The 144,179-nt window shown below is 40.4% G+C and overlaps 5 protein-coding genes and 2 long non-coding RNA genes across 11 annotated transcripts in view; 3 read left to right on the top strand and 4 right to left on the bottom strand.

Annotated features, from left to right (window-relative positions):
* The window catches only part of LOC125382040, a 13,703-nt gene extending 221 nt beyond the window's left edge, over positions 1–13,482 (top strand). Inside the window, exon 2 of the long non-coding RNA XR_007222181.1 lies at positions 10,054–13,482. This is a non-coding gene — a long non-coding RNA (uncharacterized LOC125382040). The remainder of the gene's footprint in view (positions 1–10,053) is intronic.
* LOC124118772 (calcyphosin-like protein) overlaps positions 1–24,880 on the bottom strand; it is a 28,768-nt gene extending 3,888 nt beyond the window's left edge. The window contains exons 1-6 of one of the 5 annotated variants that reach the window (XR_007222180.1): positions 24,731–24,880; positions 24,424–24,561; positions 22,010–22,190; positions 20,242–20,448; positions 7,824–9,019; positions 6,504–7,734 (exon numbers count right to left, since the gene is read on the bottom strand). Coding sequence is in view for 4 of the 5 variants with exons in the window: in XM_048399780.1 (XP_048255737.1) it covers positions 8,912–9,019; positions 20,242–20,448; positions 22,010–22,190; positions 24,424–24,560 (633 nt within the window). In the remaining variant the exon portion in view is untranslated. Of the gene's footprint in view, positions 1–6,503; positions 9,020–12,761; positions 13,692–17,130; positions 17,281–17,666; positions 17,778–20,241; positions 20,449–22,009; positions 22,191–24,423; positions 24,562–24,730 lie in introns of those variants that run through there. The other 4 variants (XM_046481039.1, XM_048399780.1, XM_046481038.1 and 1 more) reach the window with 4 other exon arrangements.
* A 4,545-nt stretch (positions 24,881–29,425) lies between these two features.
* On the bottom strand, positions 29,426–78,077 carry LOC124118788 (calcyphosin-like protein). The gene is made up of 6 exons (XM_046481070.1): positions 78,056–78,077; positions 38,195–38,337; positions 37,627–37,804; positions 37,276–37,485; positions 36,880–36,993; positions 29,426–30,217 (listed from the first exon to the last, which is right to left on the bottom strand). The coding sequence occupies exons 2-5, from the start codon at positions 38,326–38,328 to the stop codon at positions 36,892–36,894; spliced, it is 624 nt and encodes a 207-aa protein (XP_046337026.1). The 5' UTR covers positions 38,329–38,337; positions 78,056–78,077; the 3' UTR covers positions 29,426–30,217; positions 36,880–36,891.
* A 78-nt stretch (positions 78,078–78,155) lies between these two features.
* LOC124118789 (CXXC motif containing zinc binding protein-like) lies at positions 78,156–96,134 on the top strand. The gene is made up of 7 exons (XM_046481071.2): positions 78,156–78,209; positions 78,309–78,392; positions 80,187–80,243; positions 81,680–81,761; positions 86,602–86,711; positions 87,135–87,200; positions 93,332–96,134. The coding sequence occupies exons 1-7, from the start codon at positions 78,204–78,206 to the stop codon at positions 93,410–93,412; spliced, it is 486 nt and encodes a 161-aa protein (XP_046337027.1). The 5' UTR covers positions 78,156–78,203; the 3' UTR covers positions 93,413–96,134.
* On the top strand, positions 87,207–89,904 carry LOC125382039. Its single transcript, XR_007222179.1, has 3 exons — positions 87,207–88,120; positions 88,598–88,671; positions 88,939–89,904. It is a non-coding gene; the product is annotated as an uncharacterized LOC125382039 (long non-coding RNA).
* A 4,245-nt stretch (positions 96,135–100,379) lies between the features above and the next one.
* On the bottom strand, positions 100,380–103,250 carry LOC124118791 (actin-1-like). Its single transcript, XM_046481073.2, has 2 exons — positions 102,993–103,250; positions 100,380–101,828 (listed from the first exon to the last, which is right to left on the bottom strand). The coding sequence occupies exons 1-2, from the start codon at positions 103,116–103,118 to the stop codon at positions 100,824–100,826; spliced, it is 1,131 nt and encodes a 376-aa protein (XP_046337029.1). The 5' UTR covers positions 103,119–103,250; the 3' UTR covers positions 100,380–100,823.
* A 9,878-nt stretch (positions 103,251–113,128) lies between these two features.
* On the bottom strand, positions 113,129–113,860 carry LOC124118775. Its single transcript, XM_046481045.2, has one exon. The coding sequence runs from the start codon at positions 113,858–113,860 to the stop codon at positions 113,129–113,131; it is 732 nt and encodes a 243-aa protein (XP_046337001.2).
* Positions 113,861–144,179: the final 30,319 nt, after the last annotated feature.

Here is a 144,179-nt window from a genome sequence, read left to right as displayed (position 1 = left end):
GATGGGATTTTCTATGTACTTGATGTAGTTTATTTCAAGCTGTTATGCAATAAGGATTTCACTATGGACATGCTAGAAGGTATGTCAGAAATAATTGAATCCCAACTCTTGCAATGTTTGTTAAGTTGGTTACATCTAGTGTATTTATCACGTGGACAGTGAGATAACAGCCAACAGCAGTATCACATTAATTCACAATGGTAAGTACTTGAAACAGTTAATTAACACAAGATAACACTGAGGCACATAAAGTGTTTAAGCTCTCTGCATGGACTTGGATAGCCCGTGGATTTAGCTTCCAAGACAGTTTGTTCTTTCTGCCCACTGACCATTTGAGATGTGGTCAATATCCCGTGAAGTCAAGTATGTCTAAAAGGAAGGTAATGATCTTGTTTGTCCTTGCATTTAAGGTCATTATTTTTGTAAAAACCAGTGCGGTTTCTGCTAATGTGCATGTTTGGTGCAAAGAGAATGTATGTATGTGCAGAGTGGAACCAGCAACATCATCAATGAAACACCTCTAGGATCAACACAAAACTAGACACAATATGACACAAGGCCAGGCTGGCACTCTGCAGCTGGGTGATACACTCACTAAAACAAGTAACAAGAATTAGTGCTGGAAGCTCTGGCCTGATAACGACTCCACTGGCGAACACTGAAAGCAATGTGGCAAAATTAAAAACATTAAAATTTGGATATGTATAATTCCTTTGAATAACCTGTTTTGACTGTCAATCGCGTTATAACATGTCTAATAGTTGTGAGGAAAACCCTATCCTTTGCAGGAAATACAACTGCATATGCACAAGGAGATTAAACCTCTTTCCCAACCTTTGTGTCCAGATGTAAACATCAAATATTATTTTATCACATCTGATCACTTTTGCATTTTGTTATTTCACACTGGAACTTTTTTAGATCATCTTATACACAAGTACAAACAAGCTGACAGCAGATTGACAATTTAAGGGAGTATAATAATGAAGATTGATCTTGTAGGTAGATAGTTTTAGAGACATATTGTGGGAGATGGACCTTCCTCCATCGCCGGCCGGCTGTGCACAGGTTGCAGCACCCAAGATGTCAAGCATGCAAGAAGAGTTCATACTCCTCGAGACACATGGGTGACAAGTTGGTGTCACAAGGGGATGCCGTCTCCCCCAGAGAGGTAGGATCTTGTTGCCCTTCCCACATCTTTTATTATCAAAGAAGCACATGTACCTTTCTGGTCTTGGGACCACCAATATTTCTCCAAGCCTGTCGGGATAGGGTTATCTCTAGGGTTGAAAGAAATCTCAGAGCCCCCAAAGTTCCCTTAACATAAATGCTTTCTCATCAGTGTCCAAACTAATTGATCAATGTCTAGAATCTATCTGTAACTCAAGAGATTTTACAGCTCAAAAACTCCAATTTCTCAGCAAGAGGAAAGATCTTAATCAAGATATACACAAACCATACACAAGTCAAGCTGAGTCAGGCTATAGCCACGACTATAGAAGGGTAATCTGTACTCCATTAAAGAAGAGATGGCCTGGTCTACTGCCCAGAGATTCCATAACTCAACCATCAACCTGGCGGCCAGGATACAGAGGCCACCTTCTGACCATCAAGGGCAGCAAGATCCTCCCAAGAAAAGACATGACCTCTGGGCAGGATTCTTTTCATGTCCCAGTCTGGAATGAAAGATCTTTACGCTCCTAGACCAGCTATGTCAAGAATGAGCAGTCATTCCAACAGCATGGCAGAAATAGATGAAGAGCCAGAGGTGCATCCAGAGGTTTCTACTGACGCTCAGCTGTCAACTACATTAGTGGCTACTATGTCATAAGGTGATGCTAGGCCTACCTCTCATATTTCCACCCCTCTGTATCACCTCCACATGGATGTGTCAGGCGAGAAATGGGGAGCTCACATGGACAACGCCACGATACAGGGGAAATGGTCTACCCAAGACATGAAGTGCACATCAACTGTCTGGAAGTGAGAGCGATTTATGAAGCTATCCAAGTTGTCCAGGCACAGCTCTCCACACCAACAAGGGAAAGATGCAGAGCTCATGACATCCGAATTCTAGCTACAAGTGAAAGTATCGCACAAATGGTGGCAAGCTGCCAAAGGGAATCCCACAATACGTTTTCTTACTTCTACTTGCATGAGTTCAGACTGATCTTAAGGGACTATGTTCACAGAGAACTGTTATGGTGGCCCAGGTGGTGCCCATTTTCTTCCTGGGAAATTGGTAGGTGGGGGGATGAGCATAACACTAATAAACATGGCAATTACAGATCGAAGACCTCAGTACTGGTATAACATGAAATATAAGTTAAGTACAAGTGTATCATCAGTAGGAAATGTCATATAAAACCTAGAAGGTGGTAATGGCTACTTTTATGTCAGCTTAAATGTGCAATATGTAATATCGTCCGTAAGTGATGCCATAGAAGACCTCAGAACCAGAAGTGACATCAGAAAGTGATGTCAGAACTGGAAGTGACGGTCATAGAATTAGTAATATATCTGCATCTAGTTGACGAGGTTAGGGTTTGAAAGAAGTAACATTTTCCCGCATGTGTAGTTGCATTTCCTGTGAAGGTCAGGGTTATGATGTAATAGAGGCAGAATTATAAGAATTATACATCATAATATGGCCACACTTTTTTTCCATTGCTTTCCGGATCCAAGGACACTAAATTTTGCTGTAATGGATTTTTTTGTCAGAATGTTCTCTTTTTTCAATCCTGCTGATAAGCTGATAGCATATTGTACCAAAAAGGACCCACTGAAGTTGACATGTATGAAACATTGGAGTCACAACAGAGTTTGTTGTTCCTGAAATTTCTAGGATGCATAGATGGACAACAGTGTGTGTTGTAGGCTCTCCACCCACATTAAACCTTTTATTTTTTTATACCAGCCGACCTGTAGTGGTGTAGAAAACTAAAAAATCAGACTGCCTTTTTGTGCCTCACCTACCAACAGGTATCTTCCTGCAAAAAACATGTAAAGCAAGTAAAAAAAAGTGTTGCCTAACTATTGTTTGATATCTGCTAAAATCAAGTAATTGAAATATTTTGTCTTTGATATACAAAAGAATGCATGTTGTCATTCTTCCTACTTTCATTTTCATCAGTGTTGTATAGTGTCAGTCTTTCTACTTATACACAATCTGTGTATGTTGGCAGGAACAACATGGAAACTAGGTACAGTAAACTACGGTTATAACAAACTCAACGGGACCACTACTATTAGTTTGTATAACCATAGTTATAAGCATATATACAGCAAATGGCCGGGACCTAAACTTAAGTTCATTATAAGTGTGTTCGCAGGGTATGAAACTCCCCAAAATTTCAGCCAGACCACAGGACTGGCTAGCTGAAATACTTGCCAGCCCTGACCAAAACCTGCCTGCCCACTATAATCATATGTTTCTCAGGATAAGCTAACGGGGTTTCTTTTTGGTTACATTTTATCATTCATCTTTACATGTGAATTAATGCTTATCATTGGGAAATATTTAGAATATTTTCACATATGAAATATAACCTGACCGTCGTGCAGGGGGATTTGAAAATCTGGCAGCCCGAGTTGAAATCAACCCGTCTCGGACGGTCGGGCAGGCAGGTATTTCGAACACTGGTGTTCGTTATAAATGTAGTTTACTGTATATCTTTCATTTCAAACCAACAAAGTTACTAGTACACATCAATGTTCAAAGAATAATGACATCTCAGCATTCAGAATATTCTCTATTGTTTCTCCAACAATGAAGGTGACCAAGCTACTGAAGTTACATTTTCCACATAAGACTGAAGCTGTTGTGAAACATACGTCACTGTATGCAGGCATAAGGCTGTTGGGAACCAGATATGGCATAGTAGCAGTGTCAAAGGCTCGATTACAGGATATTACCAGTTACAAAGAACACAATTTGTGTTCATCAGAAGTTCAGAATGGTAGGGAGTGTTTCTGCTACTGAAAACCGATCTAGGTCCCCGACCCCCTGATGGCCCTATCTGCCACAGCTCCACCTACCTTGAAGTCCTTCTGTAACAGGAGATAAGTCAGTGTCTTATGCTCACTTCACTGTCAGTCAAATATAGCATTCAAGGTGATGTACATCAAACAGTAACAACAATACAATGATGAATGTTTTCATGTACGCTGTAAGCAAAACATGACATTTTTCATTCTTTGCAACACCAGGCAAAATTCTCGAAACATTTTGCTTAACTGATTTTGCAGAGGACTAAACAAACATCTATGGTGAACTTAACTGTTCAAACACCTACAAGTTTCTGATCGGTTGTTTGTGAGAGTTACCACAAGATTTTTGCTACTGATTAAAGTGTCTGAAACTTGAAAAGAAATTTCACCAAATTTACTACTTCAGCTACATTTACCACTAGACAGACAAAACACCAAACATTCCTGCCGTCTAGTTGCTTGTTGATTGCCATCAGCCATGGCCAGCAAATGCTCAGAAACTACTGGTCAGATAACGGTCCCTGCATGCTTGTGTCTGCAGTGCTTCATAGCCTGACTCCTGATGCATGCATTCAAAATAATGGACAGTTACACAGACATAACTATAATTTATGATACACTTTTAGAAAAGCATTATATTGTCTAACAGTTTTCTCAAAAATAAACCAGAACTATTTGTAGTATGTAGTTCCACTGTGAGTCCCCAATGAATGGTGCACACGGAATGTGTTCTCAGCTGCCCATGCAGGTCCGCCAAGCCCCGGCAGTCTTCAAAGTACGTGACACAGAGCTGTGTATCATGGGACCTGAACAAGTATTGTGTCCGTCACTTGCATATTTTGTGACAATGCTGACAGAAATATTATCAGAATCCTTGAATATTTTTCACATGTATTTGTACACAAACAAATAACAAATAATTGGTTTATTAGGACTTATACATCGCTATTATATTGTTAACATAATGTAACACAACACATCAGACAAATCATGTTGAGGTATACAAAACAGCTGACAATCCTTTTGTGAGATTTTTTTAAAATAAGTAGCATTTAATTCACTAATTTGGGGCTAACAAATGCACATTGTCTTCCAAATTATGTACAATAATGTTGTAACGTGCATCTCCCCCTTTTTGCAAAAGAACTTTATCTGTGCTTCCAAAGAATATATGATTACCTGAAAAAATATCATAACTTTGCTATAAACAAATCAGGGCAAAGCTTTCAGGAAAGAAAAATTTGAATGTTTCCACAGCCGTCACAGCATGGTCAAGGGCAGACTGGGCAGTGTGTACTGTTGGCATGCACTGTTGTCTACCACACTGACCACTGTCAGATAGGTCAGTTGGTGCATGGCTGATTGAATTCTGTGACAGACGAGAACTGGAATAATGCCTGAGAAACATGTTGTTAAGGAATCTACAAGATGATTTATCCACCGACAAGCTTGCCCTGACAACTCTATGTACACCTGACTAGCTTGCCCTGACAACGCTGACTAGCTTGCCCTGACAACGCTGACTAGCTTGCCCTGACAACTCTATGTACACCTGACTAGCTTGCCCTGACAACTCTATGTACACCGCTGACTAGCTTGCCCTGACAACGCTGACTAGCTTGCCCTGACAACTCTATGTACACCTGACTAGCTTGCCCTGACAACTCCATGAACACCGCTGACTAGCTTGCCCTGACAACGCTATGTACACCTGACCAGCTTGCCCTGACAACGCTGTGTACATCACTGACTAGCTTGCCCTGACAACTATGTAAACCACTGACTAGCTTGCCCTGACAACTCTATGTACGCCACTGACTAGCTTGCCCTGACAACGCTATGTACACCACTGACTAGCTACTATTTAAACTTAGTGCTAAACTGATACAAGTTGAGACTTGTATCATACAATTTACATCAGGGTTCACATATAAGATAGAACAACTTATTTGATGCAACCAAACTGAAGTAGCAAATATTACTAATGTGCTGGAGTGTTTAGTCCCACAAAAATCTACAGTAGTTGTTATGGCTCAGGAATCCTTGTTTCGACTGTTTAGGAACACACTAACAGGCAGACAACTGTGTACTAGCTAATGCCAAGTGTCTTTAACCAACATCAAGGGGTATTTTCAAGCTGACAATGCCTTGAACTTGGAAAAGTGACGAAATATAATATCACCATTTGAACGTGTGTGTTTTGTGTATAATGCTGCACAGAACAATATTTCAGCTATATGACGTCAACCTGTACATCAGAGTATGATGACACAACATCAACTAAGGCACCAAACAGACCACCCTATCTGTTTAGCTGTCTCTTACGACCAGTATAGGCTGCTTGGGACAACTTCTAACCTGGGTGACGATGTCAGTTTATCATAGGTCTCTAGTCTATCAGTGAAATAAATCCCATATCTCACGGGTAATGGTATAATAAATAATCATGATATGATTGTATTTTTCTACAAGTGAGGAGGGTCACACGACCAACAAACACAACTAGGCACACATAGAACTCAGGTCTTTAATACAGTGTGACTTGTCAAGCAGTTTATTTTATGGATAACAGAGTATGATTCATATGATGCAATAAAAATTACCATTATATGTTAGACCTAAGTATAAAACATTCTAGATATACCGGGCTCAAAACTTCAGATATTCCCACATCATGGCCTTGTCTCCAGATCCCCAGTTCTCCAAGCTTGTCATGAGACCCAGATGGTATAGGTCCTGTGTAGTTCAAATGTGGGACCTGTCAAGGCCTTGACTCCAGATCCCCAGTTCTCCAAGCTTGTCATGAGACCCAGATGGTATAGGTCCTGTGTAGTTCAAATGTGGGACCTGTCAAGGCCTTGTCTCCAGATCCCCAGTTCTCCAAGCTTGTCATGAGACCCAGATGGTATAGGTCATGTGTAGTTCAAGTGTGGGACCTGTCATGGCCTTGTCTCCTGAGGGCAGATCCCCAGTTCTCCAAGCTTGTCATGAGACCCAGATGGTATAGGTCCTGTGTAGTTCAAATGTGGGACCTGTCATGGCCTTGTCTCCAGATCCCCAGTTCTCCAAGCTTGTCATGAGACCCAGATGGTATAGGTCCTGTGTAGTTCAAATGTGGGACCTGTCATGGCCTTGTCTCCAGATCCCCAGTTCTCCAAGCTTGTCATGAGACCAAGATGGTATAGGTCCTGTGTAGTTCAAATGTGGGACCTGTCATGGCCTTGTCTCCAGATCCCCAGTTCTCCAAGCTTGTCATGAGACTTACATGGTATAGGTCCTGTGTAGTTCAAGTGTGGGACCTGTCAAGGCCTTGTCTCCAGATCCCCAGTTCTCCAAGCTTGTCATGAGACTTACATGGTATAGGTCCTGTGTAGTTCAAGTGTGTGACCTGTCAAGGCCTTGTCTCCAGATCCCCAGTTCTCCAAGCTTGTTATGAGACTTACATGGTATAGGTCCTGTGTAGTTCAAGTGTGGGACCTGTCATGGCCTTGTCTCCAGATCCCCAGTTCTCCAAGCTTGTCATGAGACTTACATGGTATAGGTCCTGTGTAGTTCAAATGTGGGACCTGTCATGGCCTTGTCTCCAGATCCCCAGTTCTCCAAGCTTGTCATGAGACTTACATGGTATAGGTCCTGTGTAGTTCAAGTGTGGGACCTGTCATGGCCTTGTCTCCAGATCCCCAGTTCTCCAAGCTTGTCATGAGACTTACATGGTATAGGTCCTGTGTAGTTCAAGTGTGGGACCTGTCATGGCCTTGTCTCCAGATCCCCAGTTCTCCAAGCTTGTCATGAGACTTACATGGTATAGGTCCTGTGTAGTTCAAGTGTGGGACCTGTCATGGCTTGTTTTTTATTCAGTCTGGCTTGTCAACACCAATTTAACAAACCTGGAATATTTTTGGGGTGGCAGCTTAAAATAACATTCGCTCAGTGTTACTGAGTCTGAAGCAGACCAATCAGTGGTTGAAAGTATGGGCAGCAAACGTCAGCCTTCAAGGAAGACCTCCATAGAAGTCTATGGTATAATAAGTGTTATAGAAAGCCACTATATAAACATGATCAAATAAAAAGAGGCTATCTATATTCCACTGATAGTGATATGTGTAAACATTCAGTCAAAATATATGAGGGAAGACAGAATTAAGAGAAACTATGTGTTATACTTCTGTAAAAATTCATGAATAGTATGGAGGTTTACTCTTACATTTATGTTATGGGTGATGTTGGGGTGCATATGGTTGACCAGGTGTGCATCAGGACATCATGTCATGAATACTGATAGGGATAACCAAGGTTTTATTCCTAAAGCAAATACAAATTTCAATTCAAAATAGTCATATTTAAAATCCTAAAATGTCAACCAGTAGTCAAGTGGTAGTTTAAATTAATGTTTCAAGAGGGTTTTTCAGAAGCGTTACTTTAAAAAAGCAAAAGTGCATTTTCTTCTACTTCATTAATATCTAAAATTTGGACAAGAAGCCAGCTGTGATAAAGTGTAAAAAAATCATCATTACTTGTTCTATATGACTGTTCCTGGACCCTGCCAAGAACATCTTTAAAACGTAATAAAACTGGTCAGGCCACAATATCCATTACATGCATAAGTGGAAGTAAGAGAAGGCACACTGGCGCTGTGGAACACATGCAGACACTGGACAGGTGGTTGTCAGCGCTGTTGCCTCATTGCCAGATACTAAGAAGCAATCATAACTTGGCAAGAACACAAGTTTTAAAACATCATAATGCTGTTCAATCTCACAACATTTGTGATGGAATACAGGGCAGGTATGTAACAATTTCCACTGAAGGACTGGAGTCAGGTAACTGTCACTAGCTCCCAATACCTGGGTTACAAATAATTCGGGACACAATTGTTGTTTGAGGTCTTGTGAGAGCTACCATGAAGGTGAAGGTCATCTGACTATGTTGTCAGTTTCCAAGCTTGCCTCATCATCAGATCAAAGTACACATCACTGTCAATAGACGCACTGACACCAGCGTAGTAGTTGTCAAACTCCTCACAGGTAATCTGAAACAGAGGAACATGGTGACAGTGACTACCACGCCTGGGCTCCATCACACTGCTCACACCACTTTGATTGGAGGCTACACTTTTGTTTTGTTGATCAGTTAATTATGATAGTAAATGGTCCCGGGCATCCTCTAGATCTCCAGGGCTAACATTTTGATAACCCAACACTAACCCCAGGATCAATTCTCGTGGTTCTCGTGATCTCAAATTTCTCGCCCTTGATTATTATTAACATTTTACTGACCAATCAAACGTCAAGATAAGGAAATGGGCAAGGGAGGACTTTGCCACCACCAGTTTAATGGACATGAAGACAACCTTTGGATCAAACAGGTTTTTTTCTGATGCTTTCTTTTGCGAGTCAATGTAGAATTTCTAGCAAATTCTATCTCAATAAATGGGACTGGCCTCCATGTTGTATATATCACAAACCCAGCATTGAGGCTTGTTTGTAACACGCATCCTGATTGGTCCCTTAGACTGAGCGGCGTAGCAAATCAAACTGACTAATGAAAATTAAGGCCAGGTAATTTGAAATCGCGAGAACCATGTGAATGAATCCAGGGTTAATGTATGTTTACCGAAATGCTAGCCCTACAGATATGGAGGATGCTTCTCCAGCTAATTCTACCAATATGTCGTTGGGGCAAAAAAGTGGTAAAAAGTGTTCAAATGAATCTCCCATAAGCCCTCCAACCAATGCAGTGTGGGCAACCTTTGTAACAAATTCTTGATATTAGTATTTAAAAAACCCAGGTGAGGTGTAGATGGAATGAAAACAGTCAAGCCATGCAAGTTATATATATTACATTCATGTTATAAGTTACATACATGCATAACAAAAACTGACCTCAGTACACTAGGACAAATCATAAAGTTATGACAGGAAAAGAGAAATATGGTTGTTATTAAATATAGTACAAATGTGTCCAAAATGAATACATCAAAGGTATTTGTGACATTGAATCTTCTATACGTAGCATTTTGTCTGTGTTCATCTAAACTGAAGTATTACCTTGTGTTTGTTCCAGTGGCGGAAAGTCAGACAGAAAGAACCATGCAGAGATCATGCAGGTGATGACATCACAGCCGACGTGTTGCCATCCAACAGCAACACATCACATTGTCGAACTCTCTCTCTCTCTCTCACACACACACACAGAGACGAGACACAGAGACGAGACACACTCACTCACTACACTCACTCACACACTCAAGACACTCACTTGCTCATTCAATCGCATGCATGCATTCCACAACATGGCTGCTACACAGATCTAGTTGAAGAAGTACATAATATTAACATAACAGAAAAAACATGCTTTAAGGGTTAAGGAATCTTTTTCCTTTAATATTTCACCTTACACCTAGTCCCACTCAATCCAATTTTCACCCACAGATGCCACACATCACATCTCAGAGGTCAATGAAACTGCTGGTCTACTGACCTGTGGCCTGCAGAAATTGCAGAGGGACAGATACTATCTAAAGTCAGTGACATACTGTACATAATCGGCAAGCTAAACAACATTTATGTGACATTAAGAAAACAAACTGCATGCCAGGAAGACTGATTTATTTATTTCTGTTGTGCTCTTGCTGTGTGTGTTAGGTCAGCTCTATTCACCATCAGCTAGCCGTGCTGACCAGTGGAGTGGTTTTCGTGACATCTTCCCCCTCCATCTTCTGCTGTGTGACACCCATGATGAACGGCCCCAGGACTCTATGGAGGGGTATTCCAGTGTCTCCACTGCACTGACAGTGGACGATGACATGTATTTTCATTACACCAAGTAAGCCATAAATATTCCCGGATATTACCCTTTGAGAAACACAATGTAACTCCTTTTCTTGCTATGTCAGGTCAAACAGTAATATAAAGCATTTAACCGTAGGATCACCATATTATTTCAATGGAAACTGATTTGTGATAGAAGTTTAGTATTCCATTGTAACTTGACATCAGTCTTTCATGGTATTCTTGCTCAGCAATGAAGTAAAGTTCTAATGACTGGAGATGATGTACAACCCACGTCCCTGCAGCCTTCTTCCCCCAGACAGCACCATCCTGACTGCTGTGACTGCTGCGTACCTTCAACACTACATATTTCATACATCAGGAGCACTGGAGGACTTATTGTCATGTATTGTCAAGTATTGTCAAGTTTTAGTGCTGGTCCCCCAAAAGTCCCCACATTGCTCCTACCTTGTACCAGTGTATGAGATTTCCCCAAATTTCAGTCAGACAACCGGACTGGCAACTTTGTGAAGTTACCAGACCAGATAAAATGTTGCCAGTCCAGAATGTTTTAGACTAACGAACAAAAGTAACAAAAGGGTAAACATAAGAACAGGACTGTTTAATGTTCGTTCTCGGAAAAGAACAATCAACTGATGGATTGTCATCTTAGTAACTATAACTCCCAACCATCGGGTGTGCAACTTTTTCAAAACTTAGTCCTTCAGCAAAATAGACCATCTCAATCACTGGTCATGTGGGTACTTTAAACATGGCTAGTACACCGATGTTCTACAGCTCCTATATTAGCTCATTTGAAATCCCCGCTGGTAGTGTCAACATAATGCATACTCATTCTGCAATGTGGATTCACCAGTGAACATGACAAACGTACACTCAATTGTTTGCAAACCTTCAGTGCACCAGTAACCATGAACACTGTGGGGATTCCGGGGTAGACGAGGTCCCCAGCAACCTATGCTGGTCATAAGGGGCGACTGAATGGATCAGACTTGGTTGATTGCTTGGATTGTTTCTGATAATATCAATCACTGGATTGTCTGGCGCAGACTCAATTATTTGCAGGCCGTAGACATACAGCTGGAATATTGCTGAGTGCAATGTTAACCAACATGGTAGAAACACCTAATGTTATAGAATACCAATATCAGTCCCACAGATGCACAAAGACACTTGTATTGGAACAAATCCTTGCAGTAGAGTGGAAATTATGTAAATCATAGCACCAGTTAATTAATACTTTGTGCCTTTTGGCATGTGAAAAGTTTAATAATATTATTCTTATTGCTTGCAAGGAATGCTGACTGACTCACATGGTAGTGTCACACTGCACATGATTAAACTATGTAGAATGGTAGTTCCTGTCTACATGTAATATTATACAGCAATATTTTGTTGGATTATGTATTTCCATGGAAAAGCAAATTATTCTAACAATTTTTTCTAACATCATCATCAACAATTATGACAAATGGCCATGGACTCATCAAAGTTGGATAAAATGAAGTATCAGTAATAAAAGAGGAGTGAGTCACTTTTACGTTATAAATTGTCTGATGTTTAAAAGTGTGTACCTCTCGGGAGCCAATGTTTGAATATTTGGAAGTGTTCTCAGTGAGCAGGTACACTATGTGGAAACATATAACACTATGTAATTTGGGGATGTTTTCATCAAAGGTGACTGGCTATCCTACACAAATTGGGTCATGGATTATATACATTCATCTGGGATGTGCATATCTACTTAGGACGCTCCCTGCCACTTCCAGAACTCTGTATGCATACTTGAACAGTCAGGGTGGGGGTGGGGGTTGTGTGGTGGCTGGCTCTGTGGTCTGTAAGAGACACTATCTTCTAGGTTTCTCCATAATTAGATAAAGGGGAAATGTAACCATCAAATGACAATGTGTTCGATATGTCTAGTTCCCACAACCTTTTACCCACAAGAATTCATAGCCACACAGAAAAAGAACACCAATGTGTATTTTACTGTTTATTTTTAAGAATAAATATATACTATCAAACAGTATGGGTGTTTGATACAGTTAATTAATACATCTGTGGTAATATCAAAAGATACCCTTATAAAAACTTGCCACCACAATGCTGGATTGTGAAGACTAAAACAAGATGTAAACTAGGGACATTACACCACACAATGATGTATCTATATACAACATACGCTACAACATCCTTCCTCCCGCATCCAGGCAGGGGGAGCAACACAACTAGATACGTAAAACCAAAAGTAACCCTGGTACCAACAAAGGTCATATACTTGCATTGCATATTCACTTTCAGATAAAAGTGTTAAAAAGATAAACTCCTTTAGGTTAGACTTCATTCTGCATGTGTTCCATGTTGGCTGTACATGGTTTTCAACTGACATCCTACAGGCCTGACTAAGCCGACAGTGGTGGTGCTTGCTGGGCCAGACAGTGGGACAGTGGAGGCAGTGGTTGGGGAAGCAGTGAAGAGGAAGACAGACAGAGAGGAAGACATTTACATTTACAGCAAATCACACCACAGATATCTACACATTACATATGCAGCTATTTTACAGCAATATGTAAATCTACACAGGATATTATCTTAAATGTACAAATCTTTTGGAAGATGATTCCAAATATATTATTTACCCCGGGAAATAAGTCAGTATATACTGACGCACACTACTGTCACATTTTGAGCAAGATAAATTCCAAGCTAACAAAAATTCTACAAAAGATTTCCATGTAATTGACAACACAACAGATAGGTAATGGAGGAGAGAGATGCATGCTGGGATGGCAGTGAAATGTCAGGGTTCTATATTTTCCAGGCTTGTCGCATCATCAGGTCAAAGTAGGCGTCACTGTCCACAGACGCGCTCACACCACAGTAGTAATTCTGAAACTCCTCGGCTTCAATCTGAAACAAGCAGTGTGGGTGAAGGCAGGTGCTGACAGTGCAGACAGATGTTGAATGGAGACAACTGCTTCCTTTGTTGTACACAGATCACAGAGAAGTCAATACAACTTTCCAAGCCAAATGTCTCAGTTAACACAAGCTTTTGGCTATGATTAGGAAAGTGTTCATAGAATTTTATAATCAGAATTTCTTTCAGTTTTCATGCATGCCATGAGATCATGTGAAACAACTTGGAAATATTCAAAAGAAAAGATACATCTGAAAAGAATATCATGCAAAACTACTATATCTGCTATGAATGGTTAACATATAATTAAGTAGCAGGTGCAAGCTGAGAGAAGCAAAAAGCATGGCAACAGCAGTTATAGAGTTACCGAAGCATGGCAACGGCAGTTATAGAGTTACAGAAGCATGGTTGGTCTTACTGGTGCATCAAGCAGGCAGTGTTACAATATGTAGCAACATGAAAATAATGATACTGATACTCTACAGCAATGTGTATCCCGATGTCTACAGTTTTATGAAAATTGAAATGTGAAAACATATAAATAAATGGCTGTCTTAGAGTGAGTTTGCTTTGAACAGTATTTCAGTAATATCACAGAGTGTCATCTTGATGTGGAAGAAGAGTGCAAAGTGTTCCAAAGCCCATGTTTACCAGCAACACTTTATTGAGACACATGAGCACAGATTTGGTGCTGACAAACCTAGAAACACAATTTTGGCATATTTTGGATTCAAACCAACAGTTATAGGTTTCTTGCATCCTCAAGGGACACAACCATGCACAGCACATTGCACTGTTTTAGTTGACTGGCCACCCATGCCCACTGACTGTCTTACAAGATATGAGGTGAGATCATTCAAGAAAGCATCAATACACACTAGTTCCTGCAGGCTGTCAACCAATACCCTGTACTCTAGACCATGATACACACTAGAACCTGTAGGCTGTCAACCAATACCCTGTACTCTAGACTATGATACACACTAGAACCTGTAGGCTGTCAGCCAATACCCTGTACTTAAGAACAAGAAACACACTAGAACCTGTAGGCTGTCGGCCAATACCCTGTACTTAAGAACAAGATACACACTAGAACCTGTAGGCTGTCGGCCAATACCCTGTACTTTAGAACCAGATACACACTAGAACCTGTAGGCTGTCAACCAGTACCCTGTACTTAAGACCAAGTGAGTGAGTATGGTTTCAAGCCGCTTTTAGCAATATTCCAGCAATATCACAGCGGGGGGACACCAGAAATGGGCTTCACACATTGTACCAATGTAGGGAATCGAACCCGGGTCTTCGGCATGACAAGCCAACGCTTTAACCACTAGGCTACCCGACCGCCCCTTTAGACCAAGATACACACTAGAACCTGTAGGCTGTCAGCCAATACCCTGTACTCTAGACCATGATACACACTAGAACCTCCAGGCTGCACACAATACCCTGTACACTAGACCATGATACACACTAGAACCTCCAGGCTGCACACAATACCCTGTACTCTAGACCATGATACACACCATCAAACCTGCAGGCTGCACACAATACCCTGTACTCTAAACCATGATACACACAATACCCTGTACACTAGACCATGATACACACCATCAAACCTGTAGGCTGTCAGCCAATACCCTGTACTCTAGACCATGATACACACTAGAACCTCCAGGCTGCACACAATACCCTGTACTCTAGACCATGATACACACAATCAAACCTGCAGGCTGTCAACCAATACCCTGTACACTAGACCATGATACACACAATCAAACCTGCAGGCTGCACACAATACCCTGTACACCAGACCATGATACACACTAGAACCTCCAGGCTGCACACAAATACCCTGTACTCTAGACCATGATACACACCATCAAACCTGCAGGCTGTCAGCCAATACCCTGTACTCTAGACCATGATACACACTAGAACATGCAGGCTGTCAGCCAATACCCTGTACACTAGACCATGATACACACTAGAACCTCCAGGCTGCACACAATACCCTGTACTCTAAACCATGATACACACCATCAAACCTGCAGGCTGTCAACCAATACCCTGTACTCTAGACCATGATACACACTAGAACCTGTAGGCTATGTGGCAACACCCTGTACACTAGACCATGATACACACCATCAAACCTGCAGGCTGTCAACCAATACCCTGTACACTAGACCATGATACACACTAGAACCTCCAGGCTGCACACAATACCCTGTACTCTAAACCATGATACACACTAGAACATGTAGGCTGTCAACCAATACCCTGTACACTAGACCATGATACACACCATCAAACCTGCAGGCTGTCAACCAATACCCTGTACTCTAGACCATGATACACACTAGAACCTCCAGGCTGCACACAATACCCTGTACTCTAGACCATGATACACACTAGAACCTGTAGGCTATGTGGCAACACCCTGTACACTAGACCATGATACACACCATCAAACCTGCAGGCTGTCAACCAATACCCTGTACTCTAGACCATGATACACACTAGAACCTCCAGGCTGCACACAATACCCTGTACTCTAAACCATGATACACACCATCAAACCTGCAGGCTGCACACAATACCCTGTACTCTAGACCATGATACACACTAGAACCTGTAGGCTGCACACAATACCCTGTACACTAGACCATGATACACACTAGAACCTCCAGGCTGCACACAATACCCTGTACACTAGACCATGATACACACCATCAAACCTGCAGGTTGTCAACACCCCAGAAAACATTTATCTGCAAAACTTTTATGGTCTCACAATTCATACAGAAAAAAACCAATGTACTTACAATAGTTACTTGGTTAGGTTTTGGCTGGGGTCATGTGAAAATATTATTCTTGGTAGCATTTTGTAGGTCCCACATTCATGATACTGGGAATTATTGAGTCATAGATGCAAAAATTGCCCAAGATGTACTATTTATTTGAAGAGGAGAAACTGCCCGACTGCACACTAGATTCTCCTGAGGTCCATCGCCATAGCAAGGAAGTACAACTGTAGGCTAACTGAGATGAACAACACAACATCAAGGTCAGAACTTCTGGTGACTAGCCAGACATAACATTCACAATAGGCCCACACATTTATCTCCAAATAGTGAGCTAGGAAGACACTAAACAAATGACACTATTAAATTTCTTGATTTCACAAAACCTTGGCAAAACATCATACTCTCTTCACACAATACAAGTCGTCATCGAAAAAACTATGTTCTTCATTTGCGAGTATAGAGAACATGTCAACGTTGGTGGTGGATTCAGTGGAGACAACTATGTCAATGTTTCTGTAAGTTCTGGTTGATACATGTGTTAGAACTGACTGCAATGCAGTATCTGTAGTGTGTAAACTGCTGGCTCACTGTATGTGTGCATACACAACACCAGAACACAATATTTCATTTTGTTTACTATTAGTCAACATTTATTGTTTAGTACAGGTGAAGACTGTTAGTCAATGTTAGTCCATGTTGGGCGTGAAGAACTATTATCAGCATTACTGTCCACCAACACTTCTGTCCACTTCTACCAAGGAAGTTTCCTCAACTGAAATGTTGCATTATATCCAGGTCACCATCAACTAAACATGTAACAGAAATGTTATTTACCCAAATTATGACTTATTACTCAAAGAGTAACTTTGTGAATAATCAAGTTATCCATTTCATGGAATTTTCAAATGAAATGAATGTAACTTGCTTACTAGCCCAAAACAATCTGCCCATTTCATTAATGAGAGTAAAACATTTTGCATTCCTTATAGGCGGCCTGTGTTATTTTCAATTACGTAAGTGCCTAACAAATTTGTGTTGTTTTTTCTGCCTTTAATCTTCATTTCAGTAATAATGTATTTATGAATGTAACATCCAACATCACTGTCAGAACAGTCCCTTCAATACCGCCATCACTCCTACCAATGTAATGAAACTTACGAAGAGTTTTCACAGTTTCCATGCAGTTCGCATCATGAGATCGAAGTACGCATCACTGTCTATGTAGGCACTTACACCAGCATAGTAGGCATCAAACTCTTCAGGTGTGATCTGGAGTTGATATCACAGTTAAATACATATCTGCACTTTAAGTACTTGAACTGTTCAAACTATTTATATAAAAAAGCTCATTGACAGTTAAAGGTGACTGACTGGATCTCCAGCACTGCACCTGCCAGAGAACAGCCACACATGGACAGCCAGCTGCTGAGGCATTGCAAGCCCACACCACAATGTAGGCAGCAACCTCAAGCTGATTGGTAAGCAAAGCATTCAGAAGATTGCAGTGAACATCAGCATGGAGGCCTCCCTCCCTACCAAGGATACTGGATACACACCACACAAACATGGCACTTATTAGTGAGTAAAAAAGGAACACATCAAGGAGAATTAAAATGGGTCGTGTTAATCACAATTCTGATCTAAAGAGCTGGTTATAAACGGAACATCGTGCTGTGTCACACGAATTATAAATAATTAGTAAAACCATAAACTACCGCAAAATATTCCCTGGGTTAATACCGAGAATACACTAAATGTCTGACGTCACTGGGGATTAGTCTACAAGTCAACATGTAGAGACTCATGTTTAAAGAGTCGCAGTGAAAAAAGGTCAGCAGGTTAAGATTAGAAGCACTCCAGCAAGCTGAAACTGAATTAATGTCCCACAACAGTGTGGCTGATTATTGCTATATGTAAGACATGAGTACAACAAACATGGTACATGCTCATGCAAGCAGCAGCTAAAGCAGAACACAAACACAACAGTTCATCATTAAAGTGTGGTACATCACAGACATCAAACAGGGGTTAAAAAATACCATTGCCCAACACCCGTGCCAAGTAAGGTTTAGATGTCGGGCGTGTAATATACGTTTTCTATCATGTCCGCGGACAAGTAGAGCACACAAATGGACTGGGTCAAGTTTCACGAGAATGTAATCATGTGATCATGTTACAATATTTCATTGGTAAATATGTTGCTTGTGTCCCAGACTGGCAGTCTAATTTGCATACAGTTACAACACTCAACCAATGGGATTAATACATTGATAGATCGCAGTAGCACTTCCATATATGGCACATGCTTCTTGGAAATTGAATGATGGACAGTTGACGACATTTTTTGGAATTTGTAATGCAAGGTAGATCTATTGCCGACTTTGGAAGCTTCGTTAGGCCTAGCTTTGATGAAATATGCTATTTGAATACACCAGTCACCCTCGAGGCTCACGCTCTCTCGATCGCGAAAACTTTGTTGACACATAAGTCAAACTACATGACTTTTGACGAATCAAAGTATGGCATTTATGATATATGTATCCATTCTCTGGCAAAATCAAGGCGTCAATAGCAGTAATCTGACCGTAGTTGCTGTAAATATAGGTAATTTGTGCAATCTATTGATCACTTCACACTGAAATGAGTGTAAACAAATATTGAATGAAATTTTGAATAAAATTTCAAAATATATTAAACATAAGTCCAGATATACAATGAACACATTTTTTATAACCAGATAGTATAATAATGGGATTAAATTATGTACTTCAGTTCAGATTTGTTGACTGGTATTTCCGGTTTGAATGATAATGTTTTTTGGGATGGGGGAAAACTTGAGTTTATTTAACATGTAAGTAAATTTTGGGAGCCATGTGTTACCCTTGCGCTATAACCAAGATGGTGCTGTAATGAGGGGCGCAACAGCGAGTGAACACTGTATCCCTGATTCTCAGTTCTGTAGATGTAACATTTTACTGAGTTTATAAGCTTGATTTGGTACATTATAAAATAGGGCAAGTACGAATGTTGGTCATACTTGCCCTTGGTCAAGTAACATTTTTTATAAATTTTCAACCCCTGATAAACGAATGTTGGTGCGTGGTATCCTGATGGTGTGCTGCTGTGGTACTGCTGTCAGTATGAGTTAGTCGTGCCAGTGTCACAGCTGGTTCAGCTTAGGGGAACCCCTGAGGGATGCTGACATCCCCCCACTATTATCAGGAAATAAACATGTATATATGGATCCTCAAATTTGTCAACTGAACTTTGATCTCTTTCAAAATTATAAATTTCAATGTTCAAAAACTCTCCATAAAAGAAAAAGAAAAATAATTAAATGAGAAAGATCTTATTTGACATAGGCAAAGCTGCACTATCCAGTTCCATCGATTGCCTGTGCTAAATGTATACATCAGGTGTGTGAACCCCTGTGAACAACACTTTATCAGAAAGTTAGCTAACACAGTAATGTTAATATGCAAGCAGGTGTACCAAGTATATCAAACCATATCAAGCAACAGGATTAAAGGCATCCCTGCAAAGTGTACATATTTTGATGACAGAATACAAAGCTTTACATTTTCTTTCATATGGCATGTTTTATTCATCATGTTCATGAAGACCAATATATAACTTGACCATACTAAACTCCGAACATATTAGCCAATAGGATATATCTTGGATTGATAGGTTCAGTAGTAAACAAAAGGGAAAGGCATACTGTCTCTCTTACCTTTCCATCTTTGTCCTGACTGTCGAATGTGTCAAGGAATTGTCGCAGGCACTGGTCCTCTGTCCACTCTCCATTGAGATATTTTGGATGCTTCTTGACGTTGTAAATCCCTTTCAGGTCCTCAACTGTAACCACACCATCACCACTCTTGTCCAGCTTCTTAAATGCTTGTGCTATTAATGACCTTCTGGCTTGGCTCATGGGAGGCTGGAAGAGAGGGAGCATGTCTTCAGTACTCAGTGATGGGCAGGTCAGAGGGATCTGCTGTATATTGAGTTGATTCGTATTTCGGGCAACATCGGGTTCACATTGCAAATGATATTTTCAACCCTTTGTCTTTTACAGGTTCTGATAAAGAATATTCCAATCTCATTAAAATCAGATCTTAGAGGTCACTACCGCTACGATCTGAGGACATCCCATTACATGTCACTTGAGAATGACCTTTTGCAAAGTTTGACTAACAAGAATTTGACAATAGCTCATCAAAAGCAGCTTTCTTGAGCTTTACGGACCAGTTTCAAATTTGCAACTTCCTTTCAAGACTTCGCTTTGAAAAAATATTTTGACAAAGATCTTGATTCCAAATTGGAAAACTGAACAAAAGAAAACTCTGGAATTGCTAGATGGCCAAGATTGTATGGCAGTACATCCCTTGGGCTATGGAAAGTCTTTTCTGTTTGATATGCTTATCCCAGGGAAGAGAGAGACAGACGACAATTTGGATGAAATCACTTGTACAGCCCGTGTTAATATTTTCGAGGTTCATGATTAGAAAACACATTCCTCAGATCTTTGTTTTTGTTGGAAGCAAGAACAAGGATCTGATTATAGAGAGATTGGTCAATACACCATACTATAAAATCATTTTGATTATTACTGAAGACATCATAATTCTATGTGCACACTTATTTCCTCCAACTCGCTCAACAATATGTCATTCCCTCTCCTCTTGTTTATCTTGCACATTGATTATTTCATGTACAGTTGCTGCAGGCTGAGCCAGGAGTAGCTACTTGTGTCTGCTGCAGGCTGAGCCAGGAGTAGCTACTTGTGTCTGCTGCAGGCTGAGCCAGGAGTAGCTACTTGTGTCTGCTGCTGGCTGAGCCAGGAGTAGCTACTTGTGTCTGCTGCAGGCTCAGCCTGGAGTAGCTACTTGTGTCAGCTGCTGGCTGAGCCAGGAGTAGCTACTTGTGTCTGCTGCTGGCTCAGCCTGGAGTAGCTACTTGTTTCTGAAGCTGGCTGAGCCTGGAGTAGCTACTTGTGTCTGCTGCTGGCTCAGCCTGGAGTAGCTACTTGTGTCTGCTGCTGGCTCAGCCTGGAGTAGCTACTTATGTCTGCTGTAGGCTGAGCCTGGAGTAGCTACTTGTGTCAGCTGCTGGCTCAGCCTGGAGTAGCTACTTGTGTCTGCTGCTGGCTCAGCCTGGAGTAGCTACTTGTGTCTGCTGCTGGCTGAGCCTGGAGTAGCTACTTGTGTCTGCTGCTGGCTCAGCCTGGAGTAGCTACTTGTGTCAGCTGCTGGCTCAGCCTGGAGTAGCTACTTGTGTCAGCTGCTGGCTCAGCCTGGAGTAGCTACTTGTGTCTGCTGCTGGCTCAGCCTGGAGTAGCTACTTGTGTCTGCTGCAGGCTGAGCCTGGAGTAGCTACTTGTGTCAGCTGCTGGCTCAGCCTGGAGTAGCTACTTGTGTCTGCTGCAGGCTGAGCCTGGAGTAGCTACTTGTGTCTGCTGCTGGCTCAGCCTGGAGTAGCTACTTGTGTCTGCTGCTTACCCTGAGCTGTATCAGAAACTCATCAAAGTCCAGGGTTCCGCTGCCATCCTTGTCACATTTGTTGAAGGCTTCCTGTATCTCCTCATTAGACAACTCTGTACAGCCGTAGTCATGGATACCCTTCTTAAACTCTTTGAAGTCAAGTGATCGACTACCGTCATCGTCCATGATCTTAAAACATCTGTAATATCAAAGACCAACATATATCCTCAATCAGATTTGGGTTTGGCTTCATCTTGTATCACAGTAACAAATGCGAAAGACATTTATTTATGAGCTTTATTCTCCAGAAAACACTTCTGTTGGCTTCAGAGTGAACATTATATAAGAAACTATGTAGCATTATACTGTACTGAGAGTAAATATTTTACAACAGAAGCAACACATCCTTTTCATCTACAAATCTTTATATGAATTAAGGGAACATACATCATTATGCCATATGCCCAAACCGAAATTAGCACAAACATGGCCAATTTGATATGGCACTATTGGTACTATTACTAAATAGGTACACTTCAGTGTAGGACACCAAGAAGTATCACATACAGCCTAATCAGCTATCAAGAGATATATTCTGGTAGCCCCAGAACCTCTGAAGGTGGACCACCCAATGCAATGTAATTCGGCCATCTAGGGGAGTACAGGGGCAGCGCATGCACTCATTGAAAAGTTTAAAATTTAGACTGCAAATGGTGCTATCGAGAGCAAGAGTTAAAGACCTTTTTCGAACATATTACTTAGTGCATTTTAAGCAGGATATATGAATAGATGTTGTCAAATTGACAAGATGAATGAAGTCTGAACAATGTTAAAATGTGCAAACAAAATTATCGCTACAACGTTCAAACTGAGCCTTCAATATTATCATCAACAATTGGTCTGGCTTAGTTTCTCACTCTGTAGAATGATTACAATTTTGATAGCCACAGGCCATTTGTCAACCGTTTGTTTCACACACTGATGAATTTTATATGAAGAGAAATACTTAGCCATGAAGTTGACCTCAGGGTACAATGGTTGAGGGTTCCTTATTTGTCATATTTATTTGCCTGTTTAACATGGTCTTTTTTTACCTCTGAGTATGAAGCATCAACTGTTTGAAATCACCAGCCTTCATTACAGCACCTTATGCTGAACAATTCAGCAGGTTAAAGGTTACAGCACTTTCTGAGATTTCAGGGTTTTTTTCACTATGGCAACATTGTTTTTTAACATGGGTCAAATTGGTGAAATTGTTAACAGGCACATACAGGTGTTGTTAAAATGATGTAATTGAGCAGCAGAGGTAGTGATGTCAATGGACCACTGGGTAGTGTAGGCATATGACCAATAGGTTGTGGCGGGGAGAAATTACATATGGTTGCTATGGGGGTAGTATTTATCACATTGTTTGGCAGGATAGTGTGGGATGGGAATGTTTGTAAACAAATGTAAGTGTTAGTAGCAGTTATTATGCAGAGCTGACCATGCATAAACCGAGTTAGCTAAATAATTCTAAATATTATATCCCCGTAACATGTTTTCGAGCCTCACCTCTATTCAAGCCCCTAAACAATGCATAACCATGTGCATGATGATGTAATCAAGGTAGACGCTTTGAAGCTCACAGAAGAGTGTTCGCCACTTGTCGCTGAAGTTACGTTACGAATACAATAAAGTAAAATATTCAATAAGTAATAAAAACATACCTCGAACTGTGCTTTTTCACTAATGCACATTTCAATCAAACTTGATCTGATAATAATTTTGCATCAGAACAATCATATGCACTGATGGTATATCGGCTGCTGTTTGTAACATGTGTAACATTATGTGTGACTGATCATGCTGTGCGTCTATGTTTAACTTGACTGTTATGGAGAGGCTTGAAAGCGGGTGACGGTAACAAGATGGTGCCTCATTGACTTGTCTCGCTTTGCCGGGCATTATTTCCACTAAATTGACAAGATGTGGTCATTTGACTATCCAATTGTAAACAGAAATAAATATCTTCAAAGGTAAGACTTAGTTTTAGTGTATTGAGATTATTATTATAGAGACATAATGAGAAATACACAAGGATACTAATACACAACCACAAGACATTATAGCAGTGGTGGAACATATCTTGACACTGTTCAGGGGTCTAGATCATACCAAAAGTATAAACATGGCCACAGACTAGGCCTGTACAAGTACAAATCACACACAAACTTTCCACCATGCAGTAGCGAATATTAATTCTGTTGTTTATCATGCATGTATGCATTGATGTTTTTATGTGTGATAATCAATATCAAAATCCGTGATACGATCACGAGCACATTTGTATGTTCATGACTGCCCCCCTCGTCTAGAGCGGCTGACAGCTAGCAGGACGGGGCATGTTTCACGTTATAAACTAGATCTAGTGTGTACCATAAATGTCTTACCTGCCCAGGCCTTTGATCCCTGTTGAGCCTCTCGCTAAACATGCCAGACGTAACTTTACCATAGCATCTTTCTCGTGTTTCAGTTGCTTCATCGCCTTGTCCCTCATCTCCTTCTGGGTCCTTACTGTAGCAGCCATCCTGGAGAAGAAGACGAAAACATGGGGTACTCCCGGCAATGTTCGCGCTTAGGCCTATATCTTTCTTGTCTATTCGCAAGTGACCAACTACTTGGAAACATCAAACAACGGATAGCGGACATTAAACACAGACCTGACAGGAGTGTTTTAAAAAAAGTAGAATTACTAACCTGCAGTTTTGATGTGGATGTATTAACACCAATTTCCCGAACGAATGACGATCGCGTTACCGAGTGAGAAATGAAGTCAAAGTGGGTCACTGGAGACCTTTATTTTGCTTGTTGCTACCGCGACAGGGAGCGGTCATTGCATACAAAGGAACAGATTAGTGTCTTAATCAAAGAATGTCTTAATTAGGGCTTATACAACTAATTGTGCTGACCGTGATGAACAGGAACTAATTAAGCTGTATACAAAGAGTAGTTTCAGGTCAGTCTTATGTTAACAAGACTACAATGTGCCACTGGAACAAAGAACTAAACTGATAACTCGGAACAAGTGCGCGAATATATGCATACCGCGAAGAAAACAATATTCGTATATCAGATGTCTGCATTTTTTAAAGTATGTACGTCCCATATATTGCCCAAACGCGGTTACAGCTTTTTGGATATATGTAGGGGTGTATTTGATAATGAATTAGTCACAGTGTTATATTTTAACTATCAGTATACCCGATCACCTGGATAACATATAACCAGGAATCTACAAACATAGATCACATTGACGCACGGTCAGCATGCGCAAAGTAGGGTTGGGTAGGGGGGCGCAAAATAAACATGCACGATAAATGAGTGTCGGGACAAAACATGGACGGCATCTTATCAACGTGGATATATCATATATCGATGTGCCATTTTATTATATCATATATACATTATGTCGCCACGAGGATAGTCACAAAGGTAGGCCTAATGAATAAACAATGAGGCTTGGTTGCCCCAAACGTTATATATATTCATTGTGGAGAGATATCTTTCCGGCACGCTCATGGATTAAATTCTATCTCTGGCAAGATATACCCAAGCAAAAATATTTGAATGTCATTGGCAAACACGATACAATTCAGTGTGTATTATTCTACATATAGCACTTTTCCATTGTTGTTCAGCCGTGTTTCAGAGGTCGCCTAGCTTCTGCCGTAGCAATTTGTGTGAGTAGGGTACACATAGGGCTATCTATTGCGAGTTTTGATATTCCTAGAATTTCTGTTTTTGTATTGTTATGATTTCTATTTTCGTATATTGATATAATTTCATTGTTATCTTTGGCTGCTCTGTTTATATACGTTCGAGTAGCTGTCCTTCTCTCAGAAATTAGTTAGTTTGGCCTTCGCTATTGCATCTCTTGGCTTCAGGAGATCTACGACAGTTATAGCTGATCTAACTGCAATTCTTGTTTTAGCCAAAGAAGGCCGGGGCATGGTCTTGACATTCCAGTAACAAGTGAGCAATGGATTTAGGTTGATTGCAAGATGGACAAACCTTGTCATAGTGCTTTTTTGTGACCGAGTCTGAGGCGTGAGATGGGAATTTCAACTTTCCTTTCATTTGAGTAGGAGTATGCATGGCTTTGGTTGAATTTTGTGCAGCCATCTGCCGACTGTTCCATTGTAGCTGTACCTCATTATATAGAGTTCCTCAGCTGCGTTGAACGACGTGTTCCGCTTTCGTGATCTAATACGGGTCACAGTTCTATTTTTTTCAATTAAAAAGTTCTGTGTTCAAGCATTATTTAGGGATTGGACATTTATTATAGGGAGTGGGGATGTTAAATTTTCTCAATTCTACACATTTATTCTATGTACAATTATACAAGTAGTGTACAGTATTCGCCCACATTGATTTTGCAGCCATGGATATTCAAAGGCTCAACGATTCCCTTTGTTGGGCCATCGTTTTCGATTAGGCAGCAGGTGATTATAACTGAAAGTGTATTTACATCTCCCTAGACCTAAAACATTCATTTTTTTATTACCCACAGGGTAGGAAATAACCAAACTTACATAAATCGTATGTGCACGAGAGAAAATATGAATTATATATAAGTAGTAGCAGAAACACTCGGGGTATACCTGGCTGGTGTATTCGCAGGACGGTGAACAACTGAATTTTCGCTACTATTCCCCTACAAGAAGATGATGATGCATTGTACAATGTAAAAGGGACTGACAACTATGGATGGTCATTGCAACATGACGGACGCACAAGTCAACATCAGATTCATCCCAACTTCGTGTGGTGGAAGTCACTTGGCACTCCGTCTGCTACCAAATGTGATCACAATCACTGGAAGTTGTCCATCAACATCAATACCACCGACATCGTCAGCAGTTTGAAACACAACCATTAGAGACTACTGCGACAGTCCCTCCAGATGCTCTAGTCCATAGGACAGAACAGTCACATGTTGAAAATAACTTCTTCACCTACATGCCGGTGGCGCCATCCTTCCCAGAAATAGGATGTATAAAGCCCTTGATGACAGACTTGCAGTACTCAAGACTCACCTTTGTAATGAAACTCTCAGTATGTTTCAGTATGGTGCGGCCGTCTTGTACCCACAGTGACGCTCTGTATAACCTATTTTGTATTATGTTTTATATAAAGTGAGAACTGTCCATTGTATCAATTATATTGCACCATAATTTGCAAAAATAACAGAAATGTCCTGATTTTTATATTAAAAGACACCAATGCCGAACAAAAAATGAGACGACAATATCTTTTCGTATTCATTTGTTTACGAGTAACTAAACACAACTATCGACACGGAAACCGTGCACTTGTTGTCAGCTTGACTTATAATATAATGTACTGAATTTACAGACCATGTGTTACCTTTGTTTGGCGTCATGTCTTGTATTATGGCTGTTACGACGTCGGATAAAGACGACTTTTGTATATTGATTAATATATATCTCAACATATTTTCGTTCTTAATGTGACAAATCTCGATTTGTAAAACAGAATTTGGTGCTTTTAGATACAGCATTAAACGACTGTCATTGATAGGTAGTAAATTAAATGGGTTGATCGTGTGTCTTAATTGGATAAGACGCAAACCTTTAAGGCATCAAATTTACTTAATTGAAATACTCAAAAGATTATTTCAAAACAAACAAATATATTTTAAAATGTATATGTATTTGTAAAGTAAACAACTAAATATCTTGTGATAACAATATCTATAAAAAAAAGTCTAACAATTGATTATATTATACAAAACGAGAGGAGGAATTCATCAATCGGATGTCACGGATTAAACGCGATTTGGGTGAACAGTTAGACATCAATATTCTGTCAAACGATCACAAATTTTGTTTTTCAATTTCTTCAATATGTGTGCATATATTTAATAGCAATATTATTGTTTAATTATTAGATACTTTAGTTAAAAAAAAATAAAAAAGCTATTCAATTAACTGTTTATATGAAATTACAATGTTTAATATTACACTCCAAAGGAAATACGTACATTTTGCAGTTACATTAACAGCTCTTCCAAAAAAAGTCTGAATGTATGACAAGGAGAAAATTAAAATGAACAAGGGAGAAAATTCTCCTAGTACTCGACTAATAATGTACTACGCGATTAGTTTTCATACACGACTTACACCCGGGCACCCGGGTAACCGTTCAGGCCAAATTGTATGGACAGAAACTGAATTTTTCCAAAGTTAAGCTTTTTGTTTTGCGTGTATTTGAAGTTGGATGTGTGTGGTCTCGGGGTATAGTGGGTCTTCGGGCACTTGTTGTGTTTACTATGGTGAACTGGTGAAGAGTTTAATTTTCACTTCGATGCAGAAATTCTGCCCCTCTCTCTCTCTCTCTCTCTCTCTCTCTCTCACGCACGTACACCCGCAGGCACACACTACCACATATACCTTTGAAAATGCTTTTCGTTGTAAATGTCAATTATGCGTCGGTGGCAATGGCAACTTTTGTGTCCTTTGTGTTTATTTATGCATGGAAATGCTGTGTGTATACCTGTCATCGACAACTGCATTTATAACATCCCCCTCCTCAAGTCTTAATACCGCCTTCAATAAACTAAGACAGCACCCGTTGTTTGTCACTGCGTGGCACATGACAACGGTTTCATGTTAAACATGTCTTCACGCAATATTGTCTTTAGCTGTGTCAACACAATTTGAAGTATTAGTTTCATTGGCGATCCTTAGCAAACATTGAGTAGTATAGCTGTAATGTTGCCAGGTTGAGAAAACAAAACCTTCACTCACTCTGTCGTTTGATATCAGACGTATTTGCGGTACTCTGGTTTTCCCAGATGTACAGAGACGCTGGGGCTGTGGGGAGGGTGAGCAATCGACACGTTCGCACGTAACGGCCAACCGAGAACTGATCACACGAGAACAACATATTTTGGCTAAACCCGTTTTAATGCCAAGCTCAACCACAAGCCTTCGTGATAAGTGAAGCGGCGATATAATATTCATACAAAACCTTGCCTCAACATTCATCGGGGATTCAAGCTGGCTTCCATCTTTGCAAAGAATTTGTTTGGGGTTAAAATAGTTGGGTTTTACTTCCTGCATAAATCTATCACAATAGATAGGTAATGGATCCCAGCTATAGATCAAATTCATAAAAAAAACGAAACCGCCACTTCTATCTATGAAGTACGCGTAGAATTATTTTATTTTACACATGCATACAGCGAAAGCTTATTCCCCAGGAAACAAAACATTTTTGTATATAACCTTAGTTGCCTTGAAATTATTTACAAGATCTGTAGTATAGGGAACCACCCCCAGCACAGGAATCGCATTACACATATGCAAGACGTCTTAGAATTGATGATAATTACCGCACGTTTCAAAACAAAGGGCAGCACACACGACAGAAAGATGACAATGTTTTATTTGTATTGAGCAAACTTAAAAAGTACAACAAAAGTCACATACAGGTTTTATGAATGAAATTTACATGCATTAGAAACATTGGAGGAGAAACAGGTCATATCCGCTTTAGTATTCAAAACAAAACATGCGCCGCCTTAACTTGAAAACGTACATAAAAAGATAGTGTGGTCAAATGTTGATGGAATTAAACTTAATTCAAGCGAGATACAATGTGTAAACATAGATATGAATAGAATGTTAAAGGGTTCAGGGATATCTGCTTTCCGACTCCCTTGTCTGGTGGTGGTGGCTGGATACTCAAACAGGAACGGACTAACTAACGTTGAATATAGCATACCCCTAGCAGAATTCGTCACCCGGCCTCATTTCCCCCAAAGAACTATTTATAGCCGGAGATACTCAACAGTATTCCTGTTACCTACTGTGTGAACATTGATGCTGTCCCCCTGGCAAGGTGGGTTACCACAGTCCTAATCAGCTGCCCCGATCAACAACTACTGCCTAGTTACAGTGACAAGGAACACGGGCGTCATCTCAACCTTTAGGAATTTACTGACTTCTTTGATAGGAACTGATGATTAAGTTAAAATTTAAACAGATAATTTACAGCCTGGACGTCTTAAAAATAGCAAATGGTGTTCCGACAAGTGGAGACAAGTGGAGACACCCACAAAGGTCAAATAACCAGATTCAGGTTCTTGACATCTGATGTTCGAATGTTGACCTTGGTGGACATCTTGTGTGACCGACACGGTCCACGTTGTTGTAGAAGCTGAAAAAAATAATACTGATAACATTAACTGAATTGAAATGAAGAAAGCATAAATTCAAATGAAAAGATGTATCAAAAATCACTAAAATACCATGAAAATAGTTCCGTGATACTATACTCTATGTTCCATATCACACTACTATACTCCATGTTTCATGTCACACTACTATACTCCATGTTTCATGTCACACTACTATACTCCATGTTTCATGTCACACTACTGTACTCCATATCACACTACTATACTCCATGTTTCATGTCACACTACTATACTCCATGTTTCATGTCACACTACTGTACGCTATGTTCCATGTCACACTACTATACTCCATGTCACACTACTATACTCTATGTTCCATATCACACTACTATACTCTATGTTCAATATCACACTACTATATTCTATGTTCCATATCACACTACTATACACTATGTTCGATGTCACACTACTATATTCTATGTTCCATGTCACACTACTATACTCTATGTTCCATGTCACACTACTATACACTATGTTCCATGTCACACTACTATACTCTATGTTCCATGTCACACTACTATACTCTATGTTCCATGTCACACTACTATACACTATGTTCCATGTCACACTACTATACTCTATGTTCCATGTCACACTACTATACTCTATGTTCCATGTCACACTTATATACTCTATGTTCCATGTCGCTCTACTATACTCCATGTCACACTACTACACTCTATGTTCCATGTCGCTCTACTATACTGCATGTCACACTACTATACTCTATGTTCCATGTCACACTACAATACTCTATGTTCCATGTCGCTCTACTATACTCCATGTCACACTACTATACTCTATGTTCCATGTCACACTACTATACTCTATGTTCCATGTCACACTACTATACTCTAAGTTCCATATCACTCTACTATACTCTATGTTCCATGTCACACTACTATACTCCATGTCACAATACTGTACTCCATGTTTCATGTCACACTACTATACTCTGTGTTCCATGTCACACTACTGTACTCTATACTCCATGTCACACTACTATACTCCATGTCACACTACCATACTCTATGCTCCATATCATACTACTATACTCTATGTTCCATATCACACTACTATACTCTGTTCAATATCACACTACTATACTCTATGTTCCATGTCGCTCTACTATACTCTATGTTCCATATCACACCACTATACTCTATGTTCAATATCACACTACTATACTCTATGTTCCATGTAACACTACTATACACTATGTTCCATGTCACACTACTATACTCTATGTTCCATGTCACACTACTATACTCTATGTTCCATGTCACACTACTATACTCTATGTTCCATGTCACACTACTATACTCTATGTTCCATGTCACACTACTATACAATATGTTCCATGTCACACTACTATACTCTATGTTCCATGTCACACTACTATACTCTATGTTCCATGTCACACTACTATACTCTATGTTCCATGTCACACTACTATACTCTCTGTTCCATATCATACTACTATACTTTATGTTCCATATCACACTACTATACTCTATGTTCAATATCACACTACTATACTCTATGTTCCATGTCACACTACTATACACTATGTTCCATGTCACACTACTATACTCTATGTTCCATGTCACACTACTATACTCTATGTTCCATGTCCCACTACTATACACTATGTTCAATGTCACACTACTATACACTATGTTCCATGTCACACTACTATACTCTATGTTCCATGTCGCTCTACTATACTCTATGTTCCATGTCACACTACTATACTCTATGTTCCATGTCACACTACTATACTCTATGTTCCATGTCACACTACTATACACTATGTTCCATGTCACACTACTATACTCTATGTTCCATGTCACACTACTATACACTATGTTCCATGTCACACTACTATACTCTATGTTCCATGTCACACTACTATACTCTATGTTCCATGTCACACTACTATACACTATGTTCCATGTCACACCACTATACTCTATGTTCCATGTCACACTACTATACTCTATGTTCCATGTCGCTCTACTATACTCCATGTCACACTACTATACTCTATGTTCCATGTCACACTTATATACTCTATGTTCCATGTCGCTCTACTACACTGCATGTCACACTACTATACTCTATGTTCCATGTCTACCTACTATACTCTATGTTCCATGTCACACTACTATACTCTATGTTCCATGTCTACCTACTATACTCTATGTTCCATGTCACACTTATATACTCTATGTTACATGTCGCTCTACTATACTCCATGTCACACTACTATACTCTATGTTCCATGTCACACTACTATACTCTATGTTCCATGTCGCTCTACTATACACCATGTCACACTACTATACTCTATGTTCCATGTCACACTACTATACTCCATGTCACTCACTATACTCCATGTTCCATATCATACTCCTATACTCTATGTTCCATGTCGCTCTACTATACTCCATGTCACTCACTATACTCCATGTTCCATATCATACTCCTATACTCTATGTTCCATGTCACACTACTATACTCCATGTCACTCACTATACTCCATGTTCCATATCATACTCCTATACTCTATATTCCATGTTACACTACTATACTCTATGTTCCATGTCACACTACTATACTCTATGTTCCATGTCGCTCTACTATACTCCATGTCACACTACTATACTCTATGTTCCATGTCACACTACTACATGTATACTCTATGTTCCATGTCGCTCTACTATACTCCATATCACACTACTATACTCTATGTTCCATGTCACACTACTATACTCTATGTTCCATGTCACACTACTATACTCTATGTTCCATGTCGCTCTACTATACTCCATGTCACACTACTATACTCCATGTCACACTACTATACTCCATGTCACACTACTATAGTCCATGTCACACTACTATACTCCATGTCACACTACTATACTCCATGTCACTCTACTATACTCCATGTTACACTACTAGACTCCATGTCACACTTCTATACTCTATGTTCCATATCACACTACTATACTCTATGTTCCATATCTACTCTATACTCCATGTCACACTACTATACTCCATGTCACACTACTATACTCCATGTCACACTACTAAAGTCCATGTCACACTACTATACTCCATGTCACACTACTATACTCTATGTTCCATGTCACACTACTATACTCCATGTCACACTACTATACTCTATGTTCCATATCTATTCTATACTCCATGTCACACTACTATACTCCATGTTCCACGTCACTCTACTATACCCTATGTTCCATGTCACACTACTATACTCTATGTTCCATGTCACACTACTGTACTGCATGTCACACTACTATATATCATGTCACACTACTATACTCCATGTCACACTACTATAGCCCTTGTCACACTACTATACTCCATGTCACACTACTATAGTCCATGTCACACTACTATACTCCATGTCACACTACTATACTCCATGTTCCATGTCACACTACTATACTCCATGTCACACTACTATACTCTATGTTCCATATCTACTCTATACTCCATGTCACACTACTATACTCTATGTTCCATGTCACACTACTATACTCAATGTTTCACGTCAATCTACTATACTCCATGTCACACTACTATACTCTATGTTCGACGTCACTCTACTATACTCCATGTCACACTACTAAACTCTGTTCCATGTCACACTACTATTCTCTATGTTCCATGTCACACTACTATACTCCATGTCACACTACTATACTCCATGTCACACTACTATACTCCATGTCACACTACTTATTCCATGTCGCACTTCTATACTCCATGTTCCATATCTACTCTATACTCCATGTCACACTACTATACTCCATGTCACACTACTATACTCCATGTCACACTACTATACTCCATGTCACTCTACTATACTCCATGTCACACTACTATACTCCATGTCACACTACTATACTCCATGTCACACTACTATACTCTATGTTCCATATCTACTCTATACTCCATGTCACACTACTATACTCCATGTCACACTACTATACTCCATGTCACTCTACTATACTCCATGTCACACTACTATACTCCATGTCACACTTCTATACTCTATGTTCCATATCTACTCTATACTCCATGTCACACTACTATACTCCATGTCACACTACTATACTCCACATCACACTACTATACTCTATGTTCAATATCACACTACTATACTCTATGTTCCATATCTACTCTATACTCCATGTCACACTACTATACTCCATGTCACACTACTATACTCCATTTCACACTACTATAGTCCATGTCACACTTCTATACTCCATGTCACACTACTATACTCTATGTTCCATGTCACACTTCTATACTCCATGTCACACTACTATACTCTATGTTCCATATCTACTCTATACTCCATGTCACACTACTATACTCCATGTTCCACGTCACTCTACTATACTCTATGTTCCATGTCACACTACTATACTCTATGTTCCATGTCACACTACTATACTGCATGTCACACTACTATATATCATGTCACACTACTATACTCCATGTCACACTACTATAGTCCTTGTCACACTACTATACTCCATGTCACACTACTATAGTCCATGTCACACTACTATACTCCATGTCACACTACTATACTCCATGTTCCATGTCACACTACTATACTCCATGTCACACTACTATACTCTATGTTCCATATCTACTCTATACTCCATGTCACACTACTATACTCTATGTTCCATGTCACACTACTATAATCTATGTTCCACGTCACACTACTATACTCCATGTCACACTACTATAGTCCATGTCACACTACTATACTCCATGTCACACTACTATACTCCATGTTCCATGTCACACTACTATACTCCATGTCACACTACTATACTCTATGTTCCATATCTACTCTATACTCCATGTCACACTGCTATACTCTATGTTCCATGTCACACTACTATACTCCATGTTCCATATCATACTCCTATACTCTATATTCCATGTCACACGACTATACTCTGTGTTCAAAGTCACAGGACTATACTCAATGTCACACTACTATACTCTACGTTCAATATCACACTACTATACTCTACGTTCTATATCACACTACTATACTCCATGTCTCACTACTATACTCTACGTTCCATATCACACTACTATACTCTACGTTCCATATCACACTACTATACTCCATGTCACACTACTATACTCCATGTCACACTACTATACTCTACATTCCATATCACACTACTACACTCCATGTCACACTACTATACTCCATATCACACTACTATACACCATGTTCCATATCACACTACTATACTCCATGTCTAAATAAAGCATGCTCGACTCAACAATGATCCCACCCGTATCTCACCTGTCCAGATTGCTAGAGATCACACTGCTATACTCCATGTCTAAATGAAGCACTCCCCACTCAACAATGATCCCACCCGTATCTCACCTGTCAAGGTTGCTAGAGATCACACTACTATACTCCATGTCTAAATGAAGCACTCCCCACTCAACAATGATCCCACCCGTATCTCCCCTGTCTTGGGGTTGCTAGAGATCACACTACTATACTCCATGTCTAAATGAAGCACTCCCCACTCAACAATGATCTCACCCGTATCTCACCTGTCCTGGGGTTGCTAGAGATCCCACTACTATACTCCATGTCTAAATGAAGCACTCCCCACTCAACAATGATCCCACCCGTATCTCACCTGTCTTGGGGTTGCTAGAGATCACACTACTATACTCCATGTCTAAATGAAGCACTCCCCACTCAACAATGATCCCACCCGTATCTCCCCTGTCTTGGGGTTGCTAGAGATCACACTACTATACTCCATGTCTAAATGAAGCACTCCCCACTAAACAATGATCCCACCCTTATCTCACCTGTCCTGGGGTTGCTAGAGATCACACTGCTATACTCCATGTCTAAATGAAGCACTCCCCACTCAACAATGATCCCACCCGTATCTCACCTGTCCTGGGGTTGCTGGAGATCACACTGCTATACTCCATGTCTAAATAAAGCACTCCCCACTCAACAATGATCTCACCCGTATCTCCCCTGTCTTGGGGTTGCTAGAGATCACACTACTATACTCCATGTCTAAATGAAGCACTCCCCACTCAACAATGATCTCACCCGTATCTCACCTGTCCTGGGGTTGCTAGAGATCCCACTACTATACTCCATGTCTAAATGAAGCACTCCCCACTCAACAATGATCCCACCCGTATCTCCCCTGTCTTGGGGTTGCTAGAGATCACACTACTATACTCCATGTCTAAATGAAGCACTCCCCACTCAACAATGATCCCACCCGTATCTCCCCTGTCTTGGGGTTGCTAGAGATCACACTACTATACTCCATGTCTAAATGAAGCACTCCCCACTAAACAATGATCCCACCCTTATCTCACCTGTCCTGGGGTTGCTAGAGATCACACTGCTATACTCCATGTCTAAATGAAGCACTCCCCACTCAACAATGATCCCACCCGTATCTCACCTGTCCTGGGGTTGCTGGAGATCACACTGCTATACTCCATGTCTAAATAAAGCACTCCCCACTCAACAATGATCTCACCCGTATCTCACCTGTCAAGGTTGCTAGAGATTCCAGGCATTCCTCATCATAAGGTCAAAGTAGGCATCTTTGTCGATGCTGATGCTCACTCCGCTGTAGTAGTTTATGAATTCCTCTATAGTTACCTATATTTAAAAAAAAAGATCCACTTGAGATTTTGAGGGACACTTGACTGATTTGGGATATTTTTTTTTGCTGCGACAAAAAGAAGTAACTTTTCTTCAGCTATCAACATGCATATTTCTTCCTGTTCTTGTTCCTGTTGATTCTTGTGAATCCTGTGAGTTTCAAGAATGGGGCAAAGGAAGTGATAGAATCTGTTGGTTGGGGTTGGGTGGGATAGAAGAGAGTTGGAACTTACATTCATGATTTACCATTTACTACAAAACTAAGTGGATGTCACATACTTTTCCATCTGGGTTATCCTGAATGTCGAAAGTGTCTAAGAATGAGCGTCTGCACTGTGTAGCAGTCCACTCCCCACTCTTGTACTTGGGATGGTGCTTGATGTCGTACTTCTTTACCAGATCCTGGTCCGTCACAATGCCGTCACCGGTCTCGTCCAGCTTTTTGAAGGCCTTCTTCACAAGGTCCATCCGGCTTTCAGACATCGGGCCCTAGAGACAGACGGAGTCAGTGTTTGAACCTACATCCAATGTGAAATTGAACTGATGCAACGACACAAGCTATTCTGTGGACTACAAGAGGACATGCTTTGTGGGGTCTGTTTGAACAGCACAACAAGAGTTCTCACATACCCGAAGTGCTTTCAAAAATTCCTCATATTCGATAAATCCTGTGGAATCCTTGTCAATTTCGGCAAAGAGTTCCTCCATTTCCTTTTCCTCAAGTTTGATGCCGCGTTCTGTTGCCCCCTTCTTGAACTCCTCCCGGCTCAGATTCCGGTTGCCGTCATCATCGAAAATCTTAAACATCCTGAAACAGGAGAGGATGCTAGTTGTCAACATGAAGAATGAAAGATGTGTACACAATCAAGTATCTGCAGTGTATTAATGTTTGTTTACAAAAGCAAAATATTTTAGAATAATTTAGTCTACTGCCTTGCCTATGCAGCATTACAAGGCAGTTACGGCCACAGTTCAGTGTTCACTTCACTCAGTTCTATGTCATTGAGAAGGAACATACATACCTCCCCAGTCATAGCTGTGTGGTCAGTGGTAGGTACATACATACCTCCCCAGTCATAGCTGTGTGGTCAGTGGTAGGTACATACATACCTGCCCAGTCGTAGCTGTGTGGTCAGTGGTAGGTACATACATACCTCCCCAGTCGTACCTGTGTGGTCTGTGGTAGGCATGTACATACCTGCCTATACTCTTAATCCCTGCTGTTCCTTTTCTCAAAAAGATCTTGCTTCTGAATTTATCCACGGCAGAACCTGTGGGGTTGGCAATTTCCTTCTGGCAGTGCTGCCTCAAGTCAGCGGGGTTGATGTCCATGACGTCAGTCTGTAGCAAGACCAGTCCGGATGTCAAAAGACGCTTAGTGCATAATAAAGTATATACAAGTACACATCACCTATCTTCCTAATATATATTCCGACTACCACCGCCATACACCCTGATTACCTGTCTGTCATACACACTGATTACCTATCTGTCATAAACACTGATTACCTGTCTGTCATACACCCTGATTACCTATCTGTCATAAACACTGATTCCCTATCTGTCCTACACCCTGATTACCTGTCTGTCATACACACTGATTACCTGCCCACGTGGAATTTACACCTTGATGACACGTCTGCCATACACCCTGATTACCTGTCCGTCAACCACCCGGATTACCTGTCTGTCACACACTCTGTTTACCTGTCTGTCAAAAACTCTGTTTACCTATCTGTTATACACCCTGATTACCTGTCTGCCATACACCCGATTACCTGTCTGCCATACATCCTGATAACCTATCATTCACACACCCTGATTACCTGTCTGTCACACACTCTGTTTACCTATCTGTTATACACCTTGATTACCTGTCTGCCATACACCCTGATTACCTGTCTGTCATACACCCTGATTACCTGTCTGTCACACACCCTGATTACCTGTCTGTCACACACCCTGATTACCTGTCTGTCACACACCCTGATTACCTGTCTGTCAAACACCCTGATTACCTGTCTGTCACACACCCTGATTACCTGTCTGTCACACACCCTGATTACCTGTCTGTCAAACACCCTGATTACCTGTCCGTAATACACCCTGATTACCCGTCTGTCACACACCCTGATTACCTGTCTGTCACACACCCTGATTACCTGTCTGTCACACACCCTGATAACCTACCTATACACCCTGGTTATCTGTCTGTCACACACCCTGATTACCCGTCTGTCACACACACTCTGATTACCTGCCCGTCATACACTCTGATTACCCGTCTGCCACACACCCTGATTACCTGTCTGTCACATACTCTGTTTACCTGTCTGTCATACACCTTGATTACCTGTCTGTTACACACCCTAATTACCTGTCTGTCATACACACTGATTACCTATCTGTCCTACACCCTGATTACCTGTCTGTCATACACACTGATTACCTATCTGTCCTACACCCTGATTACCCGTCTGTCACACACCCTGATTACCCGTCTGTCACACGCCCTGATTACCTGTCTGCCATACACACTGATTACCTGTCTGTCACACACCCTGATAACCTACCTGTCATACACCCTGATTACCTGCCCGTCATACACTCTGATTACCCGTCTGTCACACACCCTGATTACCTGTCTGTCACATACTCTGTTTTTCCGTCTGTCATACACCTTGATTACCTGTCTGTTACACACCCTAATTACCTGTCTGTCATACACACTGATTACCTATCTGTCCTACACCCTGATTACCTGTCTGTCATGCACCCTGATTACCTGCCCACGTGGAATTTACACCTTGATGACACGTCTGCCATACACCCGATTACCTGTCTGCCATACACCCTGATTACCTGCCCACGTGGAATTTACACCTTGATGACACGTCTGCCATAAACCCGATTACCTGTCTGTCATACACCCTGATTACCTGCCCACGTGGAATTTACACCTTGATGACACGTCTGCCATACACCCGATTACCTGTCTGCCATACACCCTGATTACCTATCTTTCACACACTCTGATTACCTGTCTGTCACACACTCTGTTTACCTGTCTGTTATACACCTTGATTACCTTTCTGTCATACACCTCAGTACATGTCCGTCATACTACCCTGATTACCTGTCTGTAAGACACCCTGATTACCTGTCTGTCATACACCCTGATTACCTATCTGTCATACACCCTGATTACCCGTCTGTCACACACCCTTATTACCTGTTTGTCATACACCCGATTACCTATATATATGTTTATAACATCTTTATTACATCACGATTCTGCGTTTTTATAACTCTGTGAACTGTGAAGATCCGGGGTGGAATAGGTCTTCAGCAACCCATGCTTGCCGTAAAAGGCGACTATGCTTGTAAGAGGAGACCAACTGGATCGGGTGGTCAGGCTCGCTGACTTGGTTGATGCATGTCATCGTAACCCAACTGTGTGCATGATCATGATGTCAATCACTGGATTGTATGGTCCAGACTCGATTATTTACAGTCGGCCGTCACATAGCTGGAATATTGCTGAGTGCGGCGTTAAACAACAAACAAACATTAGCTAGAGAGGTGTAAGGGGTTTTAGGAGCTAAGCGTTCTTGTATGTGTACCCCTTACCATTCAGCTCGTAAAATGCCGCATAACCCGCAAGTGGCACATGTGACTCATCACACACGCACAATTAGACAAACTGGCATATATTTACACATATATCAGGAAACAATATCGAAGGGGGCATCTCAAAAGACTCGCGGCGAAAAAGTGGACAATATCGACATATATTTCCGTTAGACGAAGTTAGATGAAAGAATATTATTAACTCATTAAAATCAACTAATAAAATGAAAGAATACATATTGACTGTTGATACTAAGCCTATGGCTCGACCAAGTTTGTGTATCGACGTTACTGTCAGATAAGAGATCGACGTAGCGTGTTATTAATGAGAAGGCAGGTAGCAGGGTTTGGCTACCTCCCGCTGGAAACTAATGCATCAGTGGTAAGATGGTATTGTAGCTTTTCGATTCAATTAATTTCTTAACATCTAATGAAGTATTTTCTGCTGTCGTCGACAACAACTAGGAATACAGAAGAAAATACACAAACAAAAGTGTTTCGTAAACAGGGTAAACAATCACAACTCACCTGGCCCCAGTACTACAACAGAAGTACACCTGTTTAGGTATGGGTAGGGTCTGGAGATCTGATGCGACTGTTTGACAGTGTCCGTGGCGACGGGTGGACCAGTAATCCCGCTCAACCCAGTCTCACTCCGCTGCCTCACGAACTCACTCCACTCGAGCGTAGCCTAATTCCACACGAGAACATCGATCTGAGCCAAGCTGGCAATGTTCTACCTGTAGTCTGTTCCAATCAGCTAACAATAGCATATCGGATCAGTTGCTCAAGTCAGCTACAGGGTCGAGCTTAAAGTTCCCCTCTATTCAGTACGAAACACGCTAAGCGGTCCAATATAGAACAAAGGTTGATATGGATCTGATAGCCCACAGTTGTAAGGTAATAACGGTTTGTTACTGCAGCAGCAGGTTTAACGTCTCAGTGTTGAAGGAGACCCACTGCTCCTGTGATCGACAGATTCAATAATAGATGCAGTGTAGTCAGATACGAAGGGAATTGTTCAGCGTAAAATTTAGCTGAAGCGCATTGTCTGCCTACATCTTATGAATCGTTTAATAAACTATGTAGAAAAACAACATTCTGTAACGTGACAGAGCAGCTATCTGGGACAGGGTGTGTTTGCGGGGTGAACCAAACTCCCTGCAGCCACACACACACAGTGAGGACGACGGAACCCTTCCAGGGAGTTGAAACTATTCCGTACATAAAGTAATCAGTTCAGGCACATGTTCGAAACAACATGTGTGACACTTCGTGCGAACATCTTCATACAGGAATCTAGTCTGCTCACACTTGTTTTATATGTATACGCCTCTGATCAGTTTGAGTGAGAAAATTCAAAAGGTGACATTTAGTAATGTGCACACTTAAACCTCAGCTCGTTTCTCCAAGGAAACTATGTCAGTAATAACACACAGATTTGTTGTAGATCTGAACAGACCCTGGTCGTAATGAAGAAAAAGCACGCGTCAAATTTGGCATCTAGCCAAACACTAGTTGTAGCAACTTGGATACAAATCACGTACGAAGCTGTTATATAGGTAAAAATACCGTGAGCAAAATGTATTACAATAGGACAAGGTAGGGCAGGTTCAGAACTATAGGTTGCAGTGCAAAACAATATACATCGTTATACCCACTATCACGCGAAACAGTGTAAAGGACGCACCACACGGAACGAACGCTGCGACAGCGCTGTGCAGTGCAGCGCAGTGTTATATTTTAACCCACATTTGGGCAGCCCTTAATGCTGTAAACTTGTCGATTCTCAAATAAAGACAAAATTTGTTAAAGATATATAGACATTAAGATATCACTAGAATAGACGTAATCTTGCAGATCTTAAAAGTGCTTAGGGTTGGATTTCAATTAATTAAATTGACAAAGTTGTCGATGGCTGTCCAAGAATTATTTGCCATTTCGTCGTCTTTGTAATGATTTGATTCAATGGCATACAGAGACGGATGTTGCTGTTTTTCAAGTATCAACAATTCTTCATGTATTTGTCATTTCAGTGTGAAAACATCGATAGCGGGTAAATCCTTTTGAAGTATCTAATCACGATGAGCTATAACACTTAACGCGATGACGCTGACATATTGCACAGCAGGCACAGCGTACATATGGCATTGCGGGATTGTGAAAGCAGCATATGTCGACCGTTGTAATGGGGCGGTTTATGGGGTGTGAACGTCTCCACAGAGACACCTCATGAATAACTTGGGACTATGCCCCGGTGAGAATTGACTAATGGACCGCGATAAACATCCTATTTGTGCTTCGGATATATTTCCCCTGCATGCTTGACGACACTGGGAAAGAGTGGCGGTTGAGATTTCACATATATGTTTACACTCTTTGGCATGCTGTGAACTCCAGAGTTCGGATGTCTTATCTGCATGTTATCTTATATAACATACAATGCTGCCTGCAAGCTTATTTAATGTTGGCACATACTTGGTTTAAACATATTTTTATTTCAGAACAAATCTGGATCGGTAAACAAGCAAAACTTGCTTATGTAAATACCTCTCCAGGTAATACCTTTACAACAGCTGGTTAGATATAAGATTATATGTAAGATAGTGCTAAACATAAACATACTAAATGCACAAATGAAATATATGAAGCCAATACATATGGTGTCTTTGAAATCAGATAATGCAGTTATCCATTACTACATGCATAAAATTAAGCTACTCGAATCTTTCGCTTTTGACAATGAAATCGTGAACTGATTTAAGAATAGTCATGTTTCTAGAACTGCTAACTAAACTACTGCCATACTTCACTGTTGATGGTGCAGAATATGATGATTATGAAACAGAAAGCATGTTTAGAAAGCAGAGAACACGTGGATTCTTTTGACGTTATGTTTTATACCCGCACCTGTTGCCGTAGCCACGCTACTACATGCGTGTTACTTTCTCCAGCACATAAAGTTGAAACAGAAAGTTGCCTTCCGTAAGAAAATGATCACACATATATCATTATGGTTTAATTGCCAAAACAAGTTCAAAAGCCTGTTTTGATGTTAACTTCACCTTGGCAGAGGTATACGTTAGCACTGTCACTAGAACTAAGAACAAGAACACTCGGATGATGAGAGTATATGTTCATTCATACAAAAGGTCCATCCAACCTCTATTTGTACTAGATGTAGGAATCTAAGAATCTGCAATGTGCTCTCTGTTAAGTCAACGAAGAAACTATTTCGCATCGTTTCTGGCAATGTGGAGATGTGAATACATTGTGGACTACTCTTATGACCTGAACTTGTGATCACGTGTATAATCTGACTCTGGATGCTGGAGTTAGGACCTAAACTTGTGGTCACGTGTATAATCTGACCCTAGATGCTGGAGTTAGGACCTAAACTTGTGATCACGTGTATAATCTGACCCTAGATGCTGGAGTAAGGACCTAAATTTGTGATTACGTGTATAATCTGACTCTGGATGCTGGAGTTAGGACCTAAGCTTGTGATCACATGTATAATCTGACTATGGATGCTGGACTTAGGACCTAAACTTGTGGTCACGTGTACAATCTGACCCTAGATGCTGGAGTTAGGACCTAAACTTGTGGTCACGTGTATAATCTGACTCTGGATGCTGAAGTTAGGACCTAAACTTGTGGTCACGTGTATAATCTGACCCTAGATGCTGGAGTTAGGACCTAAACTTGTGATCACGTGTTTAATCTGACGATGGATGCTGGAGTTAGGACCTTAACTTGTGGTCACGTGTATAATCTGACTCTGGATGCTGAAGTTAGGACCTAAACTTGTGGTCACGTGTATAATCTGACCCTAGATGCTGGAGTTAGGACCTAAACTTGTGATCACGTGTATAATCTGACCTAATACTTATACCGAGAAGTTGAAAACCTATCCGCGGACATCAAGCGACATACTCGTGTATACATACATATACTTATACCGAGAAGATGAAAACCTGTCCGCGGACATCAAGCGACATACTCGTGTATACATACATATACTTATACCGAGAAGATGAAAACCTGTCCGCGGACATCAAGCGACATACTCGTGTATACATTCATACGACCAAAAGGAACAAGAAACTGCTAGTTTGGACAAGTCGGTGGTATGATATTTGTTACAACGGTATCCTATGCGTTTGTGTTTGCCACCCGCAACTATTTGCCGGAATTATCGACTGGCTACCATGATCCCCGCACCTGGTTCCTGGTCAGCTCCATGTCCAGCTGTGCCGGTGGTGTACACCTACCTGTGGAGACACTCCACCAGTAGCAACAGCGCAACGTGCTATTAATAACTTTGCGCCTCATTACAATATGCAGTTGTAGAAGCACCCGGAAGCTGTCGCGGGGCGTTGGCGTTTAGCCGTAGTCATAGTAACGTCATTCACTTCATAAATAACAGTACTAACAGCGACGGATGTTGCAACAAAATGAGCTGCACTGGGTGACTATAGGTTAGGGTGTGATCGAATATGTGTAATCAGCAACTCACATACACACATTTCGATTATGTGATAGTCAGTACGAATATGCCGATGACCTGAATCAATGATACACAAAATGCAGCTATTGAAGTTTGTTCAATTGATCAGTGGTGAGATTTCTGCCGCTGCTGAAATCCAATTACGGGGGAATCAATTTCAGTCACGTGATTTTGTCTCCTTGGAAACGTATGAATACATACTTAAATGGAAACGATAGAATGATAGTTCAATATCAAAGTATTTAAAAAACTTAATCAAATTTTTAAACATCATAAAACATGACCAAACACGGCGACCCCATAATGACACCCACGGGATTCAGGCCTAATATACTATGTATGTAACGGGAGACAGTCGAACATAAACTTCAACATGGACGTTTTGGTTGCTATGAAATTAGCTAAAGTGTCCTTTTTTTCAACAACTATATATCATTATTCAAAGCAACTGAGGCGAATGAAACGGACCCTGGTTCCCTGGTGTGTATTCAAGTATTGACGATAGTCTCAAGTGATAGGAAAATGATTAATCAACTGGCTCGCTCCGTCGTATTCCCCTGGTAATAGCTCCCCGTTCAATTGACCCCGACAACAAGGCACATCTTTCAGTGTAAGCTGCCTGTTACAAAATGAACGTTGTTGGACTGCTAGCTACTTCATATAGTGATGTCATGTTTCTAAACGGCGTCAACTGTGTGTTGAACGTGAGACGAACCGCAATGAAGGAAATATTAATGCAGGTTGCCAGGCTCTGCACACAACAGGGCGCCCCTCCATGTCCTATACAATAGACCATCTATATTTCCCTTTATGCCCCTTAGCTTAGACCATCTATATTTCCCTTTATGCCCCATATTTTAGACCATCTATATTTCCCTTTATGCCCCATATTTTAGACCATCTATATTTCCCTCTATGTCCCATACTATAGACCATCTATATTTCCCTCTATGCCCCATACTTTTGACCATTTATATTTCCCTCTATGCCCCATTCTATAGACCATTTATATTTACCTCTATGCCCCATACTTTTGACCATTTATATTTCCCTCTATGCCCCATACTATAGACCATCTATATTTCCCTCTATGCCCCATACTTTTGACCATCTATATTTCCCTCTATGCCCCATACTATGAACCATCCCTTAATATGCCCCTCCTTATCCGAAACTACATACCATCTATATCTCCCCGTCCTATACAATAACTATATTTGTTCATATAATCTGTTCATTATGAACCCATTCACAACATGTAATCTGTACTTCGTGTGATTATTTAATTATATAATTGAACGCGTTAGGTATAAAAAGACAAATGTGCCAGTGTTTATGCTTTGTCATTCATTCGATATCGTTTTGTGTCAGGCGCCTTCGGCAAATAACAGAAATATTTCCTGCCATTTCTCAACTAACACTTCATTCTACAAAAGAAAACACGACTAACGAAGATTTCTGTAACAAATGAAAACATTAAAAACTAAAGACGCTTAGAGGAAGGTTGCCTACCTTCAGATGTGGAGAGTGTTTAGTCAGGTTGTTGTCAGTATCCAGGTAGCTGAGTGATTGACAGCCGACAGAGGTATAAATCCATCGATGCACCAGCCTCTATACACAGTCTATCTCTCGCCACCAGAGGCATATCGACCGCAGAGATGTCTATCCCGATACGTCAGGCCTTCACGGCACATACTATTTTTATATTCGGAGGATGGGACGCCTGTTGATCAGTGTTTGGTTCCTTAATTTCGTCATTCCATTTTAACTTATCTAAGCAAATAGTTCCCCTCGTTTAGATCACTCATTTTTATTTATACTTACAGTGGTTCAAAAGTTGGGGCAGGCTAAAGTGGTTCAAGCACTGAGGCAGGCTGTTGTGGTTCAAAGTTTGGGTCAGGTTGTTGTGGTTCAAGCATTGAGGCAGGCTGTTTTGGTTCAAAGTTTGGGTCAGGCTGTTGTGGTTCAAAGTTTGGTGCAGGTTGTAGTGGTTCAAGCACTGAGGCAGGCTGTAGTGGTTCAAGCACTGAGGCAGGCTGTAGTGGTTCAAGCACTGAGGCAGGCTATTGTGGTTCAAAGTTTGGGTCAGGCTAAAGTGGTTCAAACGTTGAGACAGGTTGTAGTGGTTCAGGCATTGAGGCAGGCTATTGTGGTTCAAAGTTTGGGTCAGGCTGTTGTGGTTCAAACGTTGAGACAGACTGTTGTGGTTCAGACATTGAGGCAGGCTATTGTGGTTGAAGCAATGAAGCAGGTTGTTGTGGTTCAGGCATTGAGGCGGGCTGTTGTGGTTCAATGTTTGGGGCAGGCTAAAGTGGTGCAAAAGTTGAGACAGGCTATAGTGGTTCAAACGTTGAGACAGGCTATAGTGGTTCAAGCATTGAGGCAGGATATGATTCAAAGTTTGGAGCAGGCTATAATGGTTCAAAAGTTGAGACAGGCTGTAGTGGTTCAAACGTTGAGACAGGCTATAGTGGTTCAAGCGTGGGGCAGACTAATGGTTCAAACGTTGGGTCAGGCTATGTAGTGGTTCAAGTATTGAGGCAGGCTATAGTGGTTCCAACGTTGGTGCCAGCTATAGTGGTTCAAACATTGGGGCAGGATGTAGTGATTAAAAGTTTGGGGAAGGTTAGTGGTTCAAGCGTTGAGGCAGACTGGAAGTTAAAGCCTATTGGCCGTCACGCCGAAGACCCATGTTCCACAAAACGGTTCTGTCTTGGTAGAGAGTAATACCTATACCGGAGCAATGTCCTTCGATACGGATTGTGGCCGGAAGGTTTGGGCTTTACTGTGCAGGAATCAATACACGTGCAACATATTCAGGCTGCTGTTGTTTGTTGGCCGATACGTGCCAATAATTAATGAGAGATAGCTAACAACAGACGAGACTGCCATTTCAAAACTGCCGACCGTGTATCCCCGCGTATGAAGATGCACCCTATGAAAGTATTGATGGGCGACGTCCCGCGACTGGCGGATATAACGTCCAGTCCGTCTTTGGAGAATCCCACTTGAATGTCCGTATTACTCTCAGTAACATACCGATCAACAGACCACACCTCGTGACGAGTTCACACACTGGACATGTAGGAGGGTATTGTAACGGCGACATTTAGCCATTGTCAAGTTCTGAAAGTTGACAAATGATCGGCTATATATGAACATATATAAAGTGTAAAACTGTGTGATGTAATATACCCCCGTGATTAACACACGCCTGACTGAGGCCACACAGACACGCTTGAGGACTATATGTCGCGCACTGATCAACCAACCAGTGTTGGACCTGCTTTGTGATGTGGTCGACGCGACGCGTTGACGACCATTGTCATGTAGTACTAGTTATATATGTCTGTAAATAAGTGATGTGATATTGATCCTCGAAACATATAGACGCGTTGTTGACATGAACATGCACAAGGCACTCGGCCGCCTCGGTGGAGCAGCTCACTCGTCCACACCGGAGTGCTCATGCGTTTGGTTGTTTGTTTGCCTAACGCCGCGTTCCAGCAATATTCTAACAAAATGACAGCGGTCTGTGAAAGAAAGAATCTGGACCAGACAATCCAGTGATTGGAAAAGGTGTTTTCCTGATAATAACAACAGATCTATAAGCTGAAGGTGTTTTCCTGATAATAACAACAGATATACATGTATAAGACGAAGGTGTTTTCTTGATAATAACAACAGATCTATGAGATGAAGGTGTTTTCCTGACAATAAGAACAGATATACATGAATCAGACGAAGGTGTTTTCCTGATAATAACAACAGATCTATAAGCTGAAGGTGTGTTCCTGACAATAAGAACAGATATACATGTATAAGATGAAGGTGTTTTCCTGATAATAACAACAGATCTATAAGCTGAAGGTGTGTTCCTGACAATAACAACAGATATACATGTATAAGATGAAGGTGTTTTCCTGATAATAACAACAGATCTATAAGCTGAAGGTGTGTTCCTGACAATAACAACAGATATACATGTATAAGATGGAGGTGTGTTCCTGACAATAACAACAGATATACATGTATAAGATGAAGGTGTTTTCCTGATAATAACAACAGATCTATAAGCTGAAGGTGTGTTCCTGACAATAACAACAGATATACATGTATAAGATGAAGGTGTTTTCCTGATAATAACAACAGATCTATAAGCTGAAGGTGTGTTCCTGACAATAAGAACAGATATACATGTATAAGATGAAGGTGTGTTCCTGACAATAACAACAGATATACATGTATAAGATGAAGGTGTTTTCCTGATAATAACAACAGATCTATAAGCTGAAGGTGTGTTCCTGACAATAACAACAGATATACATGTATAAGATGAAGGTGTTTTCCTGATAATAACAACAGATCTATCAGCTGAAGGTGTTTTCCTGACAATAACAACAGATATACATGTATAAGATGAAGGTGTTTTCCTGATAATAACAACAGATCTATCAGCTGAAGGTGTTTTCCTGACAATAAGAACAGATATACATGTATAAGATGAAGGTGTTTTCCTGATAATAACAACAGATCTATCAGCTGAAGATGTGTTCCTGACAATAACAACAAATATACATGTATAAGATGAATGTGTTTTCCTGATAATAACAACATATCTTTCAGCTGAAGGTGTTTTTCTGACAATAACAACAGATATACATGTATAAGATGAAGGTGTTTTCCTGATAAGAACAACAGATCTTTCAGCTGAAGGTGTTTTTCTGACAAGAACAACAGATATAAATGTATAAGATGAAGGTGTTTTCCTGATAATAACAACAGATCTATAAGCTGAAGGTGTGTTCCTGACAATAACAACAGATCTATAAGATGAAGGTGTTTTCCTGATAATAACAACAGATCTATAAGATGAAGGTGTGTTCCTGACAATAACAACACATCTATAAGATGAAGGTGTTTTCCTGACAATAAGAACAGATCTATAAGCTGAAGGTGTTTTCCTGATAATAACAACAGATATACATGTATAAGATGAAGGTGTTTTCCTGATAATAACAACAGATCTATCTGCTGAAGGTGTTTTCCTGATAATAACAACAGATCTATCAGCCGAAGGTGTTTTCACGACAATAACAACAGATATACATGTATAAGATGAAGGTGTTTTCCTGATAATAACAACAGATCTATAAGCTGAAGGTGTTTTCCTGACAATAACAACAGATATACATGTATAAGATGTAGGTGTTTTCCTGATAATAACAACAGATCTATAAGCTGAAGGTGTGTTCCTGACAATAACAACACATCTATAAGATGAAGGTGTTTTCCTGATAATAACAACAGATTTATAAGCTGAAGGTGTTTTCCTGACAATAACAACAGATATACATGTATAAGATGAAGGTGTTTTCCTGATAATAACAACAGATCTATCAGCTGAGGGTGTGTTCCTGACAATAACAACAGATATACATGTATAAGATGAAGGTGTTTTCCTGATAATAACAACAGATCTATCAGCTGAAGGTGTTTTCCTGACAATAACAACAGATATACATGTATAAGATCAAGGTGTTTTCCTGATAATAACAACAGATCGATAAGCTGAAGGTGTTTTCCTGACAATAACAACAGATCTATAAGCTGAAGGTGTGTTCCTGACAATAACAACACATCTTTAAGATGAAGGTGTTTTCCTGATAACAACAACAGATCTATAAGCTGAAGGTGTTTTCCTGACAATAAGAACAGATATACATGTATAAGATGAAGGTGTTTTCCTGATAATAACAACAGATCTATCAGCTGAAGATGTGTTCCTGACAATAACAACACATCTATAAGATGTAGGTGTTTTCCTGATAATAACAACAGATCTATCAGCTGAAGGTGTTTTCCAGACAATAAGAACAGATATACATGTATAAGATGTAGGTGTTTTCCTGACAATAACAACAGATATACATGAATAAGATGAAGGTGTGTTCCTGATAATAACAACAGATCTATCAGCCGAAAGTGTTTTCCTGACAATAACAACAGATATACATGTATAAGATCAAGGTGTTTTCCTGATAATAACAACAGATCTATAAGCTGAAGGTGTTTTCCTGACAATAACGACAGATATACATGTATAAGATGTAGGTGTTTTCCTGATAATAACAACAGATCTATAAGCTGAAGGTGTGTTCCTGACAATAACAACACATCTATAAGATGAAGGTGTTTTCCTGACAATAACAACAGATCTATAAGCTGAAGGTGTTTTCCTGACAATAAGAACAGATATACATGTATAAGATGTAGGTGTTTTCCTGACAATAACAACAGATATACATGAATCAGATGAAGGTGTTTTCCTGATAATAACAACAGATCTATCAGCTGAAGGTGTTTTCCTGACAATAACAACAGATATACATGAATAAGATGAAGGTGTGTTCCTGATAATAACAACAGATCTATCAGCCGAAAGTGTTTTCCTGACAATAACAACAGATATACATGTATAAGATCAAGGTGTTTTCCTGATAATAACAACAGATCTATAAGCTGAAGGTGTTTTCCTGACAATAACGACAGATATACATGTATAAGATGTAGGTGTTTTCCTGATAATAACAACAGATCTATAAGCTGAAGGTGTGTTCCTGACAATAACAACACATCTATAAGATGAAGGTGTTTTCCTGACAATAACAACAGATCTATAAGCTGAAGGTGTTTTCCTGACAATAAGAACAGATATACATGTATAAGATGTAGGTGTTTTCCTGACAATAACAACAGATATACATGAATCAGATGAAGGTGTTTTCCTGATAATAACAACAGATCTATCAGCTGAAGGTGTTTTCCTGACAATAACAACAGATGTACATGTATAAGATGAAGGTGTTTTCCTGATAATAACAACAGATCCATAAGCTGAAGGTGTTTTCCTGACAATAACGACAGATATACATGTATAAGATGTAGGTGTTTTCCTGATAATAACAACAGATCTATAAGCTGAAGATGTGTTCCTGACAATAACAACACATCTATAAGATGTAGGTGCTCCTGATAATAACAACAGATCTATAAGCTGAAGGTGTGTTCCTGACAATAACAACACATCTATAAGATGAAGGTGTTTTCCTGATAATAACAACAGATCTATCAGCTGAAGGTGTTTTCCTGACAATAACAACAGATATACATGTATAAGATGAAGGTGTTTTCCTGATAATAACAACAGATCTATAAGCTGAAGGTGTTTTCCTGACAATAACGACAGATATACATGTATAAGATGTAGGTGTTTTCCTGATAATAACAACAGATCTATAAGCTGAAGGTGTGTTCCTGACAATAACAACACATCTATAAGATGAAGGTGTTTTCCTGACAATAACAACAGATCTATAAGCTGAAGGTGTTTTCCTGACAATAAGAACAGTAGTATAGGTAATGATGGTTCTGCCGCAACTCCACTGGAGCAGGATTCATATACCTATACTGCTACTACAGGAGGAATTTTTTATGCCAAAATGATGATGCGATTTAATGATAGTCATAAGATTAACCCTAGCTCACCAATACCTGGGGCCAATCATTGCTTCTATTAGTATAGAAATGATGATGTGATTCAACGAAAGTCGTTTTAAAAGAAATATCAATATTAATTAATAATGGATAAAATTTACTATAGCCCACGAGGATATTGGAAAGGTGTAGGAGCAATAAAAAAATTAGCCACCGCGGCTAAGGTATCTAAAGATGTGGCCAAGGATTGGTTAAAGAAACAAGCGATGTGGCAGATATATTTACCGGCACCGCGTTATATACCGAGGAAGAAGTTTGATATTTTTACAACGAATGAAGTTCATCAGGCTGACCTCTTGTTTCTTCCCCACGATAAGGTAAAACGCAAAACGTATAAATACGCTTTAACCGTAGTGGATGTGGCTAGTCGATACAAAGAGGCTGAGCCATTAACCTCGAAAGAATCAACAGAGGTAGCTAATGCACTGAGTCGCATATATAAACGCGGACCGCTAAAATGGCCTAAGCTATTTCAAGTAGATCCCGGTCGCGAGTTTATGGGATCGGTAACTAAACTGTTAACAAAGAACGATGTCGAAATCGTCCGCGGAGAAAGAGAGGCCCACCGCAGTCAAGCTATCGTTGAAAGATTTAACAGGACATTAGCGGAACGTTTGTTTGGCTATCAGTATGGGATCGAAATGAAATCCGAGCGATTGAGATCAACCGAATGGGTGACACGATTATCAGCCGTTGTATCAGCGCTGAATAATGAAGTAACGAGATTAATAGGGAAGAAACCATCAGATGCTATTAAAATGATATCCGTGACTTCCGAATCTTCAGCACCGAGGAGAGGCAAAGAACGAAAACTTCCGGATAGAGTAAGGGTAAGATATTTATACCAGGCCAGTGAACTCGAAGGAGGCCTACGTCGCGCAACCGATCCCATATGGTCCCTTAAGACGTATAACATTAGTAGATTGGTTACGAAAGAAGGAGAGCCCATTCTTTATTATCTTCAAGATGGACCGGGTAGGGCATTTGTACGAGAAGAGTTGTTCATAGTTCCCGATGGTACGGTATTACCACCATAACCATAAGCATAGGTATTTAAACCATCATTATCAATCCATCTCTTTGTATCTAAGGGGGATAATGATGTCTTGTTCATTCTTAATCCATATATCCTATGATCGAAACTTCTTAAAGAGTTCATCTCGTGTTTGAACGTTCTACCGTTGAATAATGATTCTTTATACTGTTCGTGTTTGATATGCTTTTTTACAACATACTTCTTAACGCCCTTAGCTTTTCTTATCTCTCCATTATCGGACTTCTTTATAGAATACATCTTAGGTCTTAATCCCACATACTCCGCTATAGGGGTCCCAGCACATTCATCCTTCATCTTACCTAACACCTTTTTATTTACTACGCTGTGCAGTGGATTATCTTTAGGGTAATCGCTCGTGTCGTACATATCTATTTTTTCTGCCATATCTTTATACACATCCTCGGTTTGTATTTCCATCAACAAAGAATCTGTGTCGGTATATAACACCTCGCATCTATCGCCGTATTGCTTCTTAAGTTCGTTGTAATAAAAGTCATACATTAAGTGTTTTGACAAGTCGAGAATACTCATACCGACGTACACCGGTCTGTTGAATTTTATATTACTCTTCTGCATATGCAACGCGGCTAAGTCGTTATCAAATATCTTGCTTCTGTTAAAAGCCGGACTGGCTATAAGTTTCCTGAGTCTTTCTTCCTCATTAGATCTGACTAATTTAACATCAACACGCTTCCTTAGATTCTCCATAGTTTTACCAAATACCGAGTTATTCATGAGCTTATACAGATTCTTTTCGAAATCGCTGGTAGCTATCTTTCTTAAATCTGTGTTCAACCTTATATAGGGCTTCATCCAAGGGCTTTGATCGAACTTTAGAACTCTGTGTATTTTCTTAAGTTTCATACCTAACGATAGATACAACTGGAGATTTCTGTAGTGAACTATATATTTTGTCTTATCCATCAAATTTGGTACGAGTTTTTCTACGTTAGCTAACCTACTATTACCCATCAAGGAGCGTTGATATTCCGACATCCAATCTTTATTAACCATTAATCTTTCGGGAGCTAGCGGATAACTGTTATGGTCTTTATGTAACGAACTTGGATATTCCAAGTCAACTTCTAGTATGTACCCTTTATTCACATCATTATTATTGATATTATGGATATTATTCATATTGATATCATTGACCCATTCAAAACCACCCGTGGGTAAAGGTTGACTCATAGCCCATCCGTACAAATTGTTAGCGTCGAGATATAATATGTGGGTGTCGGGTTTACTGGGATCGTATCCTTCCACTAATTTATTATTAGCCTTAGAATACCTTTTAGCTGCCATCGATATACCACCTCTTAATCCTTTCTCAATAAACAAGTGCATATCGTAATCTGTGAGTAGTTTTAGTTCTACGCCGGTCTTCTTCAACAATGCATCCCACGATAGTCCGGGACTGGAATAGTACCATGCAGGGTCCAAGCCGTATTGTTTGAAACATGTCTTTCTAAATATCTCGAATATATCGGCGAGTAACAGTACATCGGTTTTTAAGTACAGATCGTGATAATCGCCTAAATTCTTACAACCTAATTTATCCCAGACCGTCAGAGCGTGTTCATAATCGGCATCTGTTATTCTAGATTCTGTTAAGTTACTATAGAATGATTCGAGGGGTGGTAATTCAGTTTCTTCGAATCTAGACCAATCATCCATATATTCGTAAGGATATACACCTTTTCTCAGCAACAAATGACTAGTTATCTTATCGGTATATTTATTTGTTATCGCGAAGTCATCGGGATTGTTCGCATTAGCTAAATTGTCCAGGGAAGATAACAGAAACTGTACGGAGTCTATGAATCTAAGCCCATTACTTTGCTTTGTTCTAGATTTCCCATCCTTGTCCCTATAATTTATAGGTTTAGTCAACGAGAACGATATGTATTTTTCCATATTGTTAGGAATGCACGTTAAACCGCCGTCGGTCTTTGAGATAGCTTGCATAATGAGATGTGAATCGTATACCCTAAGGTTATGAAACACAACGGGGATGGGTATTGTTTGAGAGTTCATTTTTAGTTTCAAGTTACACTCGTTATGAGCGGCTCCCCGATAATTACCCGTGACGTGACAATGATCTCTTACGGAATCCCCATCCAGGGGTTTATTACAAACGTGACAACTCGTTGACTTCTTATGAGCACTCCAATCATCCCTCGTCATATGCATGGGTTTCTTACACGATAATTTTTCTCTGATTATTCTCTCTTCATTTTGTAGATATTCTAGGAACTTTCCCGCTGCATCGGGTCCTCTGTAAATCACCGGCGGGTTTGTTTTCCCATCATACCTTACAACTATATATCCAAACCCACAAGGAATATGTTCTTAAGTTTTGTACGTAAAACTATTATCAGTATTGCTATGGTTGGTATTTTCTATGGGTTTGATAAGCGCTTCGAAGTCGGCGTAAATTACGTACGGTACTGGCATTTGATTACAATAATGTTCAAATTTTAATATATTTTTTCCTTCTTTAGGCATATCGATCCTAAAAGCATTCTGTCCAACACCTCTACAGTCTTCTTTATGCGCTTCTAATAGATCTTGTCTGCTGTACCCATGCAGGCATCTTTCACAGAAATATTTCTTTCTAGCATGTTTTGTTTGATCGTATGATAGCCTGTTTAAACTCTTTATCCACGTATAATGATATTTACCATCTTTTTCGATCAGAAATGAATTGATTCTGGGGATATTTTCCGGAGCGGAGCTTATCCTGTGTACAACAATTCCTTTAGAATGTCCGAAAACATTTATAGCTAAATTATTTTGCTTTTCCACCTTATCAATTTGTGATATTGGTGTAGGTTCGTCTATACCATCGAAGTTGAGTCCATCGTTTTGGGGATAGCTAGAAGGTCTATTTGCAATTTTAGAATCTACGGGGAACAATGCAGATCTTATCATCATTCTTAAACAGTCATCGGATTTATTTTTTACGTTAATTATGGCTTTTTTCTTCTTATAATACGGAGGTAAATCTATATAAGATCCACCTTTGAAGGGCATATAATTTGCTATATCTAAATATAAACTATCGATTTTATCCACACCCCAACCCGAACCTCTATTAGTCCAGCGTTCTAAAGTTTCCTGTATTCTCTGAATTGATGTATCTAATGATGAGTTTATAGTATCGGATTCGGTTATAACTTCTTGATTGCTACGGAAATATGGTTCGGTATATTCGGTGCTATCGTCTGTGTTACTTTTACTCAATGTCATTTTAATCGTCAGCTGGTATTTTATACTATGTAAATCATCTAATTCCTCGTTAATTTTACTCGATATGATGGGCTTAATATCGTTAACATCCATGTTGGAATTCATATCCATCTTCCAACCTCTTAGATATTTACCAACGCCGGCGGATGTGGGTACAAATATTAATTCTTGATGTTGATTATCATCATTATTAGGTTGATTCTCAACATCATTATCATTATCAACATTTTCAATAGGTTGATTATTATCTAGTAAAGCGATCAATTCAGCTCTTCTCATTCGAGAATAACCTCTCAGCCCACTGTTTCTCGCTCGAACTTTGAGTTCTCTAACAGTCTGGGGTCTGTTGTATTCCAAACCGAGTAAATCCATCAATTCAGCTTTTCTCATACGAGAATATCCACGCAGTCCACTTTGCTTTGCCATAGCTTTTAATTCTCTGACAAAAACCATTGTGGTTGAATGGTATATGCAAAATGAGACAAATGTCTAATTGGTTGTTTTCATATATCTAAATACATATTCTCCCCAACCTATTCCTCTCATTGATGTAATCTCCCTTCCTAGCATAAATAATTTGGTTCCTGACCCTATCAGCACCGTGTTCCTTGCATAAACAATAACGACCTTTGACCCCTATCCCGCATACAGAACACGTATAGTTGATGTTTCCGCGCCTGATGTAATAGTTGTGTATCCCGCAGTAAAAAAAATCAACACAGCGCCAGTTACATAGGGTAGTCTTTCCCATGAGTGTAAACTTGCAGTTATTCATGGAATATACATCTATCATATCATTTGTCTAAATGCAAATCACAGCTACACTGTGAGATATTGATTATGCATAGCCACAGCTGTCACTCTGACTTATGCATGGTATAGCTGAAAATCAATACAGAAGTCAATCCAATAATAATAAATGCGACCTCTCAGTTCTTTTGTTCCTCTGACGGTGTATAAAACTGACTCATTGTTGGTCTCGGTATTGGGTCTAGTTTTTTCCCATAAACGAGGAAGTATTCGTGCATGGCAGATTCGACATCCTTAAACGTTTGAATTGAATGTCCTTCCTTAATCAGTTGTTCATGAATAAAGTCTAATCTCTTCATTCTCTGTTGTGTATATTGTAACTGGGCTGCTTGGTATTGTTCTAAAGATTTATTATGTCTTTTCTGCTCCGAACCTCTCATACTAGAAAATAAAAAATTACTCCCCGAAAAAGCTAGAGCATTAACAATAGCTCCACCGACCATCATCGCAATTGATGCCATATAAAATATTCAAATGTTTATATAAATATAAATATTCAAATGTTTAATTACTTCATTATGTCTTCCGGGATAAGTCCTTGTTTGATGAGCATATCCTTCGTTGCCATAGCTAATCCAATATCCAGAACCATCATTGGTATGTCATATCCATTAAAATCTAGCTTGGGAGGTGTGGCTTTAGTAATCATTTTAACCATACGGGCATAGCCAATGGCCAAGCCGGTGACCACCGCTGAATGATACGTCGCGTTTACCAACATTTTACCGTCTGTAGCTGGAGTAGTCATGCTTCTTATAGCATTATATGAGGACTAACCTCTAATTGAACTTCTTGTTGCGGCGGGGGTGACGTTTTCTCTTCTCCGGACTTATAAAAGAACCATACAACCGCTATACCAGCAACTCCTACTAGTGCCCATGTTTTAATAGGATTAATATTTGAATTATTTATTAATTTCGCTTTGCGCGCCAGCCCACCCTTTCTTCCTGCGGCTATTTTCAAAGGATTCTTTGTCACTCTGGGTTGTTTTTTTGTTTTCTCATTCACATCCTCATTCACTTGTTGTTCCGCAATCTGTTGTTGCGTTTCCACAATCTGTGGTTCCTCGTTCACAATCTGTGGTGTCACCTGTGTCTCCATTTATATTATTAAGTGGGCACGTATGTTTAAATTGACAATACCTAGCCGTTATTAAAGCTGTGGTGAACGGAGCTAAAAACATTCCGTATCTATGATAAAACTCACAGCTCACTGCGCTTATAGCGTGTTCGATGAATGGGTCTTTCTCGAGAGATTCGCATAAATACAGGCGATGTTCTGCCGGGATGGGGAGAAACGTACTAGCTACGGCTGTGTATAGTTGTAATATAGAAGACCCTATCGTTTTAGTCATGGTAGCTCCCAGTCTAGACTCGTAACGAGCGTACAGATTTTTAATCTCTTCGTCGGTCATGTTATCAATTTTTTCGATGGTATAATTTTCTCCCAAATATTGGGAACATTTTCCACCGGCTACCAAAGCGGCGAGTCTTTCTCTATGTTTATCTAAAGATTTATCAGCATGTTGATCAACATCAGATTCTTTGAGCATTTGTTCGATGAGTTCGTTGCATTCCATAATGTAATACCTAAGGAGATATTTAAGTCTAACATAATATAATATGACATATCCAATACAACCCGTAATAATGAACTGTTGCGAAAGAATGAGGATTTCGAACCACATTTTTATGTAATATTAACCCCTAATGTTAAATTTGCTGCATTTTTGCTACATTTTTGCTATAATTTGCTACATTTTTGCTATAATTTGCTATAATTTTGCTACATTTTGCTAAGCAATTGCATAAGCAGCTGGTTGATCGGTTTTTAATACGAGTTTACAGTGCTTCGTTGCCGCTAACACTTTTCTGACTTTATCTCGTTCGCCCTTGGTATAAATGACATCATTTTCGCGTAAACATTCCTCGAATGAATCTCGATCTTTGCAATGAAAAAGCGCTACCCATTTGGTCTGCTCTCTGAGATCTTTCAGGACAGAGTTGTATTTTTGAGTAAGTACCCAAACGCTATGTTGAGTATGCCGACCGGAGAATGCTAAATATGAAAGCATATCTTTCTTTTTTGTGAGTTCTTTACTCGCGCTGCAATCGTCTATTACGAAAAGGGTTGATTCTCCTTTGTATTTTTCGTGACATACTCGGAGGCAGTCTTGTAAACGATCGCCCGGATCGACTCTGTGTACCCCGTCGTCATTCATTACCCAATCTCTCGATAAGTAGGTTTTATTAACGCTTATAGTCGGGCACAGAATAATAATATGATCGAAAACGTCCCGATATTGACTTTCTAAAATATCTAGAATAAAAGCTGTTTTTCCGCAGCCCGTTTGCCCGCATATGATAGCGCAGTGCGGATCTTTAGGTAAAAGATTATCAATAGATTGCTTGCACGAATCTCCCATTCTGTATATTAAGTTGCGCATCCATAATCACGTACAAATATATGTTTAATTTACCAGCCGCTTCCTGGAGCTTCGTTATCTGTATGGTGGCACCCTCGCTAGCATTTTCTATTCTCCTCCCACTGCCGTGTAATTGGTCATCGTCCGTTGTTCGCATGTCGAGCCATAGCGCGTACTTCGTGGTGAGGTGTTCACCCATCGATACACTCCCGAGAGACAGATCTTTCACGACTGCGTTAACTTCCGGAGAACGTTTTATAGAAGGAAGTTTTTTAATCTCATCCCACTGGTGATACGCTAGCATTCCTTGGCTATATAGTTGATTAGGAACGCCCTCGATAGTCAATTCTACTTTTGTAATCTTGGGATTGTAGAACTTCTCGGTATTTCTTTTAAACGCATCGGAGGGGTCCTCGAACAACATTAAAATACCCTTCAACGACCTCGTGGGCACGTTTAGATTGATATTCCACATCGTATCTTTTTTGTCCCTCGTGATCTTTCGGTGTCGCAGCACGCGATCGTACAAAATGGCTAAACTTCCGGTATACTGGTTACGAATTTGTCTGGCTAATTCGGGATCCGTTATCATATCGTACTCCAGCGAGATATTGTCAATGGAATAGCTAGCATCATCATTAGCAGATCTGATTACTCTACCGTAGTCATTAAAAGTGAGTTCGTATTCTAACCTATCACCTAGGGATGCTTGATAAAAGGGCATGTGGGAATCTAGTAATTCAAAGTCTAGGGGAACATAGAATCTGTTACCTAATGCGTCGGCAACGGCCTTATCTTTTTCGTTGGTATCAACACCATTTTCAGCACCCACGCGCAGTCTCAATGTGTTCTTATTACAAATACCTTGGTACTGTAAGTTTTCCCGCTCTTTATCCGTTCTCCAGAGATCCATGTAGCAATAGTATACATCGCTATCGTCGATACTCAAAACCTCATTACCGCTAATTTTAATGGCGATTTTCTTAACGATAGCACGACCTATGTTCTTAACGGGCTCCCTGTTAACGTCTGTAGAAGTCAAACTAATCGTAAACGCTAGTCGGACAGTTCCCGGAACTAACACATCGTGTGCGCCGAGATTAGGAAAGCGAACCAGAAGCGTTTGATTCTGATCGATGGTACTAGGGTTATTAGTTATAGTTACAGACTGACGAATTGCTTTGACCCCTAATGGATCTCGAAGTCTACGTTGTGGGTTTAACTTGCGTCCGTATTGCGAAGACATTGTTTATATTGAAATTATGTACCCTATGTTTAATATAAAAATGGCTAATTTTGAACATAATGAATTAGATCTAAGTACATTTGATGACTTTGATAACCCAAACGAAGAGGGTACTGATGAAACCAACTTTGGTGGCACGAATCTTAACGATGAAATTTTACAATCAACCGTCAATGATTATTACGATGCATTAAAAGATGATAAAAATTATGTTATCCCAATAGGTCGTGACTATTCAAAGTTTAAGCTAGATGGTAAAGGAATATTGCGAGTGCGTGACTCTCCGCATATTGATCTTATGCATTATAGTACTCGTAAGCCCCTAGCCTTGTCTACTATAGCTGGTAAACATAGTCGCGAGTTTGTTCGTGATAAATTAGGTTTTGTAGAATACGGACGAGCAAAACTTCCCGCGAAGACTACTAAGGTTCTTCGAACCGTGTGTACTGAACTCGGTAATACAGATGATTTGGAAGCTGCCTCTAACGTGGCCTCGAACGGACTCGGAGAAATCTTAGATACCTATTACGATAATTCCACGGTACAGGTATCACCATATTCGGAGTTTAGTATTAGGGAATTACGAGGTCTTGACAAGTCAATGCGAACAATGCGGGGAGAACTCATCAATAATACAGCCAAGATATCCGAAATCGACAAGCATATAGCTCAAGAGAAAACAAAACTCGAACAGGCGGGCGATGAGTTCAGTAGACGCCGCGTAGCGGAAAGATTACGTAACTTAGAAGACGAAAGATCGGCCCGCCTCGAAGCTGCTTCCAGTAATAGAAAGGCACTTCGTTCGCAAATCAGTCGTATTCGAGAAACTATCGATCAAGTCCTCAACGATGACACTACACTGGCCGATAAAATTAAAACATTGTTCAGAGAACAGGGAATAACCATTGCCAGTATTTTAACCGCGTTGGGATTTATTATATCGACTTTGACTCTCTCGTTAACAGGTGGTAGTACAGGTGGAGGTTCACCTCCTAGCGATAAAAACGGTATAAAAGAGTGGATAAAAAAGCATTTAAAAGCATTAGGTTCAGCACTGGGAAAGCTCGCTGAGAAAGCCGCGGCTGCACTTCCCGGTATAATAGGGAGTGTAGTTTCCTGGCTATTGAATTTATTAGCTAAGACCACCACTTGGCTTAGTCAAAACTTGTGGGGGCTGATCGTAGCAATTGCAGGGCTGTTGTACGTGTTCGCTAAGAACTATTTAACCACCAAATCATGAGTAAGCCAACCGAGACTCCACCCACTACGAGCGCTGTTTTTTCATCGATATGTTGTTGATTTTTAGCCTCAATATGCGGTGGTACTTGAGCATTAGTAGATGGTTGAGCGATAGTTGGTGTTTGTGGCTTGACTATTCCCTTTTCGCCCGTGATCGTTTGCGTTATTAATTCGACGTTAATATCTGAATTTATACCTGGTTTTTGTTGATCGGTAGCGATAACAATTTTATTATTATAGCCTATCACTTGACCGATCTTAAGTTCCATATTACTCGGGGACATGTATAGTCCCGGCGCATAAACGAAGTCCACTTTGGATTGAGCGTACTGTAATGCATCTTGAAAACGCTTTATAGATGATGGTATGTCAACTGGTGAATTAATGGCGTCCTCCACGTTTGCGACAAACTGTTTTTGTGCATCGAGCGCCGTCCCAGTACCGATAATGGATGTTCGTGTTTGCGATTGTGCACCGAGAATTGCCCATACATAAGTTCTTATCGATTCATTAAATCTTACAAATCCTGGGTTAGTAAAATTATTTTCCGTTTTATCATTAAGAAATTCATTCCAAGCGTTTGCGGTATCGTTCATTTGTATAAATTTTGTAACAATATAAGCCAAACCACCCTTAAAACTCATAAGGGAACCTCTCCAATCGTTACTCGAAAGTTCCCAGCCATGATTAAGATTATGCAATCTTACAAAAAGATTGTCTTTCTGTAAGAATTTAAATGGATCGAATGGTTGATGAGTTTTTTTAACTAAATCATCGCTGACTTCTTTAACAGTTCTTTGTCCACTGTACGGAACACCTAGACCATGGTTTGCTCCTTTAATGCGCCAATCTTTACTCGTAGAAATATTAAATTCATTACAAATACGCTCATACGCGGACCTATCATAATTATTATTTGTGGAATTCCACGCTCGATCCTGCGGTAATGGAGCATTAATTTCTTTAAGTATACGTCTAATCTGATAATACACATGAAATAATAAAACAGACTTATTTAGCATAAATCCTGGGGCATTAACAGATACGCCACATCCCGTTGTGGCACACCATATGGCAAAGTTTAACTGATTCTGCCAAAATTGCATCGGATTGTGAAACCAATCGTGCACCATTTTATCGCTAGTTGCCGTGACCCTGTACTTTTCAAAGATATCTGGGAATTTAACGAAAAATTCAGCACCAGAGGCAGTTACTATAATCGATTGATTAGTAATGTATCTCGATTTCATATTTAAGTTATGATATAGTATCATTGTATATTTAATATGTATGTTACACTACCTGGAATAACAAATGGTCAGTCTATTGAACTGCTTCATACTATCGATAACTCGTATGGACAACTCGAAGTAGCCCTATGCGATGTAACGTATTACCCACTGTGGATCAATATAAGTACTGCAAAAAGGAATAATAAGATGATTATACCAGGTGAAAACAGGGGTAGTGAAAAACTCATTATTATACCTGATGGGTATTACAGCGTATGCTCACTCAATGATGAAATTTTTAAGTCTAATGGAATGAGTATCACACAAAATGAGTCGAATGGGACAGTGAAAATATACACTGGAAAAACAGGTATAATTATTGACGAGAACTTAGCAATTACACTTGGATTTGGACAGTCAGTAGTATTACCACCTAAAAAAACAGTGACTGTATATGCATTACCCGATTTAGTTCCCTATAAAGAGTTGTGCATCCATCTTGATCAGATCAGTACAACGGATAATATTCAACAAGAAAGTCCTTCAACTCTACTCAGATGTGTTCCAGTTAAAGATGAAAAATATAATAGTGGTAGAACGGAATCTTTCTCAACATTACAATATAAAAAATTAAAGCGTGGTATTATTTCAGACCTCAAAATTTCTGTATTAGATGTAAAACATCAACCTGTACATATAGGATACTTAAGTGTAACACTCCATATTATAAATAATGGTTGATTCCATATTTAAGTTATGATATAGTATCATTGTATATTTGATATGTATGTTACACTCCTGGGAATAACAAATGGTCAGTCTATTCAACTGCTTCGTACTATCGATAACTCGGATGGACAACTCGAAGTCGCACTATGCGATGTAACGTATTACCCACTGTGGACCAATATAAGTGCTGCGAAAATTAATAATAGGATACATATATTAGATGAAGATGCTCCTGACAAATACATTACTATACCTGATGGGTATTACAGCGTATGCTCACTCAATGATGAAATTTTTAAGCCTAATGGAATTAGTCTCTCACAAAATGAATCGAATGGGATGCTGAAAATCGACACTGGAGAAAATGGTGTAATTCTTATCCCATACTTAGGAATTACACTTGGATTTGAGCTTAAAATTATAAGTTCTAACGAAACACAACATGGAAATACATTGCCCGATTTAGTTCCCTATAAAGAGTTGTTCATCCATCTTGATCAAATAAGCACGACGGATAATATTCAACAAGAAAGTCCTTCAACTCTGCTCAGAAGTGTTCCAGTGAAAAATGAAAAATATAATAGCGGTAGAACGGAATCATTCTCGTTATTACAATATAAAAAATTGAAGCGTGGTATTATTTCAGACCTCAAAATTTCTGTATTAGATGTAAAACATCAACCTGTACATAGAGGATACTTAAGTGTAACACTCCATATTAAAAATAATGGTTGATGCATCAGGCCCTGGAACAGTAAGACAATGTAATACAATTGCGCTTTCCGATCTCGGAGACACAGAAGGATTTGATAAACCCGGTGACAATGGTAAGTTATACGCTTTACACTTACACGATAATGTATACAAGCGGAAAGAAGTCACATTCACGGGTAATCTAGGAGATTTAAGCGATGTCGACGTTAGTAGACTCCTTAAAAACACTTCGTACAATATTACTCGCAACGATGATAATAAATGGACTATGGTCGAAGCAAACATCGAGTGGCTACTGAATATCGTCATTATCCCACCTTATGCGATGATGGGTAAGGGACATAATTTAACTAAGATAATAAATAGTGGCATCGTACTCGCGGCTCATATCCCGTCAAAACGAAAAAGTGTGTTGGTCACTCCCCTGCCAGAAAACCCAGGTCATATGTTATATAGTCGTCCGTCCTTAAAAAACATTAGTTTAAATTTGGTTACTGAATTCGAAGATATTAAAGTTAACCTGAGTGCAATACCTAATATTTCTACGCTTATTATTGAAGTCTTGTTCGGAGATGTACCGGTAGATGCCTTCGAAATATTACCAGGTCTATCGATTAAATGGTTCAAGAATCACGAGCGTCAACGTTGCAGTATTATTCATATCGGAGCATCGCCCGTTGCAACCCTCGAGGGGGTCCAAATTATTAAAAGTGGTAGTATTTCTCTTACTAAGATATTCTTGCCGTATAATATACATTTGATAAGGTTGATGTATACTATCAAAACATTTAAGCAAGACCAATTAAAGACTATTATATGATCGTTATATACACTATGAGTTTATATCCGGCGCTCGGTGAAGCATTTGAAAAGATGGAAACTGTTGATGGATTTCGATTACATCAAATAAGCGACATAAAACATCGAATAGAGAAGGATAGGGAGTTGAGACTTGGATTGTATAAAAGGTATCGCAGAGCCGTGAATGCTCTGGACGGAGTTGACACCGCTCTTGTAGTATCTTGCATGGGACTCGGTGTAGCGGGTATCGGTTTACTATCAACTATAATCGCCGCGCCTATCGTGCTCGGCATGGAAATAACCGCTGGAGTCTCGGGACTGGCAGGAATAGCGATAAAATTCATTTCTCGTAGGTTACAAAAGAAAGCATTAAAACACGATAGTATTCGGATACTCGCCGAAGCAAAGTTGAACAGCATTGAGGATCATATTTCGACAGCAATGGCCGATTGTAAGATATCCGAGGATGAGTTTCGTTTAGTGCTGTCGGAGCTCAACAAATACAATAAAATGAAGCAGGAGATTCGATCAAAATCTCGTAAGACCAGTGGTATTAGCGAAGACGAGAAAAAAAAGTTCATAGAAGAGGGGAGGCAACAAGCGCGTCAATTATTCCGTGCCAAAACCAAAGAACTGGTTGGAGATTAAAAATAGATTGCTTACTATCGTGTGATTACATTTAGACAAATGCTAACATAAATATATAATAATGGAGAAAGCTATTCAATGGAAAGAATTACCACAAGGTTTTTATTATATCAGTGATGTCAAACCAACCAAATACGGTTATCAATTGTTTCTTATCAATTTACAAAAAGAGTGTAGTTATATAGTCTGGTCTCCTAGTAAAATGAACGAAGAACTTAATAAAAATGTTGAATATCGCTTTATCGATAAAAATAATGAAGAATATTTTTATTACCATTAAGGCTCATCTAAAGCAATGATTGGCCCCAGGTATTGGTGAGCTAGAGCCAATTTAACTTAATCTCATGACTATCATTAAATCGCATCATCATTTTGGCATAAAAAATTCCTCCTGTAGTAGCAGTATAGGTATATGAATCCTGCTCCAGTGGAGTTGCGGCAGAACCATCATTACCTATACTACTAGAACAGATATACATGTATAAGATGAAGGTGTTTTCCTGATAATAACAACAGATCTATCAGCTGAAGGTGTTTTCCTGACAATAACAACAGATATACATGTATAAGATCAAGGTGTTTCCCTGATAATAACAACAGATCTATAAGCTGAAGGTGTTTTCCTGACAATAACGACAGATATACATGTAAAAGATGTAGGTGTTTTCCTGATAATAACAACAGATCTATAAGCTGAAGGTGTGTTCCTGACAATAACAACAGATCTATAAGATGAAGGTGTTTTCCTGACAATAACAACAGATCTATAAGCTGAAGGTGTTTTCCTGACAATAAGAACAGATATACATGTATAAGATGTAGGTGTTTTCCTGACAATAACAACAGATATACATGTATAAGATGAAGGTGTTTTCCTGATAATAACAACAGATCTATAAGCTGAAGGTGTTTTCCTGACAATAACGACAGATATACATGTATAAGATGTAGGTGTTTTCCTGATAATAACAACAGATCTATAAGCTGAAGGTGTGTTCCTGACAATAACAACACATCTATAAGATGAAGGTGTTTTCCTGACAATAACAACAGATCTATAAGCTGAAGGTGTTTTCCTGACAATAAGAACAGATATACATGTATAAGATGTAGGTGTTTTCCTGACAATAACAACAGATATACATGAATCAGATGAAGGTGTTTTCCTGATAATAACAACAGATCTATCAGCTGAAGGTGTTTTCCTGACAATAACAACAGATGTACATGTATAAGATGAAGGTGTTTTCCTGATAATAACAACAGATCTATCAGCTGAAGGTGTTTTCCTGACAATAACAACAGATCTATCAGCTGAAGGTGTTTTCCTGACAATAACAACAGATATACATGTATAAGATGAAGGTGTTTTCCTGATAATAACAAAAGATCTATCAGCTGAAGATGTGTTCCTGACAATAACAACACATCTATAAGATGTAGGTGTTTTCCTGATAATAACAACAGATCTATAAGCTGAAGGTGTTTTCCTGACAATAACAACAGATATACATGTATACGATGAAGGTGTTTTCCTGATAATAACAACAGATCTATCAGCTGAGGGTGTGTTCCTGACAATAACAACAGATATACATGTATAAGATGTAGGTGTTTTCCTGATAATAACAACAGATCTATCAGCTGAAGATGTGTTCCTGACAATAACAACACATCTATAAGATGTAGGTGTTTTCCTGATAATAACAACAGATCTATCAGCTGAAGGTGTTTTCCTGACAATAAGAACAGATATACATGTATAAGATGTAGGTGTTTTCCTGACAATAACAACAGATATACATGTATAAGATGAAGGTGTGTTCCTGATAATAACAACAGATCTATCAGCCGAAGGTGTTTTCCTGACAATAAGAACAGATATACATGTATAAGATCCAGGTGTTTTCCTGATAATAACAACAGATCTATAAGCTGAAGGTGTTTTCCTGACAATAACGACAGATATACATGTATAAGATGTAGGTGTTTTCCTGATAATAACAACAGATCTATAAGCTGAAGGTGTGTTCCTGACAATAACAACACATCTATAAGATGAAGGTGTTTTCCTGACAATAACAACAGATCTATAAGCTGAAGGTGTTTTCCTGACAATAAGAACAGATATACATGTATAAGATGTAGGTGTTTTCCTGACAATAACAACAGATATACATGAATCAGATGAAGGTGTTTTCCTGATAATAACAACAGATCTATCAGCTGAAGGTGTTTTCCTGACAATAACAACAGATGTACATGTATAAGATGAAGGTGTTTTCCTGATAATAACAACAGATCCATAAGCGGAAGGTGTTTTCCTGACAATAACGACAGATATACATGTATAAGATGTAGGTGTTTTCCTGATAATAACAACAGATCTATAAGCTGAAGATGTGTTCCTGACAATAACGACACATCTATAAGATGAAGGTGTTTTCCTGATAATAACAACAGATCTATCAGCTGAAGGTGTTTTCCTGACAATAAAAACAGATATACATGTATAAGATCAAGGTGTTTTCCTGATAATAACAACAGATCTATAAGCTGAAGGTGTTTTCCTGACAATAACGACAGATATACATGTATAAGATGTAGGTGTTTTCCTGATAATAACAACAGATCTATAAGCTGAAGATGTGTTCCTGACAATAACAACACATCTATAAGATGTAGGTGCTCCTGATAATAACAACAGATCTATAAGCTGAAGGTGTGTTCCTGACAATAACAACACATCTATAACATGAAGGTGTTTTCCTGACAATAACAACAGATCTATAAGCTGAAGGTGTTTTCCTGACAATAAGAACAGATATACATGTATAAGATGAAGGTGTTTTCCTGATAATAACAACAGATCTATCAGCTGAAGGTGTTTTCCTGACAATAACAACAGATATACATGTATAAGATCAAGGTGTTTCCCTGATAATAACAACAGATCTATCAGCTGAAGGTGTTTTCCTGACAATAACAACAGATATACATGTATAAGATGTAGGTGTTTTCCTGATAATAACAACAGATCTATAAGCTGAAGGTGTGTTCCTCACAATAACAACACATCTATAAGATGAAGGTGTTTTCCTGACAATAACAACAGATCTATAAGCTGAAGGTGTTTTCCTGACAATAAGAACAGATATACATGTATAAGATGTAGGTGTTTTCCTGACAATAACAACAGATATACATGAATCAGATGAAGGTGTTTTCCTGATAATAAGAACAGATATACATCTATAAGCTGAAGGTGTTTTCCTGACAATAACAACAGATATACATGTATAAGATCAAGGTGTTTTCCTGATAATAACATCAGATCTATCAGCTGAAGGTGTTTTCCTGACAATAACAACAGATATACATGTATAAGATCAAGGTGTTTTCCTGATAATAACAACACATCTATAAGATGAAGGTGTTTTCCTGACAATAACAACAGATCTATAAGCTGAAGGTGTTTTCCTGACAATAAGAACAGATATACATCTATAAGCTGAAGGTGTTTTCCTGACAATAACAACAGATATACATGTATAAGATCAAGGTGTTTTCCTGATGATAACATCAGATCTATCAGCTGAAGGTGTTTTCCTGACAATAACAACAGATATACATGTATAAGATCAAGGTGTTTTCCTGATAATAACAACAGATCTATAAGCTGAAGGTGTTTTCCTGACAATAACGACAGATATACATGTATAAGATGTAGGTGTTTTCCTGATAATAACAACAGATCTATAAGCTGAAGGTGTGTTCCTGACAATAACAACACATCTATAAGATGTAGGTGTTTTCCTGATAATAACAACAGATCTATCAGCTGAAGGTGTTTTCCTGACAATAAAAACAGATATACATGTATAAGATGAAGGTGTTTTCCTGATAATAACAACAGATCTATCAGCTGAAGGTGTTTTCCTGACAATAACAACAGATGTACATGTATAAGATGAAGGTGTTTTCCTGATAATAACAACAGATCCATAAGCGGAAGGTGTTTTCCTGACAATAACGACAGATATACATGTATAAGATGTAGGTGTTTTCCTGATAATAACAACAGATCTATAAGCTGAAGATGTGTTCCTGACAATAACAACACATCTATAAGATGTAGGTGCTCCTGATAATAACAACAGATCTATAAGATGAAGGTGTGTTCCTGACAATAACGACACATCTATAAGATGAAGGTGTTTTCCTGATAATAACAACAGATCTATCAGCTGAAGGTGTTTTCCTGACAATAAAAACAGATATACATGTATAAGATCAAGGTGTTTTCCTGATAATAACAACAGATCTATAAGCTGAAGGTGTTTTCCTGACAATAACGACAGATATACAAGTATAAGATGTAGGTGTTTTCCTGATAATAACAACAGATCTATAAGCTGAAGATGTGTTCCTGACAATAACAACACATCTATAAGATGTAGGTGCTCCTGATAATAACAACAGATCTATAAGCTGAAGGTGTGTTCCTGACAATAACAACACATCTATAACATGAAGGTGTTTTCCTGACAATAACAACAGATCTATAAGCTGAAGGTGTTTTCCTGACAATAAGAACAGATATACATGTATAAGATGAAGGTGTTTTCCTGATAATAACAACAGATCTATCAGCTGAAGGTGTTTTCCTGAAAATAACAACAGATATACATGTATAAGATCAAGGTGTTTCCCTGATAATAACAACAGATCTATCAGCTGAAGGTGTTTTCCTGACAATAACAACAGATATACATGTATAAGATGTAGGTGTTTTCCTGATAATAACAACAGATCTATAAGCTGAAGGTGTGTTCCTCACAATAACAACACATCTATAAGATGAAGGTGTTTTCCTGACAATAACAACAGATCTATAAGCTGAAGGTGTTTTCCTGACAATAAGAACAGATATACATGTATAAGATGTAGGTGTTTTCCTGACAATAACAACAGATATACATGAATCAGATGAAGGTGTTTTCCTGATAATAAGAACAGATATACATCTATAAGCTGAAGGTGTTTTCCTGACAATAACAACAGATATACATGTATAAGATCAAGGTGTTTTCCTGATAATAACATCAGATCTATCAGCTGAAGGTGTTTTCCTGACAATAACAACAGATATACATGTATAAGATCAAGGTGTTTTCCTGATAATAACAACACATCTATAAGATGAAGGTGTTTTCCTGACAATAACAACAGATCTATAAGCTGAAGGTGTTTTCCTGACAATAAGAACAGATATACATCTATAAGCTGAAGGTGTTTTCCTGACAATAACAACAGATATACATGTATAAGATCAAGGTGTTTTCCTGATAATAACATCAGATCTATCAGCTGAAGGTGTTTTCCTGACAATAACAACAGATATACATGTATAAGATCAAGGTGTTTTCCTGATAATAACAACAGATCTATAAGCTGAAGGTGTTTTCCTGACAATAACGACAGATATACATGTATAAGATGTAGGTGTTTTCCTGATAATAACAACAGATCTATAAGCTGAAGGTGTGTTCCTGACAATAACAACACATCTATAAGATGTAGGTGTTTTCCTGATAATAACAACAGATCTATCAGCTGAAGGTGTTTTCCTGACAATAAAAACAGATATACATGTATAAGATCAAGGTGTTTTCCTGATAATAACAACAGATCTATAAGCTGAAGGTGTTTTCCTGACAATAACGACAGATATACATGTATAAGATGTAGGTGTTTTCCTGATAATAACAACAGATCTATAAGCTGAAGATGTGTTCCTGACAATAACAACACATCTATAAGATGTAGGTGCTCCTGATAATAACAACAGATCTATAAGCTGAAGGTGTGTTCCTGACAATAACAACACATCTATAAGATGAAGGTGTTTTCCTGACAATAACAACAGATCTATAAGCTGAAGGTGTTTTCCTGACAATAAGAACAGATATACATGTATAAGATGAAGGTGTTTTCCTGATAATAACAACAGATCTATCAGCTGAAGGTGTTTTCCTGACAATAACAACAGATATACATGTAAAAGATGTAGGTGTTTTCCTGATAATAACAACAGATCTATAAGCTGAAGGTGTGTTCCTCACAATAACAACACATCTATAAGATGAAGGTGTTTTCCTGACAATAACAACAGATCTATAAGCTGAAGGTGTTTTCCTGACAATAAGAACAGATATACATGTATAAGATGAAGGTGTTTTCCTGATAATAACAACAGATCTATAAGCTGAAGGTGTTTTCCTGATAATAACAACAGATATACATGTATAAGATGTAGGTGTTTTCCTGATAATAACATCAGATCTATAAGCTGAAGGTGTTTTCCTGACAATAACAACAGATATACATGTATAAGATCAAGGTGTTTTCCTGATAATAACAACAGATCTATAAGCTGAAGGTGTTTTCCTGACAATAACGACAGATATACATGTATAAGATGTAGGTGTTTTCCTGATAATAACAACAGATCTATAAGCTGAAGGTGTGTTCCTGACAATAACAACAGATATACATGTATAAGATGAAGGTGTTTTCCTGATAATAACAAAAGATCTATCAGCTGAAGATGTGTTCCTGACAATAACAACACATCTATAAGATGTAGGTGTTTTCCTGATAATAACAACAGATCTATAAGCTGAAGGTGTGTTCCTGACAATAACAACAGATATACATGTATAAGATGAAGGTATTTTCCTGATAATAACAACAGATCGATCAGCTGAAGGTGTGTTCCTGACAATAACAACAGATATACATGTATCAGATGAAGGTGTTTTCCTGATAATAACAACAGATCTATCAGCTAAAGGTGTTTTCCTGACAATAACAACAGATATACATGTATAAGATGAAGGTGTTTTCCTGATAATAACAACAGATCTATAAGCTGAAGGTGTTTTCCTGACAATAACAACAGATGTACATGTATAAGATGTAGGTGTTTTCCTGATAATAACAACAGATCTATCAGCTAAAGGTGTTTTTCTGACAAGAACAACAGATATACATGTATAAGATGAAGGTGTTTTCCTGATGATAACAACAGATCTATCAGCTGAAGGTGTGTTCCTGACAATAACAACAGATATACATGTATAAGATGAAGGTGTTTTCCTGATGATAACAACAGATCTATAAGCTGAAGGTGTTTTCCTGACAATAACAACAGATATACATGTATAAGCTGAAGGTGTTTTCCTGATAATAACAACAGATCTATAAGCTGAAGGTGTTTTCCTGACAATAACAACAGATATACATGTATAAGATGTAGGTGTTTTCCTGATAATAACAACAGATCTATAAGCTGAAGGTGTTTTCCTGACAATAACAACAGATGTACATGTATAAGATGTAGGTGTTTTCCTGATAATAACAACAGATCTATAAGCTGAAGGTGTGTTCCTGACAATAAGAACAGATAAACATGTATAAGATGAAGGTGTTTTCCTGATAATAACAACAGATCTATAAGCTGAAGGTGTGTTCCTGACAATAACAACAGATATACATGGATAAGATGAAGGTGTTTTCCTGATAATAACAACAGATCTATCAGCTGAAGATGTGTTCCTGACAATAACAACACATCTATAAGATGAAGGTGTTTTCCTGATAATAACAACAGATCTATCAGCTGAAGATGTGTTCCTGACAATAACAACACATCTATAACATGAAGGTGTTTTCCTGATAATAACAACAGATCTATAAGCTGAAGGTGTGTTCCTGACAATAACAACAGATATACATGTATAAGATGTAGGTGTTTTCCTGATAATAACAACAGATCTATAAGCTGAAGGTGTTTTCCTGATAATAAGAACAGATATACATGTATAAGATGAAGGTGTTTTCCTGATAATAACAACAGATCTATCAGCTGAAGGTGCTTTCCTGACAATAACAACAGATATACATGTATAAGATCAAGGTGTTTCCCTGATAATAACAACAGATCTATAAGCTGAAGGTGTTTTCCTGACAATAACGACAGATATACATGTATAAGATGTAGGTGTTTTCCTGATAATAACAACAGATCAATAAGCTGAAGGTGTGTTCCTGACAATAACAACACATCTATAAGATGAAGGTGTTTTCCTGACAATAACAACAGATCTATAAGCTGAAGGTGTTTTCCTGACAATAAGAACAGATATACATGTATAAGATGTAGGTGTTTTCCTGACAATAACAACAGATATACATGTATAAGCTGAAGGTGTGTTCCTGACAATAACAACAGATATACATGTATCAGATGAAAGTGTTTTTCTGATAATAACAACAGATCTATTAGCTGAAGGTGTTTTCCTGATAATAACAACAGATCTATTAGCTGAAGGTGTTTTCCTGACAATAACAACAGATATACATGTATAAGATGAAGGTGTTTTCCTGATAATAACAACAGATCTATCAGCTGAAGGTGTTTTCCTGACAATAACAACAGATATACATGTATAAGCTGAAGGTGTTTTCCTGATAATAACAACAGATCTATAAGCTGAAGGTGTGTTCCTGACAATAACAACAGATATACATGTATAAGATGAAGGTGTTTTCCTGATAATAACAACAGATCTATCAGCTAAAGGTGTTTTCCTGACAATAACAACAGATCTATCAGCTGAAGGTGTGTTCCTGACAATAACAACAGATATACATGTATAAGATGAAGGTGTTTTCCTGATAATAACAACATATCTATTAGCTGAAGGTGTTTTCCTGACAATAACAACAGATATACATGTATAAGATGAAAGTGTTTTCCTGATAATAACAACAGACCTATCAGCTGAAGATGTGTTCCTGACAATAACAACACATCTATAAGATGTAGGTGTTTTCCTGATAATAATAACAGATCTATAAGCTGAAGGTGTTTTCCTGACAATAACAACAGATATACATGTATAAGATGTAGGTGTTTTCCTGATAATAACAACAGATCTATAAGCTGAAGGTGTGTTCCTGACAATAAGAACAGATATACATGTATAAGATGAAGGTGTTTTCCTGATAATAACAAGAGATCTATCAGCTGAAGGTGTCTTCCTGATAATAACAACACATCTATAAGAAGAAGGTGTTTTCCTGATAATAACAACACATCTATGAGATGAAGGTGTGTTCCTGACAATAACAACATATATACATGTATAAGATGAAGGTGTTTTCCTGATAATAACAACAGATCTATCAGCTGAAGGTGTGTTCCTGACAATAACAACAGATATACATGTATAAGATCAAGGTGTTTTCCTGATAATAACAACAGATCTATAAGCTGAAGGTGTTTTCCTGATAATAACCAGAGATCTATCAGCTGAAGGTGTTTTCCTGATAATAACAACAGATCAAAAAGATCAAGGTGTTTTCCTGATAATAACAACAGATCTATAAGATGAAGGTGTGTTCCTGATAATAACAACAGATATACATGTATAAGATGAAGGTGTTTTCCTGATAATAACAACAGATCTATAAGCTGAAGGTGTGTTCCTGACAATAACAACAGATATACATGTATAAGATGAAGGTGTTTTCCTGATAATAGCAACAGATCTATAAGCCGAAGGTGTTTTCCTGACAATAACAACAGATATACATGTATAAGATGAAGGTGTTTTCCTGATAATAACAACAGATCTATAAGCTGAAGGTGTGTTCCTGACAATAACAACAGATATACATGTATAAGATGAAGGTGTTTTCCTGATAATAGCAACAGATCTATAAGCCGAAGGTGTTTTCCTGACAATAACAACAGATATACATGTATGAGATGAAGGTGTTTTCCTGACAATAACAACATATATACATGTATAAGATGAAGGTGTTTTCCTGATAATAGCAACAGATCTATAAGCCGAAGGTGTTTTCCTGACAATAACAACAGATATACATGTATGAGATGAAGGTGTTTTCCTGACAAAAACAACAGATATACATGTATAAGATGAAGGTGTTTTCCTGATAATAACAACAGATCTATAAGCTGAAGGTGTGTTCCTGACAAAAACAACAGATATACATGTATAAGATGAAGGTGTTTTCCTGATAATAACAACAGATCTAAAAGATGAAGGTGTTGTAATACAAACACACAGGGTATTGTTGAACTGTATGCATATGTTTTGTCAGTATATGGATGAGGGGAGATATGAGGATAGTTGCGTAGATGTGAAGAAGGTGAGGACAATCAGGGAGACTATATAAAGAGTCCCTGGAACAATAACACCCGTCAATCTGAGCCCGGTTGTTCAAACCCTGGTTAACTCTTAACTAGTTATTAAGTCAGCGTTAACTCTCCGTTAAATTAACCAAATGGTTATGTTGTTTCTCAAAGCATGGTTAACTAATGTGTGGTTAAATATTTAACGGTTGGTTAGGGGTTAACCTGGTGTTAAAATAACCGGGTTCTGAACAACCGGGCCCTGAATGGTAAAGGGTAGTTACATTTTTTACATTCCCTTCTGACTTATACAGGCAGCATTTATATTTCCGTTTCACAAAGAAAGAATTTGAGTGCTCTAGTTGACAGGCAATTATATAGTATGCTGTTGTGACGCGATGCCGTTTAACCCTGATCCTGCTCATACATTTGAGCAAACAGAGTTTTATCATGTGACATATTTTGTATCAATATTATTTAACTTGATATTGTCTCAATTCTTCAAACGGTTCAATTAAAGAGGGGTGTTTACCATATTTGAAATATCTGTTCGTACCCTCCATTAAAACAATTACGAACAAGCATTTCATCTGAGGCCTCGACGTCTAAATAAAAACTGTGATATCTAAATTTACGATCTTTTATCTCACTTTACCATAAACATTCAGGCATATCTGATATTTGATGTTAATGACATATATATGACCCATTAGAATGTTGATATCAAGGGCATTTAATATGATATATCTATAGGACCAAAGAATACAAACGTCGCCTCAGATATAGCCTTTGGACTGATAAATCTTACACTCATTTGTGCCACTTTGACTGGCCCTTGAATATATCCATTTCGAGAAAAATAAAAGTCTATCTTCATGTTTTAAAGTTTAAAATGTAGTGTAGTTGGTAATAGATCCAAACACAGGAATCTGCAACGAATTTCATAACAAAATAAAGTATACATGATAAAACCTCCTCGACCTCATAGATTATGATGGATATTGTTAAGAGTCTCGCTTCAAAATCTTGATCATTCTTGTGATGACGTCAAACAACAGCTCTGCACTTGAATTAAGTGACATCACTGTTCGAGTTGTCTCCCCTTATCGCATGGGGGCACATATTCAAGATGGTGGTAAGTGTCATGCTGACAAAACTGAGCCAACAATTATATTCCAACAACTCACTAAAATTCAGTTTTCTGACGTTTAAAGTTTGTACTCTTCTTCAACAGAAAATTTCCCTCCAGATCAGCGCACAGCTTGAAAATGTCACAAACGTGAAAGCCGTTGATGAGGATTTCCGATGGTATTTGAAGGTAACTTAGTTGACGTTCACAGTTTTCGTGCGCGCATCAATCTGTAGATAATGGGTATAGCCACAAAATAAAAGCAGAATAGAAAGTTTATTGCAGCAATATTGCCGAGTATAAATTCAGTTTACATGGCGCGGCTTATATAGCGCTATTATGAAAAAACCCAGAACGCTTGACGTACTGTTGTATTTGTCTAAAGAAATGACAAAAGTCGAAAGCTAAAATCTTTTAAAACTGGCTTCAGATGTTTTAGACTCCAAGAAATAAAGTTCATGAAAACAATAACATACACAGGAGGTCTGAATGCAGTAAACTTGCAGAACTTTGTGCCAAAACTAATTCCTCATTATTATCATCGGAACAGTCACTCATGAGGTTTGAAACTTTTTGTTTAAGGTTGTTTTACTCGATGGTCAGATGTGAGAAGCCAAATCTACATTTCTCAAAAATTCTGGACCAATTATCAGTGTTGTGTATCGCACAGTTCACAGTTGTGCGACGGATAAGAAAACCAGCGAGTTTGTTATGAGCATTAATGGAGCACTAATGAATGACATGATAACTGAGTTGAAATCACATTTGGTTTCCAGTATTAAAATCAGAATTAAATGTGTTGAAAATGAACAACTGAAACACATTTTCATGTTTACTTTTCAATCGTACCCTGGTAAAGTGCCAAGAGTCAATTTGAGTTAGCACCTTCAATAAAGCAGCTGTCATTTGGTTTACACAAGCGAGTGTGGAAGGATTGCGAGGTTATTGATAGGGAAAGGCTTTATTTTGTTACTTACATAACATAGGTTGCTTGTGTAATCTTCAGTATGAACAAACAAGCAGATTTGGGATGCCCATTTGATGACATTTATTGAAATAACGCCAACTCTAACAGTTAGATATTCCCACAGGAAAATCGTTTTGGGATTCTGATTGTGTGGATAAGGTGAAATAAAAACTAATAATTTACACGAACATAATGTTCATGATAAAGACTTCACTATGTCGAATTCTTAGCTAAATATTAAATACATGTACCTTGTGAGCAACAATGCCTAGATGCTAGTTTTTTAAAGTCATTTTGGCCCAATTTTTGCCTATTTACACACGCATCAATGTACATATGAATATGCAACCTGGTACACATGAAGGGTATTTATCAGAATACAATGGAGATATAACTTCTTCGATAGTCATTTAGAAGTTGGAGTACTAAGTAAGGATAAGAATTTATGGATGAACAACTTCTTTATTACAATTAAGAGCGACATTTCGGTTTAGGTTCTAACACCGTTATCAAGCAAGTGACTATCACTTAACTTGAATGTATCTTGTGTGTTTTGAGACTATTACGCTAAAACACGGCAAAGTTGATTGGCTGCTTTGTACTATATGTTTGTCTGACATTTGTGGTGGTTCTAATCTTAGACTTTCACACCCATTGGTAGTAATGCATGTACATGTATATAAGTCCTAATCAGTGTACAGGAAAACACCCAGTTTACTACTTTGCCTGGGTTTCTGATAAACTATGAAATGAAAACAAAATTTCAACAGAATTGGAAATGAATAACGTCTTACCTGACTTGATGATTTTCGTTGAAATAAATAAGTATTGACTAGAAATTTCAACTAGGTCATTGGGCCAGCTTTTCAGAAATACTACTAGCACATTTTTAAATTCCCTCACATTTGGCTAGTGGGCAGGCAGCTTTTCTGAACACTGGATATAATACTCTGGATAATCCAGTGTAAGATGCATTAACATGCAGTAATTACTAACTTTCCATCTTTGTTCTCCAGCTTCGGTGTCATAACTGTGGGGAAGAGACTCCAGACTTTATCTACTGCACCTTGACTGTGAGTATAGGCCAGATTCTCATGACAGAAATGTGGTCACCTGAGAATCATTGCTGCTAAAATCAGTGTCTTCAAGGTGAGATATCTAGTGCAGTATGCTGTCAGCTGTTGACTACAGGTGAGACATGTGGTGCAGAATGCTGTCAGCTGTTGACTATAGGTGAGACATGTAGTGCACTGTGGTGTCAGCTATTGACTATAGGTGAGATATGTAGTGCAGTATGCTGTCAGCTGGTGACTACAGGTAAGACATGTAGTGCAGGATGCTGTCAGCTGTTGACTATAGGTGAAATATGTAGTGCCCTGTGGTGTCAGCTATTGACTATAGGTGAGATATGTAGTGCAGTATGCTGTCAGCTATTGACTACAGGTAAGACATATAGTGCAGAATGCTGTCAGCTGTTGACTACAGGTGAGACCTATAATGCAGTATGCTGTCAGCTGTTGATTATAGGTAAGATATGAAGTGCAGTGTGCTGTCAGCTGTTGACTATAGGTGAGATATGTAGTGTACTGTGGTGTCAGATGTTGACTATAGGTGAGATATGTACTGTACTGTGGTGTCAGCTATTGACTATAGGTGAGATATGTAGTGCAGTATGCTGTCAGCTGTTGACTACAGGTAAGACATGTAGTGCAGAATGCTGTCAGCTGTTGACTACAGGTGAGACATGTAGTGCAGAATGCTGTCAGCTGTTGACTACAGGTGAGACCTATAGTGCAGTATGCTGTCAGCTGTTGATTATAGGTAAGATATGAAGTGCAGTGTGCTGTCAGCTGTTGACTATAGGTGAGATATGTAGTGTACTGTGGTGTCAGCTGTTGACTATAGGTGAGATATGTACTGTGGTGTCAGCTATTGACTACAGGTGAGACATGTAGTGCAGTATGCTGTCAGCTGTTGACTATAGGTGAGACATGTAGTGCAGTATGCTGTCAGCTGTTGACTACAGGTGAGACATGTAGTGCAGTATGTTGTCAGCTGTTGACTATAGGTGAGACATGTAGTGCACTGTGGTGTCAGCTATTGACTATAGGTGAGATATGTAGTGCAGTATGCTGTCAGCTGTTGACTACAGGTGAGACATGTAGTGCAGTATGTTGTCAGCTGTTGACTATAGGTGAGACATGTAGTGCACTGTGGTGTCAGCTGTTGACTATAGGTGAGACATGTAGTGCACTGTGGTGTCAGCTATTGACTATAGGTGAGACATGTAGTGCACTGTGGTGTCAGCTATTGACTATAGGTGAGACATGTAGTGCAGTATGCTGTCAGCTATTGACTATAGGTGAGACATGTAGTGCACTGTGGTGTCAGCTGTTGACTACAGGTGAGACATGTAGTGCACTGTGGTGTCAGCTGTTGACTATAGGTGAGACATGTAGTGCAGTGTGCTGTCAGCTGTTGACTACAGGTGTGTGTGTGCATGTTACAGGATAGCTCCCCTCTCACAGGAGGCCGGGGCTCAGCTAGTGTTGTCCTCAAGTGCAAGTTATGCAAGAGAGAAAATTCCATAGGTAAGTTTTGTGACAACAGTGATTGGATACTATTTTTATTATTTGCGTTCAATTTGGGGATGTACAATATTCTCCTGTTTGAAGATTGTACCTCAAACATGTATGTGCCTTTGTAGTTGACTGTTCTCTGAAATTCAGGACCCATCCACATCAACACTGGCAGTCAGACAGGGGACTCTACATCTCCAATACCTGGCAGATAGGGTGCTGATAAAAACCCATCCACATCAACACTGGCAGTCAGACAGGGGACTCTACATCTCCAATACCTGGCAGATAGGGTGCTGATAAAAACCCATCCACATCAACACTGGCAGTCAGACAGGGCACTGTACATCTCCAATACCTGGCAGATAGGGTGCTGATAAAAACCCATCCACATCAACACTGGCAGTCAGACAGGGCACTGTACATCTCCAATACCTGGCAGATAGGGTGCTGATAATAACCCATCCATATCAACACTGGCAGTCAGACAGGGCACTGTACATCTCCAATACCTGGCAGATAGGGTTCTGATAAAAACCCAACCACATCAACACTGACAGTCAGACAGGGCACTGTACATCCCCAATACCTGGCAGATAGGGCGCTGATAATAACCCATCCATATCAACACTGGCAGTCAGACAGGGCACTGTGCATCTCCAATACCTGGCAGATAGGGCGCTGATAATAACCCATCCACATCAACACAGGCAGTCAGACAGGGGACTACATCTCCAATACCCGGGAGATAGGGTGCTGATAATAACCCATCCACATCAACACAGGCAGTCAGACAGGGGACTCTTCATCCCCAATACCTGGCAGATAGGGCGCTGATAATAACCCATCCACAACAACACTGACAGTCAGACAGGGGACTCTTCATCCCCAATACCTGGCAGATAGGGCGCTGATAATAACCAATCCACATCAACACTGACAGTCAGACAGGGGACTCTTCATCCCCAATACCTGGCAGATAGGGCGCTGATAATAACCCATCCACAACAACACTGACAGTCAGACAGGGGACTCTTCATCCCCAATACCTGGCAGATAGGGCGCTGATAATAACCAATCCACATCAACACTGACAGTCAGACAGGGGACTCTTCATCCCCAATACCTGGCAGATAGGGCGCTGATAATAACCCATCCACAACAACACTGACAGTCAGACAGGGGACTCTTCATCCCCAATACCTGGCAGATAGGGCGCTGATAATAACCAATCCACATCAACACTGACAGTCAGACAGGGGACTCTTCATCCCCAATACCTGGCAGATAGGGCGCTGATAATAACCCATCCATATCAACACTGGCAGTCAGACAGGGCACTGTACATCTCCAATACCTGGCAGATAGGGCGCTGATAAAAACCCATCCATATCAACACAGGTAGTCAGACAGGGGACTACATCTCCAATACCTGGCAGATAGGGTGCTGATAATAACCCATCCACATCAACACTGGCAGTCAGACAGGGCACTGTACATCTCCAATACCCAGGAGATAGGGTGCTGATAATAACCGATCCATATCAACACTGGCAGTCAGACAGGGCACTGTACATCCCCAGTCAGGCAGTTAGACAGGGCACTGTACATCTCCAATACCTGGCAGATAGGGTGCTGATAATAACCCATCCACATCAATACAGGCAGTCAGACAGGGCACTGTACATCCCCAATACCTGGCAGATAGGGCGCTGATAATAACCCATCCATATCAACACTGGCAGTCAGACAGGGGACTCTCCATCCCCAATACCTGGCAGATAGGGCGCTGATAATAACCCATCCATATCAACACAGGCAGTCAGACAGGGGACTCTTCATCCCCAATACCTGGCAGATAGGGCGTTGATAATAACCCACTCACATCAACTATACTCCACTATAGTCAAGAAAATATGTTACTTTGACAAATATTTTTTTAGAAATTAATTTGGTGGAGATTCCTTGTTCTGATAAATAAATGTAGGCCTTCTATTTTATGAGGATGAAATATAAGTTCTGTTGTGAAAAGTTAGAGAAATATAATTTTACACACTGATGTTACTGGTCATGGTCTAAAGTGAGGTTGAAAAGTGATGTCTTGAATTCAGTTTTTACAGAGTTATGGCCCTTGCTCCTTCTTTTCTACAAGTTTCTTCAGAAACTACTCGAGTTACATGAATGAAAGTTTGCATGCTTATCTTAGAGATTCTTGTTAAGACTGAGTTTGAAAATTGGTGCTGCATTATTTTTTTACACATTTACAAATTGATCCTTGTTGGTTCATCGGGTGTGCAATGGGCACAAGTGTTCACGTGTTCTAAGAGAGTACTGAAGTTACATGAACAAAACTTTGCAAGGTTATCTTACTAAGAGATACTTTTCAAGACTGAATTCGAAAATTGGTGCCATTAATTATTTATTCCAGACAAGGGACTTCTTTTCTTTATTAATGTCAAATTTTGTTCCCCAACCCCAAAAAGGGTGGGAGACATATTTTTTTTTAGCCCAGTTCCCGTTGGCGTTCCCATCCTAATCTGAGCCATAACTCAAAACCAAAACCATTCAGTATTTTTCAGTGAAACCTGGCATATGCATTGCTCATCAGCTTAATTGGTGCCTTTTGCTATTTTGAAATTTAGTATTTTTCTGTTTGTTTCCATGGAAATAATTTCACCTTAGTCTCAAACAAGGGTGGGGTTTGTTTCCAGGCAATGACTTGAAAACGTTCAACATGTTTCAGTGAAACTTGGCATATGCATTGCTCATCAGCTTAACTGGTGCCTATTGCCATTTTGAATTTTTTCTCAAATTTTCTTTTGTTACGTTTCTATGGAGAAAAAAATTGGACATAGTCTCAAACAACTCTAGACTTTGTTTCAAAACCATGACTCTAAAACTAATGAATATTTTTGCATGAAACTATACATGTGCATTGATCACTTGCTCAACTATGACTTTTTATATTATTTAATTTGTAATTTTTTAATTTCTTGTTTCCATGGAAGCAGTTTGGATGATCTTAAGAGTCTTTCTACTAAGCATAAAGGTATTCATTGTTCATTAGGGGGCACAGGTGGCTGAGTCGTCTAAGGCACCGCAATTCTCTGTGCAGAGTTGCGTCCCTTGGGCATGCCAGAAACCTATGATTGTGGGTTCGAATCCCGGTCCGCCCCGATTATGTTTCTAGGTTTGTCAGCACCATACCTGTGCTCGTGGGTTTCCCCGAAGTGGTTAACGTCTGAGACCTGCATCACTTTAAGCTTTCCTACCACATAAAGCTGACATGCCGTGATATAACTGGAACATTGTTCACTCACTCATGATGGGGTAGTGATAATGCTGTTTTCTTGTTGTATCTTCAGTAATTAAATTTTCGTTGTGTTAATTGAAATTCCTGCATTCCGATTTGCTGAATTGGTCACATGTTATTGCAATTATTTCTTAATGAATGTAAAAAATTCAGCCACGCCCACCGAGGCAGACTACTTTTATTACTATGGAATGTCGGGGAATCTCAATATTACAGTCGAGGGAATTCCCTATCTGCTCACGTGTATTGTCATGCACAGGACATTTTAGTGAAATTCCAGCATATTCATTGTCCAAACAACCTGTTGAGACCGAAGGCCGAGAAGGAATGAAACAGCAAACCATCAGGATCGCTCGCCTGTTTTTTTCCAACTCGCCTCGGTTCCACAACTTTCATTTCTAACTAGCATTTTTCCAACTGGGTCTTCCTGTTCTCAGGGAACTAACGTTTGAATCTGTTTGTAACTGACCATGTCATTTGAAACAGCCGCCTTTTCCTGGACATATTTGTTTCGGTTTTGTTACATCCTGACTGTTGCAGTTCTTCTCGCCTCCTACCATAGTGGACAGGTCCTGTGAACATTGTTTTAAACCTACTCCCAGTTGACTGGCTGCTGACTTTGTAGGTGTGTCAAGTTATGTGCAGAAATTTAACAATCACCTGATTCATATCACACCACAGCATGTATTCCTACACCTGGAATTTTTATCAATCTCGTCATTTTTGTCTGCTTTGACATATACAACTGTTTTTGGTTAAACTATTGTAGATAAAACCTGTTTTCGGTGTCGAATTTAATTATAAGCATTGATTGTATATTTTTTTCGGTTTATTGAGGTTTGAATCGAAAAGCCAATGTGCAAATTGTATGAATCTGCATAGTGGATTCTTACAAAAGTTTGCACTTCGGTTTTTAAATTCATACCTAAATGAACCGAAAAAAATGCAGTAAGTATCTCTAAAAGTGAAAGCAGATGAATTAACCCCCACCAATTTTTCTCGATTTCTATTGAACATAAAAAGTTAATTGATTTTTTAAAACTGTAAACTTGCTTACAATTTTCTTAACCAGCTGAAATTTTGAAACCAGAAAACGACCACAAAAAATATAGATGGGAGTATGTTCTGTTATGTTGTCTAGGATGTTTCCCCACAACACAAACTGTTTAATTTTCAGGTGACTGTAGTTTTGCCTGAGCCAGATGAGCAACTGAGCCCTCTTCTCTGTTTTACTGTATGATAATATAAATATGTCACCCTTCATTTTTTGTTCATCTGCATGTGTGTCAGATGGTCCAAGCTGCCCAGTTAACATGGTTATACTGTATGTTTAACACGTTCATATAAATATAGGGAAACATGCGGGAAGGTAAATCAGTGTGGCTTGCATTTGAATATCAACATGGGTGATGATGATCCTGCTACTAGCTAAATTGCCCTCTGTATGAAGTGTCATATTCTGAAACTGTTTCAGTTGTTCCGCTTTGGGTGCATCAGAAATATGTTCTTTTTCAAACTGCTTCCCTATGATGTTTCCAGACATACTGAAAGAGACGCTGAGTTCATACACAGTGGCTGATGCTGGCAAGTTCAAGTCTGTTGTGACCTTCGACTGCCGGGGCGTGGAGCCAATAGATTTCTCACCTAGGGTAAGCAAGCACCTTGGTGACCTTCGACTACCTTGGTGTGGAGCCAATAGATTTCTCATCTACGGTTAGCAAGCACCTTGATGACCTTCGACTGCCGGGGTGTGGAGCCAATAGATTTCTCACCTAGGGTAAGCAAGGACTTTGGTGACCTTTGACTACCTGGGTGTGGAGCCAATAGATTATACTCACCTTGGGTAAGCAAGCAGCCTTGTGAATGCATATGAACCAGGTTAGCCACAAAGCTACGTTTCCATTTTATGATATTTTCCTTCATTAAAATACTGCAATGTCAAATATGAAATAGTTGACACTAAGAGATTTGAAAGCTGTGAGACATGTGATCAGTGTCGTATGTTTATGAATGTTCTGACAGCAGAATAATGGATGTCACTTTATATTTATGCACATATTGTCTTCTTGCAGGTTGGATGGAGTGTTGAAGGGGAAGAAACTAGCACTGTGTTCTCAGACATCAACCTGGGGGAGAAGGTGAGTACAGCAGTGTCCTCAACTGGGGAGAAGGTGAGTACAGCAATGTCCTCAACTGGGGAGAAGGAGAGTACAGCAATGTCCTCAGACATCAACCTGGGTAGAAGGTGAGTACAGCAATGTCCTCAACTGGGGAGAAGGAGAGTACAGCAATGTCCTCAACTGGGGAGAAGGAGAGTACAGCAATGTCCTCAACTGGGGAGAAGGTGAGTACAGCAATGTCCTCAACTGGGGAGAAGGAGAGTACAGCAATGTCCTCAGACATCAACCTGGGGAGAAGGAGAGTACAGCAATGTCCTCAACTGGGGAGAAGGAGAGTACAGCAATGTCCTCAACTGGGGAGAAGGTGAGTACAGCAATGTCCTCAACTGGGGAGAAGGTGAGTACAGCAATGTCCTCAGACATCAACCTGGGGAGAAGGAGAGTACAGCAATGTCCTCAACTGGGGAGAAGGAGAGTACAGCAATGTCCTCAGACATCAACCTGGGTAGAAGGTGAGTACAGCAATGTCCTCAACTGGGGAGAAGGAGAGTACAGCAATGTCCTCAACTGGGGAGAAGGAGAGTACAGCAATGTCCTCAACTGGGGAGAAGGTGAGTACAGCAATGTCCTCAACTGGGGAGAAGGAGAGTACAGCAATGTCCTCAGACATCAACCTGGGTAGAAGGTGAGTACAGCAATGTCCTCAACTGGGGAGAAGGAGAGTACAGCAGTGTCCTCAGACATCAACCTGGGTAGAAGGTGAGTACAGCAATGTCCTCAACTGGGGAGAAGGAGAGTACAGCAATGTCATCAACTGGGGAGGAGAGTACAGCAATGTCCTCAGACATCAACCTGGGGAGAAGGTGAGTACAGCAATGTCCTCAACTGGGGAGAAGGTGAGTACAGCAATGTCCTCAGACATCAATCTGGGGAAGAGGGTGAGTACAGCAATGTCCTCAACTGGGGAGAAGGTGAGTACAGCAATGTCCTCAGACATTAACCTGGATAGAAGGTGAGTACAGCAATGTCCTCAGACATCAACCTGGGGGAGAAGGTGAGTACAGCAATGTCCTCAACTGGGGAGAAGGAGAGTACAGCAATGTCATCAACTGGGGAGGAGAGTACAGCAATGTCCTCAGACATCAACCTGGGGAGAAGGTGAGTACAGCAATGTCCTCAACTGGGGAGAAGGTGAGTACAGCACTGTCCTCAGACATCAATCTGGGGAAGAGGGTGAGTACAGCAATGTCCTCAACTGGGGAGAAGGTGAGTACAGCAATGTCCTCAGACATCAATCTGGGGAAGAGGGTGAGTACAGCAATGTCCTCAGACATCAACCTGGGGAGAAGGTGAGTACAGCAGTGTCCTCAACTGGGGAGAAGGTGAGTACAGCAATGTCCTCAACTGGGGAGAAGGTGAGTACAGCAATGTCCTCAGACATCAACCTGGGGAGAAGGTGAGTACAGCAGTGTCCTCAACTGGGGAGAAGGTGAGTACAGCAATGTCCTCAGACATCAATCTGGGGAAGAGGGTGAGTACAGCAATGTCCTCAACTGGGGAGAAGGTGAGTACAGCAATGTCCTCAGACATCAACCTGGGGAAGAGGGTGAGTACAGCAATGTCCTCAACTGGGGAGAAGGTGAGTACAGCAATGTCCTCAGACATCAACCTGGGGAAGAGGGTGAGTACAGCAATGTCCTCAGACATCAATCTGGGGAAGAGGGTGAGTACAGCAATGTCCTCAACTGGGGAGAAGGTGAGTACAGCAATGTCCTCAACTGGGGAGAAGGTGAGTACAGCAATGTCCTCAGACATCAATCTGGGGAAGAGGGTGAGTACAGCAATGTCCTCAGACATCAACCTGGGGAGAAGGTGAGTACAGCAGTGTCCTCAACTGGGGAGAAGGTGAGTACAGCAATGTCCTCAACTGGGGAGAAGGAGAGTACAGCAATGTCCTCAGACATCAACCTGGGGAGAAGGTGAATACAGCAGTGTCCTCAACTGGGCAGAAGGTGAGTACAGCAATGTCCTCAGACATCAACCTGGGGAGAAGGTGAGTACAGCAATGTCCTCAACTGGGGAGAAGGAGAGTACAGCAATGTCCTCAACTGGGGAGAAGGAGAGTACAGCAATGTCCTCAACCTGGGGAGAAGGTGAGTACAGCAATGTCCTCAACTGGGGAGAAGGTGAGTACAGCAATGTCCTCAGACATCAACCAGGGGAAGAGGGTGAGTACAGCAGTGTTCTTAGATAGGAGTGGTATTACTTAATGTTACAGGAGTGGTATGACTTAATGTGTCTGTATGTTACAGGAGTGGTATGATTTGATGTGTCTGTATGTTACAGGGGTGGTATGACTTGATGTTTCTGTATGTTACAGGAGTGGTAGGACTTGATTTGTCTGTATTTTTCAGGAGTGGTATGACTTGATGTGTCTGTATTTTTCAGGAGTGGTATGACTTGATGTGTCTGTATGTTTCAGGAGTGGTATGACTTGATGTGTCTGTATGTTACAGGAGTGGTATGACTTGATTTGTCTGTATGTTACAGGAGTGGTATGACTTGATTTGTCTGTATGTTACAGGAGTGGTATGACTTGATGTGTCTGTATGTTATAGGAGCGGTATGACTTGATGTGTCTGTATGTTACAGGAGTGGTATGACTTGATGTGTCTGTATGTTACAGGAGTGGTATGACTTGATGTGTCTGTATGTTACAGGAGTGGTATGACTTGATGTGTCTGTATGTTACAGGAGCGGTATGACTTGATGTGTCTGTATGTTACAGGAGTGGTATGACTTGATGTGTCTGTATGTTTCAGGAGTGGTATGACTTGATGTGTCTGTATTTTTCAGGAGTGGTATGATTTGATGTGTCTGTATTTTTCAGGAGTGGTATGACTTGATGTGTCTGTATGTTACAGGAGTGGTATGACTTGATGTGTCTGTATGTTTCAGGAGCGGTATGACTTGATGTGTCTGTATGTTTCAGGAGTGGTATGACTTGATGTTTCTGTATGTTACAGGAGTGGTATGACTTGATGTGTCTGTATGTTACAGGAGTGGTATGACTTGATGTGTCTGTATGTTACAGGAGTGGTATGACTTGATGTGTCTGTATGTTACAGGAGTGGTATGACTTGATGTGTCTGTATGTTACAGGGATGGTATGACTTCATGTGTCTGTATGTTATAGGAGTGGTATGACTTGATTTGTCTGTATGTTACAGGAGTGGTATGACTTGATGTGTCTGTATGTTATAGGAGCGGTATGACTTGATGTGTCTGTATGTTACAGGAGTGGTATGACTTGATGTGTCTGTATGTTACAGGAGTGGTATGACTTGATGTGTCTGTATGTTACAGGAGCGGTATGACTTGATGTGTCTGTATGTTACAGGAGTGGTATGACTTGATGTGTCTGTATGTTTCAGGAGTGGTATGATTTGATGTGTCTGTATTTTTCAGGAGTGGTATGACTTGATGTGTCTGTATGTTACAGGAGTGGTATGACTTGATGTGTCTGTATGTTTCAGGAGCGGTATGACTTGATGTGTCTGTGTGTTTCAGGAGTGGTATGACTTGATGTTTCTGTATGTTACAGGAGTGGTATGACTTGATGTGTCTGTATGTTACAGGAGTGGTATGACTTGATGTGTCTGTATGTTACAGGAGTGGTATGACTTGATGTGTCTGTATGTTACAGGAGTGGTATGACTTGAAGTGTCTCTATGTTACAGGGATGGTATGACTTCATGTGTCTGTATGTTATAGGAGTGGTATGACTTGATTTGTCTGTATGTTACAGGAGTGGTATGACTTGATGTGTCTGTATGTTATAGGAGCGGTATGACTTGATTCGTCTGTATTTTTCAGGAGTGGTATGACTTGATTTGTCTGTATGTTACAGGAGTGGTATGACTTGATGTGTCTGTATGTTATAGGAGCGGTATGACTTGATGTGTCTGTATGATACAGGAGTGGTAGTACTTGATGTGTCTCTATGTTACAGGAGTGGTATGACTTGATGTGTCTGTATGTTACAGGAGCGGTATGACTTGATGTGTCTGTATGTTACAGGAGTGGTATGACTTGATGTGTCTGTATGTTACAGGAGCGGTATGACTTGATGTGTCTGTATGTTACAGGAGTGGTATGACTTGATGTGTCTGTATGTTTCAGGAGTGGTATGATTTGATGTGTCTGTATTTTTCAGGAGTGGTATGACTTGATGTGTCTGTATGTTACAGGAGTGGTATGACTTGATGTGTCTGTATGTTTCAGGAGCGGTATGACTTGATGTGTCTGTATGTTTCAGGAGTGGTATGACTTGATGTTTCTGTATGTTACAGGAGTGGTATGACTTGATGTGTCTGTATGTTACAGGAGTGGTATGACTTGATGTGTCTGTATGTTACAGGAGTGGTATGACTTGATGTGTCTGTATGTTACAGGAGTGGTATGACTTGATGTGTCTCTATGTTACAGGGATGGTATGACTTCATGTGTCTGTATGTTATAGGAGTGGTATGACTTGATTTGTCTGTATGTTACAGGAGTGGTATGACTTGATGTGTCTGTATGTTATAGGAGCGGTATGACTTGATTCGTCTGTATTTTTCAGGAGTGGTATGACTTGATTTGTCTGTATGTTACAGGAGTGGTATGACTTGATGTGTCTGTATGTTATAGGAGCGGTATGACTTGATGTGTCTGTATGATACAGGAGTGGTAGTACTTGATGTGTCTCTATGTTACAGGAGTGGTATGACTTGATGTGTCTGTATGTTACAGGAGCGGTATGACTTGATGTGTCTGTATGTTACAGGAGCGGTATGACTTGATGTGTCTGTATGTTACAGGAGTGGTATGACTTGATGTGTCTGTATGTTATAGGAGCGGTATGACTTGATGTGTCTGTATTTTTCAGGAGTGGTATGATTTGATGTGTCTGTATGTTACAGGAGTGGTATGACTTGATGTGTCTGTATGTTACAGGAGTGGTATGACTTGATGTGTCTGTATGTTATAGGAGTGGTATGACTTGATTTGTCTGTATGTTACAGGAGTGGTATGGCTTGATGTGTCTGTATGTTATAAGGCGGTATGACTTGATGTGTCTGTATTTTTCAGGAGTGGTATGACTTGATGTGTCTGTATGTTACAGGAGTGGTATGACTTGATGTGTCTGTATGTTACAGGAGTGGTATGACTTGATGTGTCTGTATGTTACAGGAGTGGTATGACTTGATGTGTCTGTATGTTACAGGAGTGGTATGACTTGATGTGTCTGTATGTTTCAGGAGTGGTATGACTTGATGTGTCTGTATGTTATAGGAGTGGTATGACTTGATCTGTCTGTATGTTTCAGGAGTGGTATGACTTGATGTGTCTGTATGTTACAGGAGTGGTATGACTTGATGTGTCTGTATGTTTCAGGAGCGGTATGAATTGATGTGTCTGTATGTTTCAGGAGTGGTATGACTTGATGTGTCTGTATGTTTCAGGAATGGTATGACTTGATGTGTCTATGTTTCAGGAGTGGTATGACTTGATGTGTCTGTATGTTTCAGGAGTGGTATGACTTGATGTGTCTGTATGTTATAGGAGCGGTATGACTTGATGTGTCTGTATGTTTCAGGAGTGGTATGACTTGATGTGTCTGTATGTTTCAGGAGTGGTATGACTTGATGTGTCTGTATGTTACAGGAGTGGTATGACTTGATGTGTCTGTATGTTACAGGAGTGGTATGACTTGATGTGTCTGTATGTTTCAGGAGCGGTATGACTTGATGTGTCTGTTTGTTATAGGAGCGGTATGACTTGATGTGTCTGTATGTTATAGGAGCGGTATGACTTGATGTGTCTGTATGTTATAGGAGCGGTATGACTTGATGTGTCTTTATGTTTCAGGAGTGGTATGACTTGATGTGTCTGTATGTTACAGGAGTGGTATGACTTGATGTGTCTGTATGTTATAGGAGTGGTATGACTTGATGTGTCTGTATGTTACAGGAGCAGTATGACTTGATGTGTCTGTATGTAACAGGAGTGGTATGACTTGATGTGTCTGTATGTTATAGGAGTGGTATGACTTGATGTGTCTATGTTATAGGAGTGGTATGACTTGATGTGTCTGTATGTTACAGGAGTGGTATGACTATGATGAGAAGGGACAGACATCAGTCAGCATAACAGAGTTCCAGCATAAGTTTGTTACATCAAGGTGAAATGTCTGTGTCACTTGTCATGTAAAGCCCAGGACGTTCTGAAGATATGGAGGCTACCCTAATGTCCCAGCCATTTTGAAGTACTGTGTCACCATGGGGAAGTCTGCTCACCACCCAACAAGGCTTCTATTAAAAACATGTTTGCTATCATGTACTTCCATGGAAATATTTTGAACTTCATCTCAAACAAGTAGCATTTGTTTTTTTTGTGTTTTTAAAATTTTTTTATTCAGTCATATACACAGGATACATATGCAATCGAAAAACAGTACAGCTTCATGTATACAGGTACTTCTCAAAAGGATGTGGTACAGAGGAGGCCTAAGGCATAATCCACAGCATGGTACAGATGAAGGCATATTTATGTATACAATTGAGAAGATGCGGTATTTATGGTACATCAAATTATGTTGCAAGCATCAAGTGAATAAGTTATTTTACAGTTTGAGTAAACAAAGCCCATTTTCTATTAAAGGCAGAGAAGTCGTTATTTCTACGTGCAATATGATATTCAACATCATAGATAGTTCTTATTGTGTTCTTAAAAACAACAAAGTCAACATTTTCATTCTTAATACACTGGACAAAGATAAATCTTTTAGCAGCTACAATCAAATGGTTAATTAATACATCAGAGGTACCAAAGAGGAGCTCGTTGTCAGTTATAAGGATTTTTCTATGCAAGATATGAGTCAAGTAAATACCGAAATCTGACCAGAAATTCTTAAGAACATGACATTCGATATAAACATGAAAACATTTTCTTTGTGAGTATGACCCATAGAACACTCATCGCTATCAATAAGTTTCATTCTTAATAACTCACGTTTAGTAAATATTACTTTATGAATAAATCTAAACTGGAAATCCCTGAGTTTTGTGTCCCTTAACCCATGGCAATATACACTGAATATTTGTTTCCATGGAATAGAACATCCTAGCTGATTTTCCCATTTTCCCAAGTAGCATTTGTTCCTGGCCAAATCTCTACAGCTAATGAATATTTCTGCAGGAAACCATTATCTTTCCAGTCTAGCATTTGCTATTATTGTTTGTTTTTGTTTGTTTTTGCAAACACATTTACAGTAACAATTTGTAATACTAATGTATCCAAAATAATGAGTGGGCAGACCAATGTTTTTTACCCATGGAGATCCGGGTTAGAATAGGTCTTCAGTAACTCATGCTTGCTGTAAGAGGCGACTAACAGGATCGGGTGGTCAGGCTTGCTGACCGCTACACATCCGCTACACAAAGACCAGAGGACATCCGACCAATGAAATGACTAACAGGATCGGGTGGTCAGGCTTGCTGACCGCTACACATCCGCTACACAAAGACCAGAGGACATCCGACCAATGAAATGACTAACAGGATCGGGTGGTCAGGCTTGCTGACCGCTACACATCCGCTACACAAAGACCAGAGGACATCCGACCAATGAAATGACTAACAGGATCGGGTGGTCAGGCTTGCTGACCGCTACACATCCGCTACACAAAGACCAGAGGACATCCGACCAATGAAATGACTAACAGGATCGGGTGGTCAGGCTTGCTGACCGCTACACATCCGCTACACAAAGACCAGAGGACATCCGACCAATGAAATGACTAACAGGATCGGGTGGTCAGGCTTGCTGACCGCTACACATCCGCTACACAAAGACCAGAGGACATCCGACCAATGAAATGACTAACAGGATCGGGTGGTCAGGCTTGCTGACCGCTACACATCCGCTACACAAAGACCAGAGGACATCCGACCAATGAAATGACTAACAGGATCGGGTGGTCAGGCTTGCTGACCGCTACACATCCGCAACACAAAGACCAGAGGACATCCGACCAATGAAATGACTAACAGGATCGGGTGGTCAGGCTTGCTGACCGCTACACATCCGCTACACAAAGACCAGAGGACATCCGACCAATGAAATGACTAACAGGATCGGGTGGTCAGGCTTGCTGACCGCTACACATCCGCTACACAAAGACCAGAGGACATCCGACCAATGAAATGACTAACAGGAAGTTGACATGGGCCAGTCAGAAAACAGCTTTCTCATGTTTTATGGCACTAGTTTTAAAAGTTTTAATTTCATTCCATACTGCGCTTTGAAAAATATTTTGACAAAGTTCTTGATTAAACATTTTAAAACTGGACAAAAGACAATTCTAGAATGTCTAATAGATGGCCGAGATTGCATGACAGTCCTTCACACTGTCTATGGAAAGTCTCTTAGTTTCAAATGTTTATCCCATTGAAGCAACGGATGGATAATTATTTTAAAGGAATCAGTTCACAACCCATAATAGTCATTCCAAAATACCTTGTGTTAATCTTTTCGAGGTTGCATAATTAGAAAACACATTCTGACTGTCACTTTCTGGATCGGTACGTTCTGATTGGTTGGATGACCGGTAATGGGATCTCCTCATATCTTTGTTCAGTGGTTGCCAGAACTAATGTTAGATTTTAATGAGATTGATCATATTGTTATTTTAGCATTCTGTCATTGATAATTGTGAAGGTTACATACAAGCCCTGTACAATATGTAACAAAACGTACTGTATCAGTAATAAATAATTTTTTTAATATATTTGATATGCAGTAATTGCAAATATATTCCATGTCATGGTGGGCAGGGTTGTAGTTTATCAATGGCAGTGTCTTGACCTTGAGATTGCACATGAATAAAGTAGTCATTTTCAAAAAGAATGTTTTGGTTAATGTTAATGTTTTGCACCTGTATCACCTGCTAATGTTCATTGAATGATGTAACAAAAGTAATACAGTGCACAAAGAAGGGACATCCATGACAGGACTGTATGTTTTAGAACAGGCTCACCATACACACGGTAGCTGTACCTTTAAATCCCCCCACAGCATGAGTGATTTGGATGTAAGCCCACTTTGATCAGTATTTCAGCTAACCCACACTACAGAGTAGTTGTACCTTTAATTCCCTTCTCAGTATCTGTGAGTTGGATGTACGGCCCCGCCCACACAATCATTTATCCATCACACTGTGTAGTCACCTAATGGGTGCGGCTTTATATATTTTATAGAATTATGGAAAGACTAACACACACAAAATTGGATTGGTTAGCCAATCAAATTCAGTCTATTTAATCTCAATTATTAGTGTTTCATACAGATACAAAGACATTAATACAAACACACACTACTCCACAACAAACACTACTATACTTTTCATCCATGTGATTGTGATGATGAAGTTCTTGTTGGTGCCCATGCCATTCTGCCGCGCCTGTTGACGAACCTGGACACTGTGGCGATCAAGTTTGTGTTGGTGCAGTAACAAAATGTTAAGTTTATTACTGATGCTCTGCGGGTGTAAGCCGAAACACACATCTTAGCTCAGTGGGAATGTAGTTGTGCAAACGTCCATGCCACGAGACAAGTCAAAAGGCAAATCTAAAAAGCATGTTATCTAAACACATGTATATAAAATCAAATTCTAAATTCGGTTTCGAAGGAAATGCTATGTATGTATATGTAGATGTTGATCGATGTCTGGAGGGGCCAAGCCTTGTAAAGTTCCACAGTGCTGACGAAACTTTACGATGCCGCCTTTCGAATCACCAGCCGATGACAATGCAAACAGTCACGTCACGACGTGACATATCAAATAATCTTTTTTTATCAAAGATGTATGTTTATTAAAGTGGCATCTTCAACAGTGAGCCAGGTGTTTATTTATTAACTGGAACATCATATAATGTAGTAATCTGTCTTTCAAACTTACATGTGATGCTTACGGTCGTTTTCTTATTTAACACATACATGCTTTTAGTACTGTTTCTTATGCACATGCTATCTTAAGTATAATTATGGCAGTAAAGGCGTAACAAGGTCACAGACTGACCATATGGAATTGAACATGTCTTTTTGTAAGGGGGGCGGTCGGGTAGCCTAGTGGTTAAAGCGTTCGCTCGTCACGCCGAAGACCCGGGTTCTATTCCCGACATGGGTACAATGTGTGAAGCCCATTTTTTGTGTCCCCCGCCGTGAGGTTTCTGGAATATTGCTAAAAGCGGCGTAAAACCAAACTCACTCACTTTTTGTAAGGCCCTTATTACGGACACTGGTAGGCGTTGACCAAGAGTGACCGGGGGTTGCGAGTCCCGTGAGTCTACTGCCACTCCGACCGCGTCACCTTTATATAATACAGTAAACTACGTTTATAACGAACTCACCGATATAACGAACTTATTTTTTAGTCCCGACCATTTGTTGATTATATGCTGTATATCTGCTTATAACGAACTACGGTTATTACGAACTAAAATTAGTGGTCCCTTTGAGTTCGTTATACCAGTAGCTTACAAGTATACAGTTTTATACACGATGGTGAATGTATTTACAGAAGCATTTACAGAAGTACGTGTACATTCTGATTGGACAATAGATGCAATGAATACTGTACAATTTCATTTGAATGGACATGAATAAACAGACTTCCCCTGATGTATGCTTATCTATCAACCAAGAAGCTGAGACTTAGCATGCATGATTTAACTTCCAACTTTATATTTCTTTATGTTTATAAGGTTACGAAAATCTGTATGCACATTGTAAAGATATATACATAAAAAGTAGCTGTATGACACAACCATTAAATAATACCTGAGTCTCATACATATCTATATATCCGAACCATTTATTGCAATCTCTTATGCCACTATGGGACTTAATGGGCAATTGAATGGAAAATACCAAGCATTGTCAATTTGTTAAAAGTGTCTTTATCTTCTGGTGTAACGGAAAATGTGTTGTGTATAAATAATATCAAGCATATTTTTAGAGACGCCTTGAATTCCAGCATTGAATCAGACATTTCGCCACAATACGAGGTAGACACTTCTTGAAAGAAAGGTTACGTACGCTTCAGTGTCTATTGACGACATAACGTGGAAATGTTAACCGTATAGCGATACATTTGTGGTAGCACTATCATATGCGTCTTTTATAATTATGTTTTAATTTTAACGTTTATTGTTTTTAAGTTACAATATCCTTATAGGCTGGACATCAGTTTCAGCAGTGGGAATATATAATGTGTTGTGTTTTTTGTCATGTAAATAATGTGATATGCGACACTTCACTCGCTCCCTCCTTTGTGCCTCCAAGTTTTCCTTGTTTTAGTTGCCCTTTCGGTGCACCATTCGGCACTCACAATGTCCTTGAATAAGCGTGGTGCTTGTATTTATTTGGAAAGGTCCCTTGACTCGGCGTTTATCCGAAGCAGGAACCACCGTCATATGGCGGCGTTAAACAACAAACCAAAAGTTTCTTTTCCCAATAGTGTATTTTTTATATTTTATACGATATTTATAATTTTTTAGATATTTGTTTTAGATGTCCGGGTCTTCACCAACCCGTGCTTGGCGTAAAAGGCGACTAAAGGGATCGGGTGGTCAGGCTCGCTGACATTGGTTGATGCAGGTCATTGTGTCCTAATTGCGTGGGTCAATGTTTATGATAACGATCACTGAATTGTCTTGTCGAGACTCGATTATTTACAGACCGCCATGTTGCTGGAATATTGCAGCGTTACACAACAAACAAACAAACGGTTCAATATCTTTCATAATTCTTTGTATATTGAACATGGAACTGGTAAACTGTTACCTTCAGATAGGAGATTATTTACAGACCGCCATGTAGCTGGAATATTGCAGCGTTACACAACAAACAAACGGTTCAGTATCTTTCATAATTCTTTGTATATTGAACATGGAACTGGTAAACTGTAACCTTCAGATAGGAAACTAAAGTTTTCAGGTTTTTCGAGCCCTGGCAGAGAAGGTACAGTGCTACATATATTCAATTATTTCTTTCCTTCAAATGTTGAGAACAAGGATGAAGTGTAACTTTCCGATTTCGCCTCTTGTAATGATGCGTGTTATTGACCGAGTGTGGTCTGAAAGCAAGGAAATTGTTTACTGTTCCAACGTTTTTCAAAAAGAATTTGATGTTCCGCGTCACCATGATCTTATATTACTCAATACGATATAAAATATTTATTTTTAGTCGAAAATCTGACACACACAACAAGCCGATGTGTTCCAGTACAAATTCAGTTCAGGGTTAGATGTAACAAATTTTTAAAAAAAGTCCTTACCCCTAAAACGCATTTTCCTGCGCTCTGTCTTTAAATCTTGGCTTCCTTTCGCCTCATATATTTGGTGGCGATTTATGAGCAAATTTGGATAGTTTACACGATATTACGAAATGGCGTGCAGTAGTACTTTCTGATGAGATTATCGACATATATATTTCTTTTGAGTTTACCCTCCACACGACCTCATCCCTCTAAATACTTTCTCATCGAGCAGTGTCCAAAAACTAATAATTATTAAACATACTCGGAGAAGGGGTGACATTTTGACTAAACAGACCTGCCTTACACTTTACGTTTCAGCAAGCCCTGTGTAAGTTTTAACTGACCCCTGCCACCGGGCAAGTAGTTAAATTGACCCCTGGGTTTTATTGTAAAACCTTTTTAAAGATTTTACGCTGCCTTTAGCACATTTCCAGTCAGGTGACGCATGTCACTGGGAGTCGAGAAGAAACGCATGCTTGTTTACCCACAACTTGGCCATTGAATCATCAGCTGACTCAGTTATCGATCAAAGCAAGGGTCTTCCTGGCCACCTATGTCTACCATAGGTGTATAGAACAAAGCGATTAAAAATTACAAGTACTCCCACTGCTTCCTCGTAACAATAATGCAAAACAAATAACTGCAAGTATAAACGAGTCTGATTTAGGAGATCTGAGTGACTGCTTTAATTCATAGGTCTATCCTCAAGCGAAAAGCTAGCCAAGGAATTTTGCGGCCTTCACCATTTCGTTTTTATCCATGCACTACCCAATATAAAGTGGCCGTTTCAAACTGACCCAGGCATACCAGCTAGAAACAACAGAAGTATAGAGTTATGATGTTTCATGTTTAATCCTGATTGGAGCAATTGAAACAATCACAATAAAAGTTTCACGTAACAGTGAAAAACAAAACTGTCCATTTTTGGCTTTTGCTTTGGAAATCATTCCGATTTGCAACGTCTTTCTTCACAAGTTCAAAAGACATATAAAAATAAAATACAATCGGGCAGGTAGAGTTAACTTTGTAAAACAACAAAAGAACTTTGGAATTGTAAGTCATCAGATCAACGTGTTCATAGTAATTGCTGGATTGAGATTAGCGTCTCTCACATTTCTCATTCCTCGCATGTAGCGGTCTGGCACGAGAAGCACGTGCTGTTCCACCACAATCGAGGCAAGCGCCGACAGCAAACAGTTAGCGATGTCTCAGGCACCTGCCGTCCGTTCATTAGTTTGGCTGAATATGATGTGGTATTGACCAGTGGTATTGTTACTTTAGAAGCACTTCCTATGTACGATGGAGGGTCCAGACTCGTCATATTCCTGCTTGCTGATCCACATCTGCTGGAAGGTTGACAAGGATGCCAAGATGGAGCCACCAATCCAGACGGAGTATTTCCTCTCTGGGGGAGCAATGATTTTGATTTTCATTGTGCTGGGGGCAAGGGCAGTGATTTCCTTCTGCATACGATCTGCGATACCTGGGTACATGGTAGAACCGCCAGATAGAACGGTGTTTGCGTACAAGTCTTTACGAATATCGACATCACACTTCATGATTGAGTTGTAGGTTGTCTCATGGATACCAGCAGATTCCATACCAATGAAAGATGGCTGGAACATAGCCTCGGGGCATCTGAATCTCTCATTACCGATAGTGATCACCTGGCCGTCAGGTAGCTCATAGCTCTTCTCCAAGGATGAAGAGGTAGATGCTGTTGCCATTTCTTGCTCAAAGTCTAAAGCAACATAGCATAATTTCTCCTTAATGTCTCTGACGATTTCCCTCTCGGCAGTAGTGGTGAAGGAATAGCCACGCTCAGTGAGAATCTTCATAAGGTAGTCTGTGAGGTCACGACCAGCGAGGTCGAGCCTCATGATGGCGTGTGGAAGAGCATAACCTTCATAGATGGGGACAGTATGAGTAACACCATCACCAGAGTCCAGAACAATACCCGTTGTACGACCAGACGCATACAAAGACAACACAGCTTGAATGGCCACATACATTGCAGGGGAATTGAAGGTCTCGAACATGATTTGGGTCATCTTTTCACGGTTAGCCTTGGGGTTGAGTGGGGCCTCGGTAAGCAGTACCGGGTGCTCCTCGGGAGCAACACGAAGTTCATTGTAGAAGGTGTGATGCCAGATCTTCTCCATATCATCCCAGTTAGTGACAATACCGTGCTCAATTGGGTATTTGAGGGTGAGGATACCTCTCTTGGATTGAGCTTCATCACCAACATAGCTGTCCTTCTGACCCATGCCAACCATCACACCCTGAAAAAGATTGAAAAGCATAAGAAAATTGGAAGGATTTGGCTGGTAGAAAGGTTACAAATAAAAAAAAAGGACTCATGTGATTTATCTTGCGCCATGAAAACCTGTTCATATATTCGAAACAAATATAAAGAAGCAGATCTAGGGCAACTGCCACATACCAAATCTTAATTTTAAGGCATATATACATACTTCGAAAATTAACATTTTAGATCAAATTGAAGTGTGCGTCTCGATTCGAAATCTCAAATACTTGGCCAAATTTGCGAGGTTAATTCTGACTTCAGCTTCGTCCCTTTTAAAAAAAAAAAAATCAGAAACTTTGTAGATTTAGTCACCTCACACAGCTAACAGAAATTATGATATTGTATTGATGACCACCACCCACACAGTATTGTTAAATTCGAGTAGTATATTATAATTAAAACTGCACACAGTAGGCGACCGGAAAAGATAAAATGATACATGATAACAAGGAATATAATTTTATGCAAACGTATTTACTATCACAACACCCACGTGGGACTGTTTACTCATGAATAAAGCCGGTAAAACTGACCAATCAGAGCGCAAGATAAATCACGTTTGAAATCAACCATGACAGTTCGATGCAGCATCGCGCAACGCTATATGCACATTTTACAAATTGTTCTGGAAATCTACCCATATAAAATTTCATAGCAATTATTATGCAACACTAAATTTAACCACATTCGGCAAACTCTGCCAAAGATGATTGTGAGACAAAAACATAATCTACGCTCAATAAACTTACAAAACGAACAATCCATACCGAAAAACACAATGTTACAAACAATAGGCCTATTCGCGCAGCTTCATGTTCATTGCATTAACATTTATCTGAAAATTATGAGCCTCACTATTTAATGTAGCTGTAAGTAAGAATAAACATTTTTGGGATAGTAACACGCGTAGCAGAATGCTGAACCCTGTTTAGCTGAAAACGAGTTACGGTGAAAAAACCAATATGTCTATAGGTTTGTCTAACCACATTCAAGATTTGATTCAACATAGGCGAGCTAATCCACGAGTTAAATTTACAAATATTCTACTATCTTAAATATATTTTAAATCTGTTATTAAATGTAATTCAAATAAACAAATGCATTAGTTATGCAATACATTTTGCATCATGAAACTTACTTGATGTCTGGGGCGTCCAACGATGGATGGAAACACAGCTCTTGGTGCATCATCGCCAGCAAAGCCGGCCTTACACATGCCAGACCCATTGTCGATAACCAAAGCAGCAACTTCATCATCAGCCATTTTTGATGTTTTAAAATTTGACAACTACAATACAGCAGTAACACACTCCTGCCCTCGTCTATTCCACAGAACGAAATGGCTGCTCTACAACTGGAAGCTGGTAAAATACCTGTTCACCTGGGTCGAGCCGGTATATGACTAAGCTATATTTCCATATATGGTAGTGTGCCCTGGCTTCATTGACTCCTTTTCCAGGAAACGGGACCGCGTGCGCTGAGTATGCCTATTTATGGGCAAATCGAAGAAGCTTATCTCGCTCCCATTCGTAGAGCCTCAGCTATGGCCGGCAGACGCAGGCATGGGTTATTTACAGTCTGTGACAAAGACTATGTGGAGTGTGTGACAGGGAGAGAGAGTCGAGAGATAAATAGTGATTGTCGCGCGACTCCAAGCTCAATATAATCTCGAAACAATGTCGAAATTGCCGCCAATTATTTGCCTAGGCGAGGCACCGCTTCTTTGTTGTGCGAGATAAGATTCACAAGCTGCGGATTTCTTTTTGGTAGTCGCTTTTCGCCAATATTTTTTGATATGCAAGAAGCGGAGATTAACAAAATATGCTGTTTTTGTTTTTTAAAAAAGTTTAGAAACTATGTTTATGAAGTCTTCGAATGGTTTTGTCAGACTGGTACAGTTGTTAAAGTAAAAATATGAAATATGTGATGTTACACGCTAGGCACCCCGCAGTTCAGGGGGTTGGCTTTTCTTTTAATATTTAGATTACGGCACACCTGCCCATTAATGGGTAACTGATTGGTATATTGTAATGCACATGTAAATAGACACAGAAAAGATCCTAATAACTGATCTTGCAGTACGAAGACAGGACACAATGTCCATTAGAAAACTTTCTTATTTGTGTACAAGCTATGCGCGCCTTGTGAAATGCGTGTGTGTTTTAGCGTAAGGAACTACAACATTGTGTGGAAAAGAAGAAGTATGAATGTATATATAGTTTGTGTTTATCTACAAAGTATTAATTTTATTGGAAACATCAAAGTGCATTTATTCCAGATGGAATTCAAAATAGATAGCTCTAATTATCGTAAAATTATTCCTATCTTTCACAGAATTAGAAACCAGTAATGTGAAAGAAATAGAATCAACTACATCTAATAGCACTGCGCCATGTATAAAGTCCATACAGCAGGCACAAGTTAAGAAAACAAGTTTACAAATGGCGACTATTTCACTTCGGTTCCTGGTCGCTATAGCTGAAAAAATCACTCACTTCGGTTACAGAAATTTGAAAAACAACATTATAACAGTTAATTCGTTTCATCTATTTTAATTAAAGTTTATAATTTATATATCTTTTTTATATATAAGTAATGATTAATAATTAGATTCTCCATCGAAATTCTTCCCGTTAATGGCTTAATTATTATCCAACCAGCCATATGCGTTATACGTTACACAACGTGACACAGCGTGTGTATGGTGAGCATTGCACTCAAACACCATCTACCACCTAAATTGTTTGATAGGCATTACTTAGAAGTTGACGGATGACAAGGTAGACACAATTTTATGGATAACAACTTCTTTTATATATAATATTATACCAAAACGTCGCTTTTCACTGCATTAAAGAAGTTGTTATCCATAACATTGTGTCTACCTTGTCATCTACCACCTCCCAGATGTCGAACCACATCTGGGACCATATACAGCATATGCATACTATTTTACTTGTGATTCAAATATATTTTGTTACTCCTGTTAATAGTTGATTGATGGAAAATCTTGTTTGAATCAGTATAGAAAAAGCACGTGGGTATCGGTTATATGCTAATTCATGCAAATGAGCATCTGGAACATTGTATTGCCTCCCATATTCTGCCTAACAGTAACACCCTCGGAGGAGGGGTCGTCATACAGTCCAGCATGAGTCACTATTGATTTAGGTTCTATCAGAACTCCCTAAATTGTTGCAATCACATACGACTCTTTTTTTGGTTTCTTGTCAGAACCACGTCATTCGCAGGAACAAAATGGCTGAATCAAGTAGATGTTAAAAGCTGCAGCTTCTTGTGAGTCTGCAGTGCCTTGGGGTACGAAGGGAGCCGGCGTGGGTGAGAACTAGGGATGGTGTTGCTGGTATACTCTTGAGATCGATAATGGGGCCGAATAATAAGGTCAGGGAATCTAGGAGACGAGGGATATTTCTGATCTGCCAAAACACAGACGAATCTAATGACTTTGTGTATATTGGCCAGCAGATTGGCCCATGGTTGGTATAGCTGCATAAGGAGACGGATCTCATTGTCAAGCCTAATCCTCAAGGCAATGCGTGAATTTCTGAAGTATCGATACCAATGAGAAGAATTTGGTAGATTTCACCAAGTGTGACATGTGGTTCTGGCCCTCCACTGTTAGTTGTCCCACCTTGTTTCCACTCCCTCCAGACAGTGCTCCAGACAGGGTACACACAGACTCGCGCCCAGTGCTCCAGACAGGGTACATACAAGATCGCGCCCAGTGCTCCAGACAGGGTACACAGACTCGCGCCCAGTGCTCCAGACAGGGTACATACAGACTCGCGCCAAGTGCTCCAGACAGGGTACACACAGACTCGCGCCCAGTGCTCCAGACAGGGTACATACAGAATCGCGCTAAGTGCTCCAGACAGGGTACATACAGACTCGCGCCAAGTGCTCCAGACAGGGTACATACAGACTCCCACCCAGTGCTCCAGACAGGGTACATACAGACTCGCACCCAGTGCTCCAGACAGGGTACACACAGACTCGCGCCCAGTGCTCCAGACAGGGTACATACAGACTCGCGCCCAGTGCTCCAGACAGGGTACATACAGACTCCCACCCAGTGCTCCAGACAGGGTACATACAGACTCGCACCCAGTGCTCCAGACAGGGTACATCCAGACTCGCACCCAGTGCTCCAGACAGGGTACACACATACTCGCACCCAGTGCTCCAGACAGGGTACATACAGACTCCCACCCAGTGCTCTAGACTGGGTACACACAGACTCGCGCCCAGTGCTCCAGACTGGGTACATACAGACTCGCGCCCAGTGCTCCAGACTGGGTACATACAGACTCGCGCCCAGTGCTCCAGACTGGGTACACACAGACTCGCGCCCAGTGCTCCAGACAGGGTACATACAGACTCGCGCCCAGTGCTCCAGACAGGGTACATACAGACTCGCGCCCAGTGCTCCAGACAGGGTACATACAGACTCCCACCCAGTGCTCCAGACAGGGTACATACAGACTCGCGCCCAGTGCTCCAGACAGGGTACATACAGACTCGCGCCCAGTGCTCCAGACAGGGTACATACAGACTCCCACCCAGTGCTCCAGACAGGGTACATACAGACTCGCGCCCAGTGCTCCAGACAGGGTACATACAGACTCCCACCCAGTGCTCCAGACAGGGTACATACAGACTCGCGCCCAGTGCTCCAGACAGGGTACATACAGACTCCCACCCAGTGCTCCAGACAGGGTACACACAGACTCGCGCCCAGTGCTCCAGACAGGGTACATACAGACTCGCGCCCAGTGCTCCAGACAGGGTACATACAGACTCGCGCCCACTGCTCCAGACAGGGTACATACAGACTCGCCCCTAGTGCTCCAGACAGCTAGGGTACGTACAGACTCGCGCCCAGTGCTCCAGCTTGGGTACGTACGTACAGACTCGCGCCCAGTGCTCCAGACAGTTAGGGTACGTAAACATACAGACTCGCACCCAGTGCTCCAGACAGGGTACATACAGACGCGCTCCCAGTGCTCCAGACAGCTGGGGTACATACAGACTTGTGCCCAGTGCTCCAGACAGGGTACATACAGACTCGCGCCAAGTGCTCCAGACAGCTAGGGTACGTTCAAACAGACTCGCGCCCAGTGCTCCAGATAGGGTACATACAGACTCGCTCCCAATGCTCCAGACAGCAAGGGTACATACAGACTCGCACCCAGTGCTCCAGTCAGGGTACATACATACTCGCTCCCAGTGCTCCAGACAGGGTATATACAGACTCGCGCCCAGTGCTCCAGACAGGGTATATACAGACTCGCGCCCAGTGCTCCAGACAGGGTATATACAGACTCGCGCCCAGTGCTCCAGACAGGGTACATACAGACTCCCACCCAGTGCTCCAGACAGGGTACATACAGACTCCCACCCAGTGCTCCAGACAGGGTATATACAGACTCGCGCCCAGTGCTCCAGACAGCAAGGCTATACATACAGACTCGCGTCCAGTGCTTACAGACTCGCGACAGCTAGGGTACATACAGACTGATGTTCAGTGCAAGTTTGCTGCATGATATTTCATCGTAGGGAGCATTCATCTGATTTTGATTTTCAGGGGAAAAGGGGGCATGAGGTGTTGAGATAAGCATATTTAATGATGTCCAGGAGCTCAATATGTTTTCCCAACATTCACAGGTGGTATTGAAATACCATGAAGAAAACTAGTTCGTGGTTCACACTTTGTATTTTTACAGAGGTAATAAAAGTCCTTTTGAATTAAGATTTCATTTCTCGATATATCAAAACAGGGTTTTACCTTGACCCACAAAAATAGGTACTAGGTAATACTTAATTCAAGGGTTCTACGGTATATATGAGGGTTCTGTAAAGTAACGAAATGGTGTTGTGTACTGTACGATTTGATAATTACTTAAATTACAGGACCTTTATGCTTCTTGTCAAGAATTTGGTACAGTGAATGTTATTGTTCGTCCCTCGGGGTGCTAATTGTATTTCTGCTTTTATTATAAACATCTGTGCGTCCTAGACGCACATTTCCGGATCGTGTAAAACCATGTCACTCCACAGCGTCAGGATGAAAAGGGCACGGTATCCCTCTTACCAATGCGTGTCATATCTAAGTCTAAACAGGGAAACTGGAGATTAATTATCTTTTTCACCAATCAGGGCGTTCTTCAAGTCGAATATGAACTTTGTTAATGGAGGAAAGCATGACGATTAACTGTCTTATCTCCTAACTTATATAGAAAGCATATGATATGTAAATCAGGTAAAGTAAAGCAACGTCGGCCGCAGAGAGTATTTGGATGGGTGACCGTGTTTGGCAGCTTGGCTCCTGAGAGTTTCTAGGACTTCGGTCCTGTCCCACACTGAAGCACACGTGACATGTGGTGTCTCCTTGGGCAAGTGCCTTTGTTCGAAATGTGACTCTGTTCACCCAGCAGTGAATGGGTACCCGGTAGGATGAGACGGCAATGTGGTTGTTAACCTAGCGCCTAACAGGCAGCTTGGGTTGTATACTCCCCAGTGAGCTGAGAATGATTCTTGTGTGCACAATAATCCAGTGACCGGGGTAACGATAGCGCTGTGAGCATGCCCTGACTGGTGTGGCAATATGCGCAATATAAATAGCCTATTATTATTACTGGCTTATACAGTGAGCGGGGCGGTCGGGTGGCTTAGTGGTTAAATCGTTCGCTCGTCAAACCGAAGACCCGGGTTCGATTCCCGACGTGGGTACAATGTGTGAAACTTTGGTCTCCCCCGCCGGGATATTGCTGGAATATTGTTACTCACTCAATTTTACAGTAGGTATATCATGTCTCCTTACACCGAGACTATCTCATATATCTCCTATACAGAGAATATGTTATGTACTCGTATCTCCTGGCTATTACAGATGATATCTCATGTATCTCCAGGCTTATACAGATGATATCTCATGTATCTCCAGGCTTATACAGATGATATCTCATGTATCTCCAGGCTTATACAGATGATATCTCATGTATCTCCAGGCTTATACAGATGATATCTCATGTATCTCCAGGCTTATACAGATGATATCTCATGTATCTCCAGGCTTATACAGATGATATCTCATGTATCTCCAGGCTTATACAGATGATATCTCATGTATCTCCAGGCTTATACGGATAATATATCTTATATCTCCTGGCTTATACAGATAATATGTCACCATATCCCATGGCTTATACAGAGAATATCTCATATATATTCTGGCTAAGACAGAGAATATCTCATACATATCCCGTCTTATTCAGAATATGTGTCCTATATCCCCAGGCTTTTACAGAGAATATCTAAAATATCCCCATGGCTTGTGCAGAGAATATCTCATATATATCCTGCCTTATTCAGAATATATATCATATACCCTCTGGCTTATACAGATAATATCTCATATATCTATTACCTTAAGCAGAAAACATTTCATATATAGTTTGTTGTGTGACCAGTGTGGCAGTCGTGGTGGCATATACCACTTTTATGTGTCTCTTTGGTCTGTTGTGTGGCAATCATGGTAGCGGATACCACTTATATGTGTCTCTTTATAGTCTGCTGTGTGGCAATCATGGTAGCGGATACCACTTATATGTGTCTCTTTATAGTCTGCTGTGTGGCAGTCATAGTAGCGGATACCACTTATATGTGTCTCTTTATAGTCTGCTGTGTGGCAATCATGGTAGCGGATGCCACTTATATGTGTCTCTTTATGGTCTGCTGTGTGGCAATCATGGTAGCGGATACCACTGTAAGTGTCTCTTTATAGTCTGCTGTGTGGCAATCATAGTAGCGGATACCACTTATATGTGTCTCTTTATGGTCTGCTGTGTGGCAATCATGGTAGCGGGTGCCACTTATATGTGTCTCTTTATGGTCTGCTGTGTGGCAATCATGGTAGCGGATACCACTTATATGTGTCTCTTTATAGTCTGCTGTGTGGCAATCATGGTAGCGGATACCACTTATATGTGTCTCTTTATAGTCTGCTGTGTGGCAATCATAGTAGCGGATACCACTTATATGTGTCTCTTTATAGTCTGCTGTGTGGCAATCATGGTAGCGGATACCACTTATATGTGTCTCTTTATAGTCTGCTGTGTGGCAATCATAGTAGCGGATACCACTTATATGTGTCTCTTTATAGTCTGCTGTGTGGCAATCATGGTAGCGGATGCCACTTATATGTGTCTCTTTATGGTCTGCTGTGTGGCAATCATGGTAGCGGATACCACTGTAAGTGTCTCTTTATAGTCTGCTGTGTGGCAATCATGGTAGCGGATACCACTTATATGTGTCTCTTTATAGTCTGCTGTGTGGCAGTCATGGTAGCGGATACCACTTATATGTGTCTCTTTATAGTCTGCTGTGTGGCAGTCATAGTAGCGGATACCACTTATATGTGTCTCTTTATAGTCTGCTGTGTGGCAATCATGGTAGCGGATACCACTTATATGTGTCTCTTTATAGTCTGCTGTGTGGCAATCATGGTAGCGGATACCACTGTAAGTGTCTCTTTATGGTCTGCTGTGTGGCAATCATGGTAGCGGATGCCACTTATATGTGTCTCTTTATGGTCTGCTGTGTGGCAATCATGGTAGCGGATGCCACTTATATGTGTCTCTTTATGGTCTGCTGTGTGGCAATCATGGTAGCGGATACCACTTATATGTGTCTCTTTGTAGTCTGCTGTGTGGCAGTCATGGTAGCGGATACCACTTATATGTGTCTCTTTATAGTCTGTTGTGTGGCAGTCATGGTAGCGGATACCACTTATATGTGTCTCTTTATAGTCTGCTGTGTGGCAATCATGGTAGCGGATACCACTTATATGTGTCTCTTTATAGTCTGCTGTGTGGCAATCATAGTAGCGGATACCACTTATATGTGTCTCTTTATAGTCTGCTGTGTGGCAATCATGGTAGCGGATGCCACTTATATATGTCTCCTTATAGTCTGCTGTGTGGCAGTCATGGTAGCGGATACCACTTATATGTGTCTCTTTATAGTCTGTTGTGTGGCAATCATGGTAGCGGATACCACTTATATGTGTCTCTTTATAGTCTGCTGTGTGGCAATCATAGTAGCTGATACCACTTATATGTGTCTCTTTATAATCTGTTGTGTGGCAATCATAGAAGCGGATACCACTTATATGTGTCTCTTTGTAGTCTGCTGTGTGGCAGTCATGGTAGCGGATACCACTTATATGTGTCTCTTTATAGTCTGCTGTGTGGCAATCATGGTAGCGGATACCACTTATATGTGTCTCTTTATAGTCTGCTGTGTGGCAATCATAGTAGCGGATACCACTTATATGTGTCTCTTTATAGTCTGCTGTGTGGCAATCATGGTAGCGGATGCCACTTATATATGTCTCCTTATAGTCTGCTGTGTGGCAATCATGGTAGCGGATACCACTTATATGTGTCTCTTTATGGTCTGCTGTGTGGCAATCATGGTAGCGGATACCACTGTAAGTGTCTCTTTATAGTCTGCTGTGTGGCAATCATGGTAGCGGATACCACTTATATGTGTCTCTTTGTAGTCTGCTGTGTGGCAGTCATGGTAGCGGATACCACTTATATGTGTCTCTTTATAGTCTGCTGTGTGGCAGTCATAGTAGCGGATACCACTTATATGTGTCTCTTTATAGTCTGCTGTGTGGCAATCATGGTAGCGGATACCACTTATATGTGTCTCTTTATAGTCTGCTGTGTGGCAATCATGGTAGCGGATACCACTTATATGTGTCTCTTTATAGTCTGCTGTGTGGCAATCATAGTAGCGGATACCACTTATATGTGTCTCTTTATGGTCTGCTGTGTGGCAATCATGGTAGCGGATACCACTTATATGTGTCTCTTTATAGTCTGCTGTGTGGCAGTCATGGTAGCGGATACCACTGTAAGTGTCTCTTTATAGTCTGCTGTGTGGCAATCATGGTAGCGGATACTACTTATATGTGTCTCTTTATAGTCTGCTGTGTGGCAATCATGGTAGCGGATACCACTTATATGTGTCTCTTTATAGTCTGCTGTGTGGCAATCATGGTAGCGGATGCCACTTATATGTGTCTCTTTATGGTCTGCTGTGTGGCAATCATGGTAGCGGATACCACTGTAAGTGTCTCTTTATAGTCTGCTGTGTGGCAATCATGGTAGCGGATACCACTTATATGTGTCTCTTTGTAGTCTGCTGTGTGGCAGTCATGGTAGCGGATACCACTTATATGTGTCTCTTTATAGTCTGCTGTGTGGCAATCATGGTAGCGGATGCCACTTATATATGTCTCCTTATAGTCTGCTGTGTGGCAATCATGGTAGCGGATACCACTTATATGTGTCTCTTTATAGTCTGTTGTGTGGCAATCATAGTAGCGGATACCACTTATATGTGTCTCTTTATGACTGCTGTGTGGCAATCATAGTAGCGGATGCCACTTATATATGTCTCTTTATAGTCTGCTGTGTGGCAATCATAGTAGCGGATGCCACTTATATGTGTCTCTTTATAGTCTGCTGTGTGGCAGTCATGGTAGCGGATGCCACTTATATATGTCTCTTTATAGTCTGCTGTGTGGCAATCATGGTAGCGGATACCACTTATATGTGTCTCTTTATAGTCTGCTGTGTGGCAGTCATGGTAGCGGATACCACTTATATGTGTCTCCTTATAGTCTGCTGTGTCGCAATCATAGTAGCGGATACCACTGTAAGTGTCTCTTCATAGTCTGCTGTGTGGCAATCATGGTAGGGGAGGGTGGCACGGGTGGCCTAGTTGTCTAAGGCGCCGCAATTCGCTGTACAGAGTTGCGTCCCTTAAGAACCCCAGATATGTGTCTCTTTGGTCTGCTGTGTGGCAATCATGGTAGCGGATACCATTTATATGTGTCTCTTTATAGTCTGCTGTGTGGCAGTCATAGTAGCGGATACCGCTTATATGTGTCTCTTTATAGTCTGCTGTGTGGCAATCATAGTAGCGGATACCACTTATATGTGTCTCTTTATAGTCTGCTGTGTGGCAATAATAGTAGCGAATACCACTTATATGTGTCTCTTTATAGTCTGCTGTGTGGCAATCATAGTAGCGGATACAACCTATATGTGTCTCCTTATAGTCTGCTGTGTGGCAATCATAGTAGCGGATACCACTTATATGTGTCTCCTTATAGTCTGCTGTGTGGCAATCATAGTAGCGGATACCACTTATATGTGTCTCTTTATAGTCTGCTGTGTGTTAGTCATGGTAGCGGATGCCGCTTATATATGTCTCCTTATAGTCTGCTGTGTGGCAATCATAGTAGCGGATACCACTTATATGTGTCTCTTTATAGTCTGCTGTGTGGCAGTCATGGTAGCGGATGCCGCTTATATGTGTCTCTTTATAGTCTGTTGTGTGGGAATCATAGTAGCGGATGCCACTTATATGTGTCTCTTTATAGTCTGCTGTGTGGGAATCATAGTAGCGGATGCCGCTTATATGTGTCTCTTTATAGTCTGCTGTGTGGCAATCATGGTAGCGGATACCACTTATATGTGTCTCTTTATAGTCTGCTGTGTGGCAATCATAGTAGCGGATGCCACTTATATGTGTCTCTTTATAGTCTGCTGTGTGGCAATCATGGTAGCGGATACCACTTATATGTGTCTCTTTATAGTCTGCTGTGTGGGAATCATAGTAGCGGATGCCACTGATATGTGTCTCTTTATAGTCTGCTGTGTGGCAATCATAGTAGCGGATACCACTTATATGTGTCTCCTTATAGTCTGCTGTGTGGCAGTCATGGTAGCGGATACCACTTATATGTGTCTCTTTATAGTCTGCTGTGTGGCAGTCATGGTAGCGGATACCACTTATATGTGTCTCCTTATAGTCTGCTGTGTGGCAGTCATGGTAGCGGATACCACTGATATGTGTCTCTTTATAGTCAGTTGTGTGACTGTGCATATACCCATAAGGAACTAGCATGGTTCAATAACTGTCTTGTCATCTTATCCAGATATGTGATCGTGCATATTAAATCGACCCCTTGACCACAGGCTTGGGCGTGCCTGATTTTACAACCGCCGTAAACGCCAAATCAAACATATCACGCAGTAACGGTATTATTTATTTCTGTCACATTGCAAATGTATTTGCCTTTGTAAACTGCGATATAAGAATGTAGATGCCCAACCTTGGTAGACCACGTGACTTGAACATATATACTTATTGTGACCCCCACTCTCACCCATTGCCTTATTAGGTGACAGACAGTCAGCCCGCGACACCCACGCGGATCTGCACCTGTGAACCTGCTGAATTAAACAGGTGTTAATGATGAAACTCGCAACACACCTCACCGACTGTCTGTGCACATATAAGGCTACACCTGCATTGTAAATATTTAAGCAAGACAAATCGCCCTTATACGACGAAACAGCCTTTAGTGGGAAATGAAAACCTTACCAAAATAAATTCGGTTAGACACTATATGTTTCAGATTACTATCATACATGGTGCTTCGCAAAGTGTATTTGTTTGGAAGAGCTTTAAAGTGTTTAATTAGGAAGAACATTATCTGAATCTATAAGGGGATGTGAACAGCTTGGCATATTTCATATGTGCATAAAAAGCCGTGTAGTCAGTATTCCCTGACACAGAGTATTTTCCAACAACAGCGCTTGCGATATTTATGTAAATTTACCTCTATACTCATTAATGAGTCCTAAAACCCTTCATCCTGGTGTTAATTTGAATATGCAATGTATGTCTACAATGTCTTAAATTGTTCTATGTATATTTATCTAATGTTAGTTGTATATTGTACTCTTGTACCGCCGTGGGTGGTTTTGTGTAAATACATGAATCTGAATAACGGCTACTACATCAGATATTAGCATCTAAAACAAACACACTGTGAATATTCATCACAAGGTGGGTAGGTTTCTCGGCAGAGTAAGGCCAAGGGATGAAAACGATATCCATTGGGGTCATATACGGATAGAAATGCAAATAAAAAAGGTCAGGTAGGTACTACTTTCAGTGTTTACAAACATTCATTGCTTCAGTTATCGAGTTAACGATCGGGGATCCAGATAAATAAATGGGGTAAAGTTTGATAAACCATCAAAATAACAGTCTAAGATTGCGAACATTTGCGTCTAACTAGGGCGTAGCTGTAGACATCACTGGAGATATAAACGAAGCAATTTAGGAGGATGGCTTGCATATCCGTTTCTCTACCTGGGCTTGTACACCTCTGCGGCTTGGTGTCTTTTCCCGAGTTAACAAAAGCTGGATTTGGCCAAATTAAGTCCGAAATTTTACTTTACTTCATTTTGTCCCTGTTTGGGACTATGGGCGGCCATTCGGTCAAAAAATACAAAATTGAAATAAAGGACAAACGTGCGCTATAATAGTCAAATGTTACGAATAATGTATTAGATGTTACTAAAAAAGGGGAAAAATACAAAACAAACAGATGCTGGTTGAAATAAAGGTCAAAAGTACGCAATATAATAGTCAAATGTTACGAAAAGACGTCATATGAAAAGAAAGAAAAATGTGTACTAAAGAACGTCGTCATGCAGTTATCATATACACAGCGGAACAAGCCGATTAAACTCGGAATGTTTTAACAAATGCAGCGCCATCTGGCATTCTTTATTGTCAACGTCCTTCAGCAGTTTAGCGTCCTTTCGTGCACACTGACATTCTTTAGTACACATTGTTCTTTCTTTTCATATGACATTTTCGTAACATTTGACTATTATATTGACTGTTTGTTTTGTATTTTGACCTTTATTAGTAACATGTAATACTTTATTCGTAACATTTGACTATTTATTGCGCACTTTTGTCTTTTATTTCAACTTTGTATTTTTTGACCGAATGGCCGGACATCTGACTGCATTTCGTAACGTTATGACAATGTATTATGACTCTTAAATAGACGTGACGTATCGAACATAGAGTAGAGTAGCTTCCCTTTTATTAAGGCCTCTTATAATATTACGAAAGACGACCACTGACAGTTATTTTTGTGCTTACAAACAATGGCTTTACAATGATAAATTTGACCGCTATGGTCCTTAAGCCATGTCTAAGGAACAAGCTCCAGTTGGAACTATTTAACCTACTGTCACTGTCCGAGTGACTATAATCACCTAGTTTGTGAGGTAAATATATTTGTGCGCACTTTCTAGGAAACTTGCAGTGTTAGGTACCGTTTGTGAGAGATTGGTTTCGGCGATAGAATTTAAGAATGGCCTCATATTATACAGAGGTTGTCACGCTGTGGGTCTGGTGGGATGGTCAATAAGCTGTATAAGGAAACCACACTATGTATTTAGCGAGCCTAATGCAGGATATTTACCATCCAAAAATACACTCGCGTGACGACCTGTATGTAAGGATGTATATGAATATATATAGAGATCATACAACTCTTTTTATTATTATTGTTATCATACAACAAGTCAAAAGTCAACACTTAATGTTTTAAGCGTGTTTTTCTTGTTTGTTACAACTTGACAGATGGATAACAAGCTGTAATGTATGCATGTATACAACTTGACAGATGGATAACAAGCTGTAATGTATGCATGTATACAACTTGACAGATGGATAACAAGCTGTTATGTATGCATGTATACAACTTGACAGATGGATAACAAGCTGTAATGTATGCATGTATACAACTTGACAGATGGATAACAAGCTGTAATGTATGCATGTATACATCTTGACAGATGGATAACAAGCTGTAATGTATGCATGTATACAACTTGACAGATGGATAACAAGCTGTAATGTATGCATGTATACAACTTGACAGATGGATAACAAGCTGTAATGTATGCATGTATACATCTTGACAGATGGATAACAAGCTGTAATGTATGCATGTATACAACTTGACAGATGGATAACAAGCTGCAATGTATGCATGTATACAACTTGACATATGGATAACAAGCTGTAATGTATGCATGTATACAACTTGACAGACGGATAACAAGCTGTAATGTATGCATGTATACAACTTGACAGACGGATAACAAGCTGTAATGTATGCATGTATACAACTTGACAGATGGATAACAAGCTGTTATGTATGCATGTATACAACTTGACAGATGGATAACAAGCTGTAATGTATGCATGTATACAACTTGACAGATGGATAACAAGCTGTAATGTATGCATGTTTACAACTTGACAGATGGATAACAAGCTGTAAAGTATGCATGTATACAACTTGACAGATGGATAACAAGCTGTAATGTATGCATGTATACAACTTGACAGATGGATAACAAGCTGTAATATATGCATGTATACAACTTGACAGATGGATAACAAGCTGTAATGTATGCATGTATACAACTTGACAGATGGATAACAAGCTGTAATGTATGCATGTATACAACTTGACAGATGGATAACAAGCTGTAATGTATGCATGTATACATCTTGACGGATGGATAACAAGCTGTAATGTATGCATGTATACATCTTGACAGATGGATAACAAGCTGTAATGTATGCATATATACAACTTGACAGATGGATAACAGGCTGTAATGTATGCATGTATACAACTTGACAGATGGATAACAAGCTGTAATGTATGCATGTATACAACTTGACAGATGGATAACAAGCTGTAATGTATGCATGTATACAACTTGACATATGGATAACAAGCTGTAATGTATGCATGTATACAACTTGACAGATGGATAACAAGCTGTTATGTATGCATGTATACAACTTGACAGATGGATAACAAGCTGTAATGTATGCATGTATACAACTTGACAGACGGATAACAAGCTGTAATGTATGCATGTATACAACTTGACAGATGGATAACAAGCTGTAATGTATGCATGTATACAACTTGACAGATGGATAACAAGCTGTAATGTATGCATGTATACATCTTGACAGATGGATAACAAGCTGTAATGTATGCATGTATACAACTTGACAGATGGGTAACAAGCTGTAATGTATGCATGTATACAACTTGACAGATGGATAACAAGCTGTAATGTATGCATGTATACAACTTGACAGATGGATAACAAGCTGTAATGTATGCATGTATACAACTTGACAGACGGATAACAAGCTGTAATGTATGCATGTATACAACTTGACATATGGATAACAAGCTGTAATGTATGCATGTATACAACTTGACAGATGGATAACAAGCTGTAATGTATGCATGTATACAACTTGACAGATGGATAACAAGCTGTAATGTATGCATGTATACAACTTGACAGACGGATAACAAGCTGTAATGTATGCATGTATACAACTTGACAGATGGATAACAAGCTGTAATGTATGCATGTATACAACTTGACAGATGGATAACAAGCTGTAATGTATGCATGTATACATCTTGACAGATGGATAACAAGCTGTAATGTATGCATGTATACAACTTGACAGATGGGTAACAAGCTGTAATGTATGCATGTATACAACTTGACAGATGGATAACAAGCTGTAATGTATGCATGTATACAACTTGACAGATGGATAACAAGCTGTAATGTATGCATGTATACAACTTGACAGACGGATAACAAGCTGTAATGTATGCATGTATACAACTTGACATATGGATAACAAGCTGTAATGTATGCATGTATACAACTTGACAGATGGATAACAAGCTGTAATGTATGCATGTATACAACTAGACAGATGGATAACAAGCTGTAATGTATGCATGTATACAACTTGACAGACGGATAACAAGCTGTAATGTATGCATGTATACAACTTGACAGATGGATAACAAGCTGTAATGTATGCATGTATACAACTTGACAGATGGATAACAAGCTGCAATGTATGCATGTATAGTATCTACTGGGCGAGGACGTGGCACAGCCTGCGTGACTAAACAGAAGCTGATCACCAATCCGGTCAATCAACGAGGCCACACCCTGCCAAGTGTAGCCAAGCGTCCCCTGGTGCGTGCCGGGAGGGGTCGCTACGAGATCTGGGATGAGTACCAGGAATCATCTTTGTTGATTTCCTCAATCCTTTCCCTACTTTTGACTCACCAGTTACCGAACCACGTCTTGCATAATAGCCAGTGCTTCTGATTTCTGTGTCGGTGTACGTGCCGTGATGTGGGCGTTTCGATGTTTGATATGCTTGCATTGACCCCGCTGCGAGGATGCAGTATGAAGGGAGGGATGTTGTCTCAAGAGAGGAGAGCAAGAGAGAGAACGCCGAGAAAGACAGTGCACAGGCCACTCAGACAAATCGATCAGCACAGCTGCAAAACGCCACAAAGGTCACCTTAACCCCAGCGGAAAGTCATTATGCTTTTGACAGATTCGGCCCCAGTCACAGATACAGTTGTACATAACTGGAGGCAGAGGACATTGCCTCCTAAACATGGCGAGTGACATTTACAATCTAGGGTTTCAAGGAGAAGTGCCTTGGGGTTTGGACGTATATTTTCCATTATTGGAAAGTTATAAGTTAAATGAAACTCCATATAATGGTGTCAAGACCATCTTCTCCCAGATTGTCTGTTGATGTTATCAAAGGGCTACACCTCCCGGCAAGATGGCGTCCCCTGTACCCAGGGCTACTCCAGGTGGTCGGCTGTTGGACTGGCAGATCTGTCCCTGTCGTTGTTACATGTTTTGGGTAATACTGCTTCCATGCCATGGGGTCTGATGTCCTCCCAGGAAGCCGCGGCTAGCATCACCACGGTATCACGCATCACCATGCCTGCGCTTTACGTTTTTTCACAGTTACAATATTCATACAGGATTATCAATATAACATTTGTTTCCATTTGATGTTATTTTTTTTCAGTTTTTCAGTCTCCCCATCAGAATCGTGAAATGAAGACAGAGTGTAATCTCATTAGATGTGTTTTTGTGGGGTTTTTTCAAAAGAAAGAAGCAATGTACACATATTCATTATTGCCAAGGCTCTTTCCATGCTGTTTTGTGAGATACCTCTGGCCCCACTATATAACACCTTTACTCTACAGGATCTAATCCGTCGAAATGCTCGACGAAGTGTAATGAATTCAGCCACATGGCATGGCACAAAATCACAATCATTCAAATTCAGATTTCAAAATTTTCCAGTTTGCAGCTTTTTAAACACAATGATTGTTCTGTTCACGATAAATATAAACTGTTAGTGTTAGTGTTAATGTGTGTGTGTGTGTGTGTGTGTGTGTGTGTGTGTGTGTGTGTGTGTGTGTGTGTGTGTGTGTGTGTGTGTGTGTGTGTGTGTGTGTGAGTGAGTGTGTTCACCTTTAACGGACTGCTGTTAGTTTTAAATGAATCCTTTACTCGGCAGACATTAAGTTGCAGGTATATTCCCCATCCCTGCCGCATTATGTTGACTTGCACCTGGCGTCCTGCATGTGAAGTTCCGTGACAGTGAGACGCCACATGCCTTGTCTCCTTTTTACTGCCGCTGCTGCAGTGGCGTGACACATTTGTTGTGCTCAAGGTCTATGGTTAAGGCGTTGTGACCTCTATGAACATCAGAAGACAGAGTTAGGGCAGTTTGCTGCATGACAAACCAGCCAGGTGTGCACGGCTGCAGGTATCTCCAAACCGTAATGCCGTCGTTCATCTAAACAAAAGCATTTCTTATATGCAGTAAGGATTGTGGGGTCACCGTCTTGACGTAATCACGTAAATATAGTACATGTACTATTCAATCAAAGCAAGCAAACCATCGACAGCACCATGGTGTCGATAATCGAGGGTGTGTATAACAACTGGTTAAGAAGCTATACGCAACATGTTAACGTATTACGGCAAAGAGGGAAGGGGTTATTTAAAGGGAGGGCATAGCCTACACCTTGATACCTGTAATCAGAGGAATTAACGCAGGCCGTCATAAATGACATCAGAGGAAGGTGACCCAGGCCGTGATACATGACATCAGAGGAAGGTGACCCAGGCCGTGATACATGGCATCAGAGGAAGGTGACTCAACCCGTGTTACATTGCATCAGAGGAAGGTGACCCAGGCCGTGATTCATGGCATCAGAGGAAGGTGACCCAGGCCTGTGATACATAGTATCAGAGGAAGGTGACTCAACCCGTGTTACATTGCATCAGAGGAAGGTGACCAGGCCGTGATACATGGCATCAGAGGAAGGTGACCGGCCCATGATACATGGCATCAGAGGAAGGTGACCGGCCTGTGATACATGGCATCAGAGGAAGGTGACCCAGGCCGTGATACATGGCATCAGAGGAAGGGGACCAGCCCGTGATACATGACATCAGAGGAAGGTGACCCAGGCCGTGATACATGGCATCAGAGGAAGGTGACCGGCCCGTGATACATGACATCAGAGGAAGGTGACCCAGGCCGTGATACATGGCATCAGAGGAAGGTGACCGGCCCATGATACATGGCATCAGAGGAAGGTGACCGGCCTGTGATACATGGCATCAGAGGAAGGTGACCCAGGCCGTGATACGTGACATCAGAGGAAGGTGACCGGACCGTGATACATGACATCAGAGGAAGGTGACAAGCCCTTCATACATGACATCAGAGGAAGGTGACCGGCCTGTGTTTACATGACATCAGAGGAAGGTGACCCAGGCCGTGATACATGACTTCAGAGGAAGGTGACCAGCCTGCCATACATGGTATACAGAGGAAGGTGATCAACCCGTGATACATGACATCAGAGGAAGGTGATCAGCCCGTGATACATGACATCAGAGGAAGGTGACCGGCCCGTGATACATGATTTACAGAGGAAGGTGACCGGCCTGTAATACATGATATAGAGAGGAAGGTGACCAGCCCGTGATACATGATATACAGAGGAAGGTGACCAACCCGTGATACATGACATCAGAGGAAGGTGATCAGCCCGTGATACATGACATCAGAGGAAGGTGACCGGCCCGTGATACATGATATACAGAGGAATGTGACCAACCCGTGATACTTGATATACAGAGGAAGGTGATCAGCCCGTGATACATGACATCAGAGGAAGGTGACCGGCCCGTGATTCATGATATACAGAGGAAGGTGACCGGCCTGTGATACATGAAATACAGAGGAAGGTGACCGGCCTGTGATACATGATATACAGAGGAAGGTGACCAGCCCGTGATACATGATATACAGAGGAAGGTGAATGGCCTGTGATACATGATATACAGAGGAAGGTGACCGGCCTGTAATACATGATATAGAGAGGAAGATGACCAGCCCGTGATACATGATATACAGAGGAAGGTGACCGGCCTGTAATACATGATATAGAGAGGAAGGTGACCGGCCCGTGATACATGATATACAGAGGAAGGTGACCGGCCTGTAATACATGATATAGAGAGGAAGGTGACCAGCCCGTGATACATGATATACAGAGGAAGGTGACCGGTCCGTGATACATGATATACAGAGGAAGGTGACCGGCCTGTGATACATGATATACAGAGGAAGGTGACCAGCCCGTGATACATGGCATCAGAGGAAGGTGACCGGCCCGTGATTCATGATATATAGAGGAAGGTGACCGGCCTGTGATACATGATATACAGAGGAAGGTGACCGGCCTGTGATACATGGCATCAGAGGAAGGTGACCGGCCTGTGATACATGGCATCAGAGGAAGGTGACCCAGGCCGTGATACGTGACATCAGAGGAAGGTGACCGGACCGTGATACATGACATCAGAGGAAGGTGACAAGCCCTTCATACATGACATCAGAGGAAGGTGACCGGCCTGTGTTTACATGACATCAGAGGAAGGTGACCCAGGCCGTGATACATGACTTCAGAGGAAGGTGACCAGCCTGCCATACATGGTATACAGAGGAAGGTGATCAACCCGTGATACATGACATCAGAGGAAGGTGATCAGCCCGTGATACATGACATCAGAGGAAGGTGACCGGCCCGTGATACATGATTTACAGAGGAAGGTGACCGGCCTGTAATACATGATATAGAGAGGAAGGTGACCAGCCCGTGATACATGATATACAGAGGAAGGTGACCAACCCGTGATACATGACATCAGAGGAAGGTGATCAGCCCGTGATACATGACATCAGAGGAAGGTGACCGGCCCGTGATACATGATATACAGAGGAATGTGACCAACCCGTGATACTTGATATACAGAGGAAGGTGATCAGCCCGTGATACATGACATCAGAGGAAGGTGACCGGCCCGTGATTCATGATATACAGAGGAAGGTGACCGGCCTGTGATACATGAAATACAGAGGAAGGTGACCGGCCTGTGATACATGATATACAGAGGAAGGTGACCAGCCCGTGATACATGATATACAGAGGAAGGTGAATGGCCTGTGATACATGATATACAGAGGAAGGTGACCGGCCTGTAATACATGATATAGAGAGGAAGATGACCAGCCCGTGATACATGATATACAGAGGAAGGTGACCGGCCTGTAATACATGATATAGAGAGGAAGGTGACCGGCCCGTGATACATGATATACAGAGGAAGGTGACCGGCCTGTAATACATGATATAGAGAGGAAGGTGACCAGCCCGTGATACATGATATACAGAGGAAGGTGACCGGTCCGTGATACATGATATACAGAGGAAGGTGACCGGCCTGTGATACATGATATACAGAGGAAGGTGACCAGCCCGTGATACATGGCATCAGAGGAAGGTGACCGGCCCGTGATTCATGATATATAGAGGAAGGTGACCGGCCTGTGATACATGATATACAGAGGAAGGTGACCGGCCTGTGATACATGATATACAGAGGAAGGTGACCAGCCCGTGATACATGATATACAGAGGAAGGTGAATGGCCTGTGATACATGATATACAGAGGAAGGTGACCGGCCCGTGATTCATGATATACAGAGGAAGGTGACAAGCCCGTGATACATGATATAGAGAGGAAGGTGATCAGCCCGTGATACATGATATAGAGAGGAAGGTGACAGGCCCGTGATACATGATATAGAGAGGAAGGTGACCGGCCTGTAATACATGATATAGAGAGGAAGGTGACCGGCCCGTGATACATGATATACAGAGGAAGGTGACCGGCCTGTAATACATGATATAGAGAGGAAGGTGACCGGCCCGTGATACATGATATACTGAGGAAGGTGACCGGCCCGTGATACATGATATACAGAGGAAGGTGATCAGCCCGTGATACATGATATACAGAGGAAGGTGACCGGCCTGTGATTCATGATATACAGAGGAAGGTGACCAGCCCGTGATACATGATATACAGAGGAAGGTGACCGGCCCGTGATACATGATATACTGAGGAAGGTGACCGGCCCGTGATACATGATATACTGAGGAAGGTGACCGGCCCGTGATACATGATATACAGAGGAAGGTGACCAGCCCGTGATTCATGATATACAGAGGAAGGTGACCGTCCCGTGATACATGATATACAGAGGGAGGTGATCAGCCCGTGATACATGATATACAGAGGAAGGTGACCGTCCCGTGATACATGATATACAGAGGAAGGTGACCAGCCCGTGATACATGATATACAGAGGAAGGTGACCGGCCAGTGATGCATGATATACAGAGGAAGGTGACCGTCCCGTGATACATGATATACAGAGGGAGGTGATCAGCCCGTGATACATGATATACAGAGGAAGGTGACCGTCCCGTGATACATGATATAGAGAGGAAGGTGACCAGCCCGTGATACATGATATACAGAGGAAGGTGACCGGCCAGTGATGCATGATATACAGAGGAAGGTGACCGGCCTGTAATACATGATATACAGAGGAAGGTGATCAGCCCGTGATACATGATATACAGTGGAAGGTGATCAGCCCGTGATACATGGCATCAGAGGAAGGTGATCAGCCCGTGATACATGATATACAGAGGAAGGTGATCAGCCCGTGATACATGATATACAGAGGAAGGGGACCAGCCCGTGATACATGGCATCAGAGGAAGGGGACCAGCCCGTGATACATGGCATCAGAGGAAGGTGATCAGCCCGTGATACATGATATACAGAGGAAGGTGATCAGCCCGTGATACATGGCATCAGAGGAAGGTGATCAGCCCGTGATACATGATATACAGAGGAAGGGGGCCAGCCCGTGATACATGGCATCAGAGGAAGGTGATCAGCCCGTGATACATGATATACAGAGGAAGGTGATCAGCCCGTGATACAAGATATACAGAGGAAGGGGACAAGCCCGTGATACATGATATACAGAGGAAGGGGACCAGCCCGTGATACATGGCATCAGAGGAAGGGGACCAGCCCGTGATACATGGCATCAGAGGAAGGTGACCAGGCCCGTGATACATGATATACAGAGGAAGGGGACCAGCCCGTGATACATGATATACAGAGGAAGGGGACTAGCCCGTGATACATGGCATCAGAGGAAGGTGACCCAGGCCGTGATACATGGCATCAGCGGCATCATTTTTTGAGAACTAAGAACATAGAATGATTTGGAAGATTTGAGCTCATTTATACTGTACAATATTTCATCTTTGTTAATATAAATAGGCGGGTCTAGAATATCTAAAATGGAGTGGTTACAAAACAGTCATCATTGCCACAAGGAGTTTCAATATCATGGACAGTTTGCAATGAACACATCCGAAAAGTGATTATATCAACTGTTTATTGAGACGGGTTAGAAGGTTTAAGTGACCGCCAGATTTCTTTGACAATTTGAATGTTATATATTATATTATTCTTAATAGAATCACAGAGCTGTCTTTTCTTTTCTCTTAAACGCTTGTGTGTGTGTGTTTTGCTCTTTCAGGTAACTGTCAGGTGTGGATGCAAGGGTTAATCAAGCGGTGACGACAGTGGTTGGCTGGGTGCACGGACGCTACTTGAAGGGTCATAAGTCAATTACCGTGCGCGGTTAAACGTCCGTATATGGACTTTATTTAAGAAGTTAGAATGGAATTCGTGCAATATTTGGAGAAGATTAGGAGCTGTCTCCAAATAAGTGTATATGTGATGAAGTGCAGGTGACTGTCTGTATACCGTCACAAGGTATGCGGGGAGATTGTGTACACGCTGCAAATACACATCACTTGGATAAATATAGCTAAGTCACGTCGACTTTCAGCCTCTTCGTTTCTAATTGCATGTAGCGATCTGTTGCGCAAACATAACGTTGTAAAATTAGTCCGATTGTGTTTGTGCCACCTGGGACAATGTACATAATTGAAACATCAGGAGACTCAACATTCCTTGATCTCGACCTGATACCATAATAATACATACTAATAATGCCATTTATACGTCGGTCGTTTTGGACAACAGGAACTGTTTTATGTAAACGTCTCGGGGAAACATTTAGACCAATTCCGATTTGAAACTGCTACCTGTATCATAACACCACTACCTATATCACGGCACTATTCCTATATCTAACTGTTTGATTGGCATTCTAGAAGTTGGTGAGTAAATTAGGAAACTTACAACTTTCAGGATAACAACTTCTGGTTGGTTGCTGACAGCGACGTTACGATGTAGATTCTTACAGCGTCATGAAGTCAGAGTGGCTACAACCAAGTGATGAGGTATATGTGCATGACATGTTGTGAAAAGCAGCAGAGTACCATTAACAAGAATAGGTCCTAGATTACAAGCAGCACACAGATAATTAGATGAAGCCAGATGTACAGTGAGGATAAGGATTAAAAATCTGTGACAAGCTGATTGGATAATATTTAAAAAAGGTCTATTGCTTGATTAAATCTTTATAGACTGACGAGATGTAATTACCCGTGGTCTTATTTCATCACAGGTTGGTTACGGCGGATTTCTTTCGCTTCTGAGAGTTTTTATCTTATTGTGGTCCTGATGGTTGGTTCGAACGATTTGGACTTTGTCAAACTGAATTTGATGGCTAAGGACCTTTATGGGGTGGTCTGAGAGGGATGATGTTTACGGAAGCGTATTAGTGCCACAGGCTAAAAATAAAATATCATCTACGTAGATGATATTGGTGATGATAGGGCTTACATCTAGGCATCATATATTTTCTCGAGTAATCGACACTAGTTCCGGGTCAGTTATATATAACCACTGGCTGAATTAATACTGACCACTTTGTTTGACCTTCTACCTTGACATGTTTGTACTGAGGTACGATCTAAACATTGCATACATTAATATTTCAATATGTCAAAGTTACTGGAGAATGACACACGCCATATTCTCTTACAACCGTAATAAAGAGATGCGAGCACAAAATGTTCTCCAAACTACAAACAGCTATAGGTCATTATTCAAAATTTTATCGAAATTATATATCAACTACAACATGGTTAAAGCCGGAGGAATATGTTGATCCTGATGATTTCTCCATTACGGAAATTAGGTTAAGACTAATAAGAGGTAAAACGTGAAATGAAGGGGTGAGAATCATTCAAACTATAAACCTAAATCATACCAGTACTCGTCATCATCTCATAAAGAACTGAAGGTACAATTCTACAGTTTGTGTTTTTATTTAAGTGTTAATAGTTTGACACGTTGAAAAACAATAACCAACATGCTCCTAAACATTTAATTAAACTAACAATAATTAAGTAATCATCTTTATTAAAAATATAAATGTTTGTTTTGTTTGTATCAACTGGGCGGGAGTTTCCACCAATCTACGAGTCACAACAGTCACAATTCATCTTCTAGATTACTCATTTTGGGGGTGCTTCTTGCAGGGAGGGTAGCGGCAGCTAGCGTGGATGGTGGTACTAAGGGATGGGGAGCAAATGAAGATGGTATCGATGCCTGATTGGTGCTAAAGTAATCAACTGATTTGATGAGAAGTCTTGCCAATGTAGGGTAGGGTGATTCTGATTATTCAAAAGGTCCCAAGACAAACACCAAACCTCAGCCGAGCCAAGAAGAAAACCACCAGCCAACAAGGGTAGAGCCACTGTACGTCATCCGCTCAGTCCTCGCTCCACCTGGTCAACAAGACGCTATCCGACACCACCTACCAGTAGTTCAATAAAGATCCAAACGGATTTGGACTGGAACGCCAAAACACGTCCACCCTGACAAACCGTAAAGACCCATTTGAGCGCACTACCAAGCAGCACTATATGTAACCACAGTTACCAGTAACTTAACACAATTACCTGTATCATAACACCTTTGCAAGTATCTTAACACCGTTACATGTATCAAAACATCATTGCCAGTCACTTAACACCATTACCTGTATCATAACATCATTACCTGTATCATAACACCGTTACCTGCATCTCAACACCATTACCAGTTTCTTAACACCATTATCTGTATCTTAACACCATTACTTGTATCATAACACCGTTACCTGTATCTCAACACCATTACCAGTTTCTTAACACCATTATCTGTATCTTAACACCATAACCTGTATCTTAACACCATTACTTGTATTATAACATCATTACCTGTATCATAACATCATTACCTGTATCATAACACCGTTACCTGTATCTCAACACCATTACCAGTTTCTTAACACCATTATCTGTATCTTAACACCATAACCTGTATCTTAACACTGTTACCTGTATCTCAACACCATTACTAGTATCTTAACACCATTATCTGTATCTTAAGACCATTGCCAGTATTTAAACACCGTTACCTGTATCTTAACACCATTACCTGTATCTTAACACCATTACCTGTATCTTAATACCATTACCTGTATCTTAACACCATTACCTGTATATTAACACCATTACCTGTATATTAACACCATTACCTGTATCTTAACACATTACCTGTATCTAAACACCGTTACCTGTATTATAACACTAATACCTGTATATTACCATCATTACCTGTATCATAACACAATTACCTGTATCTTAACACCATTACCCGTATCTTAATACCATTACCCGTATCGTAACACCGTTACCTGTATCTTAACACCGTTACCTGTATCTTAACACCGTTACCTGTATCTTAACACCATTACCTGTATCTTAACACATTACCTGTATCTTAACACCGTTACCTGTATCTTAACACATTACCTGTATCTTAACACATTACCTGTATCTTAACACCATTACCTGTATCTTAACACCATTACCTGTATCTTAACACTATTACCTGTATCTTAACACCATTACCTGTATCTTAACACCATTACCTGTATCTTAACACCATTACCTGTATCTTAACACATTACCTGTATCTTAACACCATTATTAGTATCATAACACCATTACCTGTATCTTAACACCATGCCCTGTATCTTAACACCATTACCCGTATCTTAATACCATTACCTGTATCTTAACACATTACCTGTATCTTAACACATTACCTGTATCTTAACACCGTTACCTGTATCTTAACACATTACCTGTATCTTAACACCATTACCTGTATCGTAACACATTACCTGTATCTTAACACCATTACCTGTATCTTAACACATTACCTGTATCTTAACACCATTACCTGTATCGTAACACATTACCTGTATCTTAACACATTACCTGTATCTTAACACATTACCTGTATCTTAACACCATTACCTGTATCGTAACACATTACCTGTATCTTAACACATTACCTGTATCTTAACACATTACCTGTATCTTAACACCATTACCTGTATCTTAACACATTACCTGTATCTTAACACCATTACCTGTATCGTAACACATTACCTGTATCTTAACACATTACCTGTATCTTAACACATTACCTGTATCTTAACACCATTACCTGTATCGTAACACATTACCTGTATCTTAACACATTACCTGTATCGTAACACCATTACCTGTATATTAACAACATTACCTGTATCGTAACACCATTACCTGTATCTTAACACCATTATCTGTATCTTAACACCGTTACCCGTATCTTAACACCATTACCTGTATCTTAACACCATTACCTGTATTTTAACACCATTACCTGTATCTTAACACCGTTACCTGTATCTTAACACCATTACCTGTATCGTAACACCATTACCTGTATCTTAACACATTACCTGTATCGTAACACCATTACCTGTATCTTAACACCATTACCTGTATCGTAACACCATTACCTGTATCTTAACACCATTACCTGTATCGTAACACCATTACCTGTATCGTAACACCATTACCCGTATCTTAACACCATTACCTGTATCATAACACAATTACCCGTATCTTAACACCATTACCTGTATATTAACACCATTACCTGTATCGTAACACCATTACCTGTATCGTAACACCGTTACAGAGAGACACACTTCACTCATCTCGGGATCAGATATCGGTGCCATGGGAGTCTTCGACGATTAGCTGACACTGTTCAGCGAGAGTCGAGATATGAGGCAAATCTGTCGTCTCTAAATGTTGCCTCGCATAGAATATAATGCGCTACCGGACAACCTGTTACTGAATTGAGATTTTGTGTTGTGGTGGATGGGGGTGATGTGTGTTGTGTTGTGTTGTGTTGTGGTGGATTGGTCCGTGTGTTGTGGTGGATGGGTCGGTTTGTTATGTAGTGGATGGGTCGGTGTGTGCTGTGGTGGATGGGTCGGTGTGTTGTGCTGGATAGGTCGGTGTGTTGTGGTGGATGGGTCTGTGTGTTGTGATGGGTGGGTCCTTGTGTGGTGGTGGACGGGTCGGTTTGTTATGTAGTGGATGGGTCTGAGTGTTGTGGTGGATTGGTCTGTGTGTTGTGGTGGATGGGTCTGAGTGTTGTGGTGGGTGGGTCTGTGTGTTGTGGTGGATGGGTCTGTGTTTTGTGGTGGATGGGTCTGTGTGTTGTGGTGGATGGGTCTGTGTGTTGTGGTGGATGGGTCGGTTTGTTATGTAGTGGATGGGTCTGTGTGTTGTGGTGGATTGGTCTGTGTGTTGTGGTGGATGGGTCTGAGTGTTGTGGTAGGTGGGTCTGTGTGTTGTGGTGGATGGGTCTGTGTGTTGTGGTGGATGGGTCTGTGTGTTGTGGTAGGTGGGTCTGTGTTTTGTGGTGGATGGTTCTGTGTGTTGTGGTGGGTGGGTCTGTGTGTTGTGGTGGGTTGGTCTGTGTGTCGTGGTGGATGGGTCTGTGTGTTGTGGTGGGTTGGTAGGTTTGTGTTGTGGTGGATGAGTCTGTGTTTTGTGGTGGATGGGTCTTTGTGTTGTGTTGGATGGGTCCGTGTGTTGTGCTGGATGGGTCTTTTAGTGGTCGTGGACGGGTCGGTTTGTTATGTAGTGGATGGGTCTGTGTGTTGTGTTGGATGGGTCTGTGTGTTGTGGTGGATGGATCTGTGTGTTGTGGTGGATGGGTCTGTGTGTTGTGTTGGATGGGTCTGTGTGTTGTGGTGGATGGGTCTGTGTGTTATGGTTGGTGGGTCTGTGTGTTGTGGTGGATGGGTCTGTGTGTTGTGGTGGATGGGTCTGTTTGTTGTGGTGGGTGGGTCTGTGTGTTGTGGTTGATGGGTCTTTGTGTTGTGATGGATGGGTCTGTGTGTTGTGGTGGATTGGTCGGTTTGTGCTGTGGTGGATGGGTCTGTGTGTTGTGGTGGATGGGTCTGTGTGCTGTGGTGGATTGGTCTGTGTGTTGTGGTGGTTGGGTCTGTGTGTTGTGGTGGATGGGTCTATGTGTTGTGATGGATGGGTCTGTGTGTTGTGGTGGATGGGTCTGTATGTTGTGGTGGATGGGTCTGTGTGCTGTGGTGGATGGGTCTGTGTGTTGTGGTGGATGGGTCTGTGTGTTGTGGTGGATGGGTCTGTGTGTTGTGGTGGATAGGTCGGTGTGTGTTGTGGTGGATGGGTCTGTGTGTTGTGGTGGATGGGTCTGTGTGTTGTGGTGGATAGGTCGGTGTGTGTTGTGGTGGATGGGTCTGTGTGTTGTGGTGGATGGGTCTGTGTGCTGTGGTGGATGGGTCTGTGTGCTGTGGTGGATTGGTCTGTGTGTTGTGGTGGTTGGGTCTGTGTGTTGTGGTGGATGGGTCTATGTGTTGTGATGGATGGCTCTGTGTGTTGTGGTGGATGGGTCTGTGTGTTGTGGTGGATGGGTCTGTGTGCTGTGGTGGATGGGTCTGTGTGTTGTGGTGGATGGGTCTGTGTGTTGTGGTGGATGGGTCTGTGTGTTGTGGTGGATAGGTCGGTGTGTGTTGTGGTGGATGGGTCTGTGTGTTGTGGTGGATGGGTCTGTGTGTTGTGGTGGATGGGTCTGTGTGTTGTGGTGGATGGGTCTGTGTGCTGTGGTGGATGGGTCTGTGTGCTGTGGTGGATTGGTCTGTGTGTTGTGGTGGTTGGGTCTGTGTGTTGTGGTGGATGGGTCTATGTGTTGTGATGGATGGGTCTGTGTGTTGTGGTGGATGGGTCTGTGTGTTGTGGTGGATGGGTCTGTGTGCTGTGGTGGATGGGTCTGTGTGTTGTGGTGGATAGGTCTGTGTGTTGTGGTGGATGGGTCTGTGTGTTGTGGTGGATAGGTCGGTGTGTGTTGTGGTGGGTGGGTCCGTGTGTTGTGGTGGATGGGTCTGTATGTTGTGGTGGATGGGTCTGTGTGTTGTGGTGGATTGGTCTGTGTGTTGTGGTGGATAGGTCGGTGTGTGTTGTGGTGGGTGGGTCCGTGTGTTGTGGTGGATGGGTCTGTGTGTTGTGGTCGATGGGTCTGTGTGTTGTGGTGGATGGGTCTTTGTGCTGTGGTGGATTGGTCTGTGTGTTGTGGTGGTTGGGTCTGTGTGTTGTGGTGGATGGGTCTATGTGTTGTGATGGATGGGTCTGTGTGTTGTGGTGGATGGGTCTGTGTGTTGTGGTGGATGGGTCTGTGTGCTGTGGTGGATGGGTCTGTGTGTTGTGGTGGATAGGTCTGTGTGTTGTGGTGGATGGGTCTGTGTGTTGTGGTGGATAGGTCGGTGTGTGTTGTGGTGGGTGGGTCCGTGTGTTGTGGTGGATGGGTCTGTATGTTGTGGTGGATGGGTCTGTGTGTTGTGGTGGATTGGTCTGTGTGTTGTGGTGGATAGGTCGGTGTGTGTTGTGGTGGGTGGGTCCGTGTGTTGTGGTGGATGGGTCTGTGTGTTGTGGTCGATGGGTCTGTGTGTTGTGGTGGATGGGTCTTTGTGTTGTGGCGTAAGGGTCTGTGTGTGTGTTGTGTTTTGGTAGATGGGTTGGTGTCTGTTGCTTTGTGTTCTAACTAGAGTCTCCCTGCAGTAAGGTATACAACGCTGGTGTGGAAGTGTTAATTATGAACTTCCACAGAATGATCCTTGAGTTACGACTATCATTAAGACCATGCGGAAAAAAAGTGGTCGGTCCGTCTCTTCACCCGTGATGACGTCATTGCAGTATTTCGAACACATGTTGAACACATCATCTCTTTGAGATGAATCATGTTCTACCCGGCTGTGAGTCACGCACGTGTAGCACGTTCTGAATGCATGTAGTCCGTCCACAGAAGCTGAGGATTATGGGGTTTTGCTGTAATAAACAGCAACTGTAATGATTCTCAATACAGTGGAGCCGCTACATATACTGGACACCAATATTCCCTGTATAAACCAAGTGATGGTATATCAAATACTTGTAAACAAAAGTAAAACCCTAATACCTATAACGCTAATTCAGATCTGCACGCAGTGTGAATCGGTGTGACTTTGCGCAGTGTAATAGTATTTGAGGTTCGTAAATACCCTGATATTACAACTGTGACGAAAGACGTAACGCCCATCGCGGTCCTCACTTAAGCTTGTGCTTTGACAGAGGATTCCCGAAAACCGATATTCAGTTCGTCAAGATGGTCTCCGCCTCTGACCCAGTCGACACAGCTGAGGCATGGTATGTTAATGTGTGCATACGACAGAACATGGGTCTCCTTCCTTCATCTGTAGTGGGGGCGATGTTTATGGGTGTAGTGTATACACGGAGGCGCAGCTGCTAGCGTTACCATAACGAGTTGGACTGCCAGGGTTTCGGTACCAATTACATAGCAGATTCCTGATAAAAGGAACTGCAAGTATTTTCTGCAGCATGATTCATTAGCGCCATCCCGTTGTCCGTGATTCATTCTCAGCTGAACCTTAACACGAATGCCCCAAGTCGATTTAATCTAGCATGACAAACTCAGCCAAATTATCGATGTCTTTGGTAAATCAGCTGCAGAACACTCACGCGAAACAGGCAAATATCACACATATTGTTAGATGACTAAATATGTCTGGCACACATGTGACAGTTCGGTCAAGCAAATCTGGATTTGTCAATGTTAAAGTAACGCAAAAGACCTAATTATTTTCTTACTTTGCATTCAATGCTATCCACAGCTCACGTTAGTTTCTGCTGGAGGAGAAAGCATGAGGATGTTATCTTGCCACAACTCTACATCAACATTACGTTCTGTTGGGGTCTCGAGACATCGGACTGTAGCCTGCATAATACAGGTGACGCCATCAATGTCAAGTTGTGTCAGACATGTGGAAGATGATACACTGTCGCAGGGATATAGTCTGTTGATGGTCACATTGTATGGCAATTTACGTCATCTTTCATAAGAAGAACATTGAGGGAACGTGCATGGAGGCGAACAACGAAAGACATGATGGGAATAACAGAGATTCATAGAGACATGGATGGGAATAACAGAGATTCATAGAGACATGGATGGGAATAACAGAGATTCATAGAGACATGGATGGGAATAACTTCACTTCTTACACACATACATGGAGGGAACAATATAACTCATACATACATGGAGGGAACAATATAACTCATACATACATGGAGGGAACAATATAACTCATACATACATGGAGGGAACAATATAACTCATACATACATGGAGGGAACAATATAACTCATACATACATGGAGGGAACAATATAACTCATACATACATGGAGGGAACAATATAAATTCATACAGACATGGCGGGAACAATATAACTTCATACAAAAATTGAGGGAACAATATAACTTCATACATACATGGCGGGAACACTATAACTCATACATTCACCTTTGGGAATAATAAAGTTTGAAGTTTAACAACAACAACATGTGCCACGGGGAACGTGTGGACATCGCTAGCTGATGGTGTGGGGGTGATTGATCGTTAGTATTCTCTATATGTGATATAGGTTGACAGGCTTGCAGAAGGTTCACCATGCAGAAGAGCCCATGTCTTAATGTGTATGTCGGCGACATACGAGCAGGCAACCCAAGGACACTGGCATTCCATGTCGAGAGAAGGAAAAGCTTTCAGGAACTGTTTATTGATAGAAGTTATTAAAGGAAACAATGTGTACAGAAGAAAATGTATAGATAAGAGAAAATGAAATGAAAATGATTTAATGTGTGCGGTAAAACACCAGGAAAACTTTGAAGGAGAAAATACTGACATGCATAATCAATTGCTTACACATACATGCATGTGGTTCCTTTTTGCGAAAAAGCTGACAAATGTTAATGGTTCTGGATGGTGAAGTCAGGATGTGGAACAATTCTGGAAAACTAGGTGCAAGTATAGTGTTAATATTTGTGGAGCCCGAGAAGACAGTGTGCTGAGGGAAATATTCTCCTATTTCAGATGAGACGTGTGTAATTTGTTGGTGTCTATCGGAAACGTCGCGATCGTTGACTAATTGATGTTAATGGTTAAGCTAGGAACAATCTAGAACATCATAGTATTGATTCCTGCACATAATGTTTGCATTTATTACAGGGTGAGTTTACTCGTGACTTCTATGGCAGGATGTTCGTATGTAGCATTAATCATTATTTCCTGTGTAAGTTAGGAACATAAGATCACAGCAAAACTATATGTGAGAAAAATTTTACTTATGCGATTGTTTTGGCTAAAGTTTAAATCTATATAATTATTCATTACTGCTGGAAAATCTGTCTGTAGATGCGACCAATACCCCGTTCATATGCGCCTCTATACATATGTGTGTATATGTGCATACGTGTGTAGAAATACATACGTGAGTATACTTGTCATGTGAACGCGTTTACTCATGTGTGTATATTTACACCAGGAGCAAATTTGCATCATGTCTGAAGCAGGTGCTGAGCAAAGTATAGAAAAAATAAGTTGTTATTTTTCTTGAAAACTTTTTATTTTCATAAAGTAGAAACCTCAACAATACTACAGCCAAACATTCAGCACTGAAGGACAAATAGTGTCGTGACCCAAGTAATACAAAGTGACCTACCCTGATATTACAGTGTAATTTTTATAACAAAACCTGGTTAAACATTACAGATTCTAACGCAGATCCTTTGATGGACAATGCAGCATATTTTAAATACTAAAAGGAAACTAGATATTTCACGCACAATAACTTTTAAAGATGTCTACTTTATACTTATAGTTTTTCTCCTTTATTTGCATATGCAAGAAATTAAACCTGAAGAGAACATATAAGCCTCATTACGGATACCGTGAAGGCAAGTCTGCATACATCAACCTATTTTGATAAATGTCACTGGAAGTCATATAACTTAGCAATATGAAAATATACTTGGTTCTCACGTTTAGACAGTCGTTCAAACAGTAGCACAGTACATATGGCCGTGACGTAAATTTTCTAAACAATTTTGCCATATTGTCTGCAATAAACAGTAGCAGCATATATAAAACACCTTCAAACGATTACTGCTGCATTGGTTCAGTTTAACATATTGACACTAATCTATTCCATACTGAATGTGTAATTTACGTTGTAATTTACGTCACTCTGAAAACTGTTAGTTTGCATTTGAAATTACTTCCTAAAACAATTGTTTTTTTATTTGAGTGTATTCTGACCCAGTGATTCATTTTACAAACACAATTCACAATTAATCTCGAATATATTTAAAAATACGGCTCCTGGCGGTGGGTTGTTTGAAGAATTCCCAATAATAAATGATTTGTCATTGAATTTGACTAAAAATGATAAAAACTCGATATTTTAATTTAACCTGGCGGGTTATTTAAATTGATGACACTTCTAAGCACAAAATAAAAGAAAGATTTGTCAGATTTTATAAAGTTAAATAGCAGTAAATGAAGATCCCATCACGAGAAATTTACGTCACAGCCAAACCTGATGACATCAGAAGACGTGATGCAATGGCTAGTGGCACAAACACGTGTGTTTAAATAGTCTTTGGGGTTTACATTTACTACTAAACGTTTTTACAGTCAAATGCCTATCAAACGTAAATGACTAAACGTAAATTACATCTGAACTTCAATGGTTTAGTATCCAGATATAAAAGCTGCGTTTTGGCGCTGTTCTGTAGAAACATTTGTTGATATAGCAGCCCTGTTCATGATCATAGGCTGAAATTAATTCACATTACCTTTTACTAGCCCTCACGTATAATTACATCCTTAAAAATCGCTTTGAAAATTCCTCATTAACGAACAAGTTCTTACCAACTATACCTTTTGTTGTATTTTACAAGGTATATACTTTTTGTATGTTTCTTCCAGCTTTGAATAAACATATTTGGTTGCAAACTATGCTATAAACAATTGAGCTAAGCATAAGGAAAGTTAGCATAGCGTAAATTTCACAACATTTGCCGACAAAATATTTAAGTATATTTGACAATTCAATCCTGGCTCACATGCGGGATTTTTGGCATTGAAATAAGAGGACTGTACTGAAATTTTTAGAATGATAGTTAGTATTTCTGACATTATCACACATATCTCAGTTTAACATTTTCTTGATGGAAATGTTATTTACCGACAATTGAAATAGCACCCCCAAGCTAGGAAATTACATCTGTAAATTATTTGCACATGTATTATTTGCTATTTTGTTTCGAATTAAGTTTCTGGTATACTTAACTAATTAATGCGCAGAAATTTGTCTTAAAATACACTACAATTTAGGAATACATCGGTGTCATATTTGAGCGATTGCATTTGTACCATTTAACTGAGAATGACTGTATTTAAACACCTAAGTTGATTTTCGCGTGAACGCATAGTGAATGTACATATACACATGTATGTATAGTTACACATGTGCAAAATTACTTACGTTAGTAAATGTTGTGCATGTGAACGGGGTACAAGTCGATGTGTTGGTGGGGAACACCCGAGTCTGTTATCAACCTAGGCTTGCCTGTACATGGGGGAGGATCAATATGAGGAAAAAATGTGGCATCACTGGCGCATTGTGTTATTGTCGGCCGGATTGGTGCCGTGACGTGGCTGACAGATGGCGCCCAAGTCAAGACTCAACACTTAATCTTGTCATTACTAATTATGCTCCCGTGTATGGAATGCAAGTACACCGTGGATTCATATTTATGACATTGATTTCCTGTTTAGTACTTTCTGAAGCTTCGAAGAGACACGACTGCTTCAAATTGTGAAGAAACAGACATGTTCAAACACTAGCTTCTGCTAAATAGTGTTGCTGACGTGCATATGTTAGTTCGAAATGAATATAGTTTAACGAGAGGAGATAAATGTTTAGTCTTCACTCATAAAGAGTTTTGCATGAAGCTTCTTGCATGGCGTCCCATGGGTGCCAGTGTTGACGCAGTCGCGCTCGTTTCAGTGGCAGTTCCAGTAATTAAGGCCAGTATTATTGTTGCTGCATAACTCTATGTGTGAAGTCGGTTGTGTTTGTCCTAGTGGGCATCAAGCTCTCACAAGTTATCTCCTCTTGTTCTAAGGTATTCAACTGCAAACTAGAACACGAAATAAGTTCTTTGGCTATGTGTGGAAATGTTCAATGAAGCGATATCCGCATCTTCCCTTAAAACAGTGAGGACGTTGTGGTTTACACACAGCACAGACCTGACTTCTCGGCTTACATGCACATAGCACAGACCTGACTTCTCGGCTTACATGCACATAGCATAGACCTAACTTCTCGGCTTACATGCACATAGCATAGACCTAACTTCTCGGCTTACATGCACATAGCATAGACCTAACTTCTCGGCTTACATGCGCATAGCATAGACCTGACTTCTCGGCTTACATGCACATAGCATAGACCTAACTTCTCGGCTTACATGCACAAAGCATAGACCTAACTTCTCGGCTTACATGCACAAAGCATAGACCTGACTTCTCGGCTTACATGTACATAGCACAGATCTGACTTCTCGGCTTACATGCATACAGCACAGACCTGACTTCTCGGCTTACATACACAAAGCACAGACCTGACTTCTCGGCTTACATGCACATAGCATAGACCTAACTTCTCGGCTTACATGCACATAGCATAGACCTAACTTCTCGGCTTACATGCACATAGCACAGACCTGACTTCTCGGCTTACATGCATATAGCACAGTCTGACTTCTCGGCTTACATACACATAGCACAGACCTGACTTCTCGGCTTACATGCACATAGCATAGACCTGACTTCTAGGCTTACATGTACATAGCATAGACCTAACATCTCGGCTTACATGCACATAGCACAGACCTGACTTCACGGCTTACATGCCCATAGAACAGACCTGACTTCTCGGCTTACATGCACATAGCATAGACCTGACATCTCGGCTTACATGCACATAGCATAGACCTAACATCTCGGCTTACATGCACATAGCACAGACCTGACTTCACGGCTTACATGCCCATAGAACAGACCTGACTTCTCGGCTAACATGCACATAGCATAGACCTGACTTCTCGGCTTACATGCACATAGCATAGACCTAACATCTCGGCTTACATGCACATAGCACAGACCTGACTTCACGGCTTACATGCCCATAGAACAGACCTGACTTCTCGGCTTACATGCACAAAGCACAGACCTGACTTCTCGGCTTACATGCCCATAGAACAGACCTGACTTCACGGCTTACATGCACATAGCACAGACATGACTTCTCGGCTTACAAGCCCATAGCATAGACCTAACTTCTCGGCTTACATGCACATAGCACAGACCTGACTTCACGGCTTACATGCACATAGCACAGACCTGACTTCTCGGCTTACATGCACATAGCACAGTCTGACTTCTCGGCTTACATGCACATAGCATAGACTTGACTTCGTGCAGTGATCAAGTACTTGCAGTGAAAGGACTGAACACCAACAGCCATCCATGAAGATATGAGTACAGCAGTAAGACAGGATGCTCCTTCTTATGCACCCGTTAAGCGGGGGCAGCAGAGTTCAGGCGTGACAGGGAGACCCTTGAAGACGACCCCCATCATAGAAGGCCTGTCACGCCAGCAACACAAAAGATGTGCGAATGGTTCTACGATATGGTGAAGCCAGACCGTCGAATGACTGAGCGTTATATTGCTCCCATGAATGAGTACATTCCATTATCACAGAAACGTTGGCAATGAAGAAAGTACGACTTTAGCTTTGAACTCCCTTGAGGCTCAGAACTTGTCAGTTAATCCTCCTATCACAGTCCCGGATGTGGAACAAAAGTCTGTGTTGTGTGCCAGGAAATTATAACGGCTTGAAAAAATTGGTTAAAAAAGAAAGACAATTCCACACAAAATACCGATCGGGCCCTTACACCAAGGTCAGACCGCAGTTCAACACTTACATCTAGTGTAAAGCTTTTCTCAACACTTACATCTAGCGTATATCTTTCCTCAACACTTACATCTACAGGAGATCTTTTGTCAACACTAACAACTTGTGTTTTTCTTACCTCAACACTTACTGAATATCTTACTGCAACAATTACATGTATTGTAGGTCTTATATAAACAATTACATGTATTGTAGAACTTATATCAATAATAACATGTATTGTAGACCTTATATCAACAATTACATGTATTGTAGACCTAATATCAACAATTACATGTATTGTAGACCTTATATCAACAATGACATGTGTCGTAGGTCATATCAACAATTACATGTATTGTAGACCTTATATCAACAATTACATATATTGTAGACCTTATATCAACAATTACATGTATTGTAGACCTTATATCAACAGTTACATGTATTGTAGACCTTATATCAACGATAACATGTATTGTAGACCTTATATCAACAATTACATGTTTTGTAGACCTTATATCAACAATAACATGTATTGTAGACCTTATATCAACAATTACATGTATTGTAGACCTAATATCAACAATGACATGTATTGTAGACCTTATATCAACAATGACATGTATCGTAGGTCATATCAACAATTACATGTATTGTAGACCTTATATCAACAATTAAATGTATTGCAGACCTCATATCAACATTTACATGTATTGTAGACCTTATATCAACAGTTACATGTATTGTAGACCTTATATCAACAATTACATGTATTGTAGACCTTATATCAACATTTATATGTATTGCAGACCTTATATCAACATTTACATGTATTGTAGACCTTATATCAACAATTACATGTATCGTAGGTCATATATCAACAATGACATGTATTTTAGACCTTATATCAACAATAACATGTATCGTAGGTCATATATCAACAATTACATGTATTGTAGACCTTATATCAACAATTACATGTATCGTAGGTCATATATCAACAATGACATGTATTGTAGACCTTATATCAACAATTACATGTATTGTAGGTCATATATCAACAATGACATGTATTGTAGACCTTATATCAACAATTGCATGTATTGTAGACCTCATATCAACACTTACATGTATTGTAGACCTTATATCAACAATGACATGTATTGTAGACCTTATATCAACAATTACATGTATTCTAACTATTAACTCAGCACTCACATATACTGATATACGAAGGCAACACTTCTATGCAGTTTAGATCTTATCTCAACACTTACACTTACTGTAGATTTTACCTAAACATTGTCAAGTGAACTGAATCCAAGAAAGACCTTACAAGTGATCTGGACCAAATGTTATAATTCATATGACTGATCTAAAGTCGATCTTGTGCATTGTTTTGAATCAATACTAGCGTGTGTGTCTGATTCTGGAAGGAGTCACCACGCACTGCAGTGAAACTGCCTCTGATATCGTGTGCCAACTCTCCTCTAGACAGGTATAGTACGAACGCTTCCTACATAAGGGAGGTAATCACGCATTCACTGGTGACTATAACTGAAAGTTGTGCACACTGCCTACTGATGTGCCCGGTCCTCATGACTACACATTATATGGCAGCGTTTGCAGCAGAACGTAATGTCAGACCGCCAGTTTTGGGACTGAAGAATGAAAGTGAATATGTAATCCCTGATTCAGAGTTTCATGCGGCAGCGATGCTCCCTGACCTGGGTGAAACCCCCATGTTTAAAGCATAGTGATGTATTACCAGTATCAAGGTAGCAGGGTCACTGTGGCAAGCTGGGCATTATAGACAGCATGTTGTCCAGTTGGCAATAACATGCAATACATGCAGAAAACATGCAATGCACAACAAACCCACTGGCATTCCAAGTCGAGAGAAGGGAAAGCTTTCAGGAACTGTTTATTGATAGAATGAAAGTGATACAGAAGAAATATAATTCGTTGATATGCGACAATAAAGGAGATTGAATCTGATAATAATGGGTCGAGAAATGTCCTTGCATATACGCTCTTGAAAATGGAAACCCAAGGTATTTCAAGGTAATGATCGAGGGTGGGTAAGGGATACAACATAGGTTTGGTGCTATGTGTTGGGGTGGGTTAAGGTTGGGCGAGGACAGCAAGTGTCTCTCCGTAATATATGCTTTGAGATAAAACCTATCAGAGATGAAAGTGTTGAAATAAGACCTCTCCTTATGTAAGTGTGGAGGTAATGTCTATCCTAGATGTAAGTATGGAGGTAATGTCTATCCCAGATGTAATTGTGGAGGAAATGTCTATCCCAGATGTAATTGTGGAGGAAATGTCTATCCCAGATGTAATTGTGGAGGAAATGACTATTCCAGATGTAATTGTGGAGGAAATGACTATCCTAGATGTAATTGTGGAGGAAATGTCTATCCTAGATGTAATTGTGGAGGAAATGTCTATCCTAGATGTAAGTGTGGAGGAAATGTCTATTCAAGATGTGAGTGTGGAGGTATTGTCCATTGCAGATGTAAGTGTGGAGGAAATGTCCATTCCAGATGTAAGTGTGGAGGTAATGTCTATCCTAGATGTAAGTATGGAGGTAATGTCTATCCCAGATGTAAGTGTGGAGGAAATGTCTATCCTGGATGTAAGTGTTGAGGAAATGTCTATTCCAGATGTAAGTGTGGAGGAAATGTCTATTCCAGATGTAAGTGTGGAGGAAATGTCTATCCTAGATGTAAGTGTTGAGGAAATGTCTATTCCAGATGTAAGTGTGGAGGAAATGTCTATCCTGGATGTGAGTGTGGAGGAAATGTCTATTCCAGATGTAAGTGTGGAGGAAATGTCTTTCCTGGATGTGAGTGTGGAGGAAATGTCTATTCAAGATGTAAATGTTGAGGAAATGTCTATTCCAGATGTAAGTGTGGAGGAAATGTCTATTCCAGATGTACTTGTGGAGGAAATGTCTATTCCAGATGTAAGTGTGGAGGAAATGTCTATTGCAGATGTAAGTGTGGAGGTAATGTCTATCCTATATGTAAATGTGGAGGTAATGTCTATCCTAGATGTAAGTGTGGAGGAAATGTCTATTCCAGATGTAAGTATGGAGGTAATGTCTATCCTGTATGTGAGTGTGGAGGTATTGTCTATTCCAGATGTAAGTGTGGAGGGAATGTCTATTCGAGATGTAAGTGTGGAGGAAATGTCTATTCAAGATGTAAGTATGGAGGTAATGTCTATCCTGTATGTGAGTGTGGAGGTATTGTCTATTCCAGATGTAAGTGTGGAGGAAATGTCTATCCGAGATGTAAGTGTTGAGGAAATGTCTATTCCAGATGTAAGTGTGGAGGTATTGTCTATTCCAGATGTTAGTGTGGAGAAAATGTCTATCCTGGATGTGAGTGTGGAGGAAATGTCTATTCCAGATGTAAGTGTGGAGGAAATGTCTATTCCAGATGTTAGTGTGGAGGAAATGTCTATCCTGGATGTGAGTGTGGAGGAAATGTCTATTCCAGATGTAAGTGTGGAGGAAATGTCTATTCCAGATGTAAGTGTGGAGGAAATGTCTATTCAAGATGTAAGTGTGGAGGAAATGTCTATTCCAGATGTAATTGTGGAGGAAATGTCTATTCCAGATGTGAGTGTGGAGGAAATATCTATTCCAGATGTAAGTGTTGAGGAAATGTCTATTCCAGATGTAAGTGTCGAGGAAATGTTTATTCCAGATGTTATTGTGGAGGAAATGTCTATTCCAGATGTAAGTGTGGAGGAAATGTCTATTCCAGATGTTATTGTGGAGGT

The sequence above is a fragment of the Haliotis rufescens genome, unplaced genomic scaffold, assembly GCF_023055435.1.
Source record: "Haliotis rufescens isolate VD_foot unplaced genomic scaffold, xgHalRufe1.0.p SCAF_2, whole genome shotgun sequence".
In the NCBI taxonomy this organism is placed as follows: Eukaryota; Metazoa; Mollusca; class Gastropoda; order Lepetellida; family Haliotidae; genus Haliotis; species Haliotis rufescens.
The sequence above is the reverse complement of the archived record's forward strand: the minus strand, read 5'-3'. Positions and strand labels throughout refer to the sequence as shown.

Bases quoted from the DNA above. Each gene is read 5' to 3' on its own strand.
- LOC124118788 (XM_046481070.1), bottom strand. From the start codon at position 38,328: ATGGACATCAACCCCGCTGACTTGAGGCAGCACTGCCAGAAGGAAATT. The intron at 37,805-38,194 runs GTATGTACATGC...CTCCTGTTTCAG, and splicing joins GGGATTAAGAGTATAGGCAG to GATGTTTAAGATTTTCGATG. The intron at 36,994-37,275 runs GTATGTGACATC...TTTTAAATATAG, and splicing joins AGGATAACCCAGATGGAAAA to GTAACTATAGAGGAATTCAT.
- LOC124118789 (XM_046481071.2), top strand. The intron at 80,244-81,679 runs GTGAGTATAGGC...TGCATGTTACAG, and splicing joins TTATCTACTGCACCTTGACT to GATAGCTCCCCTCTCACAGG. The intron at 87,201-93,331 runs GTGAGTACAGCA...TGTATGTTACAG, and splicing joins ACATCAACCTGGGGGAGAAG to GAGTGGTATGACTATGATGA.
- LOC124118791 (XM_046481073.2), bottom strand. From the start codon at position 103,118: ATGGCTGATGATGAAGTTGCTGCTTTGGTTATCGACAATGGGTCTGGC. The intron at 101,829-102,992 runs GTAAGTTTCATG...AATCTTTTTCAG, and splicing joins TTGGACGCCCCAGACATCAA to GGTGTGATGGTTGGCATGGG.
- LOC124118775 (XM_046481045.2), bottom strand. From the start codon at position 113,860: ATGCTAGTTCCTTATGGGTATATGCACAGTCACACAACTGACTATAAA.